Here is a 144,179-nt window from a genome sequence, read left to right on the forward strand (position 1 = left end):
GAACCAAGGCTACTGCTTGATATCCTTTGAAGTTGCCGACCATCTCAAATCACGAATTGTAACTTTATCTTTAAATTCACACACTCTTGCTGAAAACATGGAATTTCCTTAATTATGCCCGACCCCCCCCCCCCTATTCCACATCCTTCCACTACCACCCCTGCTTCGTTCCTTTTCATGCACTGCTTATTTGTGTCCTGTTCTCTTTTTTTTCTTATTCCTTTTTATTACTAAAACAGTTGTCTGTGTTTGTTTCTTTATTGCATTTTTATTTGATATAGGGGGCCCACTTCACCAGGGGCCCACTTGCCATTGGGCAAGCTGACACCCTGGCCAGTCCGCCACTGCAAACCTGTGGTGTTCCTCATTCTTGGAATGTGTGTACTCCACACTTTACATATTACTTGCTGCCTTCACCCCCACCCCACCACCACCCCACATGAGCATGTACAGGAACATGTCGTGCTCCCATCCCTTGCTGCAATTCAGCACAGTCAGTACGGTGCAGCAAAAGCTCCCTGACACTCGGTGCCACCACTCAGCACACAGGGCATTTAGCTTTCAGCGAGCTGAGCTAAGCCCTGGGCTTTTCCACCAATCCCAGCACGAGGGTGTGTGCGCACGGCCGGCGCATTGGAAGGAGGAAGTCGAGCGGGGAGAGATGTACAACCGCAGGGAGTCCAAGTATAGCCTGCACATGGAGCAGGAACTGCCGGGCTGTGTCTACCGCCAGCGAGGAGGGATACAGGTAGGAAAGAACTGCCATCCAACTGGTGCAACTTGCTTCTTAACGTCGTTTAATAGCGTGCAGCCGGCACACACACACTTACTCAATCGGGACTTGCACTGGTGTGGGATTGTCAGAGCGAAGAAAAAAAATATGGAAAGTCAAATCATAAGTGTTTAAGCCTTTCAGTTTGGAGGAGGCACCTGTTACCTCGGCAGCAGTGTGTTCCTGCCATTACTGCCTGAAGTTCACTGTGTGACCCAGTTGATTTCGGGGGCTCATCTGCAAAAATCGGAATATGCCTCTACCCATATTTAGCAAGAAATATAGTTTATATCCAAAGTTTTTTGAGTGCATTGTGATTATCATTCTGCGACGCTGCAGAAACCCACAGCACATTAATGCGACTTGTCAAAAATTATTGAGAAGCTGCAGTTGTTTCTGTAGTTTAGTGGCAACTGCGAGAATACTCTGGCTATAGCGCTCGAAAATAATTTTGTAGCAAAGAACATTGCGTGGCAAAACCATTTATTAATTTTGTTCTGAAGCTGATTTGTCAGCTTTTTCGCATTCTGGCTCTGGTCGAGGAATTTGCATATTACAAGTGGCACACTTCTCTCTCGGGCGCTTTCCACCACTCAAAAGTTTCTAAAAACCTAATTGTGGCGATTAGTTTGGAGGTGTTTTTCCCCCCATTAGAACCTCTCAGATGCATGTTCGAGAGAATGAGGAAGGTTAGTTGAAATATTTGGGGAAGTCGTTTAGAACAACTTCTGTTTGTAGCTGTGGTATCGAGAACTTTGCTCATTTAAATAAACTGCGACTTATAACAATTTGTGGGCACGTGTCCGTGGTACAGATTTTCAGACAAATTGGACAAATGCTCCAATGAAAGAAGATGCTCGGATTATTTCATTCCTACCTAGAATTTGAAAATTGAACATTTTCTGTTATATTAGTCATTTTGTAATTGGACAGTACAGGGCAGTGCTGTAGGAGGAACTCATTTATTTTCAAGGCTTGCTATTAGCCAAATTAGTATTCAGATATTTGCATAAAATCATTTTGTACATACAGAACATTTTGGGGGGTGGGGAGGCAGTAATGTAGAAATATTTGTCATTTGAGGATTTGGACATATTAATTTGTTTTAACATTTTTATAAATACTTTGCCATTTTGTGTTAGCAACTACCAATGAAATTTGTAATGCTGGACCTTAAAATTGTTATTTGGTGATCTTCATAATTAATTAAATTGCTGGTTTTGCAAGTTCTAGTTTCCTATTGTTGAATATTAAAGTGCACCAAATTTTCACAGACACTGCCAGAGACCAATCACTGGCAATCTGCAATCCCAGCAAAAACTGTAAAAAAAAAATTGTGCCCCATAAAACCTCAACCGTCTACTCCCTGGTGTTTGCAGTTGCTTCAAAACCAGTGTTTTAGAACATAAAGTGTTACAGCAAAAGAGTAGCAGCTTCCCACCATTCGTTCCAAATCTGTGGAGCCATCTGTCAGTAAAACAGGAAGGCATGGGTTCCCTTTCTCTCCTGGGCTTGTTTCGCTATTTTAGGGAGATTCACTTCTCCCTATGTAGGAGCTAACTGAAGGAATTGGTTACTGCGACTTCTTGAAGTGGGGGACAGAGTACAAAGCTGCTGTTCTGCCCATCTGCTGCTATATGAGGTGTATTCATTATTAATCGAGGCAGAGCTGTGCTGCTCAAATATGCAGTCCTGCTTGGGTAAATGAGACATTCTTCTGTAAATTGCTTCATTTTTGATTGCTGATTGTACAAGTGTCACAAAGCTGACTCAAGGTTCATCGATGCATGCTCAGTAAATTAGAGAGAACATAACTATAGATCAACCAGAGAATGAATTCTGTGCTTCTCTTCACATACAATGACCCAGGGCCATTTAATTTTCTGCTTAATTTTGTTGCAGTCAGTTTGCATTTTTGGGTTATTATAGAGTGGGAAATTAACAATAAATAACAAATTTCGTCAACCTCTGCCTGTAATGAAATTTCTATAAATCTTTGTAATTTGTGAAAGATCAGGGTCTCCTTGTCAGACAGTAATGTATAGTTCTTTTTTCAAGAGTATTTGGAACTGAAGGAAGAAGGGCACATTTTTCTATAGCAGATACTGAGTTGGAATAGTAAGCAGTTTCATTATCATCCATCCATGTAACTTGCTACATTATTCCTTTCCCCCCCCAAACACTATAGAGCACAAGCAGAATATGGAAACTGAAGAGGCACAGGACATTCCCCAGCTGTCAGGTGAGACAGGTAAATAGCATTTATGTATTTACGTCATATTCTTAGAGAGCTCTCTTTTTTACATTAAAGCACGCTTGCTGCAGATTTTTTAAATGTGTGCTGTATTATAGGAAGTTGATCGTACAAACTTTACATTAGAACACACATGCCTGATGAACCCGCGTGAACTGATATATTAAGGATAGAGATTATACATGCTCGTAGAAAACTTTTGTTTTGAGATAACACTTTTTGTGTCCACAATAAAACCTGAGTAGCTTCTATTCAAAGTATAAATCAAAGAGTGAAGTTTATTGAAAAGATATTCATGTTAGTAATCAAGACCAAAATGGTACATGATGGATTGAGGAACTTGAGGGAATGGCTGCTGGAATTGACTGCAAGAAATAGAACACAACATAATTCCTCCTTTTTATTTCTACATTTCAATCCAGCTTTACTTTGTTTTATTTCTACTTTCATAATAAGAAAAATTAGCAAACAACAAAGGTACATATTTCCTAGTGATTTTCATGTGCAAAATTCGAAGTTGGTGTTATTTAGCACTCGTGCTGAATTTGGTCAAGAAATTATATGAAAGTCATTAAACTTTAAGTATACTCAGTTAATAAACTTTGTTCAATCATGCGCAATGGAATATTACCTATTTAGTCCCTGCTGGTTAAGGCTTATTTCTCGGCAACCTTTTGCACAGACGCGGTGTGAATGTGAGACATTTAGTGCAATTATTAGTTTCACACATCCTCCCTCATAAGCAGACCACACGATCTGCAACTCTATTCCACAATAGCCATTGGGCTGCTTTTGTACTAAAGTCTTCAGACACACATCCTCCCACACAAATATATTTTCCCACACAAGTATCACAAACTTAATTTGCGAATGTTAAACTGTCATTTGCAGCTGTTATGGTAAAATATTGAAATATCGGACAAAATTACAAACAACTAGAACAGTACAGCACAGAACAGGCCCTTCTAACTTACTCACTTGTTACAACTCGCTAATTTTAAAAGAAAAAGTGCATAACTAGCTAGAAGGCTTATAATGCAACTAGCTGTAATTGCTGTTCAAAAGCGTGTCACACTTCCCATGCATCAGTTATTCTGCTAAATCCAGGTTCCTCCCAGCAGCTGCTTATCTTCTAGTCCAGATCTTGCTGCCAGCTGCTCATCTCCCTGTCCATGTCCTTTGAAAAAGGCACCCTTTTACTGCTCCAGGTCCTTTTCAAGATCCGCTGCCCCTTGATCCCATGCAGTTTGCAGGAACAACATTTCGCAAGTTTCATTCCAATGATGCAATCTTTCACTGGGGTGAACTTTGAAAACTGTCCTTTATTCTGGAACATCACTGAAATGTTTCTGATCTGCTTCCTCATTCTAGAAGTAGATGACTGGAAGGAAAAATGAAACAAGATCAAATTATGAATTTAAAATAAGTCAATTTTTTAACAAACAGAACATCAGCTTGTACTTATTGAAGGCTAGACTATTAAACTTGGCTGATAGCCTTGATTCTCCTAAGGGCAAAATACCTGAGTATTTCTCTTGACCATTGTTCAGTATCTACTGTTTATTTGACTTCCACTTGTACGTCGAGCTCCTATGGGATTTTGCAAAGCATGTTGCTGTCAACAAGACAATGACTTGCTGCCCTTTGTGTCTTCTTCATCAATCAGATAGAGGAATAATGAGCAGCGCAGAGTCTAAACCAGCAATCAGGTATAGAAGGGAAAAGGTTAGGTTTTAAAAATTGGATTAATAGCGCAAGAAGGAAAAGACAGGTAAAGTTAAAAACAAATTTAATAAAAAAGTTTCTCAAGTATAATACAAAATTGTCGGAAGGACAATTCACACAGGACAACGTTTCAGTGTCAGGAAGGTTGTTTGACTAAAATTAAGACTTACCACATTGTTGAAAAGGTACTTATAACAATAAATAATCGCTTATTGTCACAAGTAGGCTTCAATGAAGTTACTGTGAAATGCCCCAAGTCACCACATTCTGGCACCTGTTCAGGGAGGCCGGGACGGGAATTGAACCCACGTTGCTGGCCTTGTTCTGCATTACAAGCCAGCTGTTTAGACGACTGTGCTAAACCAGCCCCTTAGATTGAAAGGAACGGGCCTGAGCCTTTTGTGGTGAGTTTAGCCTGTATCTTCAGCATCAGTACAGGAAGCATATGCCGTTTAATACGCTAGAATCAGAGTGAGATGTCAAGGTGACATTTTTGCAGATCTTCCAGAGCAGTAGAGTGTCTTCATTAACAACTTTCGGGATTTGTGTTCAACTGCACATCTTTTGAAGAAGAGTCATGGTGGACTCGAAACGTTAACTCAATTTATCTACAGGTGCTGTCAGACCTGCTGGGTTTTTCCAACCGTTTCTGTTTTTATTTCAGATTTCCAGAATCCGCAGTATTTTGATTTTATGTACGTATTGGAAGTTGCCGCCTACCTTACACATAAATAACGGCGAGCATTATTTTAAAGTTAGTGTCACAGAAAAAAGCAGCCTATTGCTGCAGTATCTTTAGTTGCATTGCATTTGAAATGCAGCTTGGATAATAGATTGATCCAGGGAAAGGAAAATATGCTTCAAAGTGTAGATTTTTATATCACAATATATGCAACATATATTTTCTGCTGGGTACAGTTCTAAAGGAACCATACACTAAATACTTTTTTTTAAAACCTAACTTTACAGAAATGAAATACTATAATTTCCAGAAATGTAAGCAGACAGGGGCCAAGATATTTCCACTGTTAAGGAAGGAAAGTTACCAGTAAATATTTATCCACATTTTCTGAACTACACCTGTAGAATGAAGATTTCTTTTAAATCGCCATTGCTTTTGTCGTTCTGCTTTGAATTTTGGATACATTGTGATGCACCATCAATTACCACAAGAAACCACTAGAATGGTGGAACAAACAAGGATTTATTGAACAAGATGTTGTGCCTCCTGTAGCTGGAACCAGAATGGCTGCAGTGCCGGAGAGCACACACTTTTATACGCCGCCTGCTGGGCAGAGCCAGCAGGCATGGATTTACCATTGTACCTCTAATATACGGGCAGTGCCATAATACATATAATATACCACGAGTGGTGTCCACCATATTCACCTCCTGTTTAAAAAAAGAGTCTTAGGGGGGTGGTGGAAACAATACAAATTAAGTCTGTCGGGGGCCTTGACACTCCTTTGCGATCGCCTCAGTCCTGGTGGTGATGGGTGCACCAACTTGGCCACCTGCGACTCCGGGAGCGTGTTGTCCTCTTCTTCGTCACTCCTGACTGGAATGAGTGGGATGACGGATCCTGCTGGGGTTGGGGCTGCCGTGATGTTCGTTGGAGGGAGGGTGAGTGGCGCAGGGGTGAATGAGGCAACCGGGGGGAGGAATGGTATCAGGTCGGGGGTCGTGGGGGGGACCCAGCATCCCGGAGGGAGACTGTGTCCTGGCGCCCATTGGGGTGTGCCACGTAGGCGTACAGCGGGTTGGCATGTAAGAGGTGGGCTTTTTCAACCAAGGGTCTGACTTATCGGTCCACACATGCTTCCGGAGGAGGACGGGTCCAGGGATTGGCAGCCATATTAGGAGTGAGACCCAGGAGGTGGACTTCCTGCAGAAGGCAAACACACATTCGTGAGGGGTCTCATTAGTCGCAGTACAGAGGAGCGATCGGATGGAGTGGAGCGCATCGGGGCGGACCTACTTCCAGCGGGAGACCGGGAGATTTTTAGACCGCAAGGCCAGCAGGACGGCCTTCCAGACTGTCCCGTTCTCCCCCTCCACCTGCCCGTTTCCCCTGGGGTTGTAGCTGGTCGTCTTGCTCGAGGCGAAGCCCTTGCTGAGCAGGAACTGACGCAGCTCATCGCTCATGAAAGAGGATCCCCGATCGCTGTGGATATAGGTGGGGAAACCGAACAGAGTGAAGATACTGTTTCAGGGCTTTGATAACCGTGGCAGAAGTCATATCGGGGCATGGGATGGCTAAAGGAAACCGGGAGTACTCATCAATCACGTTCAGGAAGTACGTGCTGTGGTCAGTTGAGGGGAGGGGCCCTTTGAAGACCACGCTGAGGCGTTCAAAGGGGCGGGAGGCCTTCACCAGGTGCGCTCTATCTGGCCGGTAGAAGTGCGGCTTGCACTCTGCGCAGACTTGGCAGTCTCTGGTGATGGTCCTGACCTCCTCAATGGAGTAGGGCAGGTTGCGGGCCTTGATAAAATGGAAGAACCGGATGACCCCGGGTGGCAGAGGTCATAGTGGAGAGCCTGGAGTCGGTCCACTTGTGCGCTGGCACATGTACCGCGGGATAGGGCATCAGGGGGCTCGTTGAGCTTCCCGGGCGATACAAGATCTCATAATTATAGGTGGAGAGCTCGATCCTCCACCTCAAGATCTTGTCATTTTGCATCTTGCCCTGCTGTGTATTATTAAATATAAAGGCAACCGTCCATTGGTCAGTGAGGAGAGTGAATCTCCTGCCGGCCAGGTGATGCCTCCAATGTCGCATAGCTTCCACAATAGCTTGGGCCTCCATTTCAACAGAGGAGTGCCGAATTTCAGAGGCACGGAGGTTGCGGGGAAAGAAGACCATGAGCCTGCCCGACTGGTTGAGGGTGGCGGCCAGAGCTACGTCCGATGCATCGCTCTCCACATGAAAGGGGAGGTCCATTTCTCGCTGGAAGACCGAGACCCCGTTAGTGACGCCGAAAGGAACCCTAAGGAAGTGATAGAGGCGGCCATCTGCTTTGAACGCAGTGTATTGGCGCTCCTCCGGGCGGATGGGGAGCTGGTGGTAGGCGGACTTCAAGTCCACTGTGGAAAAGACTCGATACTGAGCAATCTGATTGACCATGTCAGATATGCATGGGAGGGAGTACGCGTCGAGCTGCATGTACTGATTGATGGTCTGACTGTAGTGAATGACCATCCTTTGCTTCTCCCCAGTCTTCACTACCACTACCTGAGCTCTCCAGGGGCTGTTGCTGGCCTCAATGACCCCCTCCCGCAGAAGCCGTTCGACCTTCGACCTGATGAAGGTCCTGTCCTGGGCACTGGACCATCTGCTCCTAGTCGTGACGGGTTTGCAGTCTGGGGTGAGGTTCGCAAACAGGGAAGGTGGATTGACCTGAAGGGTCGTGAGGCTGCCGACGGTGAGGAGGGGTAGGGGTCTGCCAAATTTTAAAGTCAGGCTTTGGAGATGGCACTGAAAATCCAGGCGGAGTAACAGGGCAGTGCAGAGGTGGGGCAGGACGTAGAGCCGGTAGTTGCTGAACTCTATGCCTTGGAAGATGAGGGTCACGATACAGTACCACCGGATTTCAACGGAATGGGATCCGAAGGCCAGGGAGATTTTCTGGGTGATGGGGTGTACCGTGAGGCAGCAGCGCCTTACCATAGTGGGGTGGATGAAGCTCTCTGTCCTCCCGGAGTCAAAGAGGCAGGTCATCTCGTGCCCATTGATCTTCACCGCGGTCGCGAGGTTGCGGGGCCGAGACTGACTCAGGGTGATAGAGGTGAGCTGCGGAAGGTGCTGGGAGGCCCCGGGCTGGTCAGCGGTGGCGGAGGTAGCGGTAGGCAATGAATGGCCGGACGAGCAGGGGTCCTGAGGTGCCCTCCTAAATGGCGCCGAATATGGCGGCGCCCATGGGCCGCACATGGTGGGCGGTATCAAAGATGACGGCGCCATGGGCCCGCACATGGCTTGCGATGAGGAAGATGGCGGCGCCCTCGGCCGCACGTGGCTTGCGAAGGGGAAGATGGCGGCGTCCCTGGGTCACACGCAATGTTTTCACCACACATTGATACTGTTGTATAACTATCACTTATGCCTCGTGGCTAAAATCAATTTTGGCTGTGATAAACTGCACAAGCCATTAATAAAATAAGACAGTTTAAAAAGATTGGCCTCAATTCTCCGAGCAGTGGCAATGCTGGACAATAACTGTGGCGCACAAAGTTTCTTCCGATCCAACACTGAAGCACATTTCTCCTTGGGATCTTCCAAACCCAGCAAGACAATGTTCGCAAGACGTGGGTTCCCTTGAACATCCAAAACCACCAGGTTACATGGTCTTGTTGAGTTGTACAGCTGCGACACCCTCAACACACCCCCCCACCCCCCAATCCCTCACCCGGCCCTTCGATATGCTGGGGTCCGCAATGCACCCCTTTCCCCATCAGTGAGTGGCACCTGGCCTGTGATGTGGGGATCCTGTATTCCCATCACATGTCCCTGTCAGCAGGGGTACAAGTGGCTGCCGCAACCCATTTTAGCGATAGACTCTGGCCACTTTCCTGTTTCCCCCAGCGGCGTCTATTGTGGGTTTCCTCATTGGTGCGCCATGTGTTAACCTGTCAGCGGGGTGGCAACTAGTTGTGTGGTGGAGATGGTCAACTTGTGCTGCCAGTTGCCTCCATGGTTAGAGGCTTGTGTGTGGGCAGGTCCTACAGGTAGGTGTGAGTAAGGGAAGTGTGTATTTGTTGGGAGCTTCACTGCAGTGTGATGGGGGGGCCTGTGCGTAACACACAAGCTGTGGCAGTGTGCTGGCCAGGTTTCCTGGCCAGGGACAGGGTGGATAGGAACAGGGTTGTGGTGGATCAGCAGAACTTGCAGACAGCTCGTGGTCCTGAGGGGAGGTCTAACTGACAGTGTCACTGGTGAGGCTTCTACTTTGAGAGGACTTCAAAGGCCATGGTGCACGTGTCAGTTGTTTTGGGTGAGCTTTGCTATTCCCCTGCTTTCTCTGCATTGCGGATGCGCTTCTGAGGAGCATCAACACCTTGTGGGCCCGTGATACAGCATGGCCATGCCCAGCCCGTTGATCTTACTGCTGGGTTCTGAGGGTTTCCAGAGGGGCGGACTGGGTGGGTTCCCATGTGAGCAGAGGCTCCCTGAGCGTTTACAATGAACAGTCAGCAGTGTGAACAGCCAGGAGCCTGTACGTTGCGCACAAGAGGTGTGTTTAAATACTGCAGCAATGGTGGTCTTAGGCAGGCCACCCCGATCCCGAACAGGACACCCCGAGGCACCAAGTCATTTCCTGCTACTCCCTGCTGCCCAGGCAGCCACTCCCCAGAATTCCTGACAAGTAGTTTTCTTATCTTCCCAATCCCCTCAACAGTCATGCATTCAGGCCTCGCTTGTAAATGCACCCGCATGACTCCTATCCGAGAGGGGTGGAGATTGCAGGGGAGTGAAGCATGAGGTATAAACCCACTAATGACATTCAAATCCATGAAAATGGCAGATTATTAAAAATTCCCTCTTGGGGTGTGGGTGTCGCTGGCTGGGCCAGCATTTGTTGCCATCCTAATTGTCCTTGAACTGAGTGGCTTGCTAGGCCATTTCAATGGGGAACTTGGCCCACCAACACGAGGCAGGAACCTTACTAACCCCGCCAGCGGGAGACCTGAGCATCACATTGGAATCAGCGGCGTGCGCAAGTTCCGATATTTTTGCTGCACCCAGTATTCTCTGTCCGATCGCAACTCTCACTGTTGACGGAGTGCAGCAGCGTCCAGATTATTCTCTTTTGCTTAATATGTACAGTTTTGAAGGATAAAATGTGTTAATGTTTGCACGTTTCATTAATTACTTTCAGATGAATGCTCTTCTTGACTGTATTTAAAGTTTTGATTCAACTCACTCCTAAGAGAAGAAATGGCGCCTTTTGTAATTTAGCTGTCAGGCTTAATTAGATTGGACCCTGAAGTTACACAGTTTATTCGACAAAATCAAGATTAAGTGGTATTCACATAATACTGTGCAGCATACACACTTTGGTACGAGGTAAAGGTGTGGCAAGGGAAGGTAAAGAAGACAGGATGGAACTCTAAAAAATATATAGATAATGTTGGAATTACGCGCAGATTAGGCGAACGTCCGACTGACTCGCTGATTATTTCCACCATTTTCTATTTTTGTTTCCGATTTCCTGAAACCATTGTTTTTTGCTTTCGTATTAGTGTGGAACTCTACTAGTTAACCATTCGTGTTGCTTCATAGATGCACATTTTGCACTCCAATTCAGGTTTTTAAAAAATCAGTGGAAAACATCTGGGAGTAAGTGCATTCTGGATCGAAAATAAAGCATCATGTTAATAATCAAAAAATTCAGATATAATTGCAATTCCTGAGAAAAGCAATTTGGAAGGAGAAAATACGACTCTTAAAATAAGTAATTACGTAAAACCGTCTACTTTTGTTGTAAAGAAGTTGGCTTGTATTTTTGGCTGTGTCCATGCTGGCTCCAATCCCACAGTGTCTTGGTGTCACCAAGAGCTTTCAGGTATTCTGTTATTTTAGACTGGAAAAAAGACAGAAACAGCCTTTTACCCATCACTTTTACCACAATTTCAGGAAAAATAGAGACAAATTCTTTTAAAAAATGATTCCTGGAACAAGAGCTTCACTGACAGGATCAGCACTTATTGCTCAGCACTGAAATCGGATGGCCTTATGAAGCAGCACCACTGTGCTTTTGAAAGCTTGAAACTCACCTTTTGGAACCTTGTTGTCAGACTTAATTGGATTGAACGGGGGAATGGGGGGGACAGGGTGGGGGAATGGTCCGAGGGATCTCTTTCGGAGGGTCGGTGCAGACTCGATGGGCTGTATGGCTTCCTTCTGCACTACAGGGATTCTATGAACCCTAAATTTACCCGCCATTTTCAGCAAAAACAACATTAAATGGTATTTGCACTTCATGACCTAATATGTGCTCTGTTATTTTATTTATTTTTCAATTCATTTTTACAAGATATGGACTTCGCTGGCTAGGCCAGCATTTATTCCACATCCCTAATTGCCCTTGAGGTGGTGAACTGCTGTCTTGAACCACTGCAGTCCATATTGTGTAGGTACACCCAGTGTTATGTGTCCTTTAGAACCAAACAAACTGGATAATAATTCTAATTCTTTTGAATAAAGTGGAGGGCAGTAATGTATCAGGAATGACTTACTGAAAGTATATTTTGTTATTATAAATTGTGGAATGTTTAGCTGAAATTTTCAGGGTTGGGTTTTCAAGCTAGGGTTGGGAAGCCAACACCTGAATAATTTCCAGGTCCCAACCCCACGCAACCGTTGAATCGCTCATAGAATCAAAGAATCCCGACGGTGCAGAAGGAGCCCATTCGGCCCATCTAGTCCACACCAACCCTCTGAAAGAGCACGCTGCCTAGGCACACTCCTTCGCCCCATCCCTGTAACCCCATCTAACCTTTTGGACACTAAGGGACAATTTGTCATGGCCAATCCACCTAACCAGCACATTGTTGGGCTGTATGTGTTGCTATTTCAAAATCGCAATTCACTAATTAATTATGAGGAGCTGCCTGTGGAGCATGCGTGGCAAAGGCAAAGGCCTGTACTGCCTTGCTGTAGAGCGCAGGCAGCAGCACCATGGAGGGCCTGCACTATTAATGCAAACAAATATGGCTATGCAGCCAAATGAAAGAAAATGCGCATGATCCATTGCTGAGCCCTCAGGTGCTGACACGTTCATCATTTAGAAACAAACTTTCACTTCTCACAGTCCTGAATCTGACAGCTGTGCACTAACATGCACCAGATTGTTTGTGTTTGCTGAATTCACAATTGGAAATTTCCCTTTTCACACCCCAGCCTGAAAGCTTCTTAGGGAGCTTAATGAGCCACTAATTGAAGGGAAATGGATTCCCCATTTTCCCCCTTCGCAACTCCTTTGAAAATTGTTGAAGGAGTCAGGATCCAGAGACACCCTCTGGCAACACGGTGGCACAGTGGTTAGCACTGTTGCCTCACAGCGCCGGGGACCCGGTTTCAACTCCAGCCTCGGGTGACTGTCTGTGTGGAGTTTGCATTTTTTCCCCATGCCTGCATAGGTTTCCTCCGGGTGCTCCGGTTTCGTCCCACAGTCCAAAGATGTGTGGGTTAAGTGGATTGGCCGTGCTAAATTGCCCTTAGTATCCAAAAGGTTAGGCTGGGTTACGGGGATAGGGTCAGGGCGTGGGCCGAGGTAGGGTACTCGTCTCAGTTGGTGCTGACTCAATGGACCGAATGGCTGCCTTCAGCACTGTAGAGATATATATAACATCAATTTTAAATCATTCCTGCAGCCAATCCTTTCCCCGTCAGCAATTAAAAATTCGGCCCTGAGTTTCTCATTAATAAGTTGTCATAAATCATGCCCAATATAATGTTGTAGTTGCCCTGATTAAATACATTTCTGAAATGTAGGTTTTAAAAGTTTCTTAATTGGATTGAGCTTGTTAATCCGCTCTAAAATATGTGAGTCAATATTATGCCTAAGATCTTGAAACCCCTTAAAGTTTCTGTATTGATCCCAGCCATTATTTGGAATATTGGCAGCAAGCCTTAAGATCCCTTTTCTAGATTTTATTTATGCCATGTAATGTTTGTTCATTAATTGGCAGATTTAATGTAACAGCAAGTTATATCGAAATAGCACCTTTAACAAAAACTTTACAAGTGTGAGAAGGCAAAATGAGACACCCAGCCATGTAAGGTGACTTCGGCTGATGGCTAAAACGTTTGTCAAAGAGATAGCTTACAAGCAACATCTGAAATTAAATAAGAGAGATAGAGGGTCAGAGCGATTTAGGGAAGGAATTCCAGAGCAGCTGAAGGCCTGGCCACCAATGGTGGAGCAAAATCAGGGATCCACAATCAGCTAGAGTTAGATGAATATAGGTATTTCCGAGTGTTGTGGGGCAGGAGGAGGTTGTAGGAATAGGATATTATGGGCCAGGGTTTAGAGAACACCAAAGTATATCATGGAGTTCACCTGACCCACAACTTTAATATCAACTACCAATCCATACCATCCCCCAAAAGATACAGTACTCTATAGATATCCCTTGATAACTTTCCAAACAACAGCCACAAGTTAAACCTTTTAAAAATTAAGATAGCAAGTTTAAATTCTCGACAAAACAGGTATTACTTTGAAATCATCAAGTGATCTTTAGATTGCAGAGCGAGATCATAACATCTTCTTGCTGTCATTACTGCAGCTATTTGTTAAACGCCCATTTGTTAAAGGTACATCCACCTGACAAGGGAAGGATAAGGCCATGGTAGGATTTGAAAACCAGGGTGGACATTTTCAAATCAAAGCATTGCTTGATCAGGAACAAATGTAAGTCAGCGAGCACTGGAGAAAGGAAACAGGCAGCAGAGTTGTAGATAACCTCAATTTTGTGGAATATGGAGGGGACAACTAAAATTGTGTTGGAATAATCAAGTTTAGAGATAACAAAGGCATGAATGAGCGGTTGAACAGCAGATGAGCTGCGACCAGCTCTGTTGGGCGATGTTGGGGAGGTGGAAATCGGCATTCCTAAAGATAGTGTGGACATGTGGTCGATAGGTCATCACATGGTCAAATATGTAACCAAGGCTGTGAACAGCATGGTTCAATCCCAGAAAGTTGCTCAGCAGAGGGATGGATTTTGTGGTTAGGAAATGGAATTTGGAGCAGGGACCAAGAACAATCACTGTAATCTTAGCAATATCGAGGCAAGGGTTAATGACGGCAGATCTGTAGATTAATGGAACAGCGCCTGAAGAGAGAGAGAGAGTATCAGCTAACATGACAACCACGCTAGAACCAGAATTTGCAGGATGGCGGTGGCTTGGACCTCAACATTTGAAGAGTTGGCAGGGAACCAATCCATCGCTAGGAGAAAGTCCCGCCTTGGAGTGCTGCCAGCCAGACAGGTTGGCCAGCAGCTCTCCAGTCATTACAGGAACTGCATTGCAGTGGCCAGAAGAGGTGTTGCAGCTAACTGCCTGCAACTAAGCGCAGAACTGGAGGACAGTTGGCAGACATCAAAGGGATAGGATAGACAAGGCCTGGGGGGGGGGGGGGGGGGGGGGGGGGGGGAGGAGGTGGGGGTTGCAAGGGTGGAGGAGGACGTCATGAGGTCCTAGGGGGAGTTTTGTTCAATTTTGCGCCCCCCCCCCCCCCCCCCTCCACCCACCCGATCTAATACCTGCCCGCTCACCTAAAAAGGCCGGGTGGGAAAAGGCCCTTAAGTTGACATTGAGTGACCACTTAAGGGTCTTAATTGAGGCTCTGTCCACCCCAGCAAAAGATCACAACCACATTAGGGTGGGCAGGATCCCAGAGAGACTCCGTTTCATGCAATTTCATGCTCTTCCCCCCACTTCCCCAATCTGAAAACCCACCAGGATTTGGAGTATAAGATTCTGGCCCAGGAGGGGAATTTGGGTGGTCAGTTCAGTGGGAATAGGGTTGTGGAGCAAGAAATGGGTCTTACAGATAAAAATGACTTGGAGTGGGCACGCAAAGAGGCAGGAGATAAAATAAAGATGCAAAATCAGGACTAAGGGCAAGGGGAAACTTTGGAGGATCTTTGGCCCAGTGGATTCGTGGAAGGGATTAAAATGACAGAGGCAGCTGGTCAATGGTCTCAATCTTACTAACAAAGAAATTCATAAGCTCTTCACACTTATTCTTGGAGGTGAGGGTTGAGGAAACATTAAATAAAGGATTAAGATGATGGTTTATAGGAGAGGAAAGAAGTGGGGGCAGCCACAGAAGAACATATGCCTGGAACATGTGCGGGGAATGTGGGTGAAGAGTTATAGAGGGGCTGGTTTAGCACACTGGGCTAAATCGCTGGCTTTTAAAGCAGGCCAGCAGCACGGTTTGATTCCCGTACCAGCCTCCTCCCCGGACAGGCGCCGGAATGTGGCGACTAGGGACTTTTCACAGTAACTTCATTGAAGCCTACTCGTGAATATAAGCAATTTTCTTTTTCTTTTTCTAGAGCTGATGGCCTTATCCGTGATCAATGCAAGGGGAATAGTGTGATGACAAGATCAAAGGGGTGGCCAAGAGTATGGGTTCGGGAGTTTACATGGAGGGAGGGATTTAGGGAGGAAAGGAAGGCTGTGAACTAGGGTGAATGATGAATTGAGATGGAGCTTGAATTCACCAAGGAGGAAAAGTCGTCCAGTGCAAAGACTAAGAGAAAAGCAATGAAGATACCATAGTGACACAGCATCTTGTCACCCCAACCATCTTAAACATTCACTCTCTACATGACCAGTGCACCATGGCTGCAATGTGTACCATCTGCAGCATGCAGTGCAGAAACGTGCCAAAGCTTCTTTGGCAATACCTCCTGAACCCATGATCTCTATTATGTAGAAGGACAAGGGCAGCAAATAAATGGGAACATCATTGCCTTGCCTGTAAATATCTCTCCAAAACATAAATTTATCCTGGTTTGGAAGTATATTGCCATTCCTTCATCATTGGAACAAAATCTGATTCTCCCTATTTAACAACAAATAGACTGGCCAGGTTCAAGATGGTGATTCACCATCACCTTTAGGGCTGGGCAGTCACTGGCTGTCTTACAAGGAATAGTTGAGTAGGTTGAGCCCATACTCATTGGAGTTCAGAAGAATGAGAGCAGCTCCTATTGAAACATACAAGGTTCTGAGGGATCTTGATTGGCTAACGGTTGAGAGAATGTTTCTCCTTATCGGAGAATCTAGAACCAGGGGAGTCAAAATGGAGAAGAGAGGAATTTCTTCTCTTCGTAGAGCAGTCTTTGGAATTCTCTGATCCAGAGGCCGAGGCGTTAGAAATATTCAAGGTTGAGTCGGACAGACTTTTGATCCATAATCGAGTCCAGGATTAAGGGGAACAGGGAGAAAAGTGCAGTTGAGGCTTCGATCAGATCAGCCATGACCATATCAGATGGCAGAGCAGGTGCACAGGCGCAAAGGAACAAATAGCCAACGCTTGCTTCTATTTCTTCTGTTCCTATAAATGCCAGCAAATTCTGATAGCCCATGATTGAATAAAAAAAACTTTTGAGGCAGGATTCTCCGTTTGGGAGACTATGGGCAGGATTCTCCGTCCCGCCAGAACCGTTTTCTAACGCGGCGCACCCTCGCTGGGAGCGGGATCTTCCTACCTGGCATGCGGTCAATGGGGTTTCCCATTGTGGCTACCCCAACGCCGTCAAGAAGTCCGCAGGCGTGAGTGCGTTGCTGGCAAAGCAGAGGATCCTGCCGACGGAGAATACCGCCCTATCTTCTCCTGCCAGAGGCGAATTGCTAATCCTGAGGCAACTCGGTTTCCCTTGCCATGCAAATGTGTGCACAGTCTAGGGGCACAGCTGAGGGTGGCAGGCAGGAAATCGCCAACTCCACCATTACTTCATAGTACCTAAAGTCATGCACACTCTATTTAAATGGCATCTGGAAAGACATCCACTCCCTGCAAGGCAATAGTATCATTCCACCTGTCTGAGGGCAGTATTTTGAACTTGAACAACTGCTACCCTCTCCCCACTTGTCACACCTGAATCCCTCTGTCACACTTGAGCTGCCTTTGGAAGAGATTGTCTGTTGCTCAGCTGCCCCCCTCAAACCCCCATGACCATTCTTGGAGCCTCCCTCCATTGATTGCCAAGTCCTGGCCCCCCTGGACAGCTGAAACCCTCCCTTCAGTGGACAGCCAAGACCCGGCCCTCCTGGACAGCAGACACTCTCCCGTCCGTGGACAGCCAAGTCCCGGCCCCCTGGACAGCAGACACACTCCCTTCCTTGGATAGCCAAGTCCCGGCCCCCCTGGACAGCAGATACTCTCCCATCCGTGGACAGCCAAGTCCCGGTCCCCCTGGACAGCAGACACTCTCCCGTCCATGTACAGCCACGTCCCGGTCTCCCTGGACAGCAGACACCCTCCCTTCCACGGACAGCCACGTCCCGGCCCCCCGGGACAGCAGACACACTCCCTTCCTTGGATAGCCAAGTCCCGGCCCCCCTGGACAGCAGACACTCTCCCGTCCATGTACAGCCACGTCCCGGTCTCCCTGGACAGCAGACACCTTCCCTTCCACGGACAGCCACGCCCCGGCCCCCCGGGACAGCAGACACCCTCCCCTCCACGGACGGCCATGTCCTGACGTCTCTGGATAGCTGACACCCTCCCTCTCTTGGGCAGCCATGTCCCAACCTCCTTGGACAACTGACATCCTCCCTACCTCGTTTGGACAGCCATGTCCCGCCCTCCGCAGACAACTAATACCCTCCCTTCCGTGGACCGTTATGCTCTGACCTCCCTGGACAGCAACCATTCCAGCTGAATGCAACAGCCCAACCTCCTCTCCTCTCCACTGGTTCAGTGAAGTTCCCCATGCAAGAAAAGCAGCTCTCACTCACACTGGATCCATCAGAAAATCTATCTTGTTTCCTCAAAGCCACGTTTAACCATTTGTGAATCTGACGGCACTTGTTTCTTGCTTGTTGCCAACCTAATCATAAAGGTACAATCTAATCTGGCGACCATGGTTTTAATGAGTTTGCGTGACATGCTAATGTATTAAAAATAGTTTCCCGCTGCTTCCCCCTGCTGCCAACTTACTTCCCAACTTTCATTCCTCCATTCGGAATCTGACATTTCACTTCCCACCTAATCAAGTGTCCCTGCTGTCTCGTTTCCGCTTCCGGGACCTTCACTAGATCCTGCCCCATCTTTTTCTAACAGTAAATTTATGGCTTAAGCAGTTCAATTCTTGTCGGAGTGTGTAACAAAAATATGAATCCAGGTATCTTTAGAGTTGATCGCCTGGAATTCTTGTTAATTCAACAAGTTAGGAGGCAACATCTCCTTGAAAATGTTTGAATATAAGCAAGTTCAAAATATTCATACGGCATTTAAAATATAAAAAATACTGGGCAGGATTCTGTGTTCGCTGATGCTGGAATGGGAAAACGCGATTGGGTGAAGAATCGGTTTGGATGCCAAAATCGTGGCGGGAGCGCCAATTTGTAATTCTCCATCGTCCTGACAGCAGCGTCAATGCATTCCACTCCACACATACAGTAAACACCCTTGACATATCATTAGCATATCGGGGCATTCACGATCATCCGCCTCCACTGGGGGCAAATTCCCGACTGTGAAGTTGACACGCTTCTAAAAATCGTGAAACAGGCGACGTAGCTGCTGAGGGGGAGAGAGGGATACAGGAAGTGTCCAACATCACCATAGTTTTCTGAAAGCCATCCCACTGGCGGGGTCTGTGCCGGGGCGAGTAGCGGGGGTGGCCAGGAGGTGGGCCAGGGGGTCGGGATGGATGGGCACGGATCACCATTGCCCCAACCCGCAAGGCAGGCAAGCAATTGTGCACGCCACTAACAGCCCACTGTAAACTTAGGGCCACAGATCGTATGGGTCTCCACCAGGCCACCTCCTAGGTACCTTCTGACCCCAGCCGACCCATAAACGGGATGGGCGCACTCCAGGGCAACCTTGTTGGTTGAGTGTTTGGGGAGTGAAGTGTGTATAAGCGGCTGCAGCTTGATAGCCTCCAGCTATCGCAAATCCGGCGAATCCCGCACCGTTTCTCATTGGAATCAATTGTGCTCCACATGCCGCCGGTGCTAGCCCCTCCACTGTCGCTGAGCAAGTTTAGCTGTCATGGAAGTCCTCGAATCCTGTCCCGTCGTCAACAGTCTCAGAAACGGAGAATCCAGCTGACTATTTACACCTAAACAGTGCTAAACCATATTGCTAGAGAAAAGTTTCAGTTGATTCACATATATGGGGCGGCATTCTCCCCTACCCGGCGTGACGGAGGGTGCCGGCGTAGGGGAGTAGCGCCAACCACTCGGGGGTCGGGCCTCCCCAAAGGTGGGGAATTCTCATACAGAGAATTCTCCCCACCTTTGGGGGCCAGCCCCGCGCCGGAGCGGTTTGCACCAGAAGACCGGCGCAAAAAACCGGCGCCCCCGGCAGCGGGGCTGGCTGAAAGGCTTTCGCCGGTCCGCGCATGCGCCGGCAGTGATGTCAGCGGCAGCTGGCCGCTGACATCACTGCCAGCGCATGCGCGATGTGGGGTTCTCTTCTGCTTCCGCCATGGCGGAGGCCGTGGCGGACGCGGAGGAAAATAGTGCACCCAGGGCACTGGACCAGAGTCTGAGCGGGGGGCCCCGATCGCGGGCCAGGCCACCGTGGGGGCACCCCCCCGGGGTTCGATCGCCCCCCGCACCCCCAGGACCTCGGGGGCCTGCTCGCGCTGCTGATCCCGCCGTTCCAGAGGTGGTTCAAACCTCTTCGGCGGGAGAGGCCTCCCAGCGGCGGGACTTCGGTCCAATCGGGCCGGAGAATCACCGCAGGGGCCTCTCCGATCGGAGTGGCGAGATTCCGCCGCCGCCACTTCCCGGGTGGCGGAGAATCTCTGCCACGGCGGGGGCGGGAGTTTAGGCGGCCCCAGGCGATTCTCCGACCCTGCTGGGGGTCGGAGAATTTCGCCCATGGTCTCCTTTCTTAAATACATAAATTGTCTCTTATTATTTGCTTATTGTGGCCATGTTTTTTTTTACCTAGGGAGTACAGAAGTTCTTTCTGTAAATGACCAACCAGAACAATTAGAGCAGATGCCTGTCCCTGAAGATCTGTCCACCAGTTCAGGGGGCCTGAACAATCCACAGGGTGAAAGAGTCATTGGTAAGTGTAAAACCTCCAGAATATTTACATGGCATATACAGCACAGAGCAGGCCATTCGGCCCAACTCACCTGTGCTGGTGTGTATGCTTCACGAATCTCTTCCCACTCTGCTTCATCTAACACTATCAGCTTAGATTTCTATTCCTTTCTCAAGTGTTTATCTCGCTTAAATGTATTTAATATTACTCCAGTATTCGATATTATGCTATTTATTGAAATAAATGCGTCTCCGGAATGACAAAGTATAATTTGAACCCCTTCAAAATAATGTAAATCATTTGAATTAACTACAGTTTGACTGGAAAATATTCTATTTCTATGGTTTCCATAAAAAATCTGCAAACTAAAAAATGGTTTTGTATGTGTAAACACTTAGTAAAATATTTCCTACAAAATAAAATGGTAATTTTTAATGATGAAATAGGCTTAAGAAGAAATCCATCCTCATATTGCATGAAATCTATTGAACATACTCAAGAGTTTTCCGTTATCTGAGGAAATGATAGGAAACTGTTTTTTGTGGTTCCCACGATCCCCCTTTATTTTTAAACCTAGTTTGCAATGGAGTCGTCAGCCAGAATTTAATATCCACCCCATGGTGCATTATGTGGGGAGAGGGGCATTTATTCAAGTAGGAAGGAGGCAGGTGGGGACCCTGCCGCCTTCACCCATCCATCCCAATAATATTTTTTGTGGCGGGGAGGCGCATAGACAACCTTCCCACCCTACTTCCAATTGAGGCCTTTAAGTGGGTAATTAATTCCCAGATAAAGGCATTATGAATGAAAAATGAAAACATGAAAATTGCTTATTGTCACAAGTAGGCTTCAAATGAAGTTACTGTGAAAAGCCCTTGGTCGCCACATTCCGGTGCCTGTTCGGGGAGGCTGGTACGGGAATTGAACCGTGCTGCTGGCCTGCCCTGGTCTGCCCATTATCTCACTGTCACTGATATTTAACCGGGTGGGGGGAATCACCATGCAGGGAGCACAACAAGCAAACGTGTTCAGGACAGCTTTGAGCTCACTGGTAGGGGGTCCCTTGGTCAAAGGCACTCTGTGAGGACCTGACAAAGTGAAAGAGAGGCCCACTGAAAGCCACTTCCCTGCCTTGCTGTTGACACCACCACCCCTCCCCCCACAGCTCAGTCACATGATCCCCATTCGCCCCACTGTGGTCTGGTATTAAGTGATAATAGGCCTTGGGTGGGTGTTCTAATAACAGGAGCTATCACCTCTCTGGTGATGGTGCTGTTCAGTAGAGTTGCTAGTCTCTGATTGACTCACAACTCTCAGTGGACAGAACGTCTTCTGCCCCCTGGGATCCTTGATTCTGGGAAAGGCCTGCCTCTGTCCAGCTAAGTACCTGTGTGGCACTTAATTGAGCAGGCCTTCCCTAAAATAGACACCCACATGGTGAGGAAGATGCTAGTTTTGATTCTGATTTGTGCTGACTGTACTGATTTTTGCTGGGGGGGTTGGTGATAGGGCACTACAATTGACATCCTAGGAATGGACAAGCTCAACAGCATTTAACCACTAAGTGGCAATTTTTGCTGGAGAGCTTGTGTAGGTAAATAAGGAAAGGCTGAAATTCAGTTGGGTGAAAAATAGAACAGCCACATTTCCAGAATGGGTCCTAAAGCTGATGGTTAGCCGCCACATTGACATAAACCCTGCTGTGGGTGTAATCAGGGTGACTGAAACATTGTCTGATACAAAATGCTTTTGGATGTCTTTAGAGTACAGGGCAGCACAGTGGCGCAGTATTTAGCACTGCTGCCTTATGGCGCCAGGCACCCACGTTCAATTTCAACCTTGTGATTCTGTCTGTGTGGAATTTGCATGTTCTCCATGTGACTGCGAGTTTCCTCCGGGTGCTCTGGTTTCTTCCTGCAGTCCAAAGATGTGGAGATTAGGATGTTTGGCCATGCTAAATTGTCCCTTCATGTCCAAATATGTGTAGGTTAGGTTACAGGGATAGGGGAGGGGAGTGGGCCGAGGTAGAGTGCTTTCATAGGGTCAGTGCAGACACAATGGGCCGAATGGCCTCCTGTACTGCAGGGATTCTATGATTCTATGAAATGTGTTATTTCTGCCTCTATTTCTCCTTGTCTACGCTATCAAATCCATTTGTCATTTTAAGTATCTCAATTTAGTCACCCTTCATCTTGTTAAATACAAGCCTAATGTAAGCAACTTGTTTTCACACTGAAGCCCTTTAAATGGCAATTGGATGTATACTCGAAAATGAGACTTTGATACTCTGTTCCTTCATGCCGATGGGATGCTCCGGTATCACTGCAGTCAATCCGTCCTCGCTGGCAGTGGTAGCGAGCCAGTCTCATACCAGAGAATGTCGCCCTGAAAAAGTGGCAGAGCTCCAGGGAAACAGTTCAACATGAATAATTGGACAATTCTTTCAAAGAACTAGCATAGGCATAATTGACTGAATGGCCTCCTTCTGTGCTTGATTGTGAGCCTTGGTATTATTCTGCTGAATTTGTGCTGTACCCCTCAAAACCAATAATATGCTTCCTGAGATGCAGCGTCCGAAACTGAATGTAGGATTCCAAATGGAGTCTCCCCAAAGTTCCTGAACTGTAATCTTGTCCCATTTGTATTCCAGTTCCTTGATACAAAATTCAACATCTTTGACTATTTTTGAGCTTGTGTGCTAATTTGTAATGATCGGTCTTCTTAGACATCCAATTCCTTGCATCTTAATTGCTCTTTGTTTCTCTCCATTGAGGGGAGATGGTGACAGAATGGTAATGTCACTCACTGGGTTAGTAATCCAGGCTAATACAGTCTAGGGGACATGGGTTCAAATCCCACCATGGCAGCTGGTGGAATTCAAATTCAGTTAATAAAATCTGGAATTGAAAGCTCGTCTCAGTGATGGTGACCATGTAAAAACCCACTAATGCCCTTTAGGGAAGGAAATCTGCCATCCCTTACCCAGCATGGCGGCACAATAGTTAGCACTGCTGCCTCACAGCTCCAGGGTCCCGGGTTCATTTCCGGCCTTGGATGACTGTGGGATTCCGATTTAAATATATTGACAAATAGGTGGGATGCTCCCCATCCCAATGAGATAAACAAGTTGGGGATGCACTCCCGGTTTTTATTGTTAATTAATTCATCACAAGAAATGAATTAAATTAAAATATTAACCTCTACTTGACTGTCTGCTGCTGGAGAGTATGGGGGGCGGGGGCGGGGGGGGGGGGGGGGGGGGGGGGGGGCAGTAGGAGTGTTATTGTCAGGGCTATCTGGAGGTTAATTTTCAATGTACCTTTACTTTTGCTAATAATCTCATGTGCAGAAGCTTATCAAATGCCTTCTGGAAATCCACACAGACAACACCCATAGCCCTCCATATGAGCGACAGTCTCAAACAAATTGAGCAGATTAATCAGGCATGACCTACCCTTCACAACTCCATGCTGGCTTTCTTTGATCAGCTCTTCCTTATCCAAGTGCTCAGTCACGCTGCGTCTGATTATAGATTTCCATAACCTACCCACAACTGATGTTAAACAGAAAGATCTGTTGTTCCTGGGGTCTCCCTCCTTCAATAATGGAGTGTCTTTTGCAATTTTCCAATCCAAAGGCACAATTGCAGAATTAAGAAAACTTTGGAAATTGCAACTTAATTTTCTTACCCTATTTCCGTCAACACCCTGTGGTGAAAATCATGAGGTCCTGGAGATTTACCTATTAGGTTAATAAATAGATTATTTTTCAAAGAACCATTGCAGGTTTTCGAAAAATCAGGCTGTGTAATAACAGTTACATCTGTAGCCTTTTGTCTGTCAGAAATGGGACAATTGTGCCCTAAGAATAGTGGGCAAATTATTTAGTCATCTATGAAGCAGTCCTTGTGCGAATGAAAAAAAAATGCAACAAGACCTGGACAATATCCAGTAGCATGGGCTGACAAATGATGAGTAACATTCACGCTACCCAAGTGCCAGGCAATGACCATCTACAATAAGAGAGAATCAAAAAAAATCACGCTTGACATTCAATGGCATTACCATCACTGAATCCCCCATGATCAACATCCTGGGGATTACCATTGACCCAAAACTGAGCTGGTCTAACCATATAAATATTGTGGCTATAAGAGCAGGTTAGAGGCTAGAAATCCTGCAGCGGGTAGCTCACCTGGGTCCCCAAAGCCTGTCCACTATCTACAAGGCACAAGTCAGAAATGTAATAGAATACTCCTCACCAGCTTGACACCATTCAGGACAATGCAGCCCGCTTGATTGGCACGTCTTCCACAAACATTCAATCCCTCCACCACCGATGAACAGTAGCAGCCATGTGTTCCATCTGCAAGATGCACTACAAGAAGTCATCAAGACTTCTTAGGCAGCACCTTCCAAACAAACCCATGACCACTACCATCTCGAAGAACAAGAGCAGCAGATAACTGGGAACCCCACCACCTGGAGGTTCCCCTCCAAGTCTCTCACAACCCTGACTTGGAAATATATCTCCGTTCCTTCACTGTCGCTGGGTCAAAATCCCGGAACTCCCTCCCTAATAGCACAGTAGGTTGTACCTACACCATATGGATTGCAGCAGTTAAAGAAGGCAGCTCACTACCACTTCTCAAGTGCATTTAGGGATGGACACAAATGCTGGCCTAGTCAGTGATGCTTGCACCTCATAAAAATGAATATAAAACGGGTGGCATGTGGCCCAGTGGTCAGCACTGGGACTACGGTGCTGAGGACCCGGGTTCAAATCCCGGCCCTGGGTCACTGTCCATGTGGAATTTGCACATTCTCCCCATGTCTGCGTGGGGTTCACCCCCCACAACCCAAAGATGTGCTGGTTAGGTGTATTGACCACGCTAAATTGCCCCTTAATTGGAAAAAGAAAAATAATTGGGTACTCTAAATTTATTTTAAAAAATGAATATAAAACAAAACTGTGTGCTCAGAAGTATTTCTTAAAACCCGTTCTTACTTCTCATAGTACTTTACCCAAGTTAGTTGTGCTTGTAAAGAAAACAGCTCTGTGACATGCTATATTGCTGTGTGAATAAGGTCCTCACGGTGATTGTTCAATGTTTTATTATTGATCGTATTTTTGAAGAGCCTTAGTTAAGGGTGATATCAAAACTTTTCACCTCGTGTGTGGGAATTTCCACTTCTCCCACCGTGTGTTTCGCATTAATGGAAGTTGGCCGATAGTGGTATCGTCTGGTCCTGCTCCTGTCAATGAGGTTTCTAATTTTATGCACCATCGCTGGAAAACCCTGGGCAGAGATTCGCCGTCGGCGGGACCAGAAGATTCCGCCGGTGAGGTGGCCGGAAAATTCCGGTCATTGTTCTCACCAAAGATTTTTTTAAAAACACCTACTTGTTGAAATAATTTTATACTTCACACCTTATGAAAGTCCATGGGCAATATTTTCTGTCCAGCTTTCCGAACCCCTATTGACAGGCTGAAATGTGGGTCTGAAGCTTGCAATGTGTGGAAAATGGTCATTGTTCATGTTTTTCCCTGGAGTGGCCGATTAATGGCCAGAGGGCAGGCTCACCATTTTATAAAGTTTGATGGGTAGTCTCTCAAAACTGCAGTTTGAAAGGAACAGCAGACCATAATGGGAGGTAAGTCAGAGGATACTACTCAATGGAGGTCCTCTTCTCGCCACCATTTAAACATTTTAAATAAAGAATGAATTTGCCACTAGGCCAGCATTGTCGGGAGGCTAGGGATTGAGGGGAGCCGCTCAACAAGGCGGCCTGTAGTTGCTGTTGCAGCAAGGGAAACAGGGAAGGCCTCTAGGCCTGACTTATGGCGCCTTGGCATCCAGCTCACCTGGTCTATAGCCAAACACAAAGCCGGCAGGCACTTAAGCTGCGTCCCCCTCTCTTATCCCTCCTCCTTAAAAATGGCCTGTAGACAGGATTGAGATGGAGAGGAACCAGCATGCAGTCAGTGGTACTATTTTAAAATCTTGCCCACCTCCATTCTCAGCCCTGGTTGGAGCTCATACTCACACCCAATATTTCAGATCAGTTGCTGGCCCCAGTTCCTGGTCGCTTGTGCGCAATGGGTTGATTCAACAACACAAGAATGGAGAAGGTCGATCACATTTTTGCTTGTGAATGCAAATATGGGGTGAAGTTTTAGTTTCCAATTCACAGTATCCAGTTCATTTTATGTACTTGACTCTTGTGGTTATGATGTTTTTGTAGTCGTACAAAACAGGAAACTGAAGGCACATTCCGATAGATTAAGGAGCTACAAATCAACATGTGTTCATGCCACATTGGCAATGCCCCTGGTGTTCATGGAAAAATGAACAGAATTGTGGAATATGATCATCAAAACACAGAGGGCTGGATTCTCCGTCGGCGGGATCCTCTACTTCGCTGGCAGCGCACTCGCGTCCACGGATTTCCCAACGGCGTGGGGGATGCCCACAATGGAAAACCCCGTTGGCCAGCTGCCGCGATGGAGAATCCCACCCAGAGTCTTACATAAGAAGAAGGGAATTCTATTTATTTGTTCAACCCCTTGTGTTGGGACTAAAATAAATGCTTCCTAAAACAAATAAATGCTTCAAAGTTTAGGTTGCTGGGAACACAAGTAGTTAGAATCTTGCAATTAGCCTTACGAACGACAGCCCAATTTTGACTAGGATGACAGAATTTCCTTTCTGTAATTCTTTTTTTTAAATAATTTTTATTTTTATTGGAATGTTTTACAGAAAATATAAAACATAACGACAAACAATGAAACGCAACAAAATAACCCATAATAACTAACACCCCCCAGACCGTATCAACGCATGTATCACATCCCCCCCACCCCCCCCCCAACCCCAATGAACAACAAAAGAACTTAAAAATAAATTTAAATTAAATAAACGTACTGAAATGAATTTCAGCCGTCACCTTTAGTTTTCGTATCATCTCAAATCTATAGCTAATTGCAATATTTAAATTGCAATTGTCACTAGATTGCTAAATTTCCTGCAAACTTCAAAGAAGGACTGCTACAGGAAATGGAAATATCTGGTTGGGCAATAAAGGATTCTCTTTACCTTATTGGGGAAGTAGCAGAGGAAGGACTGTTTTCCACATAGAATTCTTAATACGTCAATGTGTTCGCGTCAACGATTAAGTCGATCTATTCCTTCTTAAATGCTCCCTTTAATGGATGGAATTCTCCCAAGGCCCCACCAGCGGCTCGATAGCCGTGCCGATGTGAAACCCGTTTGGAACAGCGTGACGTGCAGCTGTCCTGACTCACCTCATAAATGCCTGGGGCATTGAACTCCGGAGTTCAGGATGGAAGCTGCCTGGCCCCTGAAACACCACAGCAGTGAGTTAGGAGTGCATCTGCAGGTGGACCTTGCAGATTAGATCCATCTTCCAGTCTCAAGAGGTCTATCATCCTTCTCAGGAGGTCTATCTTCTGGCCTCAGAGTGATCCTGGAGATCCATCTTAATTTTCAGAAGGCCCATCTTCTGTCTTCAGTAGTGAGCCAGTGATGCTGGACTTTTTTTCAATATGGAGCCCGGACAAGAGGCAGACAATGTGCCATCCAGGCCTACCTTGCCCTCCTCCCCCCACTCCACCCCGCCACAGCACTTCAATTCAAAATGGGAGAATTCTGCTCGATATCTTTCATTTTGGAGGGAGGATTTAATGTGCCTGAATTATCCTGTTTTCTTGATGGAGGCTGCTTGACCTGCTGAGTGTCTGTAATGTTTTCCATTCCTGTTACAGATTTGCAGCACCCGGCAGTATTTTGCTTTTCCAGGGCTACAAATAAAGAGATTCCTTCCTCTGACACCTTCAGAAGACTAGCATCAGCCATAAAATGCTTTAATTTTTCATTTGTCAGACCAAAATCAATACTCAAATCTTGTAGAATAAAAGTTCTGGGGCGGGATTCCCCGACCCCCTGGGGGTTTGGAGAATCGCCCGGGGCCGGCGTCAATCCCGCCCCCGCCGTGTCCCGAATTCTCCACCAGCGAGATTCGGCGGGAGTGGGCCACACGCGGCGATTCTCCAGTCCGTGATGGGCCGAAGTGCCGCCGCTGACGGGCCTTTCCCACCGGCGTGGATTAAACCACCTACCTGACTGGCGGGATTGGAGGCGGGGGGGCGGGGCGATCTGGCCCACGGTGGCCTGGCCCACGATCGGGGCCAACCGATCAGCGGGCAGGCCTGTGCTGTGGGGGCACTCTTTTTCTTCCGCCTCCGCCATGGCGGAGGCGGATGAGACCCCCTCCCCTGCGCATGCGCCGGTATGACATCAGTAGCCGCTGATGCTCCGGCGCATGCGCGGACTTACGCCGGCCGGCGAAGTCCTTTCGGCCCCGGCTGGCGTGGCGCCAAAGGCCGTTCACACCAGCCGCCGCAGGCCTAGCCCCTCAATGTGAGGGCTTGGCCCCTAAAGAGGCGGAGAATTCCGCACCTTTGGGGAGGCCCGACGCTGGAGTGGTTCATGCCACTCCGACATGCCGGGGGCCTGCCGGGTAGGGGTTAATCCCGGCCCTGATCATAAAGTTTTTGCACAATCACTCGTACAACAATTCTGTACATTGATTTTTACACAGGTGTTAACCTATTTATTGTCAATGCCCATTCAAAAATAATGAATACCTGTACCGAAATATAGAATCATAGAATTTACAGTGCAGAAGGAGGCCATTCGGTCCATCGGGTCTGCACCGTTCCTGGAACGAGCACCCATTTTCACCAACGTCCCCATCCCATCCCATCCCATCCCTGTAATTCCACCTAACCTTTTGGAAACTAAGGGCAATTTAGCATGGCCAATCGACCTAACCTGCACATCTTTGAACTGTGGGAGGAAACCGGAGCACCCGGAGGAAGCCCCCGCCACACGGGGAGAATGTGCAAACTCCACATAGACAGTCACCCAAGGCCAGAATTAAACCTGGGTCCCTGGCACCATGCACATAACACAACAAATAAAACATTCATGTATATGGGACATTGCAAAGGAAAAGCCTTCTGTATATTTTAGAGCATCAGATCAGATGTGAAGAGTAATTTTATGAATTGTGCATACATATTCAGAATTCAAGTACATGCTCTCCAAGAATCTTCATCTATTAAAATGACTGCATGGAAACTTCGAGGTGGATTTGCTGGCACTCCCACTGGTGGTGGGAGATGTTCCCTACTCGGAATAGAATTCCACAAATTTATCCAAATAATCTGCAATAGATCTTGGCTGAACAAAATAAAGATGTGCCAGTTGACTGTGGCATAGGTGACAGACAATAGAGTTTAAATTGAGCCTCAGATTCCCTTGTAATTTATACAGCAAGGCTTTCAAAATTGATGCAATGCCTGCAAAAAGTAGCAAAACACCTAAACAGGTAAAACAGGTTTCACAACAACCATGAATAGCGACAAGATATTTTCAAATCTGTCACTTGACACCCAGTTTCAACATTATCTCGACAGAGTGATTTACAATTGCCAAATATCCCTTTGTTGTCGGAAAGGTTCATATTTTTATGATTTCCAGAATGGGAGCACATACCACGTATTCAGGAACAGAGGTCAGTGAGCCATGGGATTTTCTACGAATTAGAATAGATGCACTTACATCCGCATCCAAATTCTAACTGTGCAGTCTCAATGCCTGCAAGCATTAAGCACTATTATTCACCTCAAGAAGTCTTTAAAACACTTTAAAGCTATGTTGACTACATGGTAGCACATGGTTAGCACTGTTACTTCACAGCGCCAGGGTCCCAAGTTCAATCCCGCTAGGGTCACTGTCTGTGTGGAGTTAGCATGTTCTCCCTGTTTCTGTGTGGGTTTCCTCTGGGTACTCCGGTTTCCTCCCACAAATCCCTGAAGACGTGCTTGTTAGGTGAATTGGACATTCTGAATTCTCCTTCTGTGTACCCGAACAGGCACCAGAGTGTGGCGACTGAGGAATTTTCACAGTAACTTCATTGCAGTGTTACTCGTGACAATAATAAAGATTATTATTAGAAGTATTTCTAAATGACGAGGTTGAGCAGCCATTGGGGCTCTCCGAACTGTCAGTTATAACTAACAGTGGATAAATGAGAGAATCCCCAAATTCTTATGATGTTACATTTTTATGGGGTGCTAACTGCAGTAACACAACCTTCTAATCACAGAATTGTTATAGTGCAGAAGGAGTCCATATGGCCCATCGTGCCTGTACTGGCTCTCCAAACAAGTATCATGACTCAATGAAATGAAATGAAAATCGCTTATTGTCACAAGTTACTGTGAAAAGCCCCTAGTCACCACATTCCGGCGCCTGTTCGGGGAGGCTGGTACGGGAATTGAACCGTGCTGCTGGACTGCCTTAAAAGCCAGCTATTTAGTCCAGTGTGCTAAACCAGCCCCTTAAAGTCATCAGTATCGGCAGACACGGGGAGAACGTGCACACTCCGCACAGACAGTGACTCAGCAGGGAATCGAATCTGGGACCTTGGCGCTGTGAAGCCACAGTGCTATCCACTTGTGCTACCGTGCTGCCCAACATGGTATGACTTAATGCCATTCCCCTGCTTTTACCCTGTGCCACTGCAGATTGTTTCTATTCACGTAATGATCAAATACCCTCTTGAATGCCTTGATTGAAACTACCTCCACCATGATAATGATAATGAAATGCTATTACCACTATTAAAAGTTCATTAATTACTTATCTCATCGTAAAAGAGCTTGGGAGAAAAATACGTTGTGCAATCGAATTTCATTGTAAGCTTGAGAGCGACTCCAATCCAGAACAAGAATCTTAAACAAAGCCAATGATATAGGTATGAAGAAGAAACTAGCTAAGGTTGATTGGGTAAATAAGCAAAAAGGTATGGTGCCAATAAATAGTTGGAAACATATACAGAAATGATTCAAAATGCTCAACAAGATATATTCAATTGAAAAAAAAAATTCAGCAAGTCCTTTCCCTGGCTTCAAGGAAGTTCAGGATTGCATTAGGTTAAAATAAGAACCTTAGAAAAGAAACTAGCTAAACATACACAAACAAATTACAAAAACATTCCTAGTTTATGAAAAAGGAAAGTAAAGTAAATGTTGATCCCTGGTAAATGTTGGGTAACACGGTAGCACAAATGGATAGCCCTGTGGCTTCACAGCGCCCGGGTCCCAGGTTCAATTCCCCGCTGAGTCACTGTCTGTGGAGTCTGCACGTTCTCCCTGTGTCTGCTGATATTGATGACTTTATGTTCTTCATTTTTATTATCCTCTTGGTTATGCTCTATTTCTGGTATGTGATTTGCACATTCTACCATAAGGACAGATTCAAAAATTTCTTAACATTTCCAAATTTCCCTAGATAATTTCATCTGTTTCTGTTTCTAAAGAACATAGAACATACAGTGCAGAAGGAGGCCATTTGGCCCATCGAGTCTGCACCGACCCACTTAAGCCCCCATTTCCACCCTATCCCTGTAACCCAATAGCCCCTCCTAACCTTTTTGGTCACTAACAGCAATTTATCATGGCCAATCCATGGTGTAGTGGTGATTGAGGAATTAGCAAAGTATCGCAGAGAACAGTCCTCACCATCCAAGGCCCCAGACACTCCTTTTAGATTAAGCTGTGGTTTGCATGTGCTTCTTCTAATTTAGCTTATTGCATTCACTGCTCACAATGTGGTCTCCTCTACAGCAAGGAGACCAAATACAGATTGGCCGTTCGCTTAGTGGAACACCTCCGTTCAGTCCGCAAGTGTGACCCCGGAGCTTCCATCTCTATTCAAGTAACCACAATATTCTGCCTTTAGCTCTTTGATGGCGCTACCATCATTTTGTTGCCAAAACAAATGTGTTCATGTTATTTGTGTTCAGGGTGCTGCTACAATTACCTTGCAGTTTTACCCTGGGGCCACTTTTGGGTTGCAGCAATAATGTTCTCCTGATTTTCCTTGTCCCAGAAAAGGAAAAGTACAAATTTTGTCTATGTTTGGAGTGAGTTGATGCGATCCATTTAAGAGCCGCTCATTAATCTGCTTCATGCCGCGGACCAATTGGCAAAGTGTACGTGGCACATGGCCCGCTCATTGGCCATGAAATAACCTCAGCGTCCGACGATGGTCATAGTACACTGGGTTAAATACATCTACTGGTTTTGGCAGGGGCACTGAATACAGCACTGACCTCTGCAATTCTGATGGACTACATTGAAAATGGAATCAGCACTTCAACCATGCAACCTCTACATTATAATGGGTATCAGAAAAATCTTTAAAATATGAACAAAAATTAAAACACCCAAATGTATCATGTAATGGTGATTTTAAAGACAAAATGCACATCACCACCATTGTTTTTGTAAGTTTGTAAAACTTTTTCCAGTCTATTGCTTCAGAATATGTATTGTTTAAGTCACGTAAGAATATTTTTACTGTGGGCAGGATTTCATGGGTGGTGGAGTCTACCACCCCACCGCCATTAAAGTGAAACCTGCCCCCACTCCGACAGGCTACCTTGCTGCCATTTATTGCTTGGTAAAGCGTTATGTGTCTTAGGATAACGAGACGTCCACCCCATCTGGAGAGGAAATCCAATTTTCGAGAGTTCTAAGCAATTGGCTGGCAACTCTCTGATGCTTGTAGCACCACTGGAAGAAGTGACCACTATTGGGTAAGCATCCAGTCTCAATGAAGAAGGGGAAGGAACTGGATGACCGATAATTAAGGAGTGGCTGTTGGTGGAGCCAAGAGTGGAGGCCCTGAGGCAAGGGGAAGTAGGGGCCGAAGTGCACATGCTGGGGCGATGGGGCCTTCTGAAGTGGGGTAGACTTTGGGGGGCCTCCATCTCCAATTAGAAAGGAGGCAACTGCTTCCCTTGCTACCGTAAGCCCAAACACGCTAATCTGCCAAGCTTCCCACCCATTTCAAACCCCTTTCCACAAACCTAACAATTACAAATGGGCAGGAATTAGGCCTTAAGTGGCAATTAATTGGCATGATTGCGGTCTGCCCATGGCCTTTTCTACTGTCTGTCATAGCCAGGTCAGGGGCAGTCAGGTAGAAGATGGGAAAGGCACCCACAGAATTATACAGGCGTGCCCACCTGCCTGCAGGAATTGTAAAATTCTGCCCTGTGTGCCACGTCAGAATAAATTGGAGAATCATTGGCAATAAAGATTTTTGGCCATATAATAGCAAAGAGATGACAATAGAATGGATTTGGGATCTTATCGATATCAGTACACAATAAATGTGTTTGACAGACAAAGTTGAATGTAGAAATATGTGAGGTGAGATGTCATTACAGGAAGAAGGAGCAAAGACAACACGTACAATTTTAGAAGGGATTGCAAGATGGGGGTGTTTGTGTGCACACATCTCTGACATTTGCAGGATAGGTTAACAAAGCAGTTAACAAAGCTAACTGAAACCTGGGTTTTATAGATCCAGATACGTGAGGATTTTAACTGTTAACATGGGTGGGTTTCTGTGAAGGTGACAGTTGGAACAGCTGTAACTGCCTGTGGGTCTAGAAGCCTGCAAGAACCCGCTAACCTGCTTTACCCTGAGCACAGAGGAACCCCTAGAGGGGCAAGCAGGCATGCCATTCAATTATGTAAAATGCTCAGAATAAGCTGCTCTTTTAACCCATGATTCTGAATTTAACAGTGTGTGCACACAGGCATCCCAAGCTTTTTGGAACTGACTGGGGAAAATGAAGCTAAATGACAGTGGGAGTTGATGGGGCTGAGTAATTGTCAGGCAAGAAATGCTCTAAATACTGAGATCTGACACATGCTCTAAGGAGAAGCTTTTGCTCACAATACTTGTTCTGAGAATGTGTGATCACGACGTTGATGATGACTTCCAGTGCTGTGGAGGTCATTTCTATTCCTTGGAGTTTTTTTTGCCCATGATCTGCACTTCCCAGCTGTCAGCCTTCAAATCAGCAATGGGAGAGGCGAATGTATGCCTATCTTGAACCTCAGATGGGAATGAAGAGGAACAGCAGCTGCAATACCAGCAAGAGCTGCAGCAGCCTTATCCTTAACTCCACAGGGCAGAAGAGCACAGAGCACTAGCTTGCAGGAGGAAATACCCTAACCCAAAGTGTACAGGCAGAGACTAGATTTCCTGTACATGACCGAGCGCCAGTGCCTCAGGAGGCACACGGTTTCCTGTCAGGTGTTTGCTGACATTCGCAGCTTTGTGGAAAAAGACCTCCTTCCAAGTGGATCAGGTGTGTATGCATTGCCAGTGGAAGTCGCCACAGCCCTGAGTGTCTTTGTCACGAGTTCTTTCCGATGCCTACCTGTGATATTTGTCAAATCTCACATTCTGCAGCTTGCAGTGCTTGTCACGGGTGACTGGCATCATGTATGTCAGGGCCGGCACGTAATGTGCATTTCACTGTTGTTCTTGGCCATTCGGAATGAGAGGCCACTCAGATTTGCTGCTATGGCTGGATTCTCACAGGTTCACAGAGTTAGAAACTACACACACATGGCAACCAAGGCACCCCCAAATCATCCAGAAATATTCATCAGCCAAAAGGGATTCTGATCTGTCAATGCTCAGCTGGCCTATCACCACTGAAGGATCATCATGTATTTCAGTTCAAGAGACTCAGGGAGCTGTCACGATGTGTTCATTGGTATAGTCAAGTCTACCAAAGATCTTCAGATCTCAAAGCAAAGTGAATGAATGAGCCCTTGAAGACAAAGGCTACCATCTAACGACATGGCTGACACTTGTGAGGAGCCTAAACAATGACTCCCAGGAGAGATAATAAGACACATCACTGTGAGAGTTAATTGATCAAGTAGTCGGATTGCTAAAGATGTGATTCATGTCTCTGGAAGTATATGGCAATATCCTTCAGTCTGCACCAGCAGCAAAGTTTTCCAGAATGATAAGTGTTCTGCTGTGCTTTGCAAAGCACTGCACTACAGTGAAAACTGGAGTTTCAGGAAGAGAAAGATGATGAACAGTCTGCATCTTTGGACGAGGAGGAAGAGCATGAAGATGATGAGGAGCGGCGTGATTTGGTGATGATATTAGCAGCCACAACCTTTGCTTCCAGTGATTTGTGGGACTGCCAGATTTGATACACTTCCATTAAACTGAAGGGGTGCAACCATTCAGCAAACAAAATCGGAATCCACTGTGCTCCGAGCACAAAGCAGTCAATCCCCTTTACTCACAAATGCACATTGCTCATTAGAGTAAATCATCGCAGTAGAGTAAATAAAGAGCAACTGTTTCCCATGGTTAAATAATCAACAATGAGAGGGTACAAGTTTAAAGTGATTAGCAAGAGGATATCACGATCCCGGAGCAGACCCCGACCCTGGTCAGGATACTGGACAGAAATCCCAATAGTTTATTTTAAGACTGAGGAAAGGATACCTCGCCTCAGGAGGGACATGGTATATTGAAACAAATTTTATTACTGCCACAGAATTGAAATACATTAACACTGCAATGAAGTTACTGTGAAAATTCCCTAGTCGCCACATTCCGGTGTCTGTTTGGTTACACTGAGGGAGAACTGAGGGGCCCTGGTGCTGTGAAGCAACAGAGCTAACCCCTGTGCTACCATGCTACATAAGAAAATAGCTTGCATTGATCCCTTAAGCCAGTGTTCTTCAAACTTTTTTTCCGGGGACCCATTTTTACCAACCGGCCAACCTTCGGGACCCAGCCCGGCCGACCTTCCCGACCCACTCCGGCCGACCTGCGCGACCCACCATTTTCTCTTACCTTGGGCTGGATTCTCCCCCACCCGGCGGGACGGAGGGTCCCGGCGTAGGGGAGTGGCGGCAACCACTCAGGGGTCAGGACTCCCCAAAGGTGGGGAATTCTCCCTACCTTTGGGGGCCAGCCCCGCGCCGGAGCGGTTGGCACCAGAAGACTGGCGCAAAAAAACGGCGCCCCCGGCAGCGGGGCTGGCCGAAAGGCTTTCGGCGGTCGGCGCATGAGCCGGCGGTGACGTCAGCGGCTAGCTGCCGCTGACGTCACCACCGGCGCATGCGCGATGTGGGTTTCTCTTCCGCTCCACCATGGCGGCCGCAGAAGAGAAATAGTGCCCCCAGGGCACTGGCCCGGAGTCTGAGCGGGGGGCCCCGATTCCGGGCCTGGCCACCGTGGGGGCACCCCCCGGGGTCCGATCACCCCCCGCCCCCCCCAGGACCCAGGGGGCCTGCTCGCGCCGCTGATCCCGCCGTTACAGAGGTGGTTCAAACCTCGGCAGCGGGAGAGGCCTCCCAGCGGCGGGACTTCGGCCCATCCGGGCCGGAGAATCACCGCAGGGGCCTCGCCGGTCGGAGTGGCGAGATTCCGCCGCCGCCACTTCCCAGGTGGCGAAGAATCTCGGCCACGGCGGGGGCCGGATTTTCGCGGCCCCAGGCGATTCTCCGACCCTGTTGGGGGTCGGAGAATTTCGCCCCTTGTTTGCTGCTGACAAAAATGGAGTAAATGGTTTTGGGTCCCTTTGGCCCTCATACGCGCTCCTCCAATGGAACCTGTTAAATGAAGGTGAAACCTTAGTGTTGGAAAGTATGGAGTCTCCATCTGTCCGAAGTTCTGCATTTTTTTCCTGTAAAATGTTATCAAATAAAACACCCCTGATCTTGTAAAAAAAAATGAATAAAATAAATGAAAAAAGTAAAAATTAAATTAATAAAATAAATGAATAAAACCCCCCCAAACTTGTAAAACAAAAAGCTGCGACCATTTTTTAAAAAGGCGGCCACACTGCACATGCATGTCCGATCATCGGCGCATGCGCGCAGATGATCTGGCACGCATGCGCAGTGCGGCCGCATTTATTTTACATGTTCACGGTCATTTTGAAGGCCGCTTGCAGTTGGCGTTTTCAACAGCAGTCTGCTGCGGCTGTTGCGTGCAGATTTGCGTGATCGGGAGCACCGCGACAGACGGCTCCACGACCCTACCAACACCCGCCTGCAACCCACCGCGGGTCGCGCCCCCAAATTTGACAATGTCTGCCTTAAGCAATGCTGATCAAAACAGTGACACAATAACCCTTGAGTACTATCTTTGGGTGGATTTACCCTCCACCCTGCCGCATGTTTTTTGGCGGCAGAGACGGGCTGCCAGCGGGATCTACCAACCTCACCATTGTCAATGGGAGTACCCACTAAGAGTACCCCTCATCACCGAGAAACCGCTGCTCCGGCGAGGGGGCGGAATTTCCCGCCAGTGTGAACAGCCGGTAAAACCCGCCCTTTATTTCCACTCAAACATCAAAGCCATCTCAGATCTCGACTCTATTTTAAATACAGTTAACACTCAGTAATTCAAAGATGTCTTGAATACTTGAGAAAGAGATCTTTTGAGACTGCTTAAAGAAAGAGAGCTGACCCCTTGACAGAATAATGTAGAATCTCTGGCTGTATTTCTTCAGAAAACCTTCACAGCTTAACTTCCAGCCAAATAACTAACAACTGTTTGGAAAGAAACTGCAAGTCTGTCCACAGACAGACCGTGAAGTGAACTGTATTGAGAGCAGCTGATTGTCTTCTGTTCATGCTCTAATCCAAAACTGAACTGAAACCTCAACACCTGACTGCTTCAGCCCCTAGCTCCTCCCATTAATAACATTATCTTACTAAACTGAACACAATGGGCTGGATTCTCCGATTGCCGATGCCGAAGTCACGTTCGGCAATTGGCCAGAGAATCCGTTTTTACACCGAAATCAGGGGCGGTTTTTCGGATGCTACATCCCCTCAAAAATGCCTTTATCACTGAATATGGCGCACACTGTTGGGAAGGCCTCAGGACGTCACTTGAGGCCCGCCCCCGATGGGTCGACTTCCCGACGGCGTGGGACACGTGTCTTCTCAGTTTTCGGGGACCTCGCATGGCGGCTGAGGACTGTGTCCAGCGTCGCCACAGCCGGGGGTGGAGAAGAGTTGTTCCGCTGGCCGGGGGGGCTTCGGCAGGGCCCGGGGGGGTCTGATGGGGCGGTGGTCAGGGGGTGGCGAGGGGGGTTACAGGGGGGCACTATCTGGCAGACCGGGTCCGCGCACCGCCGGTGCCATGTTGTAAGGCACGCCCGCTGCAGATTGCCGCTGTCCGCATGCGCAGCCACGGACCTGGCAATTCTCCGTCTGTATCAGCAGGTAAAGCCAGGCTTTATATTGCGTGGATACTAGCCCCCCCAGCGGACGGAGCATCAGTACTGAGACGCCACCGACATATTTGTCAGAAGACTAGACAGATACTCCGGACAGAGACTCAAAATCGGAGAATGTAGCCCAATATTTCTAATTAGCAACTCTGCAGGGAAACCTCTTAATCAAAATAAAAGTCCATTAACACAAACTTTTATGATACTTTAATTGCACCTCTGGCTCCAAAGAGCAGTTGCATACTAACTCAGGCTTACAACCCTTATATATACCATAAGATAGAGCTGAAATTTCTACATTCATCACAAGGTGACATGAGAAAAAACATTTTTTCGTAAAAAGTGGTGAAGATTTGGAATGCACTGCCTGATAAAGGGGTGGGTACAGCTTTCAAAACTAAATTGGATAAAAACTTGAAGGAGGAAAAAAAATGAAGCTTTTGGGGTATGAAAGTACAGGAGAATGGGAGTAGATTGCTTTTCAAAAATGCAAGCACAGTGAGACAAAATTGCCTCTTCCTGTGCTACCCTATTCTCTCGTACTAAGTGGCTAAAAGGGGTATGTTCGTAATTTTGGGTTCAGAAGTTAATTAAGAATGTAAAGCAGTGCTTCATATTTTCACTTTTTGCTTGAAAATAGCAACTATAGAAAAGTTCACTGGAATTCCTCTTGAGTATTTCACTGAGCTTCAATGATAGTCATTGAATCCCGAAGCCATTTTCTGAGGTTTCTCATTTGGGGTTTTCATAAAATGTGAGGTTAAATGGCTGGATGGATAACAAATTGGCTAAATATGAATAAGAAGATGACGTTGAATAGAGAGGGCTCTGGCTTGGGGCGGTTTCCAGAGATTAGTGACAAGACACAGCCCTTCCCACTAACGAGATCTTCCGGTCCCGACGAAGGCGATCCCCCGGGGCAGGTTTCCCGCAGTAGAGTTGACTCGCCATTAGCCACTGGCCGCGGGAAAACATGTTGTGCGGAGTGGATGGGTAATCCTGGCTTTTGACTTACATAACAATGTATTTAGTATGGCGAATGTGGGAAATATGCACCGTGCCTGGAGAAATAGCCGAGATGAATCAAGGAATGACAAATGGAGTTTATTTTGGAACAATATAAATGGCAATGCATATTAGTACCAGAAGCAGGAATTATGTGTATGTGTTATATGGATTTGCATTAAATAGTAGAAATGTTCAGTTATTAGTATCAATTGATTGCATCTATCAATATGAAACTGTTATTAACAAACCAATTTAGCTCTAGTATGAATATATATGGTATTTTATTACAAATCAAATAAGGCTTTAAAAAATCTATTATTACATATTTGTGAACCCATATTTGCGTGTCTAGATTTTGTCACATTCAAAAAGATTTGGCTGCATTGTTGAGGGTACAGAGAAGAATGACAATGCAATTATGAAAATAAAATTCATTAAGAAGGATATACTGAAGAAACATAATTTGTTTTGATTAGAGAAAAGATGATTGAGAGGCAACATGTTTCAAATCTTTTAAGTGATGAAAAGAATGAATGTTACAGATGTAGGTTCTTTTGTATTTAATTATGGCAGAGATTGAAGATCATCAAGGATCATGTGATGCTGGCTACTGTAGAAATGTTTATTCTCAAAGTAATTGATACGTACAATGGAATTCCATCAGAACTTGTTTGGACTAATTCACTGAGCTCCGTTAAAACGCCAGTGGTTGATTACCTGTCAGGTAATGCCATTGAAGTTGTAAGAAAAGATTAAATAGTTAAGGAATAATTACAGAATGCAAGGCATGGCAGACATACTTGTTGAAAGTCTGTTGCCTTTGGAAGTCCGTTTTGGTTAAATCATCTTGTTTTGAAATCTTTGAGAACAGGTTTGGTGGGGCTGTGACAGTGGAGTTGTAAATGGTATTTTGGATTGAATGGCGAATGGTCTTTTCTTGTTCCGGGGTTGCTTATATGTTATGCCCTAAAAATGAGCATAAAAAAAATAGAATGTCACAGAATTACCGTGACAGGGGCCAGAATTTTTCAGCCGGTCTCGCTGTCGCGATCTCCTGGTCCCAACAAGACAAACCCCGCCATGGGTTTCCCGGCAGCAGAAGGGTCCAGACAACAGTAAACCTCGTTGAAAACGGTGGGACAATGGTGAGCCGCCACCACGGCCACGAAACACAGCACTGGGGGGGGGGGGGGGCAGAAGATCCCATCTTGTATGTTTTCCTTCAGCTTTGACACTCTAACCAGCTCTTTTCATAATATAGATTATGTACATTTTTGTTATTTCAGGTAAGTCAAGAAATCTCCCTACTGCCTCCTATGATCGACTTGACAGGAGGAAGATTGGTAGATGTTATAATTTCTACCCTCACTGATATTTCATAGGTTGGATATACTACAGTGTCTCGTCTCTTCAGATACTGTGATGCAATCTGGTTGTTAGGGTGTGCCTTGTTCTGTGCACATAAAAGAAGTTACACAAAAACTAAAATGATTCAAGCTGTAGCTAAGTCATGTTCATTAGTGAATCGTTTTAGATTTAGATTTATTGTCACGTGTATTGAGGTACAGTGAAAAATATTGTTCTGCATACAGTCCAGGCAGATCATTCCATAAATGAAAAATATAGGACATATGATAAATACACAATAAACACATGGACATAGACATCGGGTGAAGAATACAGAGTGTAGCGCTACAACTGTAGTGATGATGCATGGAGAGATCAGTTCAGTCCATAAGGGGGTCATTCAGAGTCTGGTAACAGCGGGGAAGAAGGTGTTTTTAAATCTGTTAGTACGTGTTCTCTGACTTTTGTATCTTCTGCCTATGGAAGAGTTTGGAAGAGAGAATAACCCCGGTGGAAGTGGTCTTTGATTGTGCTACCCGCTTTCCCAGGGCAACTGGAGGTTATGACATTGATAGTTTCGTTGGAAAGTATTCTCCCATCTGGGAGGTAAGAACTTGGGAGTGCTTCCCACTGCAGAGACCAGTGGGAAAACATGTAATATTTCTGGCCCCAGCCTCATTAATTGTGCAACCAGGTGTTATGCGCCTGACGGGGCAGGCCTGATGGCATGTAGGCTGCTGATATGCCTGGACACCATTTTGAAATGGCGCCCAACATTGTTGGCCTACTTTTGAGGAAAGGTGATGGACCCCCTGAAAAGGAGGATGCACCTCCGGGAGGACTCCAGTTGGAAGATGGACCTCCTGAGAAAGAAGATGAATCTCCAGAAATATTCCAAGAAATGGGCCTCCTGAATGTGACTGAACTTGGAAGAGCCACTTCTCGATGCTCCCTCTAACTACAGCTGTGGAGTCCCAGGTCCAGGGTTGCTGATGGCCTCCAGTCCAAACTCCAGAAGCAGCCCCAGGCATTGTTCAGGTGAGTCGCGACATCTGCATGCCATGTTTTTCCTGACGTGTTTTGCACTGGAATATTCTTCCCTGGTGTCGTGGAGAATCAGGAATTGTGCCTTGATCTGCACCAATTAGTGAGCTGAAAATCGATTTCACGCAGGCCATCAGCGGGTTTCCCGATCCACTATGGTGGGAACCAGTGGAAGATATCCCGGAAAATTCACACAAGCCTGAAACTATTTTTGTAATCCCGCCGGATTGCCCCCACCGCTCAACATTGGGTTTTGACATTGCGTAATCTTAAACAAAATTTCTCAACTGTTCCCCTTGTCATTTATGCTAGCCATTTCCTTAGATTAAATCTTTGATTTCTCTTGTCATCTTGTGTCCCAGATTGAATATCGTTCAGCTGTTAACATTTAAAGTGTCAGTACATAGTTGACACAATTGGCATCTATTATTTCTTGTTTTCCAATTAAGTTGTGCAATTTATTACTGCAGCCTTTGCAGTTCCATTGTTCTTGTTTAATTTATTGTGCTTCAAGCTGTAGTAAATTTCAAGAAAATACATGTTTTCAGTAAATAACTTACTGTAATGTAACATTATTTAGAAGAGAGCTGGATTTACTAATTGGATTCCAACATTATGTCTATTATAGTTAGTTTAATAACAAATTTCCATGCTTTAAATCTGATACACCCATATTAAAGAACGTATTATGGGCAGGAAGGCAATTTACACTATGATGCACTTCAACTGCACTGAGATAAAATGAAAGCAACAAAGGCTGGAATGAGCAATTTATGGCCATTGCTTTTATCAGAAGAGATAATGTTAAATTTTATTACTTGTAATTAATTCATTGGATGAGGACATTGCTGGCAAAACTTTTTTTGCTCATCCCTAAATGCCCTTGGGGAGGTGGGAGAGAGCTAACCTCTGGAACCACTGCAGTTCATCTGCTGTCAGTACACCCATTGTTCTGTTACAGTGAGACTTTCGGGATTCAATCCAGTGTCACTGAATTAATGGGGATCAAGTGATTATGGCGTGCAGCTTAAAGAGGGACGTACAGATGGTGGCATTCCCAGGTAACTGTTGCCCTTTTCTAGGTAATGGAGGTCAAGGGTTTGGGAGATGCTGTTGAATGAGCCTTGATGAGATGTTGAAGTACATTTTGTACATGGTGCACACACAGTGTGCACCAGTGATGGAGGGAGTGAATGTTTAAGGTGATGGATGGGATGCAAATCAAGTGAGCTGTTTTGTCTTTGATGGTCCTAAGTGTCGGACTCAGTGTAGAGTATTTCACCATAATCCTGACTTGTGTCTGAAAAGCAGCTCGCTGTTGCGCAGATTCCCGAGGTAGCTGAGATGTGGGATCTATCTCCTTTGCCTCAGAGACCTCAGGAAAGCGCCATTCACTGTCGTACCCACTGTTCCTTCACAGCGCCAGAAACCTAGGCCGGGATTCTCCGCTATCTGGAGGGGCGGGCCGAACCGGCAGCAAGGAGTGGCATGAACCACTCCAGTGCCGGGCCGCCCGGAAGGTGCGGAATCTGCCGGCCGGCACGAGTTGGCGCATGCGCGAGAGCGCCGGCGTGATCCCAGTGCATGCGCGGGGGGGGGGGTTCTTCTCTGCGCCGGCCATGGCGAACTGTTACAGTGGCCGGTGTGGAGGGAAAGAGTACCCCCACGGCACAGGCCTGCCCGCAGATCGGTGGGTCCCGATCGCGGGCCAGGCCATGGTGGGGCCCCCCCAGGGCCACATCCCCCGCGCCACCCCGAGGACTCCGCAGGCTGTCCGCAGAGCCAGGTCCCGCTGGTAAGGACCTTGTTTAATTTACGCCGGTGGGACTAGCCGCAAGTCGGCGGCCTCTCAGCCGATTGCGGAGCGGAGAATCCCGGGGGGGCACTGCCATCGGCCCCCGCCCGGTGCAACGCGATTTTCACCCCCGCCAAAAAACCGGCGCCGGAGAATCTGGCGGCGGGCGGGAGTCACGCATCCCCCCGACGATTCTCCAGCTCGGCGGGGGGGGTCGGAGAGTACCGCCCCAGGATTCAATTATCGGCTTGGGTCACTGTCGATGCGGAGTTTCCACGTTCTCCCCGTGTCTGCGCGGCTTTCCTCCGGGTACTCCGGTTTCCTCCCACAAATCCCAAAAGACGTGCTTGTTAGATGAATTGGACATTCTGAACTCTCCCTCAGTGTACCCGAACAGTCGCCAGAGTGTGGCGACTAGGGGATTTTCACAATCACTTAATTGCCGTGTTAATGTAAGCCTACTTGTGACACTCATAAAGGTTATTCAGTACTGGCCTCCACAAACAAGGACCAGACAGAACGACACTTTTGGGGATGGAGACCCTCAGGTACAAGCCCTTTGGGAAAGGTGGCACCCTAGCACTCCCAGCCGAGCATCCTGGCAGTGCCATCTGGGTGCCAGCTTTCACTGCCAAAGCTGCCAAGGTAGCACTGTCAACTGGCAGGGGCAGTGCAAGGGTACCAGGTTGGCACCGCTGGTAGTGCCAAAAGGGCCGGGGACCCTCCGATAGTGCGTTGGGGCTCAGGGGGGTGGTTGAATGTTGCTTCGGGGGCTCCAGAGATCCATTTGTAAATGCCGCTCTGATATCGCCACACTGTGGAGTTCCAGTGAGAAGAGCTCCTGAGTGCACAAAACGGGGCTATGTGCGGCGGCATATTCCCCGCTGTCTAATATGCGTGCTGTTTTATAGCGTGTTTCTCGTCGCTGGGAAACATGCGGCTAAACACGCTTGCTCTGGAACTTTTTCCCCATTTAGTTAAATCCCACCTGTTATTTGCCAGTTAACATTTCCAAATCTAAATATTGTCCAGGTGTTGCTACATGCGGACATAGACTGTTTTACTAAGTGTGGAGATTGAATGAAACGGAATACTGTGCAATTTCCAAACACTCCCACTTCTAGGCTAAGGCAGAGGGAAGGTAATTGATGAAGCAGCTGTAGTTGGCTGGGCTGAGCTGGTAAACCTGCAAGGAACAAATGCATTATTTTGACTAAAAACTTTTGTTGAATGGAAAATGCTCTTCAACATTAAGTATTAACTTAAATACATTTTCTTCACTCAAAACAACATTTTCAAAATTCTGTAAATGTACTGTAAAGTAGAATTAGAAAAAGATGACCGAATGGCAAGAAAAAAAACCAGACATTGTAATCTTGATAATTTTTTGTGCTTGTAAAGACTGCTATTGCATTGCCCAAAAGATTAATTGCACTTTGGGAAAGACCAGAACACTTGAATAAGGCTACTGTTCTAAGATGAATCTGAAGCAGAAACCTAATTTTTATGATTGGTGCTGTGTGACCGTGCTGAGTCTGACAGTATTCTCTCTTTCAGAGGTGTAGTATTTACAGAATTAATGTTGTTTTAATGAGTATACATTGGTTACTGAAGCATTACCAATGGAAGTGCAGGTGTCAGCTGTTAAATGTCAGTGGTGATCAGAAAAGGTACAAGCGTGTGTTATTTATGACAGAATAATTAAGGCCACAAGAAGTGATAAACTCAAAGCCTGCTTGAGAGGAGAAGCACTTTGCTATGTGGCTTTAGCTCAGATACTGTGCTTGCTGATCTAATCTGCAGCAAGAGGAAGTTGTTTTTAATCTGAGAAGTGCATATCTTCTGCTCAGATCAAACCCATCTCTTGGGAGAGCTGAATTATCTTGCAGGATCTAACGGTGGCTGCAACAGAGCTCAGGCATGCAGAGCTCAGGCAGTGGAATTTTTAAGTGCACGAGAAAGAACTGGTGGCAGGCAGGTTACTAACCTCCGGTTATTTTAGCTTCAAACCCCAATATACATCAATAGACTGCTGGATGGTGTTTTGAGTTTTTAATACTTTCGGTTTCTGGTGCAAAGATGATTGAGTGGCTTGCTTCGATGTACTGCAGTTCTCTCTGGACTTTCTACATTTAACTTGTGTTGAGACAGGATAAAATATATTAATTTTTGTACTGAACCAGTGGAAGTATAGGGGGTGGGATTTTCTGTACCGCCAGCTCCGTTTTCTGGCGCAGTGCGCCCTTGCTGGCAGCGGGATTCTCCATTCCGGCAATAACCCAATGGGGTTTCCCATTATGGCCATCCCACGCCATCAGGAAACCCACGGGCGTAGGTGCGCTGCCGGCAAAGCGGAGCATCTTGCTGACGGAGAATCCCACTGAGGAAATCCAGGAGGTCATTGAGCATTGAATATTTTGAAAAGGAAAACACGGCATTCTATGAGTAAATTTACCTGGCATATTGAAAAAACAAATTATAACTGACACAAACTGGTGTTTAATTAATTTAACTAATGTAACACATACATTTTGGTATTCTTCCAGCTTTCTAGCTCGTTTAAACACCTAATTCAGAGATTTGGAAGAGTCATTGGCCTTGTAATTACATGTGGCACAGTAGCACAGTGGGTAGCACTGTTACTTCACTGCTCCAGGGTCCCAGGTTTGATTCCTGGCTTGGGTCACTGTCTGTGAGGAATCTGCGCGTTCTCCCCGTGTTTGTGTGGGTTTCCTCCGGGTGCTCCGGTTTTCTCCCACAAGTTCCGAAAGACTCTGTGTACCCGAAAAGGTGCCGGAATGTGGTGACTAGGGGCTTTTCACAGTGGCTTCATTGCAGTGTTAATATAAGCCTACTTGTGACAAAGATTATTATTAATATGAGTGTGATCTGTTTTAACAGATACATTCATTATCTCCTGGTTCCCACATCCTTCCCAACTGCCCCAAAGGAACTGAGTCCCTATTCAGAGTCACATCTCTATTCAGGTGCAATCTATCCTTCCTGCCTGGGTCCCATCTCCCCCAGAGCCCATCCCACTGTCCCAGGAATCTAAAGCCCTCCCTCCTTTCCAACTTTCCAGTCACTCATTTATCTGCTTTATCCTCCTATTTCTATCCTCACTTACGCAAGGTGCTGGGAATGATCTGGAGATTACTACTTTTGAGTTCCTGCTTCATTTGTTACCTCCCTGCCAAATGTCTGACTGCAGAACAACATTCCTCTTTCTGCCTTTGTCGTTCATACCAACATGGATTGTGACTGCTGGCTCTTCACCCTCCACCGTCTGGATGCTCTACAGCCACTCAGTCACATCTTTGACCCTGGCACCAGGGAGGCAACACACCATCCTAGATTTACGTCTGCGGCTGCAGAAGTACCCGTCAGTTCCCCCACCTAACAAATCTCCAATCACAATTGTTCTTCTAGTCCTATTTGTGTCCCCTTGTACAGCTGAGACCCTATGACATCATCAATTTGGCTCTGGCTGCACTCTCCGGATGAGCCATCATGCTCATCAGTATTCACTCAGGGGATTCCTGCACTACCTGCCTGTTTCTTCTTGACTGTCTTAACGGTCGTCCATCCCTGTCTCTGCATGTTTTTAAGCTGAGTGGTGACGACCTTGAAAAGTGTGCTGTCTATGAAGTTCTCAACCTCCCAGATGTCCCCCTGTGATGCTAGCTGCTGCTCAGCTTCCGAGCCCTGAGCTCAAGCTGCTGCCAATGACGACACTTCCTGCACAAATGGTTATCCACATGATGCAATTTAAAGACCACAATGTGTTGGCATTCTTGTTAGAATGTGTATTATCTCAAAAATATGTTTCACCACTGGAAGTAGAAGAACTTCTCAGTAACAAAGCAAACCGCCCTCTATTTCAGCTGGGCACCACACCGTTTTTGTACAGTGCACATGGTAATGGTTAATTGGCCTAACGTAGCTCACCCAACAATAAATCCATGTAGTCTCCGCTTCCCAGCATTCAGTTTTTTTGCTAACGATTCTGAAATTTCTGTTATTCTACACTAACCAGAAGTTAATTCCATATATTGATCATTCTTTGTGTGAAGAACTTTAAAATATTAATCTTATATTGGCCTTTCACTAGTGTTTCCATGCCTTACTGCCACAGTGTTTTTTGAAGATCTATCATTTCTTTAAACTCTATTGGGCTGGATTTTACAGACATGCGGGTTGTCGGGTGCTCAGCCCACCTCCTTCCCACCCACAGCCAACCTGTTCCCCATAACCCAGCATTGGGGGGTTGTTGGGGGAAGATCAGCCACAAGGCCGACTGATTTTAGGCCTATTGAGGCCCTTAACTGCCCAGGTATTTGACAGTCAAGGACCCCAATCTGCCTCCAGTGCCATAAATGGTATGAAGGCTGTTTTTGGAAAGGTGAAAAGGGAGAGAGTGGCACATCAATCAGTGGGTGCACTGTGCCCATTGGGAGCACAATGTTATTCTTCCCTCCCCATTTGTTTGTCCCCACTTGCCCTCAAAATCCAAGTCTCCCCGCCCACAAACACCAGGACTTACCTCTCTCCTGTGGTCATCGTTCTTCTTCCTGCACTTCCTCCCAGTCTCAGCAAAACCCACTTACTGGGCTCTGGTGCTGCCAGGACTGTTAGAGCTAACAGATTGGCTGGCAGCCCTCAAGGGTGGAACCTGCTGTCCACTGAGGGGTGGAAGTCTGAACCTCGGCTTGTTTAGTCCACACCTTTATGTTAACACTGGAGTGTAGGCTTTACAAAACTTTCCTTCGGGGTGGAAGGGGCAGGGGTGCTAGACATGTAGCCTGCCCCTGACCCGCCCCCACAGAATTCACCTTATTATCTTACATGGCTCTACCTGACTCTAGAAATCGCCATCCAAATAATCAGTCAGAAATCCACCAACAGCAACAATGAGTGCGATTGAATGGCCTCGTCGTGCCCAACTCATAGAATTTAGAATTTACAGTGCAGAAGGAGGCCATTCGGCCCATCGAGTCTGCACTGGCTCTTGGAAAGAGCACCCTACCCAAGGTCAACACCTCCACCCATTCCCAATAACCCAGTAACCCCACCCAACACTAAGGGCAAATTTGGACACTAAGGGCAATTTAACATGGCCAATCCACCTAACCTGCACATCTTTGGACTGTGGGAGGAAACCGGAGCACCCGGAGGAAACCCACGCACACACAGTGAGGATGTGCAGACTCCGCACAGACAGTGACCCAAGCCGGAATCGAACCTGGGACCCTGGAGCTGTGAAGCCATTGTGCTATCCACAATGCTACCGTGACTCGGTGACACAACAAAGCAAGCCTCTCACAAGATTTGCGGTGCTCGGAACACCTCACAAAATCTAACGGGATCTTGCAGGACGCAGTTATCTGGATCTCGTCCTCGCTTGGTACGATCCAGATTAACATATTTAAATGAGCCATTAGGCACACTACCCTGAGAAACTCCTGCAGCGATGTCCTGGAGCTGAGATGATTGACCTCCAACAACCACAGCCATCTTTCTTTGGGCTAGATATGACTCCAACCAGCAATGAGTTTTCCCCCAATTCCCATTGACTTCAATTTTGCTAGAGCTCCTTGATCAAATGCGGCCTTGATATCAAGGGAAATCATTCTCAACTCACACCTGGCTGAACTGTGGCAGAGATCTCTGGGTAAGAACGACAGACACATCATTTTGCAGACTGAGTGGAATTGGACTTCCACTCAGTCTGCAGGGATATCGTGGCTGCAGGGATGGTGTAGGAGGGAGGGTTTCAGTTGCGTGGATAACTGGAGCACATTCTGGGAAAGATGGGACCTGTACAGACAGGACGGTTTGCACCTGAACCATAGGGGCACCAATATCCTGGGAGGGAAATTTGCTACGGCTCTTTGGGGGGGGTTTAAACTAATTTGTCAGGGGGATGGGAAAATGAGCTGTAGTCCAGAAGCCAGTGTTGAGAGTAGTGAGGTACTGAGGAAGGTATCAAGGTCGCAGGAGTGTACCAGCAGACAGGAAGGTGGGTTGAAGTGTGTCTACTTCAATGCAATGAGCATCCGGAATAAGGTAGGTGAACTTGGAGCGTGGATTGGTACCTGGGACTACGATGTGGGCATTACGGAGACATGGTTAGAACAGGGACAGGAATGGTTGTTGGAAGTTCCGGGGTATAGATGTTTCAGTAAGAGTAGGGAAGGTGGCAAAAGAGATGGAGGAGTAGCATTGTTAATCAAGGATAGTTTAATGGCTGCTGAAAGGCAGTTCAAGGGGGATCTGCCTACTGAGGTAATATGGGCTGATGTTAGAAATAGGAAAGGTGCGATCAATTTGTTTGGAGTTTTCTCTAGGCCTCCAAATAGTAATAGAGATGTGGAGGAAGAAATTGCAAAACAGATTATGGATAGGTTTGGAGGTCTCAGGGTAGTTGTCATGGGTGACTTTAACTTTTCAAATATTGATTGGAACCTCTATAGGTCGAACAGTTCGGATGGGGCAGTTTTGTACAGTGTGTGCAGGAGGGTTTCCTGACACAATATGTGGATAGGCCGACAAGAGGTGGGGCCATATTGGATTTGGTACTGGGTAATGAACCGGGCCAAGTATTAGATTTGTTTGTGGGAGAGCACTTTGGAGATAATGACCACAATTCAGTGTCTTTCACTATTGCAATGGAGAGGGATAGGGCCATGCGGCATGGCAAGGTTTATAATTGGGGGAGGGGTAATTATGGTGCGATTAGGCAAGAATTAGGGAGCATAAGATTGGAACAGAAACTGTCGGGGAAAGGCACAAATGAAAAGTGGAGCTTGTTCAAGGAACAAATACTGCGTGTCCTTGATAGGTATGTCCCTGTCAGGCAGGGAGTAAATGGCCGTGTGAGGGAACCATGGTTCACAAAAGAGGTTGAATGTCTTGTCAAGAGGAAAAAGGAAGCGTATGTAAGGATGAGAAAACGAGGGTCAGTTGGGTCGCTTCAGGGTTACAAGGTAGCAAGGAATGAGCTAACAAAAGGACTTAGGAGAGCTAGGAGGGGGCATAAGAAGTCCTTGGCAGGTTGGATCAAGGAAAACCCCAAGGCTTTTTACTCTTATGTGAGAAATAAGAGAATGACCAGGGTGAGGTTAGGGCCGGTCAAGGATAGTAGTGGGAACTTGTGCATGGAGTCAGAAGAAATAGGAGAGGCGTTGAATGAATACTTTTCTTTAGTGTTCACCAAGGAGAGGGGCCATGTTTTTGAGGATGAGAGTGTGATACAGGTGGGTAGGCTGGAGGAAGTAGATGTTCTGAGGAAGGATGTATTAGCAAATTTGAAAGTCCTTAGGGTCGACAAGTCCCCTGGGCCAGATGGGATATATCCTAGGATTCTTTGGGAGGCAAGGGATGAGATTGCAGAGCCTTTGGCTTTGATCTTTGGGTCCTCACTGTCCACGGGGATAGTGCCAGAGGACTGGAGAGTGGCGAATGTTGCTCATCTGTTCAAGAAAGGAAATAGGATTGACCCTTGTCATTATAGGCCGGTTAGTCTTACTTCGATAGTTGGTAAGTTAATGGAAAAGGTCCTGAAGGATAAGATTTATGACCATTTGGAAAGATGCAGCTTAATGCAGGATAGTCAACACGGATTTGTGAAGGGTAAGTCTTGCCTCACAAATTTTATTAAATTCTATGAGGAGGTAACTAAGTGTGTAGATGAAGATAGAGCAGTTGATGTCATGTACATGGATTTTAGTAAGGCGTTTGATAAGGTTCCCCATGGTCGGCTCGTGAAGAAAGTAAGGAGGTGTGGGATAGAGGGAAATTTGTTCAGTTGGATAAGTAACTGGCTATCGCATAGAAGACAGAGGGTGGTGGTGGATGGAAAATTTTCAGACTGGAGACCAGTTACCAGAGGTGTACCACGGGGATCAGTGCTGGGTCCTCTGCTATTTGTGATTTTCATCAATGACTTGGAGGAGAGGGCTGAAGGGTGGGTCAGTAAATTTGCTGATGACACCAAGATTGGGGAGTAGTGGCTGTTGTAGGCTGCAAAGAGACATTGATTGGATGCAGAGCTTGGCCGAAAAATGGCAGATGGAGTTTAACCCTGATAAGTGCGAGGTGATTCATTTTGGTAGGAAAAATTTGAACGCGGATTATAGGGTCAACGGCAGGGTTCTGAGGAATGTGGAGGAACAGAGAGATCTTGGGGTTCATGTCCACAGATCTCTGAAGGTTGCCACTCAAGTGGATAGAGCCGTGAAGAAGGCCTATTGTGTGTTAGCGTTTATTAACAGGGGTCTTGAGTTTAAGAGACGCGGGGTTATGCTGCAACTGTACAGGACCCTGGTGAGACCACATTTGGAGTATTGTGTGCAGTTCTGGTCACCTCACTATAGGAAGGATGTGGAAGCATTGGAAAGGGTGCAAAGGAGATTTACCAGGATGCTGCCTGATTTGCAGGATCGGTCTTATGAGGAAAGGTTGAGGGAGCTAGGGCCTTTCTCTTTGGAGTGGAGGAGGATGAGAGCCGACTTAATAGAGGTTTATAAGATGATGAGGGGGATAGATAGAGTGGACGTTCAGAGACTATTTCCTCGGGTGGATGTAGCTGTTCCAAGGGGGCATAACTATAAGATTCAGGGTGGGAGATATAGGAGAGATGTCCGAGGTCGGTTCTTTACTCAGGGAGTGGATAGGGTGTGGAATGGACTGCCTGCTGTGATAGTGGAGTTGGACACTTTAGGAACTTTCAAGCAGTTATTGGATAGGCACATGGAGCACACCAGAATGACAGGGAGTGGGATAGCTTAATCTTGGTTTCGGACAAGGCTCATCACAACATTGAGGGCCGAAGGGCCTGTTCTGTGCTGTACTGTTCTATGCTCTATGTACTGGGTTATTTCCCAGTATGCTCCCTTCAAGGCTGGAAAACCCAAGGTTGTCCAATGTAATACTCTTTTTTTGAAACTCTTAAACAGGCTGTGAATTGAATTGTGAGTTGTATTTTGCAATATTTACAAATAGAATATTCTGAAGCGCTAATTATTTGAAACATTTGAATATTTTGCTCAATTTTCTGGAAGAACCCATTGATGCAACTATTTTCTGAACAGTCACCAATGTGTTACATTCAGTACTCACGTGACATATTTAGAAGTTCCACAGGATGTAGTGTAGATTGCTTAAACTTTGGAAGTTTCACAGGATGTCACACATATTGCTTAATATTTAAAGCAACTTTGAATTCTGTCAAATCTGTTGAACGGCAAGCGTGACAAGTTTTGATAGAAGGGGAGGTGCAGTTCCAGTTCAGAGTTGCAAAGAATTTGACTTGTTTTGCCAAAAGACAATACCCATATTCCCTTTCCTCATCAAACATTGAGAGATCATTTACATTCTTTCACAAGATAAAATTGTTTTTGTATGAAATAAGGCTGTGTCTTGTAACAGATTTCCAGTGTTCCGAAGTCACAATTTCTGCCATGGAACATTGTAAAGCAAATGAAAAATTATGTGCATTGCTGTCTACTTTTCAAAAATCTTACAAACTTCAAATCACAGATTTCCTAACATAAAGATGAGTATTAAAAGGCAATTTAGGACTAACGTGGGAGTTGCAAATTGCCTTAAAACACCACAATTGTTTAAAACTGAGGATCCAACTCTTGGCCTACATTTAGATAATGGGCAGAATTTAACAGGAACATTTCAAAGTTTATTTTTGGCGGGTTTTGCAGGGAGTTTTCCACCTGCTCTGCCGGCGAGTTCCCCTCCGCTATCAAACAACACAGAAGTCTCTTTTTTGGGCCCTGGGGAGTTTCTCACAGGTTTAACCTGCACTTCAAATTTTTTTCAGCCCTGGGGAGCTGGACTCGGGGATCGGGCCGCCATTTTGAAAGGCTGCCCTGATCTCGAAGTGACCTTACACCCACTCCCCCCCTTCCCCCCCCCCCCCAAACATTGACAGTATCACCCTCCCACACACATGGACACTATCGTACACCCTCCCAAGCAACCATTATGGGGTTCCTGGGGGCTTCCTTCTCTTTACGCCCTCCACACCCCAAACTGCCCCCCATCTCCTTCAGGACCCCCACCTATCATCCCCCCCCCCCCAATCTGCCAGAGACCCTTACCTACTTTCCTTGCATTGCCCACCCTTTAAACCCCCCCCCCCACCCTCATTTCATTGGCATGGCCCCCCACGGGCCCTGACCCTTGTCATTGCCAGCCTGGCACCGGGGACGCTTTCACCACCGTGCTGGCAGTGCTCTTGCCAGCCTGGCAGTGCAACATCGGCAGTGGCAGTGCCAAGCTGCCTGAGTTCCAGGGGGAGGGCCATGGAGCCACTCTGCACCATCCCTGGCCACCCAGGGGCCTCCGATGGCCTGGAAGACCGTGTTTGTGTGGACCAGTACAGAATGGCGCCCTGCTGCAGCCTCGCTGGGGAGGCTGGTAGATCCCGGGAGGCCATTAGATCCCAGGTAAGCTCGCCTAAGTAGGTTCAAAACCTACGTAGGCATGTGCCATTTGGTCACACCCCTTTTGGGCAGGATTCTGATTCCATTGTCTTGCGGGACTTGGGTAAAAAGGCAAGGCATAAAGGCTGCCAGGAAGCCATTCCCGGGATCTACTGCCTGCGTTGCGCCCTCGCTCAAGCGCAACGCGGACGGTAGATCATACTCAATAACTTCGGTGAATTTAGAACAAAAGGTGGCATATAGCCATGAGTAGTGCCAAACAGACTGGTCTCATTTTTTAATATATTGGGTGTTTCTTATCAAATGAAAATAGAACATTGAAAATTCCAGCAACTAATTAGAAAATATGCAGGAAATGCTAGAAACCAATATTTGACATTGCATGAAAGAGTAATTACATTTTTCAATACATGCATGGACAATGTCACCCCCCCCCCCCCCCCCCCCCCCCACACACACACACACACACACATGGACACTATCGCACACCCTTCCAAGTGAGCACACCCCATTATGGGGTTCCTGGGGGCTGCCCTCTCTTTACGCATTTTTCTTATGAGAATAAAGAAAACTAAATATCAAAGATGGTCTGATAGATCCTTCGGTAGTCTTTAGCTTGAGTTTAAACACCAGCCTTGACTGTTTGAACTCGGCTTTACTCTACACATATTTCACACGCTCTCATCTGAATTAGTACATAGAATAGTACAGCACAGTACAGGTCCTTCGGCCCACGATTTTGACCAACTATTTATCCAAATCAAAGATCAACTTAACCTACACCCCTTCAATTTACTGCTGTCCATGAGCCTGTCCAAGAGTCGCATAAATGTCCCTAATGACTCTGACTCCACCACCTCCACTGGCAATGCATTCCACACACCCACCACTCTCTGTGTAAAGAACCTACCTTTGACATCTCTCCTGTACCTTCCTCCAATCACCTAAAAACTATGTCCCTTCGTGACAGCCATTTCCGCCTCTGGCCAACACTCTATCAATACCTCTCATCACCTTATATACCTCTATCAAGTCACCTCTCTTCCTTCTTCAAGGGGCTGGTTTAGCTCACTCAGCTAAATCGCTGGCTTTTAAAGCAGACCAAGCAGGCCAGCAGCACGGTTCGATTCCCGTACCAGCCTCCCCGGACAGGCGCCGTAATGTGGCGACTAGGGGCTTTTCACAGTAACTTCATTGAAGCCTACTCGTGACAAGCGATTTTCATTTCATTTGTTCGCTCCAGTGAGAAAAGCCCTAGCTCCCTCAACCTTTCTTCATAAGACATACTCTCCAGTCCAGGCAGCATCCTGGTAAATCTCCTCTGCACCCTCTCCAAAGCATCCACATCCTTCCTGTAATGAGGCGAACAGAACTGGACACAATGGCCGGGATTCTCCGGCCTGGCGCCGGCTTCCCCATTCTCCAGCGCCATTTTTCGGGCACCCGCGGGACCGCCGCCACGCCAGTCAGGGGCTGTTGACAGCTGCCTCCCCGGCAATTCTCCTGGTCCCGATGGGCCGAGTGGCCAACGTGTTTGGCCGAGTCCCATCGGCATGGATTACTCACCTCCCACACAGCGGGACCTGGAAGCTGAATGTGCAGGGGCCGTCCGGGAGGGGGAGCGAGGGGATCCAACCCCGGTGGGGGGGGGGGGCCAAACACGGTGGCCTGGCCCACAATCAGGGCCTACCAATTCACGGGCGGGCTGGTTCCATGGAGGCCTACTTTACTCTGCGCCGGGTCCTAGTGGGGGCCGCCATATTGCCCGAGGGCCAGAGCGGAGAAGGGAACCCCGCACATGCGCTGAAATACGCCGGCCATTCCACGCATGCGCGGACTCGCACGGGCCGTTCCGCGCTGGCTGGAGCTGCGGGGACCATTCCAGCGACAACCTAGCCGCCTAGAAAGGGGAGAATTCCTCACTTGTGGGGGCCGTTGACACCGGAGTCGTTGGTGCCGGTTTTCACGCTGGCATGGAGACATAGCCCCATTATTAGAGAATCCCGCCCAATATTCCAATTGCGGTCTGACCATGGTTTTATAAAGCTGCAGCAGGGGGCAGCACGGTGGTGCAGTGGTTAGCATTGCTGCCTCACGCCGCCGAGGTCCCAGGTTTGATCCCGGCTCTGGGTCACTGTCCGTGTGGAGTTTGCACATTCTCCCCGTGTTTGCGTGGGTTTCGCCCCCATAACCCAAAGATGTGCAGGATAGGTGGATTGACCATGCTAAATTGTCCCTTGATTGGAAAAAATTAATTGGATACTCGAAATTTATTAAAAGAAAATAAAACTGCAGCAAAACCTCACAGCTCTTAAACTCAATCCCACTGTTAATGAAAGCCAACACACCATACGCCTTGTTCACAACCCTATCAACTTTGAGGGATCTATGTATATGGATCCCAAGATCCCTCTGTTCCTCCACACTTCGAAGAGTCCTGCCTTTAACCCTGAATTGAGCTTTCAAATTCAACCTTCCAAAATTAATCACCACATTTATCTATGGTGGTTAGCACAATTGCTTCACAGCTCTAGGGTCCCAGGTTCGATTCCCGGCTTGGTTCACTGTCTGTGCTGAGTCTGCACGTTCTCCCCGTGTGTGCGTGGGTTTCCTCAAGGTGCTCCGGTTTCCTCCCACAATCCAAAGATGTGCAGGTTAGGTGGACTGGCCACGCTAAATTGCCCTTAGTGTTGGGTGGGGTTACTGGGTTATGGGGATAGGGTGAAGATGTGGGCTTGGGTAGGGTGCTCTTTCAAAGAACCGGTGCAGACTTGATGGGCCGAATGGCCTCCTTCTGCACTGTAAATTCTATGATTAGGTTGAACTCCATTTGCCACTTCTCAGCCCAGCTCTACATCCTGTCAATGTTCTGTTGTAATCTGCAACAACCCTCGACACTATCTACAACTCCACCAACCATCGTGTCATCGGCAAACTTACTAACCCACCCTTCCATTTACTCATCCATGTCATTTATAAAAACAACAAAGAGCAGAGGTCCCAGAACAGATCCCTGTGGGACACCGACCTCCAGGCGGAATATTTTCCATCCACTACCACTCGCTGTCTTCTTCCGGCCAGTCAATTCTGTATCCAGACAGCCAAATTTCCCTGTACCCATGCCCTCTAACTTTCTGAATGAGCCTACCATGGGGAACCTTATCAAATGTCTTATTGAAATCCATATACACCACATCCACTGCCCGACCTTCATCAATGTGTCTCGTCACATCCTCAAAGAATCCAATGAGTCTTGTGAGGCATACCTGCCCCTCATAAAGCCATGCTGACTATCTTTAATCAAACTATGTTTTTCTAAATAATCATAAATTTCTCTCAGAATCCTTTCCAGTATTTTACTTACCACAGACGTAAGACTGACTGGTCTGTAATTCCCAGGGATTCCCCTTTTCCCTTTCTTGAACAGGGGAACAACATTCGCCTCCCTCTGATCATCCGGTACTACTCCAGTGGAGAGTGAGGACGCAAGAATCATCGCCAACGGCACAGCAATCTCCTCCCTTGCTTCCTGTAGGAACCTTGGGTATATCCCGTCTGACCCAGGGGACTTATCTATCCTGATGCTTTTCAAAATTTCCAGCATATCCTCCTTAATATCAACCTGTTCGAGGCTATTAACCTGGGTCGCACTGTTCTCATGAGCAACAAAGTCTCTCAAGTGAATACTGAAGCAAAATATTCATTTTGGGCCTCCCTGACCTCTAAATAAAATATTTTATGATACAACAAAAGAATTCCACACTCTAATTGCTCTTTGAGAGGAAAACATTCTCTTCATCTATACCTTATAGAGGAGGCCTCTTATTGCTAAACTATGTCCCCATTTCTCGCCTCCTTGAGAAGAGGAAACATCCTCCTGGTATCTATCCTATCCAGTCCCCTCAGGATCTGATATGTTTCAATAAAATCACCTCTTATTCTTCTAAACTCCAATGTGTATAGGCCTTAACTGTTCAACATTTCTTCATAAGGTAAGCCCTTCATTCCAGGAATGAGTCCAAGTGAAACTTCGCTGAACTACGAAAAGCAATTAGATAATTTTTCAAATAGGGAGACCAAACCTGTACACAGTACTCCAGATGTGGTCTCACCAAGGCTTCTTACACCTGCAATAAAACTTCTCCACTTTTATATTCCATTCCTCTTGCAATAAATGCCAACATTCCACTTACTACTAATACTAATAATACTAATACTAACCTTTTATTGTCACAAGTATGAAGTTACTGTGAAAAGCCCCTAGTCGCCACATTCCGGCGCCTTTTCAGGTAAGCTGGTATGGGAATTATACCCGTGCTGCTGGCCTTATTCTGCATCACAAACCAACTGTCTAGCCCACAGAGCTGAACCAGCTCTTAAGCTTCTTTACCGCCTGCTGCACCTTGCCTTCCTAATGGCTTGCTATACATATGCAGACGAAGGGCGTGATCCACTGGCCGCATCCCATCAAATTCAGGGCAGGAAGAATCCAGTAGATCCCAGGAGAGGCCTCCCCCACGATTCCCGACAGTCGTTACACCTCGTGAGATCTAACCAGTCTTGCACGGCTACATGAGTTTAAGAACCCACTTAGTCATGATGATGCCAGATCGATCGGCCACCTGGCATCTTTCGGCTTCGCTAAGAACCCCAGCCGGGCACCGTTCAGTACTGGTCCCCATAGGCGGAACGGTACCTGGGCCAGTTTCACAGACGATCGGAGGGCCCCGGATGATCGTGCCTGGCACTGCTGGTGCCACCCGGGCATCTTGGCACTGACAGGTTGGCACCTTGGCATTGACAGGCTGGCACCCTGGCAGTGCCACTGGGCACCCTGGCAGTGCCACCCAGGTGGTTTAGAAATGCCATCCCGATCTCTCACTACAATGAGGAGTTCTCATGAGTGGAGCTCCTCAGTGCACCAAACGGAGCTCTGTACAGCCTCCGTCATACGTTCCCCGCTGATGCCCCTATCTAATAGGAGTGGCGTTTCATAGTGTTCTGTTTCTCAACGCTGCGAGTGCTGGGATACATGCAGCCAAGCGCACTTGCTCTGGGACTTTGTCCCCATTTGGTAAAATTACGCTCTATCTTTCCTCTCACGTGATTCCGTCCCCTCACTATTTACTTAAAAGCCCTCTTTACCGTCCGTGTTATATAATTCACCAGAATACAGGACCCAGCATGGTTTAGCTGGTGGCAGTGCCCCATGAATCAAAATCTATTTCTCCCACACCAATCTTTGAACCGCGCGTTCACTTCTCTAATCTTATTTACGCTACGCCAATTTGCTTGTGGTTTTGGTCATAATCCAGAGGTTTTTACCCTCGAGGTTCTGCTTTTCAATTCAACCCATAGTTGCAAATGCTCCCTCAACAAAATCTCTTTCTTATTCCTATCTATGTTGTTGGCACCAACGTGGGCCTTGACAAATGGATCCTCCCTCTCCCACTGCAAGATCCTCTCTAACCCAGAATAAATGTCCTGAATCTCAGCGAACAACACAACCATCTGGACCCTCGCAGAGAACGGTGTTGATCCCTCCTTGACTATGCTACCCCCTAGCCTGATTAACTTCCAGTACCTTGGTGCCCTGGCCTTTTAGGTCATGCACCCTGGCTCCTCCGTCCTCATCTCAACAAGCTGAAGGATCCTCAAATCTGTTGGACAATTGATGGACTAAGGCTTCTGCTCTCTGCCTTCTGGATCTATTTATTGTACTCACTTGGAGTAACGCCCGGCTGCCCCTCACCACCGGCTAAATCAGAAGACCATGTCCTAAGGGGTGTGACCACCTCCTGGTATGAAGTATCCAGTTAACTTTCCGCTTGCCTGATGTATCACAGAGATTGCAGCTCAGCCTCCAGTTCCATGACATGGTGCTGAAAATCCTCCAGCTGCAGACACTTATTGAAGATGTGTTTGTCCAGAAACGCGCACATTCTGCAAATGCAACACATGACCTGCCCTAACATCCTTTGAGTTTTAATTAATTAATTATTTAATTTTGTTAACTTACTAATTTTCCTTTTTTAATTTCACTTAATGCCTCACCTTACCACTACTTACTGTACTAATTTACACTTGAAACAAAATATTTCAACATGGATGATTTTCAGACTTCCGGCTGTCTGCACACTCTCCCTAAGAGCAGTTGCCAACTAGTCAATTCCAAAGTCTTGCTATTTTAACCTCCCTGCCCCGATATCTCGCTGTTTTCACCTCTCTGTCCTGCAGTCACACTATTTTAACATTCCAGTCCTGAAGCTTCGCTGTTTTCACCTCCCAGTCCCAAAGTTTAGTTGTTTTCAAACCCTCCGTCCTGAAGTCTCTCTATTTGAACCATACGATCCTGAAGTCTTGCCGTTTTATCATCCCTGTCCCAACGTCTCGCTGGTTTAATCCTTCTCTCCCACACAGTTCCACTGTTTTAACCTCTCTCTACTGAAATCAAGGCTTCCTTTATTCATAATATTTGAAAGGTGGAACGATATGACATTTAACTTTGCCCTTAATCACAGTACCAAAATTAAGATTTATTATCTTAAAGTTATAGGAGGTGATTCTCTGTTGGCGGGATCCTCTACTACGCCGGCAGCGCACTCAGGCCCGCGGATTTTGCGACGACGTGGGAGTGGCCACAATGGGAAACCCCATTGGCCGGCTCCCAGGACGGGGGCGTGTCATGCCAGAAAACGGGTACGGCGGGACGGAGAATCCCACCCATAGTTTGAAGCATCTTTTCAAATTTAATTTAACTTTAGCCTTCTCTTGAAGGCAGTAAATCTTAAGGAAAGGAGCGAGGTATGTCTAAGGCTAAGGGCCATTAGAATCATAGAATAGAATCATAGAATCACTATAGTGCAGAATTTAGCCATTCAGCCTTTCGAGGGGAGCATGGTAGCATGGTGGTTAGCATAAATGCTTCACAGCTCCAGGGTCCCAGGTTCGATTCCCGGCTGGGTCACTGTCTGTGTGGAGTCTGCACGTCCTCCCAGTGTGTGCGTGGGTTTCCTCCGGGTGCTCCGGTTTCCTCCCACAGTCCAAAGATGTGCGGGTTAGGTGGATTGGCCATGCTAAATTGCCCATAGTGTCCTAATAGTAAGGTTAAGGGGGGGAGTTGTGTGTTACGGGTATAGGGTGGATACGTGGGTTTGAGTAGGGTGATCATTGCTCGGCACAACATCGAGGGCCGAAGGGCCTGTTCTGTGCTGTACTGTTCTATGTACTTCTATGAGTCTGCACCCTACCTAGACCCTATCCTCCTATCTCTGAGGGGAGGCAGTGGCGTTGTGGTGTTGTCATTGGATTAGTAATCCAGAGACCCAGAGTAATGCTCTGGGAATCAGGCTCAAATCCCACCATGACAGATAGTGAAATTTGAATTCGATAAAAATCAAAATCTGGAATTAAAAGTCTAAGAATGACAATGAAACCATTGTCAATTGTTGTAAAAACCCATCAGGTGCACTAATGCCCTTTAGGGAAGGAAATCTGTCATCCTGACCTGGTCTGGCCAAAAGGTGACTCCAGATCCACAGCAATGTGGTTGACTCTTCAATGCTCTCACAGATGGGCAATAAATGCTGGCACAGCCAGCGACGCCCACATCCCATGAACAAATTGAAATAAACTCACCTGACCTTTGGAAACTAAGGGGCAATTTAGCGAGGCTAATCCACCTAAACTGCATATCTTTGGACTGGGAGGAAACCGGAGCACCCAGAGGAAACCCATGCAGAGGAGAACGTACAGACTTCACAGACAGTGATCCAAAACCGGAATTGAACGAGATTACAAGTACAGCAGCAGAGATGTCTTGCTGCAATTACACAGGGCCTTAGTGACACCATACCTGGAATATTGTGTACAGTTTTGGGTCTTCTTATCTGAGGAAGGATATTCTGCTCTAGGGAGAGTGCGGACAACGTTTACCAGACTGATTCCTGGATGGCAGGACGAGGGGGGGATTGAGTCGGTTAGGAATGCATTCACCAGAATTCAGCCGAATGAGAGGGGATTTCATGGAAACCTTTGAAATTCTAACAGGACTAGTCAGGGTAGATGCAAGAAGGATGTACCTGATGGTGGGGGTGTCCAGAACCAGGGCTCATGTCTGAGGACACAGGGTGGACCATTTAGAACTGAGATGAGGAGAAATCTCTTGACCAGGAGAGTGATCGACCTGTGGAATTAGTTACCACAGAAAGAAATTGAGGCCAAAATTTATGTTTGCAAAAAGCAGTTAGAAATACCACCTGGGGCAAAGAGAATCAAAAGATATGAGGAGAAAGTGGGACCAGGCTATTAAGTTAGATGATCAGCCATGATCATAGTAAATGACAGAGCAGGCTCGAAGCGCTGAATGGCCTCCTCCTGCTCCTGTTTTCAATGTTTCTATGAACCCGGGTCCCTGGCCCTATAAGGCAACAGTGTTAACCACTGTGCCACTGTACCGGTCATTGAAATTAAGGCTCATGAAAGTGGTCTGTTTTTCTAATTGGCAGCCAATCCTCAATTCTAGGTTTACAAACAAATGAAAAATTGAAAATATGCCTCAATATCTTAGTCAGCCTCAGGGCACTGTTCTTGCTGCCAGCTATTTTGTGAGAGGTGTGTTTGGAGCCAAGTAAGGTTTCAGAAGGTGGGCAGGCAATTAAGCTCATTTAGAGCCTTGTTGGTTTCCCAACATGAATGGGGTATGGTGGAGTGCAAATCAACTACCTGGAAGGAGGCACTAAGGTGGCATGCTGGAGTGCCAACGTTACTGGCAGGCCTACAGGCCTTCCCTACCTGCCTGGGTAGCCGTAGAGCCAAAGACCAGCCTGTAGAGGAGTTTCCGCCCCCACAATAGCGGGCGGCTGCTTTTTCTGTTTTTAAATTAAGGTTTCAGAAACGTAGCTCATGAGGCATACCTTGTGCTGCGGCCCCGTCTGCCTGTGAGGCTGGAGACTTCTGATTATTCCTCTAGCTTCAAGGGCATTCCCACCACCCTTCATTGGACAGGAAACCTGTTTCCACACCAGTAAAGGACATACCAGCGTGAAAATCTTAATTTTAGCCAGTTTCCATTCAGAAGCAGGTTTCTGACCAAAAAGCAAATCCGGCTCCTGTTTCTGAGTGGAAACTCAGCCCCATAGGAGTAGGGGTTCCAATTGCTAAACTTCATTTCCACGCACCGAGCACTTGTCTACAGTCATGGCTTTGTGCATCATCAACCCAGATAAACATCTGTGTAAAATAGCATAAACTTTAGTGTCAGCGTGCTGAGCATTGTACATGAGCTTTACTGATCAGAGGTTCGACCCTCAATCTGTTATACAAAGATATGAGATCCAGAGTAATTACTTTACTTCCAATGGGAAGCAATGGTTACAGTTGTGTTTTGATTGCAATGGCCATATGCATAGTATAACATATTCACGTGACATTTCATGCAAAATATTACATTTGTTCATTATTTTTCTTTGAAACAATTATGTGCAAGAAATAAACTTAGTTGGGGCGGTGTATTTCCTGCCGGCTATTTGGGTGAGATCCAGACTGGTATTCCCCCACATGTAGTCCTTTTTTTGGGCCTTGGGGAGTTTCTCCCTGGTCCAACCCACACCTTTCCTCAATGGGGAGCTGAACATGACAGTGAGGCTGGCTCCTTAGAGATCGGGCCGCCATTTTGAAAGGGTGCCACAAACTCTAAGTGAGCTTGAGGGTCCCCCACACCCTCCACCCACGGACAATGCTACCAAGTGAGCGCACCCCACTATGTAGTCGCTGGGGCCCCCCTTTTTCGGACCGCCCTTTCACTCCCCAACTTTTATGAGGCCCCTCCAAGCCCCCTCTAACCCCCCCCCCCCTTTCATGGTGATGTACCATCAATTGGACGCGAGACACAATGAAGATCCAAACTGTGGCTTTAATCAGCTAGTTGTTAGCCCAGTGGTCGACTACAGAGAAAGGCCGACCGCCGGGAAGCCTGGGTACTTATGGGGCGGGGTCTACTTGCCTCTCGACCAATTGGTGAGCAGTCACATGACTAGTCCCAGCCAATCAGACGAGAGGCACATGAACAGCCAGAGCCAATGGGAAACCAATGCTCTGCACCAATGGCAGTGCTCCCACTCATATCACCACACATGGTGATGGCTCCCTTCAGGCTTTATCCCTGGGCCGAGCCAACCTGACACCTGGTCACCCTGCACTGCCAGCCTGGCACCTGGCAGTGCCCCTGGCACACTGGCAATGCCAGGTTGGCACTGCAAGGATGCCTATGCGCCATGGAATTCCAGGGAACTGCCTTGTCTTCTACCCGACTCCCCCAAGGGGGTCCTCCAGATTCCCAGAGTGGCCAGCACCTGGAGACTATTGCTAATTGGCACCCAGGTGAGGCCTCACCGGTGCAGCCCCTGACTCCCGGAAGCCGGAAAAATGCTGTTTCAACTAGGCCGCGCATATTTAAATGAGCCATGGTTATGTGGATCACGCTCATTGAGGGTGTGATCCAGTCCAGATCATGTCGGGTGCTGTGAGTTGGGTGACTAACATGAGGGTTTCCGCCTGGCACGAAGCCCAGTTTTGGCCTCCTCCGCGATGCTCCCGTTGCACCCAGATTGGCGCTGGGCATAACATGGGGAGAAATCGCAGCCTTGATCCAGATGCCACCATTTCGGTGACAACGCGAGACCCAGAAATGCTTCCAAAAGTTCACTGTATCGTGTGACATTTCACATAACTTGTCAATTTAAATGTTAAAAAACAGAAACCAAGACTGGGCTTTTCAGTGGCCCTTGAGGGCGAGAACAGGAACAGGCACACTTTGGGAATGCACTCCCGGATGATATGTCGGTGTCCTGATTCCTTCAGAACACGCTGCAGTTATCAAAGTGGCATGGGAGGTACTGAAGGGAATTGTGAACATGCTCATCTTCAGTTAATGGCCTGTTAAGCATCTTGAGCTTATTCATGGTTGAGGGAAGGCCACCAGGTGAATTTCAGTTTATAAACCGCTGAACACAAATGGCCGAGCGCATGTTCGTGTACAGCTGTCATGTTCACAACTGGCTGAAGTTATAAGCCTATTCTTTAATGTTAAAAAATGTTGGGACCTCGGGGATCATCTGCTGCATCAGGTGAAAACCTTCCATTTGGCTCTTTGGCTACTTTTGTGTGACTTGAAGCTGCTGGCCTGCCAAGGTGCTGCCTATTCTCTTCTACAATGCAATGGCAGGTCCTATCATGGCTGCAATCAGTCTTTGCCATGTGAGCTCTGCAGGCAGCTGCTGCCTCCTCTCTCCTCTAGGGTGGCGGTTGTGTAGTGGTAATGTAACCTGATTAGCGTGTTCCGGTGATGTGTGTTCGAATCCCACCACGGCAAATGTTGGAATTTAAATCGAATTAATAAATCTGGAATTAAAAAGCTAATCTCCATTACTATGACCATGAAACCATTGTTGATTGACATAAAAAATCAATCTGGTTCATTAATCTGACTCCAGATCCACAGCGACGTGGTTGACTCTTAATGCCTGCCGAAGTGGCCTAGAAAGTCATCTATCTCATCTCCACGGACTAGACACCCAGTTGCCTCAAACTGCTGCAACGTCGACATAAAGGAATGAAATTAACAGTAAACCCTGTATCAACCGAAACACCAGAAAGGACCAAGTCTTGTTCATCCTGCAAATCAACCTTGCTAACATCTAGGAGCTTGTCCCAAAATTAGGAGAGCTGCCTCACTGACCAGTGAAGCCTGACATTGTCATATTCATGGAATCATAACTTATAGACAATGCCCCAGAACCCTCATCATCATCCATGTGTATGTCCCATTGACAGTGGTATACAATCGGGAAGGAGTTGCTCTGAGAGGCCACAGCATTGACTCTGGAGCCCATGAAATATCCTGGCACCAGGTCAAACATAGGCACGGAAACCTGCTGATTACCACAACCTGTAATCTCATGCCTGGCATTTTACTCACTCTACCATTAATAATCTTTATTGTCACAAGTAGGCATACATTAATACTGCAGTGAAGTCACTGTGAAAAGCTCCCAGTCGCCACGTTCCGGCACCTGTTCGGGTACACAGAGGGAGAATTCAGAGTGTCCAAACTACCAAACAGCGCGTCTTTCGGGACTTGTGGGAGGAAACAGGAGCAGCCGGAGGAAAACCCACGCAGACACAGGGAGAACATGCAGACTCCACACAGACAGTGACTCAAGCCAGGAATCGAACCTGGGACGCTAGAGCCATTATCAAAAGGTGGGGTGGGGTCAACTTTAGTTTAATGAAGAGTTCAGGAGGGCATGCCAGGAGCAGCACCAGGCATACTTAAAAATGAAGTGTCAACCTGATGAAGCTACAACTTGGGTCTACTTGCATGTCAAACAGCAAAAGCAGCATGTGATAGACAGAGCTAAGCAATTCTACAACCAACCACACAACTAATTCCTGTCGTCCTGCCACATCCAGTCATGAATGGTGATGGACAGTTAAACAACTACCTGGAGGAGGAGGCTCCACATATATCCCCATCCTCAATGATGGAGGAGCCCATCACATCAGTGCAAAACAGCAAGGCTGAAGCATTTGCAATTATCATCAGTCATAAGTGCTAAGTGGATGACCCATCACGGTCTCCTCCAGAGGTCCCCAGCATCAGAGATGTCTGTCTTCAACTAATTCGATTCACCCCATGTGATATTAAGAAATGGCTGAAGGCGCTGGATACTGCAAAGGCTATGGGGTCTGACAACATTCCATCAATAGTACTGAAGACTTGTGTTTCAGAACTAGCTGTATCATTTGCTGAGTTGTTCCAGTACAGTTACAACACTCGCCAATGTGGAAAGTTGTCGCAGATATGTACTGTCCACAGAAAGCAAGACAAATTCAACTCTGCTAATTACTACTCCAGCAGTCTACTCTCCAGTATCAGCAAATTGATGGAAGAGGACATCAACAGTGCTGTCAAGTGGCACATACTCAGGAACAACTTGCCCATTGATGTTCAGTTTGGGTTCCACCAGGGCCAACCAGCTCATGACTATATTGACCTTATTCCAAAGTTGGACAAAAGAACTAAACTCGAGGTTAGGTAAGAGCCAGTGTTCTTGACATCAAGGCAGCATTTGACTAAGTGTGGAATCAATGAGCACCAGCAAAACTGAGTCAATTAAATGAATGGGAAAACTCTCCATTGTTTGGAGTTATAACTGGCACAAAGGTTGTGGTTGTTGAAGATTAATCATCTGAGTTTCAGGACATCATTGCAGAGTAGTGTCCTAAGCCTAACCATTTTCAGCTCCTTCATCAATGAACTTCCCTCCATCATAAGGTTAGAAGTGGAGATGTTTGCTGATGATTGCATGGTGTTCAGTTCCATTTGTGATTCCTTGGATACTGAAGCAGTCCATGCCCATAAGCAGCAAGACATGGACACATTCAGTTTTGGGCTGATAAGCAGCAAGAACCATTTTCATCACAGGCAATGGCCCTCTCCAAGAAGAGAGAATCCAATCATCAATGGCAGTGCTGTCACTGAACTCCCCACTGTCAAAATCCTGGGATTACAATTGACCAGCAACTGAACTGGAAATGCCACAGAAGAACTGTGGCTACAAGAACAGTTCAGAGGCTGGGAATCCTTCAGAAAGCAAGTCACCTCCTGACACCATGAAGCCAGTCCATTATCTACAAGCTACAAGTCAGGAGTGTCATAGAATACTCTCCACTTCTTTGGATGAGTGCAGCTCTAACAACAGTCCAAAGCTCGATACATTCCAGGACAAAGCAACTCGCTTGCTTAGCACCCCAACTGCCACCGGCAACCTCCACTCCCTCCACAATCTCTCCACGGCCACCGATGCACAGTGGTAGCAGTGTGTACCATGTAACAAGATGCACTGCAGGAACTTACCAACTCCGACAGCACCTTCTAAACCCATGACCTCCACCACCTAGAAGGACAAGAGCAGAACTGCATGGGAACACCACCACCTGCAAGTTCCCCTCAAAGCCACACGCCATCATGACTGGAAACATATCGCTTTCCTTCATTGTTGCTGGGTCAAAATCCTGGAACTCCCTTCCTAACAGCACTGTGGATGTTCCTATATCACATGGGCTACAGTGGTTCAAAAAGGCGTCTCATCATCACCTTCTCAAGGGCGATTAAGGATGTGCAGTTAAATTGCTGATCTAGCCAATGACGCACGCATCCTGTTACTGAATAACAGAAAGAAACACTCGGCATACTAATTGGGTGCCGAGCTCACCAATGGCCCAATTAAACATTTACTTTTGACAATTGCGTTGCAGGGTCGGGAGCCAGAAATTCTCTGGGCATCGGGTTCCCAAACCTGAATTGAAAATCAATTCTCAGTATTTCCAGAATTTGTTTTTAGTTATTTGGATATGTGAAGCTTTCACTTGAGTTTTAATTGAAAATAGTTTCAGAATTATTTCAGATGCAACATTTCCAATAAACTTAAATGATCTTTATCTACAATTCCTCCAATGACTCATCAGTTCTACTCAATGACTTGTAAAGCCCGACAGACATGAAGGGTCAATAACAGTTAGATAGAACATACAGGGTATGTTCTATCCTACAGAAGTAGGCTATTCGGCCCATCGAGTCTGCACCGACCCACTTAAGCCTTCACTTCCACCCTATCCACCCAACGCAATAACCCCTCGTAATCCTTTTGGACACTACGGGCAATTTATCATGGCCAATCCACCTAACCTGCACGTCTTTGGACTGTGGGAGGAAACCGGAGCACCTGGAGGAAACCCACGCAGACACTGGGAGAATGTGCAGACTCTGCACAGACAGTGACCCAGCCGGGAATCAAAGCTGGGATCCGGGCACTGCGAAGGCACAGTGCTAACCATTATGCTACCTTGTTGCCCTGGGTCAGTCTTGTGTCCTGTCTTCACTTTATCACTCTCTCGCCCATCTACAATGGCAAGAAGAAGAATTCTGTCCACCATGTCTTGTTTCTGTTGGAACAATTTGTATTTGGATTACACTTGAAACATAATGGATAAGCAGAAAAGTAAGTAAGCCCGTATGTTGCACTGCTCGATTATTGTGTGAGGTTGCCGTCGGTTGTTGTGCAGGAAGAGAAGGTAAGGTGCTTAGGACGGAAAAAGATTTGAACAACCCATTGATAATTTGGCTAACAATTTTGGTCAGCCAGATCATGAATGGATTGTCATCCACGTTTGTGCAGATTGATACTTTTATGGCCCAGTAAGTTGATTGTACCAAATCATTAAATTTGTGGCTTGTGGACCAAGATACAATGAGAACTAAATTATTATCCACGGCTTGAAATCTACTCTTTCTCTCTGGCTTATTTTGAGGCTGGGGGTACGGGAGAGCCCACCCTTGTCCCAATTAGCCATTTGGAGCATTTCCCTACCCACCCTGGTTTTAGACTGGCAGGCAGAGATCGGTGGGGTAATAGAATTTTAAAAGCTACATCTTAGGCTTTCTGATGGTGACCGTCCTCCCATGAAGGCCTGGAGCTGTCTATATTGCCCTCGCCTCCATCGCCCCCCACCATCCCTGGTTTTACCCACCCTCCCCTCTCCAAGACCTCGACCACTTAGCTGGCCTCCATGTCCCAACACGAAGTCCCAGGCATGTTGCTGCAGTGCCTCTTCCCACCACTGCAGCGCAGTGCCTGGAGGTTTCGAGAGCTGCCAGCCAATCTGATTGGGCAACAGCTCTCCAAGGCAGGACTTCCTCCTAGTGACAGACAGAAGTCCTGCCTGCTGCCAATCAAAGCTCATTAGAGTGTAAAATTGGGACCTGATTGAGGTCCCTATTATGAGGAAGGCACATCTTAAATTAGTAGAGGGGTCAATAACCAGGGTATAGATTTATCATAAAAGGTAGAAGGCTAAGAGGGGAGTTGAGGAGAAACTTTTTCACTCAGGACGTGGTGGGAGTCTGGAATTCGCTGCCTGCAAGGGTGGTTGAGTCAGAAACTCTCGTAGCATTGAAGAAGAATTTAGATATTCACTTGCATTGGCTTAACCTGAAGGGTCATGGGCCAAGGGCTCAAAAATGGGATTTGTGTTGTCAGATCTTTGTTGACCATCTTGAACCTGATAGGCCGAATGACCTCTTTCTGTGCTGTAAACGTTTATGAATCTTGTTGAATCGCCACAAAATACCAACTGGTTCAGTGATGTAATTCAGAAAAAGAAAGTTAACATTCTAACCAACTTCAGTCTATTTATGATCCCAGCCCCATACCAATGTGGTTAACTCTTAATTGGCCTTAGAACTGTTCCAGGAAGCCAGGCATTTGATCACACCACTTAGGGGTGGCAATAAATGTCACCTTGCCAGTGACACTCACATCCTGGAAAGAATTTTTAAAAAGGGCAAAGGAAGTAAATTTTTAGAAAGAATGATTGATAATAATTGTACAGTATGCACTCAGGCAAAAGGAGCTCAGAGACTGTTTCTGGAAAAGCTTTAATGATGGTTTACTTTTGCTCCCATAACTTCCCCAAAGGCAGGGTAAGTTTTGTGGAAGTGATTGATGCTGAAACTGCTTCAGTCCCATACAACATTGAACAGGAGTTCAGCCATGTTCCTATTGACTCTCTGAGCAGAATCTTCCTGGCCCTTTGGAGGCCGGTGCTACCAGGAAGGAATTGGAAAATAGTTCCCAATGCTGTCCTGTCTCCAGGCAATTTCCCGAGATCTGGAGCCAGGCAGCCAATCAATCCAAGCAATGCCACAATCAAAGGCTATTATTCCACGCTGACTGAACTTTCCCAATCTCAGAGTCTGGGGCCCAGCAACTAATCGGAGGCAGTCACCTGGCAGCATGTCTGAGGGTCATTAGAGCCTCCTCTCAATGCTGGGTCTGCTGGACTGAAATGGCCATGGCCACATTCTTCCCTGTGGGTCAGTTTCCTCCACACACTAACACCTCTGCACTTTCTTTTTTATAATATTCCACAGTCCTCCCAAGAACACGTCCATTCTGAGGCAGTCTCATGCTCATCTACCTGCCTCAGCAACGCTGAACTCTCCCAGTCAGGCAGCAGCCGTTCAGTGCTGTGTGCTCTCTCATTGGGATTCTCCCGTCACGTGCATAATTGGACATTGAACGCAGAAGCTGCCTTCCATAAGATCGCAACGCTGTGAGGACAACCATGGAGTCAGGAGGCATAAATGGTCCGAAACTGATTGTTTTCTCTTTCAGGAAGATCCCGCCCTCTGGCCAGGAGTCTCCCTTTGGGAGACTATGGACGCGATTGTCCCAAAAGGGAACAAAGTCTGCTAGCAAGCGCATTTAGCCACGTATTTCCCGGCACTCACCGAGAAACATGTGACTATTCAGCGCAACTCGTGTTGAATAAGGAGCCTGAATGGGGAAAGTGTGGCCGAGGTTGCACATAACCCTGTTTTTTACATTGGGAATTCCACTCGCTGGAGCTCCCCGCTGTAGCGAGTGATTCGGACGCCATTTCCGATGCAAAGAAAATATTCCCGACCCCCCCCCCAACAGCTCAAACACAACATGGGAGAGTCTCTGCCCCACACCCCCACAACATCCACACCAGGCAACTCTGGCTCGATCACGCATGCACAAAAATGCCAGCTTGCCACCCTGGCAGTGCCTCTGCCAGCTGGCACCGCCAGACTGCACAGGTGGCACCAGCAATGCCAGGGCACCACCCATCCCAAAGGGCATGCAGCTGGGGGCCTCAGATACCCTTGGAGAGCCCGACGTGGCATTCCGTCTCCCCATTTGTCTGGTCCCTCCTCAGGTACCTCAGGAATCTACATTAGAGTGAGCCTTACTGCCTCACTATAATATGCTAATGTGCCAAAATGTGATCCCGCCCATTGTGTTGAATCTCACGAGGTGTTGCAAGCCAGCTCGATACCGGGAGCGGGGTCTCCCGGCTTTCAATGGCAATCCTGCACCGTGGCGAGCTGCTTTTCTGGCGTAGTGTGGCGATAGAATTGTTCCCAAAGTTTTCCCAGAGAGCTGAATTGCTGTTTTATGATCCCCTTTCGGTTGTAAAGCAAGATGCAATTCAGTGTCGCACACCGTGCAAATTTATGCATTGCATGGAATATGAGAGATGCCCAGGGTCATCCCGATATCGGGCTGCTGTCTTGAGCGGGCAGCCTAATAGTGGGGTCTCGTGGCTGGCAGCTCTCCTACACCACATATGGTGCCACCCGATCTGCATATCGGCACCGCCCTCACATCACACATTGGCGCCAACCCCCAGTCCCACATCGCTCATTGTGACTGAAACCTCATCAAACCATCACAGCTTTGATCCATTCATATCCTTACACGCTTCAGTGGTCAAATTGATGAAACCCCAATGGTTATAAACGTTGACCATCAATCACAAACCATTACCCGGAAGCCATGAATTCCTGCAGATAGTGGATCTGTGGAAACCAGACGCTGGCACAGCTACTCTCCTTTGAGGAATGGACACGTTGAGCTGCAAGGGGTCCCTGCTCTGGGGTGGTGGGGTTATCTGTCTGTGTGTGGGGAGGGGTCAGTGGTCTCTGGGGTCCTCCTATTACACGGGTCCCTGTGTGGTGTACCCCTATTATAGGGCCCCTGTGGGGTGTCCCCCTGTTAAACTTGGGGATGGGGCAGCACTCAGGCGATCCTGGGCGGTGGGGGTGGTTGGGGGCAGGTGTGCAGTGTGGGGGGGATTGGGGCTGATTTGGCGTATGGGGAGATGTTGGCCATCCCCCTATTTTGGGGTGGAGGCGCACCCAGGCCACCCAGAGTTTGGGGGTTGCTGTGCAGTGTGGATGTGGAGGGTGCACGGATGGTCTCTACCATCGTGGACCTCGCGGGGGCCTCTTGGCCCACCGTGAAGTCCACTACATCATGTTCACTCTTGCTGGGACCACAAGTGAACCTCGTCCACTTGATTCCCAGCCAGAGGGATCAGAGAATTGCCCAATGCCCGATTCTCCGTCGCATCAGGGAACACATTCTGGCCGTTCCAGGGACGGAGAATCCCGCCATGTCTTTGCAATACCGCTCACATTATGTGCAGACAAAAGTGGTGTGGCCTTTGAAGGTGAGAATGAACACCTGTAATTTTGGTTTCCATTTTATGATTGTCTCTGACCTAAACTGTGAGGTCAATGGGGAATCGACAATATAACATGGGGTCAAACATTGTCAAAATTGAACTTGGATAGTCTGATCTTGTACCTCCTGACTGTATTCAGATTCTTGAATGGATTACTTACAGTTTCCGCCAACGCAAAGCACAGGCCAACATCCAAGAAGAGTGCTGCGATCATTTAGGGTTTAATTCATGTTCTTTCGATGTGATACTTGTCTGGCCTTGCATGTTTCAGAGTTCAAACTTTGCTGACGCTTTGGAAGTGTTGAATTCATTGGCAAATTCCCAAAGAAATTGATCTGCAGAAGTTTCAGAAATTCAATATCTAAGAACTTATCAAAATAATGATCAGGGGCAGCACGGTGGCGTAGTGGGTTAGCCCTGTTGCCTCACGGCACTGAGGTCCCAGGTTCGATCCCGGCTCTGGGTCTCTGCCCGTGTGGAGTTTGCACATTCTCCCCGTGTTTGCGTGGGTTTCACCCCCACAACCCAAAGATGTGCAGGGTAGGTGGATTGGCCATGTTAAATTACCCCTTAATTGAAAAAAAATTAATTGGATATACTAAATTTAAAAAAAAAAAAAAAAAATAATGACCAGAATTGCATGACTGAAATCGAGGGCACTGACTTCAACCAGCACCTGAATTCCTGATACATGTTGCTTTCACTCGAAGCTCTGTACCGGGAGTGTCAAATTGCAAAATATACTCTTGTGCTGAGCTTGCTTACAAATGTGTTGTCATGACACTGAGTAGCAGTACTTGCTCTCCTACATTTACACTGCATGAAGTCCCAGAATCTGTGCCACACTGCTAGTTTGTTTTGTTATGAACCGAACAGCTAATGCACTTAAAACTAACCTTCCTTTCCACCAACCCCGAATACACCTGCAGTCTTTGCACAGGCAAGCAAGTATCTGTGTGTCTTTGTGCCCTGTGTGTATATTGTGTATATGGTGTGTATGCATCAGCATGCACTCATTGCTAAGGCAATGACATCTGCGCTGACTCCCTAGCACATTCAGCCGATGGATGACAGCTGTATACCTCAAGACCTTCTGTATAGTGAACTGGCCACTGAATCGCACCCTCCCGGGTATCTATACTTCAGCTACAAACATACCTGTAAGAGAGATATCAATTTGCTTGACATTGACAATGGGGGGCATTCGCCAATGGCTGCAACCTTGGAGGCTGACAGTTTAGCAGGTTGGAAAAGAGGAGCAGAAACAGGAAACTTAGCTGGCTGTGAAGAGTCTGAAGAAAACCAAGGCTAGTGTATCCTGCATCTTCTCAGCCCTCTGTCTTCGTTTACAGCCATTGCGGAAGAGACTGTCATGCCAGAGTGGGGCTCCTGAGCCACACCAGGAAATACTTAACACAGAATTGACCACCACAGCACACGAGACAAAAGGCTGCCAATGATGTGTGCAAAGACACTGAATTCTTTCCCAACAAAACATACTTTGTCCGGATCATTTACCCAATGGGTAGGGAATACTGTCATACCAAAACTATTTTATTCCTTGTACAATGTCAAGATGGATCATTTCAGATTATGAACCTTTAATCTGAAGGACTAGTTTGATAATTGTACAGTGACTCTTTCTTTGATAAAACCACTTTTCTTTCACGTTTACTGATATGGGAGATGCCAATGATTATTAAAACACCATTCAGGGCAGCATGGTGGCGCAGTGGGTTAGCCCTGCAGCCTCAAAGCGCTGAGGTCCCAGGTTCGATCCCTGCTCTGGGTCACTGTCGGTGTGGAGTTTGCACATTCTCCCGTGTTTGCGTGGGTTTCACCCCCACAACCCAAAGATGTGCAGGCCAGGTGGATTGTTCATGCTAAATTGCCCCTTAATTGGAAAAAAATAATTGGGTACTCTAAATTTAACAAAAAACACCATTCTGCCAAAACACCATTCTGCCAAATTGATGTGATTCTAATCATAGAATCATAGAATTTACAATGCAGAAGGAGGCTATTCAGCCCATTGAGTCTGCACCGGCCCTTGGGAAAGAGCACCCTACCTTACCACCACCCTATCTATTCCCTTTATCCCCATAACCCGGTAACCCCACCCAACCTTTTTGGACACGGCAATTGAGAATGGCCAATCCAGTTAACCTGCACATCTTTGAATGGTGGGAGGAAACCGGAGCACCCGGACAAAACCCACGCACACATGAGAACGTGCAGATTCCACACAGACAGTGACCCAAGCCGGGAATCGAACCTGCGACCCTGGAGCTGTGAAGCAACTGTGCTAACCATAATGCTACCGTGCTGCCCAATTCCTACATCAATAATAGAATACTGTACGTAGCCCTAAAATTCCAAAACTTTCAAGAACATTTTATGCAGAATTAAATTTCAGTGCCCTGGCCTTTTTGGATCTAGCTTCGCTAGATCATTGCAGTGTTAATATAAGCCTACTTGTGACAATAAAGATTATTATTATTAGTGGACAGGGCTGTAACATCAAAGCTCCTGGACAGTGTAACTGAGGGTTACTTCAAAGATGCTTTTGGGAAACCCCAACCCCGGAAGTTCCCAGGAAGTGCAATTTCCCTGCACTCGGAACCATCCGGAAATACGATTTATATCTCAAACTTCGGGATGTTCCGACTGTTATACAGCAATAGTTACCCAGACTCCCTCACCCACAGGATCCCTCACCCCTTGGCAACCCCCCCCTCCCCCCCCAACAAACCCTGACTCCCTTACACCACCCCATCCCCTTACGCTGACCCCTTTGTCCCCATGGCTCGACCTGACATCTGACCCCCACACCTGAGGCCTGAACCAACCCAACACCAATTCCATACTCCCTCCACAAAATGTCCCTGGCCCCAAATCCTACCCACTTAATTCAGACATTACCCTTCTCCCTGGCAAGTCAAATAGCTTTAAAAAGAACAGAGGACACTGGAAAAACTCAGCAGGTCTACCAGCATCTACCAAAAGAAAAACTAAGTTTATGTTTAGAGTCCTTAGACTCTTCGTCAGAAATGAAGAGAGGGAGAATGTGTTAAAACTTGAGAAATTGCAACAGAAAGTAGCAACTTTAAGAATGAAAGACCGATGGCGTGAGAGGGAGAGGGGGGTTTTTTGCATTGAAGCAATACATGTACTGCGTATTAAATAAACCTGGGACACTGGTGCTGGGAAGCAACAGTGCTAACCACAATGCTACCGCTCCGCCCTGAAGTGATAGTCACAAATCCCTCAATTCAACTGGGATGTTACAGATTTTGAACACTTGCTCTGCTGAACAAAAACTGAATACTTGCTGAAACTAAAATAATGCACGGTTAACGCATGGGCAGCACGGTAGCATGGTGGTTAGCATAAATGCTTCACAGCTCCAGGGTCCCAGGTTTGATTCCCGGCTGGGTCACTGTCTGTGTGGAGTCTGCACGTCCTCCCCGTGTGTGCGTGGGTTTCCTCCGGGTGTTCCGGTTTCCTCCCACAGTCCAAAGATGTGCAGGTTAGGTGGATTGGCCATGCTAAATTGCCCGTAGTGTCCTAATAGTAAGGATAAGGGGGGAAGTTGTTGGGTTACGGGTATAGGGTAGATACGTGGGTTTGAGTAGGGTGATCATTGCTCGGCACAACATCGAGGGCCGAAGGGCCTCTTCTGTGCTGTACTGTTCTATGTTCTAACGCGCGAGTGGTACTATAGAGTTATTTAACAAAACGTTAATGATTTACTTTTAGGAAATAGACTTAGAGTAAAAAAGAGATTTGTTCCAATGAAGTCCTTCAAAATAAAGAAGCCAGATAAATATCTGGTTGACATTGAAGATTATCAGAATACGGATGGAGAGAGATGATCAACATGCCGTGAAAAGATAAAAAGCAGTGAAAAGATAAATGAAAGCTAGCATGTTATGGAATTTACGAACTTCTGACCTATTAAGGTCTAGAACGTGTGCAACTCTTTTTTTAAAAGCCTGAGTGTCTTGTTAATAAAACTAATATTGTGACCGCTTTACAAAACCAAGGAGGAAATGGCCTCTTTAATATTACTGTGCCACATGAGGCCATTTCCTCCCCAAACAGACAAATGTGCAGATGTGGAAGTATGCTAGAGATTTAAAATTAATTGATTAATATCTTTCAGCGGTAGACGGAAGCTTTCTGCTGTTTAAAAAAATATGACATCACTCAAAAAACTCTGAAAATGATCATTCAAGTTAAACTGCATTTTAGTCAAATATCATTATTATAGTTGTGTGAAGATGAACAAGAATTTTTTTTCCAGAGGTTTGAGTTCTAGTCTCATATTTGATCCTGAGCTGAGCTTCTGACCACATAGCCGTGCTTTCATTAAGGTCGCCTATTTCCACCTCCATATCATCGGCAACTTCGTCCTTGCCTCAACTCATCTGCTGAAACTCTGTGCGGGATTCTTCCATAATGGGGCTCAGAGTTGACGCCATCGTAAACGCCGGAGCATTTTACGACTGTGTCATCTGGCTGCTAGGAGCAGCGGTCCCCCAACCCACAGGGGGCCAGCACGGCACTGGAGCGCATCACGCAGCTCCAGCTGCCGATAGGGGCCCCAGCACGGGCGGCGCGGGTCCGTGCATGCGCGTGGGTTGCCGTCTCCACGCCGGCACCCACGCAACATGGCGGAGCCCTACAGGGGTCCGGCGCGGAGGAACATAGCCCCCCCCCCATGGAATTAGCCCGCCTGCCAATCGGTAGCCCCCGATCGTGGGCCTTCCCACCGTTGAGCCTCCCCCTGGAGTTGGATCCCCCCCTCCCCCCACCAGGGCAGCCCCCGTAGCCAGAACGCAGAGGTCCGCCGGGTATGCCCACACGGGAACTATGCCAGCGGGCACGCAGCCCGTTGAGTACGGAGAATCGCCGGGCACGGCCCTCGACCGGTGCGGTGGTAACTGCTGCGACACCGTTGGCGGCGATTCTCTGGTCGGCAGAGAATTGGCGGAGCGGCGTTGCGAGATTCGCACCCCCCCCTCCCCCTTGCCGGCTTTCTTCTCCGCCCCCTCATCGATGTCTTTGTTACCTCTAAACTTGACTACTTTTAACACTTTCTTGGCTGGCTTCCCATATTTCATGGTTGACAAACTTGAGGTCATCCAAAGCTCTACTGCTCATATTCTTAATTGCGTCAAGGCCTGTTCATCAATTATTCCTGTTATAACCCTCACGTGACCTACGGGGTTGGAGCAATCACCATGAGCCTCACCGAATACGAGCTCACCTGCTAAAAAGGGGCGGGGACTCCTAAATCATCCATAGTTGAGTTCTGTAGAAGTTAGCCAGGTATGGTACCGACAGTTCAGACCCGGCCGGGATCTGGTGTATATCGTAAATACTGGTTTGTGTTAATAAACCAAAAGTTTTTTTTAAAAATCTACCAAGTCTGGACTTGTTTGTGATCTACAAAAATGTCTCTGCTCACTGGCTTAGATTGGCTCCCCTTCAAACATTCATTTGATTTAAAAATTCTCATTCTTGTTTTCGAGTTTCTCTGTGGTCTCACCTTCCTGATCTTTGTAATCTCTTCTAGCCCCACAACCCTCTGATATATCTGTGTCCTCTAATTCTGGCATGTTGGGAAATCCTGATTTTAATTTTGCCACCATTAGCAACTAAACTTTCAGTTCCTCAATCCTAAACTCTGGACTTTCCTCCCCTAAACCATCCATCTCTCTATTTCTCTTTACTCTTTTAAGATGCTGCTTTAAACCTACCTCTTTGGCCAAGCTTTTGGCCACTTGTTTTATTATCTGTCACTTTATGTGGCTCAATGTCCAACTTTATTTCCTACCACTCCTGTGAAACACTGTGGGGTGTTTTATACCATTAAAGGTGCTACATAAATACAAGTTGTTGTAATGCTAATCTGCCTTTACATCTCTTCAGCCAAAACGAGAAAAAAATGGAAACTTGTAAAAGCAGTTTCTTTAAAATGAGGTTTCACTTTAGGTTTGGTTGCAGGAAGGATGTTGCATGTTACCGTCAGTGTGGTGAAAAACAGTTGATTTCGGTCCGGTCATACATCCAATATTAATCATCATTAACTTGTATTTGCTTCATTTAGCAGTGAACAATCTATGGGTTTAAATTATTCAATCAGACAAATTAATTTTTGCCATATTATCCTTAAACCTGGGAAATGCGACATAAAGCAGAAAATGCTGTAAAGGCATAATGGATTAGCCAGTATATAAAGGAGAAAGATAGGTTAACATTCTGGGTATAAATTAATGTAATAACTGAGTTTAAATTTATGGGATTGGATATGCAAATTGGTGATTGTCAATCTGATGGTTATATTTGAACAGGTAGCAGAGTGATGAAAGGCTATTGTGCAAAACCATAAGAATAGCAGGATTTAATAAGATAAGGCATTACATGTTGTTGTTCTATCTTGTATAGCACATGATTTCACTAGGACTACAAATGTGGTCCACAAACCTTAAAGCTTTGTTAACTATTTATAAATATACAAAGCACCCTATATTGTGGCATAAGTTACATGGAGCTGAGCTGAGTTGATAAATTGTGGAAAAAGATCTTTAAAAATGCTAAATTCAGCTCTCCAAGGGAGACCCTTCTTCCTCCTGTTCTCAAGTATTATATTTCCATCAGGGCTCGCGGGATGAAGTAATCTAGTTTCAAAGTGTAATCATTACTGGTGTATTTTCAATTATTTTTCATAATGAAGTTTTCATTATTAATTCATTGTATTATTAAGTGTGGTGTCAACTAAAACAAGCCGGAGTCACAGGCATTCTTTTTCACAGATGTGTCAACATGAATTGCAGATGAAACAAGCTGAACTCAGTTCTTTTCAAGTAGAATAGGCCGCAGAGTATTCCAAGATCAGGGGATTACAAAATTATAAGTGTTACTCTCTTAAAACTGCCAGAATTGCAATTTAAGAAATAAATCTTTTGTGGCTATTTCTCACTCAGTATTATTTCATCCAGATGTGCTGATTGATCGTTTATCTTGGCCTCCTCCTGAGGTCCCCCATACACAGATGCCTGTTCTTCAGCCAATTCGATTCACTCCAGGTGACATCAAGAAATGGCTGAGCTAGTGCAATGAATGCAGCAAAGGCTATGGCCCTCAATAGAATCCTGACTGCTGTGTTGAAGACTTGTGCTCCCGAACTAACTATACCCCTAGCAAGCAGTTCTAGTACAACTAGAGCACTAGCACTTAAGGAAAGGTGGAAAATTACCTATGCATGTCCTATCTGCAAAATGCAAATTGGACCAAGCTAATTTCCCTGCCGTGAGTCTATCCTCTTTGTCAGCAAAGTGATGGAAGGCATCATTGATGGTGTTGTCAAACAGCACGTAATCACCGCTGCCCAGTTTGGGTTTGGCCATGACCATCCAACTCCACTTTCGCACCCCCTAATGCTCACACTGGCAACCCCAGCCTGATCGCGCGGGCTCAAAAAATGCCAGCTTGGCACTTTGAAAGTGCCAACCTGGCACCCTGGTAATTCCAATGCCATCTGGCAGTGCCAGGCTGGTATCCTGGTGGCACTGCCATGGTACTCGGCTGGCATTGCCAGGGTACCCAGGTGGCACCAGCAGTGACCAAAGGCATGCAGCTGTTGGCCTCCGATCCCCTCGTAGACCCCCAGAAGTGCAGTTCCATCTGGTCCCAGTACCAAATGGTGCTCCCCGAGATCTCTGAGGTGAAGGGACTGAATCCCAAAGCCTCGGGTATCTCTGGAATCTGCACATTAGAGTGAGGCTTATTGCTTCGCTCTAATATACAGATTTGTGAAAAGACAACATCTCACGAGATTGCGTTGCAAGCCGGGTGCTTCCTGGGTGCGGCATCTCCCAGCTTTCAACGGTCACGCTGCGCCGTGGTGAGCTGCTTTTCCGGCATAGCATAGTGTGGCCGGACGATTGCGCCTTTGGGTGAGATCCACACCGGCATTCAGCCACACTTTGTTTTGGCACTTGTGGTTTTACATAGATTACATAGAAACATAGATTACATAGAACATACAGTGCAGAAGGAGGCCACTCGGCCCATCGAGTCTGCACCAAACCACTTAAGCACTCACTTCCACCTTATCCCTGTAACCCAATAACCCCATCTAACCTTTTTGGACACCAAACGCAATTCAGCATGTCCAATCCACCTAACCTGCATGTCTTTGGATGTGTTTCTCTACGGTCCCTTCCAACTCAGAGGCTGGGTTTTTTGGTGGCATCCACCGCAAGATCGCCATGTACGGGACGGGGACCATGTAAAGGTCTGTTAACCTCCTGCGGGAATTTCTGGTCACCGGGGGGAGGGACGCAACCAAAAAATCGCACCCTATGTCCGGTTTTGGACACGTTTAGCGTGGTGTTTCACGGCGGCTGCAGCGCCAAGAAAACATCTCACTATTCAACAGCACTTTGCCGTTTTGTTTGGCCATGGGAAGTTTCTCTCCGTCAAGGCTACACTTTAAGAGTCATTTCCTGCTGGCGAGCGCAGCGGGAAAGGCTCCTCGCAGATTGAGGCTCCATTTTGTCTGGCTGCCCCGATCTTTACCCCACCAACCCTCCTTCAGCCCCCCCCCGGGGTGCTAGTGGCAAAGTACCAGGCTGGCAGTGTCAAGGTGTCCAGGAGGGGCAGACTGCCACCCTGTCCCTGATTGCCCAGGGGTCACCAATGGCCTGCGAGATTCCCCAGGTGCTGTTATGCCTGATCCACGTTGGTGTGGACCAAAACTAAACCGCGCCTGATCGAGGCCTTATTATTATATCAATGACCAGACTGCCAACAAAAAGTCAGTAGTGGTGATGTTTACTGATGACTGCACAGTGTTTACTCAGATTCACAACTCCTTGATGGCATGGGGGCACAGTGGTTAGCAATGCTGCCTCCACAGCACCAGGGACCAGGGTTCAGTTCCGGCCGTGGATGACTGCCTGTGTCGCCTTTGTACGTTTTCCCTGTGTCTGCCAAACACCATAGACCTTATCACCATTCCTTCGCCGCTGTTGGGTCAAAGTCCTGGAACATCCTCCCAACAGTGCTGTGGGTGTACCTACATATCTGATAGGATGTACAGCACAGAAGCGGCCCATTCGGCCCAACCAGTCCATGCTAGTATTTATGCTCCATTCGAAGCCTCTTCCAGTTTTAGAATAGAATCCCTACAGTGCGGAAGGAGACCAATCGGCCCATCGGGTTTGCACTGGCCCCTGCTCCGATACAGCACCCTACATAGGCCCAACCCCTGCCCCATCCCCGCAACCTCACCTAACCTTTGGGCAATATTAGCATGGCCAATTAGCCTAGCCTACACGTCTTTGGACTGAGAAGAAACCAAAGCACCCGGAGGAAACCCACGCAGATACAGGGAGAAAGTGCAAACTCCACACAGCCACCAAGTCCGCAATTGAACTTACATCCTTGGTGCTGTGAGACAGCAGTGCTAACCACTGTGCCAGTGTGCCACGCTCTAAATCTATCATTGTGTCCCTCTATTCCCTTCTCCCCAATATGCTTGTCTAGCTTCCACTTAAATGTATCTCTATGCCTTAAGAACACAAGAAATAGGAACAGGAGTAGACCACATGGCCGATCGAACCTGCCGCGCCATTCAGTATGATCATGGCTGATCTTCGACTTCAACTCCATTTTCTCACCTGCTCCCTATTTCCCCTTAATTCCCTGAAAAACTGAGAATCTGACTATCCCTGCCTTAAATGCATTCAACAATGGAGCATCCACAACCCTTTGGGGTAGAGAATTTCAGATTTACAACTCTTTGAGTGAAGAAATTTCTGCTCATCTCAGTCCTAAATGATCAACCCCTCTTCGTAAGCCAGGGAAAAAATATCTTTCAGTGTCTATCCTTCAAGCTTCAGAATCGCAAACATGAGATTGAGATTGTCCCTAATTTTTCCAAACGCCATAGAGCATAGGCCCACTTTTCTCAGCCTCGCATCACAGCAAACCCCCTCATCCCAGGGATCAAGTGAACCTTTGCTGTACTGCCTCCAATGCCAGTACATCCTTCCTTAACTATGGAGACCAAAATGTCATGACTCCATTCCCAGTGGCAGTGAGTTCCACATTCTCACTACCCTCTGAGTGAAGACGTTTCTCCTGAATTTCTGATTGGATTTAATAGTGACTGTCTGATATATATTATTATGGCTGAGAGAAATGAAATGGGGCATGTCATTAGGAAATGAGGCGATTGGGGGCGGAATAAGAAATGCAACAAAGGAACAGTCTAAAATCCAAAATATTTAGACAGTGAGAGAAGTTAATAGGGAGGCAGATGCTTTGAAATGTCAGTTTGGAGGTTAACAGGTTCCAATGTGAAAACCACCTGCATTCCCTTGGTTTTAGTGACAATCTTGACTCCTTGCACCACGACTGACCCATGTAAGACGGGAGCGATTCTGATATTTATGGATAATATTCCAAGGGAAAACGCCTTCAGTCCGGGTGAGGGGGGGGGGGGGGGGAATGGGGACTTAGTTTGGTGGCAAGGAACAAGAGATGATAGGGAGAGTACACCACATGGACTGCAGCAATTCAAGAAAGTGGCTCATCACCACTTTCTCAAGGACAATTAGGGATGGACAACAAATGGTGGCCTTCTCAGCACAGACCACATCCTGTGACTAAAAGGAAACACCCAGTCTTGCACAAGACTCTTGAGGTTCTGTGGGCCTTTCCAGAAAGGGGCAGTGCGGGTCCCTCACTGGCTCTCCAGCCAGCAGGCGAGATCCCTGATGCCTCAGTAAGATTCTGTCTTCCTTTTGGAAGGTGGTTCTGTTTACAGAGTTGTTTCCAGTTTGGTATAAAATAATAACCCAAGAGAAAAATATATTTGCGAAAATGTCCTGCTTACAGAGGCATACTAATGTAACATGCATCAGACGCTCATTAGGTGTGTTTAAATCATTCACCATGTGGTTAAATGCAATTAAATCTGGTACATTCTGGAGTTGGAGCCCACAAAAGAGTCTTCTCTGTGATGTGTTACGTGTTTATCATTAATTTTCCTGTCCCTTTGCATTATCCAAGAGATGTTAATGTGGCAGAATTTCAAAATTCAAATGTTGGTGTAAAAATGTATGCTATTATTTTTGTCTTGACATTCCAACTGTGTTAATGTCCAACTAATGTGCTGAGACAGAACTAGTTAATGAAAATGCCACATGTAACAAAGGATCTTAAATTTGTACCGACTGGTGCTAAACCGTCACAGTTGCAGGTAGTATCTTGTGTTTTCTATCTCAGAATAGGTCTTCCAACATTGATTGGATTGGTTTTTAATTAAGATTGGAATCTTTCAAGCAATCTAGGGCAATTATACAGACGTCACGAGTAAATTACTGATCCATTCTTGATAGCATTGAACAGGAGAGAAATAAGCTTGGGTTGGCCTTTATATCCAGAGGGTTAGAATATAAGGGTCCAGAAAGAGGTGCTGTTAGGTAATTTAGGCATTCTGAATTCTCCCTCTGTGTACCCGAACAGGCGCTGGAATGTGGCGACTAGGGGTTTTCACAGTAACTTCATTTCAGTGTTAATGTAAGCCTACTTGTGACAATAAAGATTATGAATAAATAAATAAACAAGGGGTGGAAGTTATGCTGTAGCTGTGCAAAGTTCGAATGAGACCATGCCTCGAGGACTGTGAGTAGTTCTGGCCAACACATCCTATGAAGGTTAACTTGGCCTCAGGGAGTGTGCACCATAGATTTTCCAGCAAGGCTCTAGATTCCAAGAGCTATGTCAGAAAATAGGGTTGCTTCTCCTGGAATTTAGACAGTTAAGAAGTGATTTGGTCGAAGTTTTCAGTGTATTAAAGGGAATTGATAGTGTCAATAGAAGAATACTTTTTGCAGCATGGTTGGACATATCCTAAATGTCAGGTTTTCTAGAAATAAAAATAGGAAAACTCCGGCACACTAAAGCACCGTCTAAATTTAGTGGAATTTTCTTGCCCAAATGGCTGTTAATACGAAGTCAACTGCTAATTTTACATCTGAGATTGATACTTTTCTTTGTCAGGCAAAGATGGAGTTAGTTCGCACGTGAGGCATGATCTCATTCAATGTTGGAACAGGCTCAAGGGACTCTAGCCTGCTCTTCCTATATGTAGCCTGCCCTGTTTGATGCACGAACGCTCCCTTGCTGTCTGATTCCTAAATAAGAAAAATGTTACATGTTTAATCATCTCTTCCCCTTCTGTAAAAAATTATTATATTGTCACTATTTGAGTATCACGGCCACCATCTGTTACACATTTTGTTTCATTTTCTTGCAGCAAATTCTATTAAAATAGAAACTCAGAGTGATGAAGAGAATGGGAGAGCCTGTGACACAAATGGTGAAGAGTGCGCTGAAGACTTGCGAATGATAGATGCTTCTGGGACTAAACTGAACGGACCACACAATGGCCAAGGCAACAAAGCTTTTTCTGGAGTTGGTGGCATACGACTTCCAAATGGCAAGCTGAAGTGTGATATCTGTGGAATAATTTGCATTGGCCCAAATGTCCTCATGGTGCACAAACGTAGCCACACTGGTAAAAACAGGCACCGCTTTTTTCTGTTTTTTACCTTCATCGTTTCATTTGGATTTTACTATACCGCATTTTTGCATGCCATTTCCAAAGGAAAATTCATAACTGGAATAGCAAAATGCTGCACATTTAAAACGAGAATGTGATGCAGAGATTAAACTGAGAGCCTGAAATGCATTTTTAATAAGTTTTCTTTTTTTCTCTTGTTCATTGCCATTTCTTTTTTTTTTGAAGAACCACTGAAAAGCCACATTAAAAAAACAAAATGCCACAACATTCAGAAATCAAATCTGTTTATTCTGAAACTGCTGATCAGGAAGAGTAGCTCTTAACACACAATGATGCAGGCACTCTATTTAAATGAGTTTGAATCTTCATTGTGATGTGCCATTTTGATTTAAAAAAAAAAAAAAAATTAGATTTTTCAGATCAAATTGACCCAGCCACTGAAGCGTTGAGAAACTGGCAGGTTTAGTCTGAATGCCTCATGTTATATCAAAACTACAGCTGGCAGAAATTAGAGAACAGTAACAAAGATACATTTTTTTTAAAATTCCACGCGTAATTTATATATTTTTTGCTAACAAATATACTCTGTCTTGCAGGGGAGCGCCCCTTCCAATGCAGTCAGTGCGGTGCATCTTTTACTCAGAAAGGCAATCTACTTCGCCACATTAAGTTGCACTCTGGTGAGAAGCCATTCAAGTGCCATCTTTGCAACTACGCTTGCCGCCGTCGAGATGCACTCTCAGGTCATCTGCGGACTCATTCTGGTGGGTATACATGTTTAACACTGTGTACACCAAGTTACTCACCAAATAACAGATTCATAAAATAAAACCCCAAAACTAATGTTGCAAATGTTAGCAGAGAAATAGTTAGCATGTTCACACCTCACATTCCTCTTTTGTCCATTACCTTAACAGCAGGGATTGCCTTTCATTAAAATAGCAGGTAGACAAATGTTATCAAAATAGACATCCACAAATACCACCAACAGTAAATCCTAGGCTTATCAGGTATTCATTAATTGTGGCTGTTATTTATGTAGTAAGTTTTCTCTTGGTCCTCTCGAAATTTCTGTCACAATTCAATTAGATCAGTTGTAATTCTGTTATGGGCAACCCATCTAAGATCAGTTAGCTCAATACAGACAGGGATCTTGAACCTAAGAGCTTCCTGATCTTTGCAATTCAGTTCCATAGTCACCATTCGGGGGAGAAGATGAACTATGAGTGTAAGCTAGTTATTAATACAAAAAGATAGGAAGTGTTTATTTCAATGTATAAAAGGCAAAAGTAGCAATGTATAAAAGTGAGGCAAAAATAGACATTGGACCACTGGAAAATTAGGCTGGAGAAATAGAAATAGCAAACAAAGAAATAGTAGAGGAACTGAATAGTTACTTTGCATCAGCCTTCATGGTGGAACACACCAGTGGGCTACCAGAACTTCAGGAGAATCAGGGGGCAGAGATGAGTGTAGTGGCCATCACTAAGGAGAAGGTTTTTGGGAAACTGAAAGGTCTGAAGATGGATGAATCACCTGGAACGGGTGGACTACACCCCAGGGTTCTAAAGGAGATAGCTGGGGCCATTGTGAAGGCATTAGTGGTGATCTTTCAGGAATCCAGGGGACTGGAAAATGGCCAATGTAACATCCCTGTTTAAGAAGGGAGAGGGGGCAGAAGACTGGAAATTATAGGCTGGTTAGCCTGACCAGTTATTGGTAAGATTTTCGAGTTCATTATTAAAGATGAGATTGCAGAGTACTTGGAAATGCATGATAAAATAGAACTGAGTCAGCACGGCTTTGTCAAGGCAAGGTCATGTCTGACAAATCTGTTAGAGTTCTTTGAGGAGGTAACAAGGAAGTTAGACAAACGAGAACCGGTAGGCATGATCTATTTAGATTTCCAGAAGGAACAAGTAGAATCAGAGGTCACAACCTCAGACTCAAGGGACGATCCTTTAAAACAGAGATGAGGAGGAATTTCTTCAGCCAGAGGGTGGTGAATCTGTGGAACACTTTGCCGCAGAAAGCTGCGGAAGCAAAATCACTGGAAGGATGTGCTGGCCTTGGAAAGGGTCCAGAAGATGTTCACAAAAATGATTCCTGTAGTGAACAGCTTGTCGTATGAGGAACGGTTGAGGACTCTGGGTCTGTACTCGTTGGAGTTGAGAAGGATGAAGGGGAATCTTATTGAAACTTACAGGATACTGTGAGGCTTGGAGAGAGTGGACGTGGAGAGGATGTTTCCACTTGTAGGAAAAACTAGAACCAGAGGACACTATCTTAGACTAAGGGACGATCCTTTAAAACCCTGCCCCACAGCCCACCCCCTTGCCAACCCCCACTAGTCCCCCAGCCGTAGCAGAATCTGCACTGATCCCAGACAAGTGTGGCGGTGCTGGACGCAGTCCGCAGCCGACACATCAGGTTCTCGACCGCAATGACCACACGTGGCCCGCGCCGTTGGGAACGTGGCCCATCGGGGCAGAGAATCATGAGTAGGCTGGCCGATTACGCGCAAACGGCCTTGCAACTGCATGAGGCGCACATCCCAATGATGCTGGTTTGGAGGGGGTGGAGCACCTCAAACCTGCGCCTCCCTAATTCTGGCGTCGGAATCCACTCTCCACCCGATCGCCGATCCTGATTTCGGCGTCGGGCTACGGAGAATCCAGCTTCAGGTCTTTAGAAGTGGTTGACAATGGTAATTGATACCAAGGAGTGTTTGGTAGGATTTTGACCATATGGGAGACTGTGGTAGTTAGAGAAGGAAATTAACAAGAATATCTGGAGTGGGTATGGGCTTATATGGTGTTTTAAGCAGAAAACGTTTGGATTGGATAATAATGAGTTTAAGTTAGGAAATGTTATGGATGGTGAGCATTTGATAGGCTGAGCTAGCTTGCAGTTGAGATGTTAAAAGCTTGCATAATTATTATTGGGTTTGGGGAGTCAAAGCACTTAATTTATTAAGTGCAACAAAAACAGAATATGCTGGACAATCTCAGCAGGTCTGACAGCATCTGTGGAGAGAGAGAAGGGAGCTAATGTTTCGAGACTGGTTGACTCTTTATCAAAGTCATCCAGACTCGAAATATTAGCACCGTTCTCTCTCCACAGATGCTGTCAGACTTGCTGAGATTGTCCAGCATATTCTGTTTTGGTTCAGATTCTAGCATCTGCAGTAGTTTGCTTTTTTCTTAGCTTATTAAGTGTACATTTTCAAGATGGGCAGTGGTATTGAGATAGTGGGTAATATAGTGTTTTTTTTCTTAGACTATGGGTGGTATTGTGTGGTGCCTGCCTCAGTGGGACGAGGAGTAGGAAGATCATAAATATCATCCTCCACACCCAAAAGCTGGAGGAAAATAATTTTTAGTCCATCAACTAGTCATTCTACTTGTTTGTTCCTTATGGGATCTTCTTGTATTCAAATCAATTGTTGCACTTCCCGATGTAACAACAATAACAACTTCAAAATATATTCACCGGATATGAATAATTCTATTTAAATGTTTTTCCCCTTTCTAAAGAAGTAATGTAGCGCCTGAGTTGTGCACTTGGACCATTTTACACTGCCTCAAGACATATGTGACAGGGTCCTGTCAACTCTTCATTCACTGAAAATGTCATTGGCAGTCAGTGCTAGTAATCAGTGTTCTGTGTACACATTTAAGTATGTATGCATTGGGCGTTATATTAATCTACTGAACATTACTATAAGTAAACAGCTAGTCACCTCACTAGTAGACATCCAGTTTACATTACAGTTGGTGAATTATAACTTTAATATTGATGTCAAATTATCAAAGGATTTGAAGAACAGATTAATAAACTATGTCAATGTTGTAGGTTTCAATTAAGACTGATATGTGGTTTTCATTCAGATTCTTCTTAAATGGGAAGTATCATTAATAAGATTTCACAGCCTCTGTGGCATTCTTCAATCTCTGTCCCTCTTTAGCCATCAGCGGCGAAATTCCAACAAATTGAGTTTCATTCTAGTGAAAACACAGATTAATTAAGAAATGTAGAAATCCGTGGGGGTGAAAGTGGCGCTATGCAGATTTATGGACATTCCCCTTGGGTGCATGCACCGCAGGCTGCTGGGTGTGTGATCTGCACAGTGTTCATTATTGATATTATTTAATTTTCTGGCTCTCTGGTGTGCTCAGTTTTTGGGTGATTTCTTAATGTAGCTAACACATACAAAGATTGTATTAACAAATTGTAACATTGCATTAATAATTCTGAATGGCCAGGAATAACTTTAATATTGCTGCATTAATTTTATACTACCAATTTAAATGCTTTGAAACATTTAAATCAAAATTCAAGCTTTTAAAACTTTTCTTTTGGTTTGTCCATTTTTCTCATTTGTCCCAAATTTTCCCAACTTCAAAATCTAACTTTTATACGTTTTTACTGTTTTTGCAATCACTTTAGACTTACGCTTAATCATTTATATGCTTTAATTTTTGCCTTTTAACATAATAAAACATTCCAAGGTGCTTTGCAGGATGGTTATAAAGCAAATTTGACACCAAGCTACATTTAGATGGTCAAAAAATTGGTCAAAGAGGTAGATTTAAAAAAATCTTCAGTCGCATCTCAAGGCACTTAAAATCAGAGATACTCAAAAGGCCAGAATTGGAGAAGTACAGATATCTCAGATGATTGCGGGGCTGGAGGATTTCGAGAGATAAGGAGGGGAGAGGTAATGCAAGAATTTGAAAGCTAGAATTTGGAATTTAATCTTCAAGGTTTTGCTTAACAAGGAGCCAGTTGAAGTCAGTGAGCACAGAGGTTTTGGGTGAAGAGGACTAGTGTCATGTGAGAGTATCTTTAAGAAATGGGTGTTTATCCTTGATGTCAGAGTGTGGGTAGAGCTGCGCTGTCTATCTGCTTTTACTTTTGCTTTAGGCTATTTTCTACAGGGTGTGTTTAGTTCCGTTTTTGATTTGGAAAAGTTGAAATCACAGCATGATGTGGAGGAATCTCTGCAAGCTTATGAATGTTCATTTGGTGATTTCAAAGTGGTGGTAACTGTTCTCAGTAGTGAAGTTAAACCTGATGTCTTTCTGTAAAGAGGACTCTTTTTGTCTTATGGATGTTGCAAGGAAAGATTAAGAATTACTTAGAGGGAACTGTATTCTTTGGGGATTTATTGGTGTTGATAGTTCTTAAGATGTTTACTGTGGGTTTATAAAGTGTTAACTGGTTTCATAAATAAACAGTATTTTAATTTTAAAGTACGGTAGATTTATGTTGCATCACACCTGCAGAGTAGGGCCTTGTGCTCCCATAACCACAATCTATTCAAAGTTGTGGGTCAGGTGAACTCCATGATACACTTTGGGGGCTCTCTTAACTCTGGCCCATAACACTAGGAAGAAAACGGCATGCATGTGTTACTTCTGCAGCAGACAAGCTGAGAGTTGGGAAATATGCAAGTGGAAATAAGCAGTCTTAATAATGGTGGGATATATGATCAGAAGCTACTCTTGGGGTCAATGATGACACCAGGGTCTGGACAGTGTTGTTCAGTCTCTGATAGTTGCCAACGAGAGAGATAAAGTTAGTGGTTATAGGAAATAGTTTTGTAGCGGGGACCAGAAACAGTTTTCCTGGTGTCTCAATGAACTTGATCCAATTCATGAAAATGGCACAAGGCAAAAGATGATGATGGACACGTTGCAACATCATCCCTTTTGTTATGTACATTTTCCTGCCTTCCACCCATCACAGGCATTGGGCGGGATTCTCCTAAACCCCGCCGGGTCGGAGAATCGCCGGGGGCCGGCGTGAATCCCGCCCCCGGCGTTTCCCGAAGTCTCCGGCACCAGAGATTCAGCGGGGGCGGGAATTGTCGGCGCCCACCCCCCCCCCCCCCCCCCCCCCCCACCCCGGCGATTCTCCGTCCCGCGATGGGCCGAAGTCCCGCTGCTGTCATGCCGGTCCTGCTGGCGTGAATCAAACCACCTACCTTACCGGCGGGACCAGGCGGCTTGGGCAGGCTCCGGAGTCCTGGGGGGCGATCTGGCCTCGGGGGGGAGGGGGGTGCCCCCACGGTGGCCTGGCCCGCGATCGGGGCCCACCAATCGGCGGGCGGGCCTGTGCCGTGGGGGCACTCTCTTCCATAGTCTTCACGATGGCGGAGACGGAAGTGACCCTCTCCCCTGTGCATGCGTGGGGATGACGTCAGCAGCCGCTGACACTCCGCGCATGCGTGGCGCCAAAGGCCGTTCCCACCGGCCGGCGGGGTGCCAACCACTCCGGCGTGGGCCTAGCCCGTCAAGGTTAGGGCTTGGCCCCTAAAGGTGCGGAGACTTCCGCACCTTCGGGGCGGCCCGACGCTGGAGTGGTTCACGCCACTCCATCCCGCCGGGCCCCCCCGCCCCGCCGGGTAGTGGAGAATCCCTCCCCAAATCTTTTATTCTTATACCCGACCTTGCTCTGCCTCGATACTTGGTTAAAATCTGTTACACTCCCAACATATTTCAGTTCTGGCAAACTGCTTATTTTCAGCATTCCCCATTTTTATTTCAAATTTCCTGCACCTGCAATATTTTGCATTTTTGATGCTAACTGTTTGGTAGTTCATGAATTCAGGGCTGGATTCTCTGTTTTTGGGACTATGTTCCCACGCCATCGGGAAAACTCTGGTCTTTTACACCAGGAAAGCTGGCGTCAAACGGCCACAGGTTCCCCGTTTTGCAGGGGGCTAGCAGGCAGCCATCGTAGAGCTCGCAACTCAAGCTGCCGATACGGCCCCCCGCATGTCCAGGTCAGAGACCGCGCATGTGCATGGTGGCGGCCTCCCGCGGCCACTTCATGCTCCATGGCGGACTCAGCCCGTGGACTTGGACCGGCAAAATAGTGCCCTGCATCAGCCCCTTGCCCGCCCCAGACTGCCCGCACACATTGCCCCAAGCCCAGAATGAAGGCCCGCCAATCGGCCCTCTCCCGACTGTGGCGACCCCGGACTGAGTCCACAGCCACCGCGCAGGGATCACAGCCGGTGGGACCATGTTAGAACAATGCCGTTGAGAATTTGGTCGGTGGGCAACGGAGCATCGCGGGGCGGGCCTCAGGCAATTGCCTGAGGCGGTGGATACTCAGTGCGGCATACTCCACGTGTATGCCAATTTTCGGGAGCGGACAATCAAAGATTTTGTGCGCAAAAACGGATTCTCTGCCCCGTCAACGAACGCGATTTTGGCGTTGGGAAGCAGAGAATCTAGCACTGATATGAATTATTTTATCAGACAGCCCGCAGGATTAATAGATGGATTGCTAATACTGTCTGATACAGAGTTTGAATTCAGTTTTACGTCTGATGGTTTTAATATTGCACAATGCAGACAGAAATGCACGTTCTCATAAAATACAAATATTGGTAACAAATTACAAAATATGAAGCCCATTCTATATTCTTTTAAGACCTCTTCTTTTTGATATATAGTTGGAAAACCTCACAAATGTAGCTTTTGTGGGAGAAGCTACAAGCAACGCAGCTCACTTGAAGAACACAAAGAACGTTGCCACAATTACTTGCAAACCATGGGACTGCATAGTGGTATTTATTCAGGTAAAAAATACTATTTCATTATTACATAGGATTAAGCAGGATATTGTTATGGGTTCGGACCAGAACCCCAATTGTGGAATTAGAACCCAACTATGTGCATTTGGTAAACCTGTGAGCAAATGTTCCTGCACTACAAGAGTGATAACACTGACCAGTAGATAGCTTTTGTATTAATACAAGCTTCAATTTGAACAAATCATTAAGCATATTAGCAACAAAGAAATAGCTTTACAGTTAACAGACACAACATCTTAACTTGCTTACTGAATCCTGTCTCTACATCCTAATTAAGCAACCCATATATTTCAAATACCACTTATGTCTAAAGTTAACAACCAGGTTTTACTCGCTTATCTTGATGCAGAGTCCTTGGAGAGAGAATCCTTCTTTTAGGACCAAGCTGAAAACCTCCTGCTCAACTTCGAGCCTGGTAGCAAGTACCATGTCCAGACAGACCTGGCCCTTCCCATTAGTTACACCAGCTGCACTCAAAGCACACAGCATTCTTTTGTCTCGTGTTACAAGAATGTGTCTTGATTTGTTTAGCCAGGCTCAAACTGTTGCAACATTACATGAACTCTATCTGCAAACAGGAAAAATGGTTTTTAATGTTTATTAGCAAAACACTCCCCCTGCAAAAATCACTGATGACCTGAGTTTTAACCTCGGCTCGGGCAGACATACTGTCTGTCAGCATTTTCGATTGGATTGGATTTGATTTGATTTATTGTCATGTGTACCGAGGTACAGTGAAAAGTATTATTCCAGACAGATCATTCCATACATGGAAAAAAAACATAGGACATACATAAATACACAATGGAAATACATAGACACAGGCACAGGTGAAGAAGTATGGAGTGCAGTATTACTCAGTCGAGAAGATGTGTGGAGAGATCAGTTCTGTCCATAAGAAGGTCGTTTAGGAGTCTGGTAACAGCTGGGGAAAAGCTGTTTTTGAATCTGTTAGTGCATGTTCTCAGATTATTGTATCTCCTGCCCAATGGAAGAATTTGGAAGAGAGAATAACCCGGGTGGGAGGGATCTTTTATTATGCTGCCCGCTTTCCCAAGGCTGCAGGAGGTGTATACAGAGTTAGTCGATGGAAGGCGGGTTTGCGTGATGGGCTGGTCTGTGTTCACGACTCTCTGTAGATTCTTACGGTCTTGGGCCGAGCAATTGCCAACCAGGCTGTGATGCAGCCAGATAGGATGCTTTCTAAGATGCATCTTTAAAAATTGGTAAGAGTCAATATGGACATGCCGAATTTCCTTAGTTTCTGAGGACATATAGGTGGTGTCATGCTTTCTTTGTCATAGCATCGATGTGGGTTTTAATATTACTGTAAAATACAAACTATAAAGTGACCATTTCTTATATAGAATATACACAGAGAAACAGGCTATTCACCTCTGTACTGGTGTTTATGCTCCACTCAAAGCTCTCGTCTAAATCTCCCATCGTAACCATCTATTCCCCTCTCCCTCAGATCCTTATCTAGTTTCTCTTAAAATGCACCTGTACTGTTCGCTTCAGTTCCACATTCTTAATACTTTTTAGGCAAAGAGGTTTCTTCTGATTGGATTTCTTGAGGACTAGTTAGGCCCTTCCCCACAGAGAAAACATTGGGCGTGATTCTCCGAACCCGGGAGAAATCGTGAGGCTGACGTCAAAAACAGGCGGGTTTGACGCCAGCCTCCGCCCCCCCGACCGGGAACCGATTCTGCTCCCCGGTCGGGGCTAGCATGCCGCGGCCGTGAACTCCGGCATCGCGGGCTTAACGAATTTCGTTAAGCCCGCTAGACAGAGTTGGCGACGGCTGATGCGTCACATGACGTCAGCCGCGCATGCGCGGATTGGAAGACTCCAACCCGCGCATGCGCGGATGACGTCATCACGCATTTGCGTCAAATCCGCGCATGCGCGGGCCGGTATGCCCCTCAGCCGCCCCGCGAATGGATACAGCGGGGCGGCGGAAGGATAAAGAGTGCGCGGGGTAAGTACCCGCTGCCCGCGATCGGTGGGCACCGATCACGGGCCCATGGCACCCTTGGCACGGCCGTGGTACTGCCGTGCCAATCGGTGCCATGGTTCCCCAGATCGCGACTTTACGGCCGTTTTTACGAACGGTCAGACCAGGTGTGTTTGACGTTCATAAAAACGGTCGTAAAGGACTTGGAATTCGGCCCATCGGCCAGCTGAGAATTGCTGCTCGCCGTAAAAAAAACGGCGGGCAGCGATTCGTGTCGGGAGGCGGGCGTGGGGGGGGGAGAATAGCGGGAGGGCGTCAGACCAGCGTGGCCGTAAAAATTTACGACCCCCGCTATTCTCCGCACCGTCGTGAGTGCGGAGAATCGCCCCCATTATCTTTGCAGCCACTCTGAAAATCTCTCAGATTTTTAAAGAACTCTTTTTGGTCACCCCCCAAAAGGGAAAAGACCGAGCCTGTCAATTCTGCCTCATATGTATAAGCACACATTTCTGATATAATCCTAGTAAATCTTCTCTGCATGCTCGACAGTGCCGTTATATTTTTAAAATAATATAGTGACCAGAACTGCACACAGTACTCTTAAGTGTAGTCTAACTGATACAGGTTTAGCACAATTTTCCTACTTTGTAATTCTGTCTTTCTAGAAATATAGCCGATTGTTTGGTTTGCTTTTTAGATTTCAAGACAGCTTTTAGCAAAGTACCACAAAAGGCTGGTTAATAAAATCGATGCTCATAGAATAGGAGTATTAGAGTCAGCTTGAATAAAAGAATTGTATTCAGGACAGAAAGCAGCGGGTTGTGGTCAATGGTTGTTTTCCCAACAGGAGTATAGAGCAGTGATGTTTGCCAAAGTTCAGTGCTAGGACAACTTTTTTGATAAATGTACAAAAATAAGTTAAATATTGAAATACAGCGTAAAATTTCAAAATATGCTGATGGGTATCAAATTTGAAGGTGTGGCTGACAGTGAAGATTATACCAATATACAACAGGACATAGGCAACAGAATAGGCACACACATGGCAGATGGTATTTAATAGAGAAGTGTGAGAATTTGCATTTTGGTAGAAGGGAGAGGGTGAGGGTGTCAAGACCTAATAGCACCATTGTAAACTGTATGGCAAAACTAAGGGGGCGTGACAGTTCACGTCCATAGATCTTTGTATGTAGCGAGACTTATTGAGAGCATTAAAATGGGGAATGTTGGAAATTCTTGGCAGACAAAGAAACATCTACAAAAAGGTTAATGGCCTTTGATATTGAAAAAGTAGTTTGCAAATCATTTGGGATCTTGGGTTTCATAAATAGAGCTACTAAACACAGGGAGGTTGGATTTGAGAAGCTGGGGAGACTGAGGTGAGATTTGAATGAGGTGTACGAAAATACGAAAGATTTGAATAAGGTAGTTAAAGAAAAGCTGTTCCCATTAGCTGATTGTAGAAGGAATAGGGGACACAGAAGTGGGAGGCACGTTTGAAGGAGGGAGGGCTAATCCTGCCACCCACCCGCTTGCCGCAGACTATGAAATTTTATTGGGGCTCAGTGGAGGCATTGGATGGCCAGCCCACCCTTGGGCATATTAAAGCCCTTAAAGTGGCCACTTAAGGACCTCATCCTGCCCCCACTGGTATTTTACTCGTAGCAGTGGGAGGCTCATGCCATGTGGGAAGCCCAGAGTCTTTAGCTGCGCGGGCTCGTGCTGGGAAACGGTGGGGGAAGGGGTGGGGGGCGGGAATGGCGCAACAATGGGACTCATTGTAGGAGCCCCTCCCATGATCACTTCTGCCCCTTTACCCTTCCCTACACAGGCCTCTGTGTGAGCTGCTCACTAACTATTTAACTGGGTGGTCGGGGACCACGTTGAACCATAAAATCCAATTCAAGACTTTGGGCAAAAGATGCAGAGGCGATGTGAGCATGACCATAAAATCCATGTTTTCTGTATTATATAAAGACACCAGTCACTCATAAAGGCTTGTGTAAAACATAGTGACTTAATTTGTTTAAACTAGGCACATGAAAATATATATACGTGGATAGAAATCTTGGAGAGCAGCAGAGCTGTGTCTGCTCACAGGTCAAAGTTAAAGTGATGCTGAATCACGTGACACATTTCCTTTCCATAGAATCCCGATCCATAGAATCCCAACAGTGCAGAAGGAGGCCATGCGGTCCATCAAATCTGAACCAACCCTCCAAAACACTGCACATTAATCATAGCCAATCCATCTAACCTGCACATCTTTGAACTATCCACTTTCTTTTTAAAGTGACTTTCCCCCTCTTTCATAGCAGTAGAACTATTTACAATAGATGTTCATGTTGAGTTACCATTGTATAAATGTACAGGACAGGTACACCCATGAAACTGTAAAGTAAAAGCTAATCTGCTGTGCCCTGACATTGTAATGATATCCTTGACTGGAGGATTCTTCAATTGTTCACAGCGATCTGTGGGATTGTATTCTTAGATGCTGTAACTCGTTGCATTTGGAATCTTAACCTAGATGCAGTTGGACTGTATCTTGATTGAGGAGCTGGACTGTACCTGATTTGTTTCCTGTTGCACCTTATTGCACCTTTCTGTGCAAGGACTTCATAGGACATTGGTTCTGAACAAATTCCGGCCACCTTGACTTGTTTGCCATGTACCTTCTAGGGAACCTAGATGCCAACTTTTTGTGCCAACTCTAAACTTGGCAATTCTATACTCACATTTGTTTTGTGCATTATTGGCCATCTGGTCTTACAATTTTAAAAGTTGATCTCTAGTTTGTGAGAGAGTAGAATGTGTAAGGGGATTTCAATTGGTATGCACAATTTAGTTGGGCAAGAGCTCTGCCGGTGATCAAATCGTCGCACTTTAAGGTTCTTCTCTCAGATGTAACATTACAATGTGTAGATCTTGCCGGATCTGCCTACATTTGCGAAATAGGGATCTTCACTGTGCAAATCATTCATTCAGCTGGGCTGTTAGATCTATGGTAATAGGAAAACAAGTAATGTGAACGTTATTCCACTTCTCACACATATCCTGAAATGGCTTCCCAGTAAATTGTGGACTGTTAGCCATAACGATCTCTGTAGGCACACTAAATAAATTGAAAATAGCACTTAGAGTGTGCACGCAGTTGTGCTTGGCGTATTGTGCAATTGTTGAATAATGTGGTACTTGATCTTGTTCACGACAGTGACGATGAAGTCAGTGCCATGGACATGAAAGAGGTTGGATGCAATTTTGGTCCAAGGATGAGTCAGAATTTAATGTGGTATTGGTGGTTCTTTGTGCTGATTTGGCATATGCTCTTGACCTGCTTCACATTACTTGATAATGACTTCAATGTGATTGTACGTAACAGGCCAGTAGACTATCTCTCTTGCAAGTCTTCCTGTCTGATCGATGCCTGTGTGTGAGTCATCAAGTTGTTGAAGAATATCTGGTTAACAGAGGATCCAATACAATAACCCACCTGTTCTAAAAATGACTCTCCAAGAGATACCTAGCTCATCCCAATTAGACCAAAATGGTCTCATGTGCTCATGGATATGCTGAATTGAATCCGGCCATACTTCAACAATGGTTTTCCACAGTTTTGTTTCTCTAGTGTAGAGAATCTTTTGCCATTTTTTAATGCAGCTGCATTTGTATTGCGCAAAATGTACTATGATCCGTTGATGGGCTTGCATTTTCCTGGAAACATAATGTTGCAGCTCACTTGATGCTTACAATTTTGCCAAAACATTCAGGATGTTTTAATGTTATGTCGTGAACTGAGATGATAGGAGTAGTTTCTCAAAGTGATCAGCCAAATGATGCCCGATTAATTCCATAGATTATTACCATTGTGATGTCAAGGATTGCCTACAAACAGTTGGCCTTTAGTCTCCCAGATATAGAACATCTGGGACACCCAGGAGGATTGATTGTACTTGCACACCGGGACTATGGATCGTGCATATAGAATCAGTGAACTGTTGTGTGCTGAAAGTCCGATGGTAGTAGGTTCGCCATGGTCTTTCATGTCTGTGGATACATGTCTTTCACAATTCGCAGCAATAGTATTTTAGCATTTGTCCCTCTGTCATTCTTGAATATATCACCGTTCCTGCACTATCGCCGGGTCAATATCTTGGAACTCTGTCCCTAACAGCACAGTGGGTATACCTACACCACATGGATTGCAACAGTTCAAGAAGGCAGCTCACCACCAATTTCTCAAGGGCAATTAGAGGTGGACAATAAATGCTGGCCTCACGAGCAACTCCTACATCCCACTGTTGAATAAAAAAGTCTTGGCCAATAATAAGTAGCTGCTACCTTTTTTAGGGCAGATAATTTGAATCTTGGCAAACAGTTCCGATGGTGTTTTCCATAAGATTGACAGAGTGAAACTTGTGTTCACTGCTCACCATCTCCTCATGAACCCATCATGATTTTCTAGTTTGTTAATCACCTCGTGTGTTTTTCTTACGGGATACCGGATAGTCATTCTTATTGCCTGAAGATACCTGCTGTGTACAAAATGTTTGGATCAGCACACAGCTCTTTGTAGCTACATCAGCCTATGCTCTAGTGCACTGGGCGGCATGGTGGCACACTTAGTTAGCATTACTGTCTCACAGCGCCAGGGACCCGGGTTTGATTCTGACTTTGGGTGACTGTGTGGAGTTTGCACTGTCTCCCTGTGTCTGCGTGGGTTTCCTCCGGGTGCCACAGTCCAAAGGTGTGCAGGTTAGGTGGATTGGCCATGCATGCTAAATTGCCCCTCAGTGTCCAAAGGTTAGGTGGGGTTACGGGGTTATGAAATGAAAAAATGAAAATTGCTTATTGTCACGAGTAGGCTTCAATGAAGTTACTGTGAAAAGCCCCTAGTCTCCACATTCCGGCGCCTGTCCGGGGAGGCTGGTACGGGAATCGAACCGTGCTGCTGGCCTGCTTGGTCTGCTTTAAAAGCCAGCGATTTAGCTGAGTGAGCTAAACCAGCCCCTAATGAAATGAAAATCGCTTATTGTCACGAGTAGGCTTCAATTAAGTTACTGTGAAAAGCCCCTAGTCGCCACATTCCGGGGCCTGTTCAGGGAGGCTGTTACGGGAATCAAACCGTGCTGCTGGCCTGCTTTCAAAGCCAGCGCATTAGCCCTGTATTGGGGTAGGATGGGGGATTGGGCCTAGGTAGGGTGCTCTTTTGGAGGGTCAGTGTGGACCCGATGGGCCGAATGGCCTCCTACACTGTAGGGATTCTGAGATTCTACCATTCCTCTCTACCACATTACGTGCACAATTGCTGGAAAGCTGGGCATTTCCTTGGTTCATGCAGAAGTTCACACCTTCCATATGTCGTGCTAGGTTTGGGTGTTCGAGTGAGTACGTCAATAATTGAGGTTGTACTTAGGACCTGTAAGCTCCGTCAACCTGCAAGGATTGCTTCGTCCTAACTGTCCATTCTTGAATAGCCAATAGCGTTTTGGGCTTGCCAAATCTTTCTGGAATGCTTCCATGGGTGTGGATGTGACCGGCAACTCAACAACTCTGTCTGCTAGTTCTGTATTTGAAAAACCACAGTACATAGCCTTTTGTCGGCAACTGCTGATGGAGTAGCTTCTGTATTCTATAGGCTTCTGCCAAATTAAATTAATTCGAGTCAATGACTATGGAGATTTAACCTGATTTTAAACCATTCTCCCAATGAATCGTTCATCTTAAGCGCTTAAGATCCGTAAGCTCTTCTGCGAATAACCTTCACATCTTCAACCTGAATATACCTTCATTTCCAATTGCGAGGTGAATTTTTCTGGCATGTTTGCCTGGTTCGGATCCACCTGAATCAAGAAGCCATCATGGGTGCGATTCTCTGGCTTAATTACGCTCTCACTCGAGGGGGAGAGGCGGAAAACGAGAACTGCGGCGGGCGTTAAATTGTTTGTGATGCCCGCTCCCACAGGTGAAATCTTGCCATAGCATGGCGAGAAACCAATTATCACCACTTAAGTCCAATTTCCATATAATTAACAGGAGCCACCCCGTATCCAATGGCCTCCTGACATTCAGAGGTCTCCCCAGCAAGTGGTCAGGCTGGCGCCGATTAGGACTCCTTTTTTAAAAACTTGAACCTGGCAGATGGGCTGTTGCGGGGAACCCAGGAGGTGAGCAGCCATCTTCGCTCACAGACAATGAACAACCCTAGCCCCTGCCTGTCTGCCCCACCGACCACCCATAACTTCCACTGACCACCAGAGGCATCATACTGGTTGAGTTGAGGGTATTTTAATGTTTCTCGTTCAAGTGTACATCAGCGCTCCACTATCCCGATGGTGCCACCCCACTATGCCCACCCACCCTCCCTCCACCCACAAAGACTCCTTCCCACTCCCCCCCCAATGCACACTCCACACTTTACCCCTGCCCCACCCTCGCCGCCCCTCCGGTGGGGGAGGGGTTGGTGTCAACTCACTCGTTCTGCCCGGTGTAGGTCGCTAACCATCTTGCGGCACTGGAGACCAGTCCTCCTGGTCAAGCTGCCCGAGCTTATGGCCCTGCCACTTCATCCCAGGTGGCACTCGCCTCCCTGTGGCTTACCTTCCAGGACCTTGGGGGAACAGGACATCCCTCCTGGCCTCGACACATCTAGGAGCCTTCCCAGATCAACATCGACGAATCTTGGGGCCGGTGATCTCGGCACCATGGTTGTGAACTGAATGGGTTTGGTTGTGCAATTGCTGTTTAAGTGCTGTTCAACCATGTTAGTGGGGGGAGCTGGGGTGAGGGTGGTGAACACGGATCTGACAAATCAGCTAGTGAGCCTTCATTTGCAGCATGAAGCCTGTGAGGCCTCATTAAGTGGGCCAATTAACGTTGAATAACCTAGCTGGTTATTAACCTAGCTGGTTAACCTAGCAATTCCCACACTTCGAAATCTTTCGGGAGAATCGTGCCCCTTAGCTCTGTAAAATCTGCTTTAGCATTTTGAATTTGGATAGTAGGTCAGCTCCATCCTAACTCAAACTGAGGAATTTTGTTAGCATTCTGACAATATTGCTTTGGCCGTCCTATTATGTTATTCAATTTGTGTTGTTCAGTATTTCTCAAAGCCTCTTGTTATAATTACAACCTTCTCTGGTCTGAATTTTATGATTCTCTAATCCTTTAAAAGACTTTTGAAACTGTCAGTCAAAATGCGGAGATAAACTCCGACTGCAATAAATGTTTCTGGACCTTTTGGAACACAGCCAAGCATTCATTATGGGCTCAGCTATAGTAACAGCCCCTGGGAAATGTAAAAAATGGAGTCCAATTAAAGTGAAAAACATTTCCTTTTCTGAACCTACACTGGATGTCCCATCAATCAAAGCAGTCCAGGAGCAGTTGGAGGCTTTTGACAGCTGCTGAAGGCTTTTTTCATTTCAAAATGACTCTGGACATTTAAATCACTTCATATTTACACCAGTGATCATAATCACTGTAGTAAAATAACATCTAACTTACAATGCTGCATCAAAGTTGAAAGAAACTGCATCAATCTATTGAAAAGTTTTGTATTTCAAAGTCTATCAATAAAGGGCTTTTGTGTGCAGGTAACTTTTTTCAATTCCCCACTCTGACAGGCTGTGAACCATGACAGAAGGGGGCCCGACTCAACTAAAATTGCAAGAGTAATTAAATTTCCCAATCCACACAATGGAGCCAGCAGGGGCAGGAATGCTGCATATGGGCAGGCTACTTGCATCCTTATCCTGTTCTGATGAAAATGTGCCAGAAATGCGAATGGGGATCATGTAGGCAATTTTTAAAGGTTTCTCAAGTCACCCGACTTATTGAAAAAACAAGCCTGTGACTATGAATTTTCAATGCGACTATTGAATTTCCTTCTGCAACTGTACTAAGTCCACAGAGGCAGAAGTCCCTTCACCACAATCCCTTTTATTAACAAAACCAACAGCAGTACAATCACGTGCACTCAGCTTTCTGTCTACACTGGGAGTGCAGAGGATCTGACACTCCCTGTTGTACACAAAGAAGAGGTTCCCTGATTGGCCCGCTAATCAGGGAATTCGTATTCCAATTGGCCAATCTCAAAGGCCTGGTAAAACCTCTCCAATATTGCATTCCAGATCACAACAACTCATGTGTAGTTTTTTATAGAAGTTTCCTTAGTCGCTTCTGGTTATTTTACCAATCATGTTAAATCCATCTGGTTACTAACCCTTTCTGCCATTGGAAGCAGTTTATCCTATACACTATCAAAGTCATTCACAATTTTGAATACTTCTATCAAATCTGTTGTCTCCTCTACTCCTCGCCTTTGTCCTCCAGGTCTCTATCAACAAAGCTCAGGATCACACATGCCTTTTTTAAACAGGCTTTTCAACTTTGCACACACTCCCCCACATCCCTGCACCCTCTTTAAAATCATAACATATATTTCGGCTACTCCTCATTCTTTCTACCAAAACATTTAGTTTACGCTACTCTTCCCCATTCTTCCAAAATGTGTCACTTCACACATCTCTGTTAAAATTCCATCTGTCACAGATCCACCTGTTTATGTGTTCTCCTGTGGACTGCCAGTTTCTTCCTCATTGTTCACTACATTTCTGAATTTTGTCATCTTCAAACCCTGAAATTATGTCCTGTGTACCCAAGCCCATTAATGTACATCAAGAAGAGCAATAGTCTTAATACTGGCCCCATGAGGAACACCACCGCACGTTTCCCTCCAGTCTGAAGAACACCTGTTCACCATACCTCTCTTGGCTCTGTTTCCCAGCCAAACTTCTATCCAGCTACCACTGCCCCTTTAATCCCATGGTCTTCATCCTGCCAGGGAGTCTGCCATGTGGCAGGATCCATTTACACAACATCATCAATTTTCTCCATTATTTCATCAAAGAACTCAATCAAGTTCACCAAACATGACTTTCTGCAAATAAAATACATGCTGACCTACTTTATCAGCCTAAACCTTTCCAAATTTCAGAGAAGACTGAAGGAGAAGACACAAGGAGAGATTAAGTAGTTTTGGATTATACTCGTTGGAATTAAGACGAATGAGAGCGGATCAGATCGAGGTATTAAAAAATACTAAAAGGGCTTGACAAAGTAAACGTAGGCTAAATGTTCCCCCTTATGGGGCAATCTAGAACAGAAGATCACAGATATAGGTTGAGAGGCAATAGGTTTAGAACTAAGATGAGGAGGAAGTACTTCTCGCAGAGGGTGGTGAATTTGTGGAACTCGCACCATAGTGCTATTAAGTCTGAATCATTAAATGGTTTCAAGAGAGATAGATATATTTCTGATTTCAAAACAGGTTGGAGGGGCATGGGGAACAGGTAGGGAGGTGAGTCCAGGAAGAGATCAGCCATGATCTGATTGAGTGGTGGAGCAGGCTTGAAAGGCTGAATTGCATCCCTCTGCTCCTAATTCCTATGTCCCTAGGACTAGAGGAGTTATGTCCAATGGCCATGAAAAATGAGATATAAATGAAAGTCTTTGGTTCTCTCTTTATGTACACAGTAGTGACTACACTTCAAAAGCATTTCATTGAATGTGATATTCTGAGGACTTAAACGGGCTTTATAAATTCAAGTTATTTGAGTCCCGAAAGATGAGCTGTTAGGTAATTTGGACATTCTGAATTCTCCCTCCATCCTCCATGTACCTGAACAGGTGCGGAGTGTGGCGACTGGGGGATTTTTACAGTAACTTCATCGCAGTGTTAATGTAAGCCTACTTGTGGCAATAATAAAAATTAGTATATTATTATTATTGTTCCTTTTCTTTCATCGATGCTTTACAGTTTGAGAACTCTGGAGAACCCCCACCTACGTGGAATTGATGGCTTCTGTCATATCTCTCTGGAGTACAGCTGAACCCAGCTATCACATGTGTTTTAACCAGATTGCCCAAGTAGATTTGGTCAGTAGGCAATTAGAGGTGACTGTAACCCCTTGCATGTTGTTTTTTTGGATTGTAAGGTAAAGGTAAAGTGACCATAGTCCCAGATGGCCATAGGCTGCTTTCTCCTTTAAGGAAAGGATGGTGATTCACCCTAAGGATCACCACACCTCAGGCAAGGGACAAGGTTGAGAAAGCGGGCCTTCATGAATAGCCTCAGCCAGTACGGGAATTGGACCTGCACTGTTGGCCTCGCTCTGCATCATGAAGCAGCTGTCTAGCTTAGTGAGCTAATAGTGGTATTGTTGCTGGACAAGTGAACCAAAAACTCCAAATAATGCTCTGGGGGCCCAGGTTCAAATCCTGCCACTGCAGATAGTGATATTTGAATTCAATAAAAATCTAGAATTAAAAGTCTAATGATAACCATAAAACGATTGTCGTAAAAGCCAGTCTGGTTCACTTAGGAAATCTGCCATCCTTACCCAGTCTGGTTTACATGTGACTCCAAACCCGTAGCGATGTGGTTGACTCTTAATAGAGCCCCCTCAAAGGCAATTAGGGATGGGCAATAAATGCTGGCCAATCTGCCCATGTCCCAAATTTAAAAACCTTGATTGTATAAAAATAACACTCATTCATGAAAGCCTATCAATACACATGAATCCCCTCAAGTGTTTAATCCCTTATAAAAACAAACATTTGAATTGATAACCCCATATCAAAAACAGTTCATCTTTTAATAAGCTTCTGGATCAGCCAAACTGTGAACCTACACCCCCCCCCCCCCCCCACCCCCGTCCAATAATGAAAGATTACGAAAGCAGTAAAGCATCAACAAATAACTATTGATGCTACAAATACAGTTTTTTTCAACTCTCAGGTAAGGTCTCAGGTAATCTGTTTTTTTCTTAATGTAGAAAGGGAAGTCTATTTAAATAATTTTGACAGCTTGACAGTTCCAAGGACCTTATACACCCCTTATGAGTATTTATGTCTACTTTAAATACTCTCACAATACAAGAACCTTGCTCCAGCATAAATGCCGTCTGTTTGAACTCAGCACTGAGTTTAGATAATCTTGCTGGGTTCGGCTTTCCCCCATATGTGAGTCACGCTGCGCCCCTGTTGCTGTACCGGTAAAAATAGGATCGGTCGGAAATGTGGATAGGACTTGCGCATCCACATTCCCAGCATCATTTTGAATATGTTCAATTTGGCAAAAACCTAGTTAGTCTAAGTGTCGTTCAAATGAAATGAGATTAAGGGGCAGCAGCATATCTTTGTAATAATAATAATCTTTATTGTCACAAGTAGGCTTATATTAACACTGCAATTAAGTTACTGTGAAAAGCCCCTAATCGCCATATTTCGGAGCTTTTTCGGGTACACAAAGGGAGAATTCAGAATGCCCAAATGACCTAACAGCACGTCTTTTGGGACTTGTGGGAGGAAACCGGAGCACCAGGAGGAAACCCACGCAGACACAGGGAGAACATGCAGACTCCGCACAGTCAGTGACCCAAGCCAGGAATCGAACGTAGGACCCTGGGGCTGTGAAGCAATAGTGCTAGCCACTGTGCTGCCGTGCCATCCAAACACAGCTGAAGGAGGTTGTGATGAAGAGGGCAGAGAGTAGAGCGCGGGTGGATTGAGCAGGAGACAAAAGATCCTGTATATTTCACCAGAAAACAAGTCCACAACATATTCTCACCCAATCCCCAACACCAGCGTAAAAAGGAAAGCTTTCAGCACCCTCACCTCACTATTTTCCCATTTTTATGCTCATTAAGACAGGGAATTAGTGATCATTATGTTCTCAAAAAACTTCATTCCCGAAGTTCTGCATCTGAAACCGGTATCAAAATTGCGACATTTGCTTTGTTTTATCATTGTATAATCTCTGACCTAAATTCCATTTAATGGGTGTTAGCACAACAGTGTATTTGTGGTTACATATTCCTCCACCACAAGTGCAATGTTATATTTTGCTCCTAATTAGGGTAGCACAGTGGTGAGCACTGCTGCCTCACAGCTCCAGGGTCCTGGGTTCAATTCCGGCCTCGGGTGACTGTGTGGAGCTTGCACTTTCTCCCAGTGCCTGCGTGGGTTTCTTCCGGGTGCTCTAGTTTCCTCCCACAGTCCAAAGATGTGCAAATTAGGTGGATTGGCCATACTAAATTGTCCCACAGCGTCCAAATTTTAGGTGGGGTTATTGGGTTACACGGGTAGGGTGGAGGCATGGGCTTAAGTAGGGTGCTCTTGTGAGCACAGTAGTTAGCACTGCTGCCTACAGCGCTGAGGACCCAGGTTCGATCCCGGCCCCGGGTCACTGTCTGTGTGGAGTTCACACATTCTCCCCGTGTCTGCATGGGTTTCACCCCCACAACCCAAAGATGTGCAAGGTAGGTGGATTGGCCACGTTAAATTGCCCCTTAATTGGGGGAAAAAAAATAACTGGGTAGTCTAAATTTATTTTTTCAAAAAGAAAATTTTAATTTCCAAAGGCCGATGCAGACGCATTGAGCCAAATGGCCTTCTGCACTGTAAATCCTATGATTATTTTGCTACAATAGACTTTATTTGTTGTTCTATATTGATGAAGCTCGATGAGTGCAGCACCTGATGTGCTGCCACCAGAATCTTGCTGTTCTTTGCCAAGTTGCAAAATATTCTATAAAGGAGTGGTTCACCCTTTCTGCTTCCCTGTTTTTTCCAAACACAGGAGGAAATGCCTTTATAGTAATGCAATGTGGGGTAATATCTTCCCCATTGTTTGCTAAAATACCAGTGCGAGAATGTACCAGAAACATGCAACTTACCTTGTGCATTTATTTTTGGCACTGTACTTAACTTGTTCTTAACAGTGCCTTAATTGTTTCCATTGGCCATACGTTTGACAGTGTAAGGTATCTACTGGTCCCCACATACTGTCTACTGTTCTCAAACAGTAGTTTAGTTTAAGAGGCTGGAAGAGTTAATTAACTAGTTAATGAAAGTAATTAATATTAATGGTGACATATTAAAAAAATCTGATGACATGCAAGCTTTGCTTGTTCATTTATAAATGGATTTGCATTTTTCTTTTTCTTTGTATGTAGTGAAAGAAGAAAGCAAATCACATGAACTAACTGAAGGTATGTGCAAGATGGGATCAGAAAGAGCTATGGTACTGGACAGACTTGCAAGTAATGTTGCAAAGCGCAAAAGTTCAATGCCACAAAAGTTTGTTGGTAAGCATACAATATTTAGTTACAGTAATCTTTCATTTACTAGTTGTGTAATACAAGCTGCACACCAATGAATATTGGTTTACTGTTTGCTATTTTTGATATTTGCATTTAAATTTACTTTCTTTAGTTTGCCCACTTCATTCAAGGCCCGATTTTGACTGTCATTCAATTCACTAAAATAGTGACACAAGCATCAAGTTTTATGAGCCTTTTTATTTATATGACTTTAGAAATAAGTTATGATATCGCTGAGTTTACTAAATATTTTCTGAATTCGGGAGCCCAGCTGGAAAAGGGGCAGTAAAAGGTGTTAACAAATAGAAACCAGAGTATGAATGATGATCGCGTAGGAGAGAAGTTAGGAAATAATTAGAGATTAGAAAACACAACCGCATAAAGTGGAATATTTTTGAAGAGAGAGACTGACCATATGCAGCATCTGAAAAAAATCAGACATTGATAGTGATTTACCATAAACTTTTTATATCATTTTGGGGTGTTTTGTACATCCATTTTAATAGTTTTACATTTTTATTCATTATGAAGGTGAAGAGATGATTAGGGGTACAGGAAGATTTGTGTTTTTGTAGTTCTGCATGGCAACAGTTGTTGAGACATTGTGCGGTAGCTAACCAGACCCCATGAATTTAATATTTAATATGCATTCTAAGAAAAGTTCAAAAATAAATCTCCAAAGGCGAGAAACAGGTTACCTGATACAATAGACATATTCAAAGAAATTCATATATTTAAGGTACTTCTCAATAAAACAAAATCAAAAGCACAAAATAAATTGTCTATCTTGTATTCAAACAATTCTTTTTAAAAAAATGGAATACGTTGAATACATAGTTTAAGTTTCAAAAATATCCTGGGTATCAGGATGGGCTGAATGGCAAAAGGTGATTTCTGCATTGTTCTAATCTTACAATGAGTAATCAATGGTCTCATTCATTTCTCCCATGATTTACTTGTAAAAACAGTAGGCTAAAATGTTTCCTTACTAGTTTAAATGAAATGGGGTCCATAAGATATTTTACAATTAGAATGGGCTAAGAAATCTGACAATATCGTTATAATACATCTTCTATGTGGATTAAGAGAGGAAAAATAAATGTTTGCATGTCTTTAGAACTATAATATGGTGTCAGATAACTCGAGGCATTTCACACATGGAATTATATGTTGAAATTAGTCACTTTTGCTCAGTAGATTTCTTGATATTTATGAATGTAGATGTTGGGGCTTGGGTGGTAGAATGGGGCTAGAATATTGTCCTTTGTTCTAAGATAATGAGATGAAATCTCCTGTCTGTATTGATGCTTTCTGACTTGAAGGCTGCAATACATGCGAGTTGAAATGGCACTGTCCAGTAACAGTAAAACACTTGCATGGAATTTTTTGTTGCAGCTCGTTTAACAAAGGCATTATGCTGTTTAAAATAAAAAGATTACTTCCTTCATTAGAATGGACAAAATAATTAATATTGATGCAAGAACGTTTGTTACCAGGGCAGTTTAAGTACAGAAAGAGCTATGGTTAAACTTTAAAAAATTTTGCTCATGGTGCAAAGATTCAAGTGTGGAGTTTTGCATGCCCAATTTGCAGCTACATAAATCACTGTTCCTCAAAGAACCCTTGCCACAAGTGTGAAATTGTGAAGATTACTTTTATTTTGCACATGTATTGCTGAAGTAGCAGTTTGATATTGATAGTCAGGTGTAGAATTTTGGAAAAATGTGTTACTCCACAGTATTGCCATTCCTGTATTACTGAGCATAGACCTCATCTAAAATGGAAATTACTGATTTTGATCCTCCCAGAGAATTCAGAAATTATAGAAATCACACACCGAACTTTCTACCATTATGCCTGCACCAAGTCCAGCACTCCAATGAGAACACTTTACCCTAATTCCATTTAAATATTGTTTCCCGATGTCCTTTTATATATATGTATAAATGTTTCATGTTCTAATAGCCAGTTGTGCTTCTAGGTTCTAATAACCCCCTACCTCTAAACAATTTGCTCTAATTCCCTCCCTCCATTCAACTAATGCAAATAATGAATTGGTGTCGTCTTGTTACTGATGTATCAGCCTCTGGAAGCAGCCTTTCACTATTTGTCCTCAAAACCTTTATAATTTGTAAGCATTCTATAGAAAACCCCTTAGCTTTCTCTGTTCCAGTGCCAAGAAGATCCACTTTTTTGAGCCTTTCTTAGTAACTACATACTCTCTTTGTAGTGAATCTTAACCCTTTAAGGCTCTAACATCCTCTGTGTAATGGGGTTAGAGCTGCTCACATTACCGCATCTGTTGTTGAACCAATAACTTGTAAAAATTCAAGCTCACTTCCTTGTTTTATATTCTATGTACCTATTTGTAGACCCCAGGAATCCATTTGCCTTTTTTTGGCCCTTATCCCCTCCTTAAAACATATAAGAATCCCAATGCTATCGACATTCCTTCACTCTGTTGAGAATTGTACCACTTTGGGTCTGCTAGTTTAGCTCAGTTGGATGGATAGCTGGTTTATGATATAGAGTGAGGCCAACAGTGCAGGTTCGATTCCTGTACTGGCTGAGGTTATTCTTGAATACCCACCATCTCAACCTTGCCCCTCACCTGAGGTGTGGTTAAACCTCAGGTTAAATCACCATCAGTCAGCTCTCTTCCTCAAAGGGGAAAGCAGCCTATGGTCATCTGGGAGCATGGTGACCTTACTTGCTTCCTTTCAATGTTCTTTTCCTGAAATTTACCTCATATGTCTCTGAATTCAACTGCATCCAGCACTTGTTTGTCCACGTTATCAACATATCTGTTTTGCTACATTTTTCCTCAAAAGTTTATCATGCCCCTGAATTGGTTTCAAAATATCATCCATCTACTACATAAGAACATAAGAACTAGGAGCAGGAGTAAGCCATCTGGCCCCTCGAGCCTGCTTCAATGAGATCATTGCTGATCTTTTGTGGACTCGGCTCCACTTACCGGCCCGAACACCATAACCCTTAATCCCTTTATTCTTCAAAAAACTATCTATCTTTACCCTAAAAACATTTAATGAGGGAGACTCAACTGCTTCACTGGGCAAGGAATTCCATAGATTCACAACCCTCTGGGTGAAGAAGTTCCTCCTAAACTCAGTCCTAAATCTACTTCCCCTTATTTTGAGGCTATGCCCCCTAGTTCTGCTTTCACCCGCCAGTGGAAACAATCTGCCCGCATCTATCCTATCAATTCCCTTTATAATTTTATATGTTTCTATAATATCCCCCCCCGCATCCTTCTAAATTCCAACGAGTACAGTCCCAGTCTATTCAACCTCTCCTCGTAATCCAACCCCTTCAGCTCTGGGATTAACCTAGTGAATCTCCTCTGCACACCCTCCAGTGCCAGTACGTCCTTTCACAAGTAAGGAGACCAAAACTGAACACAATACTCCAGGTGTGGCCTCACTAACACCTTATAGAATTGCAGCATAACCTCCCTGGTCTAAATCTCCATCCCTCTAGCAATGAAGGACAAAATTCAATTTGCCTTCTTAATCACCTGTTGCACCTGTAAACCAACTTTCTGTGACTCATGCACGAGCACACCCAGGTCTCTCTGCACAGCAGCATGCTTTAATATTTTATCATTTAAATAATAATCCCGTTTGCTGTTATTCCTACCAAAATGGATAACCTCACATTTGTCAACATTGTATTCCATCTGCCAGACCCTAGCCCATTCACTTAACCTATCCAAATCCCTCTGCAGACTTCCAGTATCCTCTGCATTTTTCGCTTTACCACTTATCTTAGTGTCATCTGCAAACTTGGACACATTGCCCTTGGTCCCCAACTCCAAATCATCTATGTAAATTGTGAACAATTGTGGGCCCAACTGAGATCCCTGAGGGACACCACTAGCTACTGATTGCCAACCAGAGAAACACCCATTAATCCCCACTCTTTGCTTTCTATTAATTAACCAATCCTCTATCCATGCTACTACTTTACCCTTAATGCCATGGATCTTTATCTTATGCAGCAACCTTTTGTGTGGCACCTTGTCAAAGGCTTTCTGGAAATCCAGATATACCACATCCATTGGCTCCCTGTTATCTACTGCACTGGTAATGTCCTCAAAAAATTCCACTCAATTAGTTAAGCACGACCTGCCCTTTATGAACCCATGCTGCGTCTGCCCAATGGGACAATTTCTATCCAGATGCCTCGCTATTTCTTCCTTGAGCATAGATTCCAGCATCTTCCCTACTACTGAAGTTAAGCTCACTGGCCTATAATTAACCGCTCTCTGCCTACCTCCTTTTTTAAACAGTGGTGTCACGTTTGCTAATTTCCAATCCACCGGGACCACCCCAGAGTCTAGTGAATTTCGGTAAATTATCACTAGTGCATTTGCAATTTCCCTAGCCATCTCTTTTAGCACTCTGGGATGCATTCCATCAGGGCCAGGAGACTTGTCCACCATTAGCCCCATTAGTTTGTCCATCACTACCTCCTTAGTGATAACAATCCTCTCAAGGTCCTCACCTGTCATCATCTATCAGTCACTGGCATGTTATTTGTGTCTTCAACTGTGAAGACCGACCCAAAAAACCTGTTCAGTTCCTCAGCCATTTCCTCATCTCCCATTATTAAAACTCCCTTCTCATCCTCTAAAGGACCAATATTTACCTTAGCCAATCTTTATTGTTTTATATATTTGTAGAAACTTTTACTATCTGTTTTTATATTCTGAGCAAGTTTACTCTCATAATCTATTTTACTCTTCTTTATAGCTTTTTTAGTAGCTTTCTGTTGCCCCCTAAAGATTTCCCAGTACTCTAGTCTCCCACTAATCTTTGCCACTTTGTATGCTTTTTCCTTCAATTTGATACTCTCCCTTATTTCCTTAGATATCCACAGTTGATTTTCCCTCTTTCTACCGTCCGTCCTTTTTGTTGGTATAAACCTTTGCTGAGCACTGTGAAAAATCGCTTGGAAGGTTCTCCAATGTTCCTCAACTGTTCCACCATAAAGTCTTTGCTCCCAGTCTACCTTAGCTAGTTCTTCTCTCTTCCCATTGTAATTTCCTTTGTTTAAGCACAAAACACTAGTATTTGATTTTACCTTCTCACCCTCCATCTGTATTTTAAATTCCACCATATTGTGATCGCTCCTTCCGAGAGGATCCCTAACTATGAGATCATGAATCAATCCTGTCTCATTACACAGGACAAGATCTAGGACCGCTTGTTCCCTCGTAGGTTCCATTACATACTGTTCTAGGAAACTATCGCGGATACATTCTATAAACTCCTCCTCAAGGCTGCCTTGACCAACCTGGTTAAGCCAATCGACATGTAGATTAAAATCGCCCATGATAACTGCTGTACCATTTCTACGTGCATCAGTTATTTCTTTCTTTATTGCCTGCCCCACCATAACGTTACTATTTGGTGGCCTATGACTACTCCTATCAGTGACTTTTTCGCCTTACTATTCCTGATTTCCACCCAAATGGATTCAACCTTATCCTCCATAGTACCGATGTCATCCCTTACTATTGCCCGGATGTCATTCTTAAATAACAGAGCTACACCACCTCCCTTACCATCCACTCTGTCCTTCCGAATAGTTTGTTAGCCTTGGATATTTAACTCCCAGTCGTGACCATCCTTTAACCATGTTTCAGTAATGGCCACTAAATCATAGTCATGCACGATGATTTGCGCCATCAACTCATTTAGTTTATTCCGAATACTACGAGCATTCGGGTAAAGTACACTTATGTTGTTTTTTTACCTCTGTTTTGAATCTTAACATCTCCAGTTTTATTCATTTTAATATTACTGGGCCTATTCACTGAGCTCCCCTCAGTCACTGTACCTTGTACTGTCGCCCTTTTTGATTTTTGACTTTGGCTTCTCTGCCTTACACTTTCCCCCTTCCTTTTGCTTCTGTCCCTGTTTCACTACCTTCCAACTTCCTGCATCGGTTCCCATCCCCCTGCCACATTAGTTTAAACCCTCCCCAACAGCTCTAGCAAACACCCCCTCTGGGACATCGGTTCTGCCCCAGGAATTTGAATCCCTTCCTCTTGCACCATATCTCGAGCCACGCATTCATCCTATCTATCCTGACATTCCTACTCTGACTAGTTCGTGGCACTGGTAGCAATCCTGAGATTACTACCTTTGAGGTCCTACTTTTTAGTTTAACTGGTCCTACTTTTTAGTTTAACTACTGCCTATGTCTAACTCATTTTAAAAAGTGAAGCACAGAGTAGGTACCAAGACTGGTGGCACAAATCTGAAAAAAATTGTTACTTTTCATTCTAGTCCCTAAAGTTCACCATATCCAAATCGCTAATGGGCTGGAATTCTCTGGCCATTCTAATTCTCTGTTCCCGCCGGCAGCGAGTTTCTTGGCGGCATGGTAGGGTTGGCTTCAATGGGAATTTTTTGCCTCTTCACTGAACCTAATCTTAACCACTGACTCATGTGCTGAAAGATCCATTTCTCTTCTTTCTATATTTGTTTAAAGCCTTCTCCATTGCTCTCTGAGAATATGGGTGCTAAATTGGTTAATGTCCAAGTATATTAAGTAAAGCAATAGGCACTTCCACTGGTAAATGTATCATTAGATCTTAAACTTTTGCTACAAACCTCAAAATGTAAGTTGATCTTATGAAGTGTAAACATAGATTTCATTATATCACTGTACCACTTACCTATTATTAGTACTAAAGGAACAGTTTAATCTTTTTAATTACTTTGTTCAGACTAAACAATTTTTTAATGATTTATGCATGTGTTACAGCTGCAGGATCCTTTATTTTTATAACAGGAAGCCTGTTACTTATCCAATCTGTGTAAAGTAATATTGTATTGGTTGTTCATATGCTAATTACACAGGTGAAAAGAAGCTGCAGCTTGATATTTCAGAGCTTCAGTATGACGCTAATTCAAATTATGAAAAGGAGAGTGAGATGATGCAGACTCATGTTTTGGATCAAGCAATTAACAATGCTATCAATTATCTAGGGGCTGAATCCTTGCGTCCACTTGTCCAAACTCCTGCTGGAAGCTCTGAAGTGATACCAGTAATAAGCAACATGTACACCATGCATAAAACCAATTCAGACATACACAGTCATGCTAACAGTGCTGCAAGCCAAGAAGGTGCAGTAGAGAACGTAGTGATTCTTTCAAAACCAAAATCACAGTCGTCAGAAAGAGAACCATCTCCAAGCAACAGCTGCCCAGACTCCACAGATACAGAGAGCAATAACGAGGAACGGAACAACTTGATTTACTTAACAAATCATGTAGCTCCACAGGCAAGAAATGGCTTGCCTTTGATAAAGGAAGACCATAGATCTTATGATATTCTGAGACCATGCATGGAACCAAATCAAGAGATCTTCAAAGTGATCAGCAGTGATGGAGAACATGTGAAGGTTTATAAATGTGAGCACTGCAGGGTACTTTTCCTGGATCATGTAATGTTTACAATACACATGGGTTGCCATGGATTCCGTGACCCTTTTGAGTGCAACATGTGTGGGTACCGAAGCCAGGATAGATATGAATTCTCTTCACACATAACAAGAGGAGAACATCGTTTTCACATGAACTAGTGAACTATTTCCACCTACAATTTTGACGTTGTTTTCCATTTTGTGCGATTGATTACAATTAGCACAAAAAAAGAACAAAGAAAGAACAAAATCTTTAATTCACATTTTTTTGTATAATTTTCATTTATTCCTGTGGTTCATACTGTTTACTGCAAATTGCAGGCAGGGTTTTATACACCGGACAGTATCATCATAGCTCTCAAAATTAATACGTCTGAAGGAGTGTTCTTTGAGATTGTATTTAACTATATTGGCACTTAAATTATTTGCTTAACGTATATGATCAAACTGAAAATGTATATGTGAACAGTTCATCACAAACCAGATATTGGTGAGTAGTTGAGAGCTTGCATTTTTATTACTGTAGTTTGCAACAAGCGGTACTGGAATTTTTAAACAATTTAAAGCTTTTTAGTCTAGTGTCTTTTATAAAAAGCATTGATAGATGTGAGTGATTTAGTGTTGTAAATTGTGGAATTAGGCACATTGTATGGTCTTGTTTTTTTGTACTAAATTACCAGCTAAAACTTAAGATACAGTTTGCATTTTGACCTGTTAAAACGTAGTAGTATCTACATAATATCTTGAGGTTCACTGTTTACACAGAAATTGTGCCTAATATGTTGGTTACATTGTGGAAACAGTTTTCTTACAAAAACATATTTTTCATTGATTCTATAAATGTATAGATGTTTACTGATGTTTATCTATATTTCAATCCAATAAGATTTGCTTTATTTATTATATTAAGTGTTAAATTTGAAACTGGATCCATCACCCCACATTTCTACGTGAAACATTGATGAGTAATTGTTATTTCTTTGGCACAAATTTTTTTTTATATATATATATATGTATTAATTTAAAAATCAAGTTACAATGTCTCAACCTTCCGACTTGTTTCAAAGGGGTATAGCGAATATCTAAAAACTTTGGATAACCAAAATTGTATATACATTGGGGCTCACGTTAAATTATAATCTTAGAATTTGGCACCACGCAAGACAATATTTGGACCCACCATGTCTGCATCAACTGTCTAAAAGAACTATCCACTTCATCCTATTGTCATGCCCCGTCTCAGTATATTTTTTTTCTCTTTCGAATATTTATCCTCTTCTAAAAGGTATTATGGATGGGTTTGACCACTATTTCTGGTATTAAATGTCATGTTTAATAATTGTCTATGTGACTAGGTTTCTCCTAATCTCACTTTGGTGATCTTGCATTTATGTCCTCTAAATGCCAACTCACCGACTACCGGAAATAGATTTCCTCTATCTTCAACAATTTGTATTTATATAGCATTTTACCATGTGCAACTTCCCAAGGTGCTTTACAGGGGCATTCTAAAACAACATCTGACAAAATGTTTCCTCATCTGGAACACCTTTATGAAATATTTTCTTACCCTGTTACATTGATTTTTAACAAAAACATGTTTTAGATCTCTTTAAAACTTCTGGTCAGTAGTCTCATCATAATGAACCTCTTCTATACTCTCTCTATGGCTTTGACATCTTTCTTGAATAAAAATATCACAAACTGAATATAATATTCTGACTGCAATGTAACCAATGACTTACCTCATTTTGGCATTTCCAATTTGCTTTTGTACTCTAAAACCTAAGATCCCACACTTTATTTTACAGTTTTATTAATTGTCCTTTCCGCTTTAAAAGAATTTTGTGTCTGAACCTTTAAATCTCTGTACTTTCCTACTCTGTTTGAGATTTTACCAACCAGTGGACATGTCCCTTCAATTCTTCCTTCCAAATTGTTTTGCCTCATACCTCTGCAAGTTAAATTGTTTCCAGCATCTATCTGTCCAATCTACTAACCTTACAATGTGATCCAGAAGTTCTGCTTCCCTTTTTATTTTACTTCTTAACTCTGAAATTTCAGTCCAATAGCTGGCTTTCAAATACATTTAGAGCTTCCCATTTAATTTGCCCACAATATCAGTGTTATCCATTATTTGACACAAACAAAAGATAAAGAAAATTCATGCTAATCGCTAACTTTTATTAATTTCTAAATTATATTCCATCCCTGGTAATTCAATTAAAATCTGTGTATACCTTGTACAAAAGCTTTTGACCAGAAAACTGTTATAGTATGTAATTAGAATGTAAAAATTGTCGCATTGTGTTTCCTTTAAACTATTAGCAGTTTAAAAAAAAGCAAACAATCAATCCTAAAGTATGCATAATGTGAAAAAAAACAGATTAACCATGATCTAATTGAATGGCAGAACAAGTTCAAGGGTCTGAATGATCTTCACCTGTTCCTATGTTGGTCTTTCAAATATAATGCATCAATGAAATGAAAAATGAAAATGAAAATCGCTTATTGTCACGAGTAGGCTTCAATGAAGTCACTGTGAAAAGCCTCTAGTCGCCACATTCCGGCGCCTGTCCGGGGAGGCTGGTACGGAAATCGAACCGTGCCGCTGGCCTGCTTGGTCTGCTTTAAAAACCAGCGATTTAGCTGAGTGAGCTAAACCAGCCCCTTATGAACTTTCAAGACATGAAATTTAAAATTTTGTTATCAGTGTCTCAACTTTTGTCGAACTTTACAAGACTTTGTATTACATTTAAAAAGAAACATCAACTATCCTGGCATGAATCCATGTCCTGGTTGGAGAGTGAGAAGCACAGAGACACTTGAAATGTAATCTTCATGTGTTCTTCGGGAGAAGAAACAACATTCATTCCTAATGTGGAAAATGTCTTTGTAATCTTGGTACAAAGAACATACTTAATATTGAATTCACATTTTAAAATGTAAAGTCTTCATTCTTTTACAGTTTGTTAGTCGCATTTATCAGATAAGATTGACAAAGTGATGCTTTGTTTTTTTCAATCTTTTTCCATTAGATGTTGTATTATATTGGTCGTCTTTATTTCTGGAAAAAATAGACTATGCTTGCCAAAAGGAAAATAATTAAAAAGTATAAACTCTTCAAAATGTTTATTGTCTATTGAAAGTACGAAGGCACTTGAGAAAATTTGCTGTTACATTTTTATGCAGTTAATTTTGGTTTGTCAAAGTAGGTTTACATTTTTTGTGAATTTTAGAAAATTACTTTTTTATTGAATTCTCTGAAGATCTCTTGGACAATTGGCAATTTGCACTGGGGAGCTGAGTAAAGGGCCAGCCAACAGATATGAGCATTCTCAGATGTGGAGAGATGCGCAGCTCAGACAGGTTATCAGCCCTTTATTTACAGGGGCGAGATCAAACGGCCCCATTCACTGCAATCATCTAATGGCTGCTAAATCTCACGAATGGCCTAAAATGGTTTTGTGCCGACATGATCTTCTCTGCATCCCCCCCACCTCCCCGCCGTTGAGGTGATCAGGTTCATGTCCTTTCTGGGCATGAACTTGATTTCCGTGAATTTAAATGAACTATAAAGCAGCTTTACACAGTAGCTCAAACCCACAACATATCCCACCACAGCGGCACAATATTCGAAAACGAAAACCAGTCATGATGACCACACCGGGGTGCGGAGGTTCCCTGAGGCTCCTGGGGTTGAGGGACAAGGCTGGCCATTACCAGGGAGCAGTGTAAAGGGGGCAATGCCAGGGGCACATAAATAGGGCAGTGCCAAGGTGGCTCTGGCATGGGGGAAGGGAGAGCCCGAGGTCTGCAAAGTTGGGGTTGGTGGCTGTGAAGGGGGAAAATGTGTACGATGCTGCCGTGGTGGGGGAAGCGGGTGCCCCGATACTTCCGTGGCGGGGGGTCATCCCGATGCTGGTGGGGATGGCTCGCTGTGTCTATGGGGGTGGGGGGAGGACTATATTTTAAACACCCTTTAAAGATGGCGAGTGCCTCTATCAGGCCTTGCCCCGCAAGAGTGATGCTGTGGAAATCTGGTCCAAAACCTTGGCTGTTCTTCTGGAGAGAAAGATGCCAGTTTTCAGTCAGAGCCTAACGCTCACAGATTTGGGGAAAATTTCACCCAATGCAGGAAATGAGAAAAGGTACCAATGAGTGGCACTCGTTCAAGATTAATACCGATCAATGGCTCTAATCGATCACTTTGCATCAAGCCTGCGGCCATACCAGTCTGAAAAAATCTGATCTCGGAACCAAAGCAGATTCAGGCCTTGTTAGTACTTGGATGGGAGACTGCCTGGGAATACCAGGTGCTGTAAGCTTTTGTTGGCTATCTTAGGAAGAAATAGGGGCGGGATTCTCCGACCCCCTGCCGGGTCAGAGAATTGCTGGGGGTGGCGGGGCGGCAGCGAATTTAGCTCCAACGCCAGTTGCCAACCTTTCGGCACGGTTTTCTGGCTGGGGCGGGGATCACGCCGTGCCGGTCGGGGGCCGTTGGCAGCAGCCCCCTGGCAATTCCCCGAGCCCCGATGGGCCAAGCGGCCACCCGTTTTCAGCCAGTCCCACCAGCGTGAAATAGACATGGTCCATCCTGGCAGGACCTGGCTTGGAGGGCGGCTAGCGGGATCCTCGGGGTGGGGGGAGGGGGCACGGGGGTATCTGGCCCGTGATCGGGGCTCACCGATCTGCGGGCGGCCTGTGCCGTGGGGGCACTCCCTCTTCGCCGGCCTCTGTAAGGCTCGCCATGGCCGATGCGGAGAATAAACTCCCTGCGCATGCGCAGGAAACACGACGGCGGTTTGGCGCATGCGCCAGAACATGCACACAGTCCTGCGCATGCGCCAACTCGCGCTGGCCTCCGGTGGCCCTTCGGCGCCAGTTGGTGCAGCGCCAACCCCTCCAGCGCTGGCCTAGCCCCGGAAGTGCAGAGGATTCCACAACACCCGGGCGGCCCGCTCTTGGCGCCGGTACGGGTCACCCCGTCAATTGCAGGAGAATCCTGTCCTAGGACTTTTGGAGGGTCATGCTGTCCCATGTCTTTTTCTCAGATATGCTGTAGAGAGAACACCATTTCTGATGCCCTTGCCTCCACTTGCTATGGACCAGATTGTGAACCTGATCCTGATCTAGGTCTCAACAAGGTGTGGATATCTGCGCTGATGGGGGTTAGGATGAGCATTGACAGGTTTTCAAAGGTGCTGTCATCAGGGACGGGATTCTCCGACCCCCCGCTGGGTCGGAGAATCGCCAGGGGCCGGCGTCAATCCCGCCCCCGCCGTGTCCCGAATTCTCCGCCCCCCCCGAGATTCGGCCTAGCCCCTCCGCTTGGTCCCTAAAGGTGCGGAGACTTCCGCATCTTTGGGGTGGCCCGACGCCGGAGTGGTTCACGCCACTCCAACACACCGGGACCCCCTGTCCCGCCGGGTAGGGGAGAATCCCGGCCCAGGTTCCTCACCCGAGGTGCCCTCAGAACTGGAGTTGAGGACCTAGCTTGGGCATGTCGTCAGACGCTTTCCAGAGGTACCTAAAAATTAGTGCATCACAACGGACTTGAAAAGAGGACAATGCACTCACAGTGATGTTGTCTATTGGATGGGTTGATGCACGATCTCCATATGGATGTGCACCACTCACTGCCCTGTCAGCACAGGCATGGTCCATGTTGTTCCGGCCAGTGTGAGGACCCTAATATCAGCCACTCCACCCCCCGCTCTGGGTTGATAAGAATGTCTGGCATCTGTGTGTGATGACTGGAGCCATGGATGGATTATGGACCATGAACTCAGGAGGATAAGAACCTGTTGGATGTGAAGGTGTGTGTGAGAATAAATGGTGATGTCCCTTGAGCTGGCAGTGTATGAGATGGGTGTGAATGTGTGATGGACTGGAGCGTCTGCGAATTAAGAGTAGAAAAATGATGGACTGACTCTGATCATTTATTTTCCTCCGTTGTGTAATAAGTTGGCGTTGACCGCCTTTACCACCACCTCCCACTCTGGGGTGATGAGGTTGGTGGCCCGATGGCTGGGGCAGGGGTAGAGGATATCTCGGTGGACGTCAAATGACCTAACAGGGAGGCATCTCTAAATTTGGGCACAGAGGTCTTCTTCGTTTTGAGGGACATATTTTCAGTAGAGCAATCCTGGTGTAGAGACATGAATGTAGCTGTGGTATAGGCAGCGAGGGCGAGGAAGCGATGAAGTCATGGCATAGTGGGTGAATCACGGCCACCCACCAGTGATCATGCGGGTTTCCCCTGCATACATAATTAATGTGCTGTGAAGCATACGATGCAGTGCAATAGCCCACCATGGCCACCAACTCCATTTTTCACACTAACCACGGCACTTTGTGCACAGAATGGAAAATTCCACCCAATGTAACCTTGATATTTACAAAGGGCATGACCAAATCCAGCCGAACATTGTTACATGGGTGGCATGGTAGCACTGTTGCTTCAGGGCAGGGTCCCAGGTTCGATTCCTGGCTTGGATCACTATCTGTGCGGAGTCTGTATGTTCTCCCCGTGTCTGCATAGGTTTCCTCCGGTTTCTCCTGAAAGTTCCAAAGGATGTGGGGCTGGATTCTCCGCTCCCCGACACCGAAATCGGGTTCGGCAACGGGGCAGAGAATCTGGTTTGATGCCCATATTGGGGGCGGTGGCAGTTTCTGAATTCTCCGCCCCCTGAAAAGTGACGTACACTACGTGCCGATTATCCACAGCCTCAGGCCATTGCCTGAGGCCAGACCTGCGATACTCCATCCCTGACCGGCCGAGTTCCTGAGAGTCGGGTTACGTGTGCTCACACCATTCGTAAACTTGGCGTGGCAGCTGCGGACTCAGTCCGGGGCCACCACGGTTGGGGGAGGGCCAATCCGCGGACAGGGGATGCTTCATTCGGGGCTGGGGGCACTGTGGGTGGATGGTCCGGGAAGTGCAAGTGGTCGGAGGAGGGGGGGCACTACTTTAGCGGTCAAGTCTGGGTCACTGTGCGGAGTCTGCACGTCCTCCCCGTGTGTGCGTGGGTTTCCTCCAGGTGCTCCGGTTTCCTCCCACAGTCCAAAGATGTGCGGGTTTGGTGGATTGGCCATGCAAAATTGCCCGTAGTGTCCTAATAAAAGTAAGGTTAAGGGGGATGTTGTTGGGTTACGGGTATAGGGTGGATACGTGGGTTTGAGTAGGGTGATCATGGCTCGGCACAACATTGAGGGCCGAAGGGCCTGTTCTGTGCTGTACTGTTCTATGTTCTAATTCCAACCCTACTGAATCCACCCGTCCTGACACTGATACACCTCAGGGGCAGCCGGCAGAACAGCATGGCACGGCAATACTGGTGGCACCCAAAAGTCAGCTGGGTCCCTCTAGGTCCAGGTCTTCCAGAGTATGTCCGTTAAAGGTATTAGAGGCTCACTTCCAGTGGCGGCTATGAAGGAGTAGGTCGCACATTTGATGGCTCCCGCTCGGTCAGAACTTTGGACCTTTTTCCCCGATTGTTTGTCGGGTCTGATTTGGAAAATTGATGTTGGAGGTTGGGGGGGGTTGTTGGGTTACGGGTATAGGGTGGATACGTGGGTTTGAGTAGGGTGATCATTGCTCGGCACAACATCGAGGGCCGAAGGGCCTGTTCTGTGCTGTACTGTTCTATGTCCACAGGCTGAGTCCACCAAGGAGCTACTGCGGGGCCACTGCAGGCCTAATCCGCGCTCATGCGCGGCCTTGGAATCAGAAGAGCTCGGGGTCAAATCGGCAGCTGGAGCAGAAAGCTCTACGCTACCTCCCTGCTTGCCCCCAGCAAAACAAGAAATCGGTGGCCGTTTTACGCCAGTTTTCCCGAACCACCGTTTTCACGCCGGCGTGGGGAGCCCGTGCTGTTAGGCCCCAAAATGTGGCGACTAGGGGATTTTCACAGTAACCATTGCAGTGTTAATCTAAGCCTATTTCTGACAAAGATTATTATTATTATGACATTCAATGCAACCTCATTTACAAGCTCTGTTCCAAGTGTTTGTACATGGTCAATGGATTCCTTGGACTGGGTGTGGTAAACCACTATTGTATTGTACTTTTGTATTGTTACCATGCCTGGGCTTATCCCTGCTGGCTCTGAACCACTGTAGTATCTATTATGTGTATTGTGGTAAACTGCCACTGTATTATATGTAATGTGGTAAACTACTGCCTGCTCACTCCACCTCCCCTCTGGCTCGGTATAAAGGTGGCTGGTCTCAGCCGCTGCCCCAGTTCAGGATCCGAGGCCAGGAGGCTTTCTGTTTAGCTTATTAAAGCCTCAGTTACGTTCACCACTCGTCATGTGTTCATTGATGCCCATATCAATTTAATAAACTAAACATCTAAGATGAATTCATCACTCCAGCCTGATCACCTGGAGCTGGACCCACAGGCAGCCAATGGCACTGCAACATTCGAGCACTGGCTAATGTGCTTCGAAGTGTACCTCGGATCCTTCACCAAAGACTTCACCGACCTCTAAAAGAAGCAGATCCTCCACGCATGGGGAAGCCTGAAGTGCTACTTTTGCCTCCAGGGTAATCATCCCTGACAACGCTGCCATGCACAGAACACGGCTTGCAATGGGTGTGGGAGGAAGGGCCACTTTGCGAAAGCCTGCCAGGCCAGATCTCCCCCGAAAGCTTCTCGGCCCAGCAGTGTTGCCTGCTGCCTCTCGGGGCTGCCCCACGCTGCCGTGCAACCCGTGGGCGGTGCCATCTTCGATTTTGGCCAGCACGTGCGCCCCATGGGGGCCGCCACCTTTGACGCCATCCCCACTGACACGCGTGACCCACGGGGGCCGCCATCGTGGAACCACTCCGCAGCCTCACGGGAACCCTGCTCACCCGGTCGTATGCTGACCACTGCTACCTGCAACCGGCCTACCCATCACCTTCTGAAGCGCGCCTCCATCACGCTCGACCAGTCCCGGCCTCATCACCTCACAAAATCTACGATGACCGTCCGGATCAATGGGCACGAGACGGCCTGCCTTTTTGACTCCGGGAGCACAAACCGCTTCATACACCCAGATACGGTAAGGCGCTGCTCCCTCCCAATTATATCCACGACCCAGAAAATCTCCCTGGCTTCCGGATCACATTCAGTAACAATCCGGGGGTACTGTGTCGCAACTCTTACTGTACAAGGCATAGAGTACACTAACTTTAAGCTCTACGTCCTTCCCCATCTCTGCGCTGCCCTAATTCTGGGGCTCAACTTCCAGTGCCACCTCCAAAGCCTTACTTTAAAGTTCGGGGACCCCCCCCCCCCCCCCCCCACCGTCTGTAGCCTCACGACCCTCAAGGTCGCCCCACCCTCGCTCTTTGTGAACCTCACCCCAGACTGTAAGCCCGTCGCTACTAGGAGCAGACGATGCAATGCCCGGGACAGGGCCTTTATCAGGTCGGAGGTCCAGCTACTCCTACGAGAGGGGATCATTGAGGCTAGTACCAGCCGCTGGAAAGCCCAAGTGGTGGTCGTCAAGACTGGGGAGAAGCACCGGATGGTCATCGACTACAGTCAGACCATCAACTGGTACACGCTGCTCGATGCGTACCCCCTCCCCCGCATTTCTGACATGGTCAATCAGATTGTGCAGTATCGAGTCTTATCCACAGTTGACTTGAAGTCCACGTACCACCAGCTCCCTATCCACCCGGAGGACCGCCAATACACTGCCTTCGAGGCAGATAGGCACCTCTACCACTTCCTCAGGGTTCCCTTCAGCGTCACCAATGGGGTCTCAGTCTTCCCACGAGAAATGGACCGAATGGTTGTCCAGTACGGGCTGCGGTCCATGTTCCCGTACTTAGATAATGTCACCATCTGCGGCCATGACCAGCAGGACCATGACGAAAACCTCCGGCACTTCCTCAACCGCCCTAAACTCCTGAACCTCACCTATAATAAGGAAAAATGCATTTTCCGCACAACCCGCCTAGCCATCCTTGGCTATGTTGTGGAAAACGGAGTCCTAGGGCCCGACTCCGACCGCATGCGCCCCCTTCTGGAACTCCCCCTTCCCCACTGCCCTAAGGCCCTAGAGAGATGCCTGGGGTTCTTCCCTTACTATGCCCAGTGGGTCCCCAATTATGCGGACAAGGCCCGTCCACTGATCAAATCCACCATTTTCCCCTGACGGCTGAGGCCCGCCTGGCCTTCAGCCGCATCAAGGCAGATATTGCCAAAGCCGCGATGCACGCTGTGGACGAGTCCATTCCGTTCCAGGTGGAGAGCGATGCATCGGACTTTGCTCTGGCCGCGACCCTCAACTTAGCGGGCAGGCCCATGGCTTTCTTCTCCCGTACCATCCATGCCTCCAAAATTCAGCACTCCTCCGTGGAAAAGGAAGCCCAAGCCATTGTAGAATCTGTGCGACATTGGATGGCAGGCAATTCACTCTCCTCACTGACCAATGATCAGTTGCCTTCATGTTTAACAATACACAGCGAGTCAAAATCAAGAACGACAAGATTCTAAGGTGGAGGATCGAGCTCTCCACCTACAACTACGATATCTTGTATCGATCTGGGAAGCTCAATGAGCCCCCAGATGCCCTATCCCGTGGTACATGTGCCAGCGCACAATTAGACCAACTCCGGGCCCTCCACAATGACCTCTGTCACCCGGGGGTCACCCTTTTTTTTCACTTCAACAAGGCTCGCAACCGGCCTTACTCCATCGAGGAGGTCAGGACCGTGACCAGGGACTGCCAGGTCTGCGCGGAGTGCAAACCGCACTTCTATTGGCCCGACAGAGCGCACCTGGTAAAGGCCTCCCGCCCCTTTGAGCGCCTCAGCATCGAATTCAAAGGGCCCTTCCCCTCCACTGACCGTAACGTGTACTTCCTCAACATTGTTGACGAATACTCAAGATTCCCCTTTGCCATCCCATGCCCTGACATGATCTCTGCCACCGCCATCAAGGTCCTGCACAGTCTTTTCACCTTGTTCGGGTTCCCCACCTACATCCGTAGCGATCGGGGATCCTCCTTCATGAGCGACGAGTTGCATCAGTTCCTGCTTAGCAAAGGCATTGCCACCAGCAGGACGACCAGCTACAACGGACAGATGGAGAGGGAGAACGCGACAGTCTGGAAGGCCATCCTTCTGGCCCTACGGTATAAAAGTCTCCAGTCTCCCGCTGGCAGGAAGTCCTCTCCGAAGCGCTGCACTCCATCCAGTCGCTCCTGTGTACTGCCACCAACGAGACCCCTCACGAGTGTATTTGCCTTCCCCAGGAAGTCCACCTCCGGGTGCATGCCAATCCACAATATGCCTACGTGGCACATCATGACGGGCGGCAGGACACAGTCTCCCTCCGGTATTTGGCACCTCAGGTTCCCCAGTGACCATCACCACCACCCCCGATCCTACACCAACTCCCTCCACCACTACCCAGCTACTTCAAGGTCTGGCACACGCAGGCCCACCGGCGGCCATCACCACCAACCCCGCTCACACACCGCGCCCCCCGTCCTCCACCGACTCAACTACTGGGTGAAAAAGAGGACGACACGCTCCCGGACATGCAGGTCTCGACACCGGTGCCGGGACTGATGCGATCACGGCGGAAGGCGAAGGCCCCCGACAGACTTGGGCAGGGATTCTCCTGTACCCGGCGGGGCGGGGGGCCTGGCAGGAGGGAGTGGCGTGAACCACTCTGGCGTCGGCCCGTCCCCAAAGGTGCGGAATCCTCCACTCCTTCAGGAGCTAGACCGGCGCCGGAGTGGTTTGCGCCCCGCTGGCCGGTGTGGAAAGCCTTTGGCGCCACGCCAGCCGGTGCCGAAGGGACTCCGCCGGACAGCGCGGGTCTGCGCATGTGCGGGAGTGTCAGCAGCTGCTGACATCATCCCCGCGCATGCGCGGGAGGGTCCACTTACACATCGGCCATCGTGGAGCATCGCGGCCATCAGCCGACGTGTAGGAAAAGAGTGCCCCCACGGCATTGGCCCGCCCGCGGATCAGTGGGCCCCGATCACGGACCAGGCCACCGTGGGGGCACCCCTTGGGGCCAGATCACCATGAGCCCCCCTCCCAGGACCCCGGAGCCCGCCCGCGCCACCAGGACCCGCTGGTAAGGGACTTAGTCTAATTTACGCCGGCGGGACTGGCAAAGAACCAGCGGGACTTCGGCCCATCGCGGGCCGAAAAATTGGTGGGGGGTGGTCGCTGCGAGCGGCCGGTGACTGGCGTGGCGCGATTCCCGCCCCCGCCAAATCTCCGGTGCCGGAGAATTCGGTGGCCAGCGAGGGCGGGATTCACACCGTCCCCCGGCGATTCTCCGACCTGGTGGGGGGTCCGAGAATCCCGCCCTTGATCTTTAAGTCCCCTTCACCTCCGCTGGACTTTTTTTTTAACAGTGGGTGAATGTGGTAAACCACTATTGTATTGTACATGCCTGGGCTTGTCCCTGCTGGCTCCGAACCCCTGTAATATATATTATGTGTATTGTGGTAAACCGCCACTGTATTATATGTAATGTGGTAAACTACTGCCTGCTGGCTCCTCCTCCCCTCGGGCTCGGTATAAAGGTGGCTGGTCTCCGCCGCTCCCTCAGTTCGGGATCCGAGGCCAGGAGGCTTTCCAGTTAGTTTATTAAAGCCTCAGTTACGCTCACCACTCATTGTGTGTTCATTGATGGCATATCACTGGGAGATAGCATAGGTCAGTGGATGAGTTTTGAGGATTGCAGTGAGCGTCAGTTAACTCGACTCAATGCAGAGAGCCATCCTTTCTTGAGAAAATCAGATATGTCTTGGATAAAGGATTCATAGTAGTTTTTGCTGGGCCAGCCTTGTGTTGATTTGCTCTGTTTCTGTAATTCAACTTTAACTTCATTCAATATTTCAATTTAGCCTCACATGTCTGTAATGGAAAGTGATCATTTTCTATTTTTCGTACTTTTTGTTCACAAAACAATTATTCTGGTGGTTGTTTGGATCAATTAGTGATCTTTAGCAATGAACTAGTTACATACAAATAAGGACAGAGGGATCCGTAAGTATACCCCTGATGCGCGATCAATAACCACTGAAACGAAGGAGTAGTCCGAATTGAAGTCTTTCATCGACAAGTTGTTTCCGCTTGAATACAGAAAGAACGATGGCTGCTGGGTAACACGAGTTCTTATACCCCGCCTCATTGGGCGGAGCTACCTTCGTCTTGACCAATGAGAAAGCAACACTTGGGCCAATGAGCAGCGAGCCTTCTCCACCAATAGCAGCTCACACTCCCAGGTACCGTAGTACCTCTAGTCATACTACCACAACCCCTAAATCCAGGATTGAATCAAAGCTTTATTCCAGTTCCTGTAGTTGTAGTTGCCAATGTTCTTCCCAATTAAGAAACTGAATCTGTTGTTCAATTATTAGAATTGCAGTGGCATAGGTTCACAGGTCTAATTATAGAAAAAGGAATTATTATTGAAAGAATCTAATTTTAAATTTCCAGAAAGGGAAAAGATAGAAAGAGGAAATGCTATTATAATAACAATAATACAAATGTATATTTAAGAATCTAAGTATAAAAGAGCTCTAAAATATACTTTCATTATCAAAAATGTATTTATTTTTATGTCTGTATAAAAGAAATCCCCGAAATGTATAACGTATTTAATAAGCTTGGGATTTATTCTTGGTGTATCTTTAAAATATAGGCTGACCTTCCTTGAAATTACTGTCATATGTATTCATTAAAAGCCTGTGGATTTGACTGAAATATGAAAGATTGTTAGACAAGATAAGGCAGTCAACCGTGAACTTTTATCCTCTAGATTATTTATTAATACTGTTTTACCAGAGAAACAGCATAGATAAATAGTAAAATTGTCAGTGGATTGGATTTCCAGTTGGAGATAATCGGACAACAGTAAAACTAGCAGTGTTAATTTCCAACCAGCGTTGGTTGCCTTAAAACAGGGTGTCCACAAGGTTTTCTCCCTCTAATAACTGTACAAGAGCTCAGGAAGGGATCTCGAGGGAGGCAATTGTCCAATTGACAGACATCCTAAATACATCCCAATTTATACTCAGGCAGCACGGTGGCACAGTGTTTAGCACTGCTGCCTCATGGCGCCAAGAACCCTGGTCCCGGGCCACTGTCCATGTGAAGTTTGCACATTCTCCCTGGTCTGCTTGGGTGTCACCCCCCACAACCCAAAAAGATGTGCAGGGTAGGGGAATTTACCATGCTAAATTGTCCCTCAATTGCAGAAAACAGAATTGGGTACTCTTAAGTTTATATTTTTTTAATTTACACTCGGGAATGTTATGAGCAGAATTTGGTACCAGAAATACATTCCAATTTTTTTTGTAAACAATATATATTTTTTAAATTAATTTTGCTCACTGTCCCCTTTGTTATCAGTAAGAAGTCTTACAACACCAGGTTAAAATCCAACAGGTTTGTTTCGAATCACTAGCTTTCGGAGCACTGCTCCTTCCTCAGGTGAATGCTGCCTCATGACGCCAACGCTGGCATCTCCACATCTTGGCCCTTTGTTATCAGTTCATTGTCACCAAAAACGGTCACAATATTGGCAACTCTATGGAGACAGAATGTTTTGAATCCATTGACACTTTTACAGTAGGCTTAATATGGTGAGTGGTAAGGACAAACACCTTCAAATGACTCTGGTCAGTAATAGACAGAACCATGAATTTGTGCACACAATATATCAGCTGTGTAACAGTACCAAAGACTGAAGCTACTGACTCCCAAATGCCACCAGTTGTGTAGCAGCAACAAAACATATTGCATATACTGATCTCAAATCTTCTCAGAAGTAGAATCACTTTTTGACCAAGCTAATTGGCAGACACAGGATAAAAGAGCATGTGGAGAGTGGAGACACAATATTAAGGAGCACGAGGAGAGTGGAGACACAGGATAATAAGAGCACAGTGCCAGAAACAAAAGATAAAAGAGCACAAGGAGAGTGGAGGCACAGGGTAAAAGAACACGAGGAGAGTGGAGGCACAGGGTAAAAGAGCACGAGGAGAGTGCCGGGGTCACAGGATAAAAGTGCATTAGGAGAGCAGAGGCGCAGGATTAAAGAGCACAAGGAGAGAGGAGACACATGATAAAAGAGCACAGGGAGAGAGCAGACACAGGATAAAAGAGCACAAGGAGACACAGGATAAAAGAGCATGAGGACAGGGGAGATTTTCTGAGTGGGGAATTGCTTTGGAAATCTAAAGCACAAGGGATTTGGAAATCCTAGTTCAAGATTCTCTCAACACGCAGTTGACAGGAAGGCAGATGGAATGTTAGCATTTCTTTTGAGAGGGCTAGAACAGACATTGTCAAACTCGGGGGCGCAACCCGCGGGTGAGTTGCAGGCGGGTGTTGGGAGGGTCGCGGAGCCATCCGTCGTGGCACTCCCGATCGCGCAAATCTGCGCGCAACAGCCGCAGCAACCTGCAGTTAATAACGCCAGCTGCAAGTGGCCTTCAAAATGGCCGCAAACGTCAAACAAAATGTGGCCGCACTGCACATGCGTGCCAGATTATCGGCGCACATGCGCAAAACTATGCAATGATTGGGCACGCATGCACAGTGTGGCCGCTTTTTTTTTAAGCGGTCGCAGCTTTTTGTTTTACAGGTTCAGGTGCTTTTATTCTATTTATTCATTTATTTTATTCATTTTATTTTTTATTCATTTATTTTAATCATTTTATTTTATTTTTTTCATTTCATTTTATTTTTATTTTATTCATTTATTTTATTAATATTATTTTATTTTTTTGAACAAGCTTGGGCGGTTTTAATTGATAAACCTTTACAGGAAAAAAATGCAGAATTTTGGACAGATGGAGACTCCATGGGCGGATTCTGCCGTAATCGGCAGGGCGGGCAACTCTGGCGGGAAGGAGGGGCGTGAACCACCCCGGCGTCGGGCCGCCCCAAAGGTGCGTAATCCTCTGCACCTTCAGGGGCTAGGCTGGTCCCGGAGTGGTTTGCGCCCCGCCAGCCTGTGGGGAAGGGGCTTGGCACCATGCCTACCGGCGCCAAAGGGCCTCTGCCGGCCGACGCGAGTTGGCGCATGCACGGGAGTGCCTGTGTGTGCTGGCATCCCAGCAGAAGGCTTTGTTTCTGCACCGGTGGCTGTCGCGGTCCGCCAATAGAGTGCCCCTACGGCACAGGCCTGCCCGTGAATCGGTGGGCCCCGATCGCGGGCCAGGCCACCGTGGGGGCACCTCCCGGGGCCAGATACCCCCCGCGCACCCCCGAGAACCTAGGAGGCCGCCCACACCACCAGGTCTCGCCTGCAAGGACCTACTCTAATTTACGCCAGCGGGACCAGCAAAAAAACGGGCTGCCACTTGGCACATCGCGGGCCGCAGAACGGCCGGCGGGGTCGCTGCCAGCCGTTGCCAACTGGCGCGGTGCGATTCCCGCCCCCGCCAAATCTCCGGCGCCAGAGAAGTCGGCAGCCAGTGGGGCGGGATTCACGCCGACCCCCGCCGATTATCCGACCCAGCGGGGGGGGGGGGGGGGGGGGGGGGGGGGGTCAGAGAATCCCGCCCATACTTTCCGACACCGGTAGACTTCACCTTCATCCAACAGGTTCCATTGGAGGAGCGTGTGTACGAGGGCCAAAGGGACCCAAAACCATTTCCTCCATTTTTGTCAGCAGCAAACTAGGTAAGAAAAAACAGCGGGTCGTGCAGGTCAGCTGGCGTAGGCCGCGAAGTTCGACTGGCGTGGGTCACAAAGAATGGCTGGCGTGGGTCACGAAGATCAGCCCGGTTGGGGCCCGAAGGTTGGCCGGTTGGCAAAAATGGGTCCCTGGAAAAAATGTTTTCCTGGGCTCGAATACAACAGTGATAAAGTCCTGCTGAGGCTGTATAAGGCTCTGACCAGACCCCATTTGGAGTATTATGAGCAGTTTTGGGACCCATATGGAAGGAAGGAAGTGCTGGCCTTGGAAAGGGTCCAGAGGAGGTTCACAAGAATGATCCCGGGAAGGAAGAGCTTGTCAGATGAGAAGTGTCTGCTCTTATGGGCTTATGGGATCTGAATTAACATAGCACTTGATACAAAACATGAGCTGATATTGAAAATTGAGATAAACAAGTATGGTCTAATAACCATTACAGAAACAAGGGATGGAATTTTCCTGAAATTGCATGGAGTGCTGTGTCTGGTCAGAAACGTTGTGTGAAACTTGCCGGCTTTGCAGACACCTATTCTCGTCTGATTAAATGGCAATTTCAAAGTGCCAGCAAGGATCACACAGCTAACTCTCGGGGTGAGGCGCAAACACACCAGCAATGCCAGGATTCTGAGATCTGGGTGCCTTTTATTAAAATTACATTTAAGGCCCCCTTCTCCTCCATGGAAATCAGGACATGCCGCCCCCAAGTATCGGTGCAGCCCCCACCCCCCAATGCCCACATCGGGGCACACCTTACACCTTGCAGTGATCAGGGTTCTCCCCTCCCCCCTTACAGTCATCGGGGCTCTCCCCACTCCTCCACCATCACACATAAGGGGAACCTGCCTCCCCAGTGGAGCAGGGTTAACCCCTGGCGGAGACATCTTGGCACTGCCCCTTCATATGCCCACTTGGCAGTGCCAAGGGAGCAATGCTCAGTCTTGGCTTTCAACCCTCGGAGCCTCCAGGTACCTCTGTGCCCCGACATGGTCATGACGACCGGCTCTCGCTTTTGAAAACCAGTAATGATTCGTGCTGGTGTTCCTCAGGCCGCTGGGGTGTTAGTTGTGGGCGCTGCGGTGAAAACCCTTTAATTACATGATCATGTCACTGGCGGGGAAAATCTCAAATAGAGATCTCGCCAGTGCGAATCCCGTTTTGGCCTCACGAGATTTAGTGACCATAACAGAATTTGCGCCTGCAGCGAATGAGGCCGTTAGATATCACATTTGGCTGCAAGATGACTTAAATTGGGGCCTGCGTATTGAAAGGTACATGGCATTTGGGAAGGGTAGGGATCTAGGATAGGTGGCAAAGTAGATCTGTTAATTAATAATTGTATGAGTACAATAGAGACAATGGTCGAAGTTCAGGAAACCAGGATGCAGAAAAGTAGAAATGAGAAATGATAAAGTCAAGAAGTCATTTGTGAGAATGGTGTACAGGCCCTTTAATAGTAATGACATGGTAGGCCAGGCACTAAGGAAGAAACAGTGGGATCTTGTCACAAAGGTACGCTGTAATCAATGGAGATTTTAGCAAAGAAAAAATATTAGGAGATTGTCATTGGGGATTTTAATCTACATATAAACTAGAAGGTAGCCAAGAGGAGGAATTCATCAACTGTTTTCAGGATAGTTCCTTAAAACAGCATATTCTATCACCAAACAGAGAGCAGGTTATACTAGACATGCGGAGCAATCTAGCAGGTATTTCTCGGCACCTGCCCCGCCTAGGCTGCATTTACCTTCATTTCCTGCACTGAGGAGCTCAGCAATCAGAATATGATTGAATTTTACATGTAGTTTGAGGGAGAGAAGAGTGTGTTTAAGACTAGTATTTTAAACTTAAATAAGGGCAATTATGAGGACATGAAAGCAGAACTAGCGAAAATGAACTGGCAATTTAGGTTCAAGGATAGGCCAATAAGACCATGGCGAAGGCGGAAGGAAAGGAGTGCCCCCACGGCACAGGCCCGCCCGCCGATCGGTGGGCCCCGATCGCGGGCCAAGACATCCCCCGCGCCCCCCCCCCCCCCCCAGGATACCAGAGCCCGCCCGCGCCGCCTGCTCCCGCCGGTAAGGTAGGTGGTTTGATCCACGCCAGCGGGAGAGGGTTGATAGCGGCGGGACTTCGGCCCATCGCGGGCCGGAGAATTGCCGGGGGGGGCCCACCAACTGGCGCGCCGCAATTCCCGCCCCCGCCGAATCTCTGGTGGCGGAGAATTCCGTACACGGCGGGGGCGGGATTGACGCCGGCCGCCGGCGATTCTCCGACCCGGCGGGGTGTGGGAGAAACCCGCCCCTGTTTTGATACATGTTTGTAATAAAATACATTTTTTAAAAAAGACATCAGGCCGGATTTACCGGCGGTTCACGCCGGCGGGAAATTCCAGTCCCACCCTGGTACACGGGTTTCCCGGCGATGAGGAATACTGTCACTGGGAATCCCATTGACAACGACAGGGTCAGTAGATCCCGCTGGCAGGCCTCCTCTGCCATTAAAAAACATGGTGGCGGGGTGGTGGGTAAATGCCGTCCATTATTACAGGGATTTCAGGTACAACATCAAAGGTTATTGTGGAAAATAAAAACTCGGTGTAAGGGGTAACATATAAAGATTGGCTCGCTAATAAGAAAGAGAAAGTAGGAATAAATGGGTCATTTTCTGGTTGCCAAGATATATACCTCAAGGATCAGTGCTAGAGCCTCAACGTTTTACGATTTATATAAATGACTTGGTTGAAGAGACCAAAGGTATGGTTGCTAAATTTTCCAATGATGCAAAGATAGGTATGAAAGCATGTTGTAAGGAGGACATAAAGAGGCTGCAAAATGATATAGAAAGGTTAGGTGAGTTGGCAAAGATCTGGCAAATGGAGTGTAATGTGGGAAAATGTGAAATTATCCATTTTGGCAGGAAGAATGAAAAAGCAGCTTAATATCTAAATGGTGAGAGATTGTAGAGCTCTGAGATACAGAGACCCAAGTGCCTGAGTACGTGAATCACAAAAGATTAGTATTCAGGTATAGCAAGTAATTAGGAAAGCTAATAAGAATTGTATCATTTATTGTGAGGGAAATTGAATACAAAAGTAGGGAAGTTATGCATTGGTTAGACCACATCTGTTGTACTGCATATTTTATTGGTCTTCTTTAAGGAAGGATGTAAATACATTGGAACCAGTTCAAAGAAGGTTTACGAGCTTAAAGCCTGGAATGGGCAGGTTGTCTCGTGAGGGGAGGCTGGACAGGCTAATCTTGCATCTACTGGAACTTAGAAGAGGTAACTTGAATGAAACATGCAAGATCCTGAGGGACTTGACAGGGTGGATGTGGAAACTATGGACGGGATCTACCAGCCTCATCACACCCGTCTTGGTGTCATGACGGGGCTGCTAAATCTCGCGAGAGATTTGTGATGCTCAAAGCGTCTCACGAGATTCAACCAAACCTACCAAGACATTGTGATCTGGATCTCGCCCTCACTGGTTGTGACCCAGGTCACAAGCAGAGGTAGGTGGATTCTTGGTAAGCAATGGGGTGAAAGGTTATCGGGGATAGGCAGGAATGTGGAGTTAACGTAAATATCAGATCAGCCATGGTCTTATTGAATGGCACCTGATCAGGCTCGAAAGGCCGAGTGGCCTACTCCTTTGAATTTGTAGATCGTAAACCGCACATATTTCAAAAGTGGAAATAGTCCTATTCTAAAATAAATTCTAAAGTCCAGAAAGTCCTCTAACTGGAGAGAACAGAAAGTCTGACCTCTGTTCTCGGTTTCAAAAAAGCATCTTTGTGAATTTGCCAGGCTTCCCCAGGAAATACTGTCCATTTTGCCTCTTTTTGCATAATAGAACTCAAGCCATATATTCATTTGTCTGTGTAATAAATTCCCAAAACCTTAACTATAAATAATTGAAACATAAGGGACCAAAGACATTTTAGATGTTTTTTTCTTTCTCATGGATCTGGGACATCTCAGTTGATCTGTGTACCACTTTACTATCAAGCAAGAATGCCCTTGCAGTGAGCATTCGCCCACCCTGGCAGTGGAAATGAGCCCATCCGCAGCATGTCAGATGGGATCCACAGTTCAGGGCTGGCTAGCTGATGGAACTTGTGGACCGTCACTCTCGTACTGGCAGAACAGGCACCCAGGAATTCTAGAGTCTTAGTCAGTGCTCCCTGAGGGTTGTGCAGGTCACTCACAAGTTGTCCTCTTTAATATACACCAGATTTCCACTATCCATACACGGCCATAGAAAATGAATAAGGGATGGACAACAAAAAATATAAAAATGGGACATTTGTTAAATATACTTTTATAAGAAACTGAAATGGCTGCTGCCAGATACTTCACTAAACTCTCATTTCTACAGGATTTGTTATATATGCATTCCTCAGCATATGATAGAGCCAGATGCAAATTATATTTTTGATTGCTATCAGTTCTTAAAATAAGCAGGCTATCTTGCAGTTAAGACAGTTACCGTTTAGTTTCCTGAACGCTTCTAAGAAATTGCTTAAGCCAAAAATCTCCCAGTGCTCATCATTTTCCATTTATCATTGCACTGGTGATGGTGCCAACTGCGACTGGGTGGGTATCACCCTCACTTAGAATAGAATCCGAGAATCAAATAATCTCTACAGTGCAGAAGGAGGCCATTCGGACCATCAAATCTGCACCGACCCTCTGAAAGAGCATCCTATCTAGGCCAATTCCCCCGCCCTATCCCCGTAACCCCACCTAACTTGTACATCACTGGACACTGGGGCAATTGCTATCATGGCCAATTCACCTGACCTGCACATATTTGGATTGTGGGAGGAAATCGGAGCACCCGGAGGAAACCCATAGAGACACGGGGGGATGTGCAAACTCTGCACAATCAGTTACCCAAGGCTGGAATTGAACCCCCCGGGTCTCTGGTGCTGTGAGGCAGCAGTGCTAACCACTGTGCCACCGTGCCGCCCCTATATTTTCTTGCGCCAAAAAGTTGTAGCTTTGAATCCCAGTCCAGAGATTTGAGCAGAGTTTGATTTGATTTGATTTGATTTGATTTATTGTCACATGTACCGAAGTACAGTGAAAAGTATTTTTCTGCAGCCGAGGGAACGTACACAGTATGTACATAGTAGACAAAAAGAAGAATCATCAGAGTGCATGGACAAATGGTACATCGACAAGCAAGTGCTGAGAAAGTGCTGCACTGTCAGAGGTGCCATCTTATGGATATGACTTTAAACAATAATGTACGGCATTATTAGATGAAAATCAGGGCAGTTCACAGCTGTACCCTGGCCAAAATCTATCCTTCAATCACTAAAATACAGATTATCTGGTCAACATCACATTGCAATTGTGGATCTTGCTGTGCACAATTTGCCTTCTGTGTTTCCTTCATGGCAACAGTGGCTATACGTCAACAAATACATTGTTAGCTGTAAAGCACTTTGGACAGCTATATTCAAAACAAAGTGGATGCTTGTTCTGGATTCAATTAAAGGTGGAAGAACATTGTTGAAAGAGATTAGCAATAAGAAATCTGAGAAATATAGAGCTGTCCTCATTCAAGAAAAATAATAAGCAAGACCATGAAAAGGGCTATAAAAAGTCCTTTTTTTCTTTTTGATATAGCAGGTAGATAGACCCCTGTAAGCAACCGAGTCTGTGGGACCAAAGTTCCTCTGGGAAGACTACCAGTCTCTTGTTATAATTCGAGAGATGAATGCAATATCTGCGGAATTTCATCCACTGAGTCTTTCGACGAGTTTTCCAGAAGGAGTTCTGATTAAGCTTGTACTGTCTGATCCTTGTTACATGTGAAGGGTGAGGATGGCATGAAGTGTTGAATAAATAGAAAACATTAATCTTAAAAGTGTGGGTGAGGAATGCTGAATACTCCGTGGTAGTGGTATCAGACCACACTCCGCACCTGGTAGATGTGGCATTGGAGAGGGGGTCATCCGAGCGGCCGATGTGAGGCTGTTAGCTGATCTGGGATTTTGTGTGAAGATTGCTCAGGATTTGATGAATTCATGCCGTTCAATAAGACTGGGGAAGTGTCACCTTCGGCACTGTGGGAGGCTTTGAAGGCAGTGGTGCAAGAGGAGGCAATTCTGTTTGATGGATGAAATTCTGGAAGTAGATGGTCAGTATCCAACCTAGAGCCAGAACCTTTGGCTAGTAGAAAAAAGTTGCAGATGCAAATTGACTTACTTTCCAATAAGAAGGTTAAGGAAGGATGTGCTGGCCTTGGAAAGAGTCCAGAGAGGGTTCACAAGAATGATCCCTGGAATGAGGAACTTGTCGTATGAAGAATATTTGAGGACTCTGGGTCTGTACTCGTTGGAGTTTCAAAGGATGAGAGAGGATTTTATTGAAACGTACAAGATACTGCGAAGCCTGGATAGAGTGGACGTGGAGAGGATGTTTCCACTTGTGGGAAAAACTAGAACCAAAGGACACCATCTCAGATTAAAGGGACGATCCTTTAAAACAGAGATGAGGAGGAATTTCTTCGGCCAGAGGGTGGTGAATCTGTGGAACTCTTTGCCACAGAAGGCTGTGGAGGCCAATTCACAGAGTGCCATTAAGACAGTAAGAAGTCTTACAACACCAGGTTAAAGTCCAACAGGTTTGTTTCAAACACTAGCTTTCGGAGCGCAGCTCCTTCCTCAGGTGAATGAAGAGGTATGTTCCAGAAATATATATATGGACAAATTCAAAGATACCAGACAATGCTTAGAATGCGAGCATTTGCAGGTAATTCAGTCTTTACAGATCCAGAGATAGGGGTAACCCCAGGTTAAAGAGGTGTGAATTGTCTCAAGCCAGGACAGTTGGTAGGATTTCGCAAGCCCAGGCCAGATGGTGGTGGATGAATGTAATGCGACATGAATCCCAGGTCCCGGTTGAGGCCACACTCATGTGTGCGGAACTTGGCAATAAATTTATGCTCAGCGATTCTGCGTCCTTGCGTGTCCTGAAGGCCGCCTTGGAGAACACTTATCCGGAGATCAGAGGCTGAATGCCCTTGACTGCTGAAGTGTTCCCCGACTGGAAGGGAACATTCCTGCCTGGTGATTGTCGTGAGATGTCATTTCATTCGTTGTCGCAGCGTCTGCATGGTCTCGCCAATGTACCACGCTTCGGGACATCCTTACCTGCAGCGTATGAGGTAGACAACGTTGGCCGAGTCGCACGAGTATGTACCGCGTACCTGGTGGGTGGTGTTCTCATGTGTAATGGTGCTATCCATGTCGATGATCTGGCACGTCTTGCAGAGATTGCCATGGCAGGGTTATGTGGTGTCGTGGTCTCTGTTCTGAAGGCTGGGTAGTTTGCTGCAAACAATGGTTTGTTTGAGGTTGCGCGGTTGTTTGAAGGCAAGTAGTGGGGGTGTGGGGATGACCTTGGCAAGATGTTCATCTTCATCGATGATGTGTTGAAGGCTGCGAAGAAGATGTCGTAGTTTCTCCGCTCCGGGAAAGTACTGGACGACGAAGGGTACTCTGTCCGTTGTGTCCCATGTTTGTCTTCTGATGAGGTCGGTGCGGTTTTTTGCTGTGGTGCATTGGAACTGTCGATCGATGAGTCGAGCGCCATATCCCGTTTGTACAAGGGCATCTTTCAGCGTCTGTCGATGTCTGTTACGCTCCTCCTCGTCTGAGCAGATCCTGTGTACAGAGGGCTTGTCCATAGGGGATGGCTTCTTTAATGTGTTTAGGGTGGAAGCTGGAGAAGTGGAGCATTGTTATCCATGGGCTTGCGGTTAAGCGAAGTGCTGAGGTGACCGTCCTTGATGGAGATGAGTGTGTCCAAGAATGCAACTGATTTTGGAGAGTAGTCCATAGCGAGTCTGATGGTGGGATGGAACTTATTGATGTCATCGTGTAGTCGTTTCAATGATTCTTCGCCGTGGGTCCAAAGGAAAAAAATGTCATCGATGTATCTGGTGTATAACGTCGGTTGTAGGTCATGTGCGGTGAGGAGGTCTTGTTCAAACTTGTGCATGAAGATGTTGGCATATTGAGGTGCGAATTTGGTCCCCATGGCTGTTCCGTGCGTCTGGATGAAGAACTTGTTGTCGAAAGTGAAGACATTTTTAATCCAGAATGAAGCGGATGAGTTGCAGAATTGCGTCTGGAGATTGGCAGTTGTCGGTGTTGAGTACTGAGGCTGTTGCAGCAATGCCGTCGTCATGGGGGATGCTGGTGTAGAGTGCCGAGACGTCCATTGTGACGAGGAATGTTCCTGGTTCAACTGGTCCATGGGTGCTGAGTTTCTGTAGGAAGTCCGTCGTATCGCAACAGAAGCTGGGTGTACCTTGTGCGATGGGTTTCAAGATGCCCTCGATGTAGCCAGAGAGGTTCTTATACAGGGTCCCATTGCCTGAAACGATAGAACGGCCTGGTGTGTTGGCCTTGTGTATTTTCGGGAGGCAGTAGAGATCTCCAATGCGGGGAGTACGTGGGATGAAAGCATGTAGGGTGCTTTGAAGGTCTGGATCCAAGTTCTTGATCAGTCTGTTGTGTTGGCGGATGTGTTTCTTGATCGGATTGCGGGTAACTGTCTGTAGTGTTCCTGGTTGTTGAGTTGTCGGTATACTTTTTTGCAGTAGTTCGTTCTGTTCAGTATGACAGTGGCCCCTCCTTTACTGGTTTGATGATGATGTTGCGGTTGGTCTTGAGAGCACGGATGGCGTTGCGTTGTGCTTGGGTGATGTTCGGGGCCGTCTTGTGAATGCGACTGATGAATCTGGCATTGACGCGACTCCTGACGGCTTGAACATACATGTCGAGTCTAGGGCAGCGGCCTTCCAGAGGGGTTCAATTTGACTCTTTAAGACAGAGATAGATAGGTTCTTGATTAATAAGGGGATCAGGGGTTATGGGGAGAAAGCAGGAGTATGGGGATGAGAAAATATCAGCCATGATTGAATGGTGGAGCAGACACGATGGGCCAAGTGGCCTAGTTCTGCTCCTATGCCTTATGGTCTTATGGCAGTTACGGCACTCGAGGTGGATGGTACACAAAATGAGAAGAAAGCCAGCCATCTTTAAGCGGGTCAGTTGAGGCTGTAAGCGGCCTCTTGGGAGATAGTATGAATTTAAGAATCGAAATGCGGGTTACTGTCGGCACTGGACAAAATTAATGGGGCATTTGAGGCTTTTTACAAGAAGCTTTAAATGTTGGAACCGCCTGTGGAGGAGTCGGATATGCAGAGGTTTCTGGAGGAGCTGGATTGTCCTAAGGTAGAGGAGGATGATTGGGAAGGGATGGAGGGGATGTTGTGGAGGAGGTCAGCAATAGGGAGGATGTTGACGGGAAAGCACTAGGGCCAAATGGGTTCCCGGTGGAATTTTATAAACAATTTACTGATCAATTGGTGCCGCTACTGGTGGAGATGTTTACAGTTTCGGCTGTGCAGGGGTCTCTTCCAGAGATAATAATCATGCACCTCAGGAGTCTTTCTGCAGGAGACGCACCTCTGTGTGAAGGACTAGGTTAGGTTAAGGAAGGGGTGGGTGGGCAGGTTTTTCACTCAGAGTTTGATTCGAAATCGAGGGGAGTGGCGATATTACTGAGCACAAAAATGGGATTTGTGAGTGCAAAGGAGGTGAGGGATCCGGGTGGGAGATACTGATTGTGAGTGGGGGATTGGAAGGAGCACCGGTGGTGTTGGTAAACGTATATGCCCTAAATTGGGATAATGTCGGTTTTTATGAGGGGGTTGCTGAGAGCGATCCTGGATTTGGCCACATACCAGTTAATCATGGGAGGATATTTTAACTGTGTCCTAGAGCCGAGGGTGGATAGGTCGAGTCCTAGGTCGATGAGTAGAGTACGAATGGCAAGGGAGCTGGGGGGGGGGAGGGTTGGGGGGGGGGTTTATGGAGGCGATGGATATGGTGGATCCATGGCGCTTTCAGAACCCAGGGAGAAGGGAGTATTCCTTCTATTCACATGTCTATAAAGTGTAGTCGAGGATTGATTACTTTGTAGTGATTCGGGAGATTTTGGTTGGGGTGGAAGAGCAGAGTATACGGGGATAATTATCTCGGACCATGCGCCGGAGATTCCATTTAGAGCGGGACGAGAGCAGAGGCCGGGTGGAGGTTTGACTCGGGGTTTGTGGTAGTCACCACTGATGTATATATTAGGTGATTTGTGGTAAGGCCCTGTACTACAGTTACGGGGGCAGTTCCCTGCCTGCTGACTCCGCCCAGTAGGCGGAGTATAAATATGTGTGCTCCTCATACAGCAGCCATTTTGCCAGCTGCTCAGAAGATGGACCTCCGCATCAGACCTGATCGCCTGCAGCTGGATCCGCAGTCAGACAACGGCAAAAAGGACTTTCAACATCGGCTAGCCTGTTTCGAAGTGTACATCGGGTCTGCACCAGACCCAATTCCTGAAACTCAGAAGATTCAGATCCTCTACACGCGGCTGAGCTCCAACGTCTTTCTGCATATCCAGGACGTGCCGACCTACGCAGAAGTCATGGCGCTACTGAAAAAAAACTCCGCCCAGCGGACTAACACGCTCTACACCAGGCACATCCTCTACACTCGTTGTCAACTTCCCGGTGAGTCAGTGGAAGATTTCTGGCATGCCCTGATTCCCCTAGTTAGAGACTGTGACTGTCAGGCCGTCACAGCCACGGAACACTCGAACTTGCTCATGAGAGACGCTTTTGTCATAGGGATAGGGTCTGATTACATCCGACAGCGCCTCTTAGAAGGGGCCACACTCGACCTAGCTCAGACTAAGAATCAAGCGCTCTCGCTTACGGTCGCTTCGAGCAGCATGCAGTCCTACGCCCCCGGCCGCGCGGCCCACCACTCCTGTGCGTCATGGACTCCGCAGATGGCTGCCCCATCGTGGACCTCACCAGTGACCCCCCTCAGCCAACCTCACGCTTGTGCCGCGTGGAAGCCAACCAACCCCGGGGGACCCGAATGTTACTTCTGTGGGCAGCCTAAACACCTCCGACAGTGCTGCCCGGCCCGGAGCGCCCTTTGTAAGGCCCGTGGCAAAAAGGGACATTGGTGCAGTGTGCCAGTCCCGCGCAGTCGCCGCTATTGTTCCAACTCCCCCCACGTGCGATCAGTGGGCGCTGCCATCTAACCCTTGCTCGGTCCACGTGCGATCAGTAGGCGCCGCCATCTTCCCCTCCTCGGACCATGTGCGGCCCGTGGGCACCGCCATCTACCCCTCCTCGGACCACGTGCGGCCCGTGGGCGCTGC

The 144,179-nt window shown here is 46.3% G+C and overlaps 1 protein-coding gene and 1 long non-coding RNA gene across 11 annotated transcripts; one reads left to right on the forward strand and one right to left on the reverse strand.

The window, feature by feature from the left end:
* The first annotated feature begins 529 nt into the window (after positions 1-529).
* On the forward strand, positions 530-119,369 carry ikzf1 (IKAROS family zinc finger 1 (Ikaros)). Of its 10 annotated transcripts, none has more exons than XM_038797725.1 (8): positions 530-748; positions 2,961-3,014; positions 20,406-20,525; positions 85,788-86,048; positions 86,651-86,818; positions 93,523-93,648; positions 108,640-108,771; positions 115,680-116,404. In XM_038797725.1, exons 2-8 carry the CDS (start codon positions 2,975-2,977, stop codon positions 116,402-116,404), a joined length of 1,572 nt encoding a protein of 523 aa, XP_038653653.1. In that variant the 5' UTR covers positions 530-748; positions 2,961-2,974. The 10 variants fall into 10 exon arrangements, with proteins under 10 accessions (XP_038653653.1, XP_038653651.1, XP_038653657.1 ...); XM_038797723.1 differs by having other exon boundaries at positions 531-748; positions 2,961-3,023; XM_038797721.1 differs by lacking the exon at positions 530-748 and adding an exon at positions 870-1,461 and having other exon boundaries at positions 2,961-3,023; positions 115,680-119,369.
* Positions 3,105-5,181, reverse strand: LOC119966286. Its single transcript, XR_005460718.1, has 3 exons — positions 4,922-5,181; positions 4,549-4,719; positions 3,105-4,407 (listed from the first exon to the last, which is right to left on the reverse strand). It is a non-coding gene; the product is annotated as an uncharacterized LOC119966286 (long non-coding RNA).
* Positions 119,370-144,179: the final 24,810 nt, after the last annotated feature.

Source organism: Scyliorhinus canicula, chromosome 5, assembly GCF_902713615.1.
Source record: "Scyliorhinus canicula chromosome 5, sScyCan1.1, whole genome shotgun sequence".
Classification (NCBI taxonomy): Eukaryota; Metazoa; Chordata; class Chondrichthyes; order Carcharhiniformes; family Scyliorhinidae; genus Scyliorhinus; species Scyliorhinus canicula.

Bases quoted from the DNA above. Each gene is read 5' to 3' on its own strand.
- ikzf1 (XM_038797721.1), top strand. From the start codon at position 1,437: ATGCATGTTCGAGAGAATGAGGAAG. The intron at 3,024-20,405 runs GTAAATAGCATT...TTTTTTACCTAG, and splicing joins CCAGCTGTCAGGTGAGACAG to GGAGTACAGAAGTTCTTTCT. The intron at 108,772-115,679 runs GTAAGCATACAA...CTAATTACACAG, and splicing joins AATGCCACAAAAGTTTGTTG to GTGAAAAGAAGCTGCAGCTT.